This window comes from Medicago truncatula, chromosome 3 (genome assembly GCF_003473485.1).
Source record: "Medicago truncatula cultivar Jemalong A17 chromosome 3, MtrunA17r5.0-ANR, whole genome shotgun sequence".
NCBI classification, from domain to species: domain Eukaryota; kingdom Viridiplantae; phylum Streptophyta; class Magnoliopsida; order Fabales; family Fabaceae; genus Medicago; species Medicago truncatula.
Window position 1 is genome coordinate 38,580,210 of NC_053044.1, and position 141,684 is coordinate 38,721,893.

Genomic DNA, 141,684 nt, shown 5'->3' on the forward strand with positions numbered 1-141,684 from the left:
GAACGGCTAAAAAAAATTAAATGGAAGAAAAAAATATATTGAAATATGATATTTGAAAATAAAAGAAAAGGTTCCCAAAGTGAATTGAAGAGAGATGCTTGTGAAATAAATTATCGAGAAGTAGTTTTTTGAATTAGCATTTAACAACTTTTGGCCAAAGCTCATTCCATTCAATTTTATGAATTAAAAAAAGTACCTTTTTTAGTAAGTACTTAATTGATATTGTACTTGGCCTAACTTCTTCTTAAAAATATAGAGAAGTTGAAAAAAAAAACGGGTCAAACGGTATCTTAATCTCCCACAACGGCATTGTAGAAGCAGCTGAATTTGGGAGAAAAAATTAGAAAATAGTTAAAAATAAAAAAAAATTGAAAAATAGTCAAAAGTTTTTAAAAATATGAAAATTGGAAAATAATTAATAAAAATCGGTGAGGTAGCACTCAACCAAGCAATACTAAAAAAAATTATATGCATTAGCGTAACAAAAAACAGATAGACGAACATAAAATATTACTTTAAACGTTAATGTGTGTCTGTCTATATTCGCGAGGTTGAAGAAAGGAAATAAAAATATTTGGTATCATTAAATGACAGCGTGAATAAAAATATTTGTGAGGTTGTGATGATTAAACAATATTGAAATTAAATATATAAGTGATAAAAAGATAATAAAAATCTTTTGAAAAAAGATAATAAAATTAAATGGAATTGTTCAAAAAAATAAAATAAAATAAAGTTAAATGAAAAGAAAACATATTGAAATATAATATTAAAAAATAAAAGAAAAGGTTCTCAGCGTGAGTTGAAAAGAGGTGCTTGTGAAATATATTGTCGAGAAGTAGTTTTTTAAAGTAGCATTCAACAACTTTTGGCCAAAGCTCATTCCATTCAATTCTATGCATTAAAAAATAATCTCTTTCTAGTAAGTATTTAATTGATATTGTGTTTGACCTAACTTCTCTTTAAAAATGTAGAGAAGTAAAAAAACAACCGGATCAAACGGTATCTTAATCTCCCACAATGGCAGTGTAGAAGCAATTGAATTTGGGAGAAAAAATTGAAAAATAGTTAAAAATAAAAAAATTGGAAAATAGTTAAAATAATTTAAAAATATAAAAATTGGAAAATAGTTAAAAAAAATCGGTGAGGTATCACTCAACCAAGCAACACTAAACAAAATTATATGCATCAGCGTAACAAAAACACAGACAGACAGACATAAAATATTACTCTAAACGTTAATGTGTGTGTAAATATTTGCGAGGTTGAAGAAAGGAAATAAAAGTATTTGGTATCATTAAATGATAGTGTGAATAAAAATATTTGTGAGGTCGTGATGATCAAACAATAATGAAATTAAAATAATTGATAGTGTGTTTGACCTAACTTCTCCTTAAAAATGTAGAGAAGTTGGAAAAAAGCTGGGTCAAGCGATACCTTACCCACAATGGCAATTTAGAAGCAACTGAATTTGGATGAAAAAATTGAAAAATAGTTAAAAAAATAAAAATTATAAAAGTTATTAAAAATAAAAAAATTATAAAATAATTAAAAAAAGGTGAAGGGCAAAATGGGAAATGCACCATAAAAATGATGAGGTGGCACTAACCACACCCCATCAATAGGAAATTACTAAAATACCCCTCATAGGGGCAAAATGGTAAAATCCTAAAGACTTATCTTTATAATATAGTAAGTAGATTCTTAAAAGTTCATTAGAACTACCACTCCCTAAGATTCTCTTGCATTGTATAATTTCATTAAAACTTAATTTTCTCATACTAATCACAATACCCATTAATCTAACATAAAGTTTTTGAGCCTAATTGATCAAATTCACACATGTAAGAACACAACAACAAAAAGGAACAATCCAAACATGTAACAACACAATTGTAAAGAGGGAAAAATCAATTAGGGTTTCAGTTCTCATTCTATTGCATGTCAATTTCTAATTGCTAATTCCAGTTCCCTTTTATTATAATTAGAACCTAATTTGAGAAACTCACCTCAATTAGTAGAAATCCCTCAAGATTTTGATGAAGTGTGTGGGTTCACCAAGCTCCAAACCTTCATTATTCTTCAGTAATATAAGGCAGATTAAAATCCGTCAGTAATCCAATGTCATGTGCATCATCGTTATTGACGGAAGAAAAAAAATCTGCCACTAATATAAGGCAGATTGGTCGTTAACAACACCGACAGATTTATCGAGGGTTTTTTTTCGTCAGTAACGTGAGGGTTTTTTGGTGTTACTAAGGGGTTATTCCGCCAATGATCACTGAGGGTCTAAATCCCTCGGTAATGCAATTTTGAATTGGTTAGTAAATTGGGAAATTCTTGTAGTGATTTTTAATGACTTGAAAACCTTAAAATAATTAATTTTGTTTTAAATTTTATGTTTCGGTAGACGTCATCGACTTGTAAGCGTTTTGCATGCGTCAACATGCGCTTGACACACACCAACGCATGCTAAGGATACGTATGTGCGCATCCTCCCTAGTCAACTCTTCAACCACACACTCTTTAATGAAGTGAGATCAAACAATTTTTTTTTTTCAACAGTCATTGGATATGTACATGATCCTTGGCTTGTCAACTATATCCAGAGCTCTTCCCCTCCCTTCTACTCACACATCAAAACACAACAACTAGCGTGTTTTCTCTCTTCTTGTCAACTATATCACAACTTTTAACTAAAATATGTTTTTAAAACATAATGCAAATACAACATGAAGATCTCAACAAAAAATATCAATTTTTCCCTAAAAAAATTATTAATTTTAGCAGGGTTAATAATATTTAGGGCTAAAAAAGATTTTGAAATTTCTTCAATATTTAATCCTTTAAATATTTTCCTTTACCATTTTTAAGTCAACTTATGTGTTTTTGAAATTTATAACTTTTTTGACGTCATGTTTAATACATTATACGATTTTCTCGCAAAATTTTGGAAATTTTTAACAAGAGAAGAATGAAATATACATTTTTCTATTTTTTACACTTAAAAATTTATATTTAATTCATGATATTTTGTTAAAAAATTCTAAATTATATTTAGAGAAATTCTTATGCAACACCAACCAATTGAAAATCAATCTCCAAATTTCTGAAGACATTATGCAACCTGCAAACAATGCCTGATAGTTTCGACATTGTTAAAACACAAATCACAGCATTGTTGATGCACATCTCGAATAACTTCTCTATTCCCCAAGAGACACCAGCCCGTCCTTGTTCATTTCGTTCCACAAAAACCGGTCCCAATATAATTCTACATAAAATCGGTGCTGCTCTTCTCCATATAACTTCTCTATTCCCCAAGAGACACCAGTTTTGTGTTTCATATGATGCATATCAAACACATTCATAGAACATATGCGTAGGTACCATGCATGGTCCATGGTACTATTGCATAACGTGGCTTCCCTTAGCTAGACAAATGTCCCAAACGTAGACTGATGGAATGTTTTTGGCACAATATGCATATTAAATCTTTGTTGTACCTCTCATCATCCTATTGAACTTAGATAACATAGTGGACATGAAAAGGGACTGATTTTGATGTTCGTTTACCTCATAAGAGATCCATGAACAGAATTTTATTAAATAATATTCACTCCTCATATATTAACTGTCACTCTAGGTCCTTTCACATAAATAAAGAAGAGTTACGATACATAGACAACTTTAGGTGACAATACAACATTTGACATCCACGCAAAAATCTGACATGTGGTCATGTGAACTCCATACAAGCACACTTTCTCTTGCATCTTTTTTTCTCTCTTCCTAGTGCATGAGATGTACAAAGGTGTATGAGAATAAATGATGTCTAGGTAACATTTTCCAATAAACAAATAAGTGTAGCAAATTTATAAAATTATTTTTATTAACTATTGGATGTTTTTTGACAAACTATTAATATTGGGTGTTAAAAATTATCATGAATACATATTGGAGTATAGACCTGAAAATTAATAATGTATATACGTTCATTTGGGATAGAATTTTATAAAATATTTAATATGACATGAAAATTATAAAATAATACTTATTTTTAAGATATTTTTCTTTGGCTAATATTGGGGATAAAAATTAAACACCCAACCCTGCCCCCAATGGGAATGGGTCTTCCGACCCCGGCCCCGCCCCCACCCGTGAAAACTCTATTTAAATCATTTTGGATCTATTGAACTCACACAAATTAGTAGAACATATATTAATTTCATTCAATAAAAGAGCAAATGCTAGAGAGAGTGTTTGTTAACATTGCTCTCAATACGAAACTATGTCGTGTTAATTAGATGGAGGATGTTTCTTGTTCATCATATTAGGAGAGGGAACTGATAGATTATTTCTCTAAACAACATAGATATTCATTGGAATCTCCCACTTTTTTGTTTTTTTGACAAATTGGAATCTCCCACTTAGATGGTCCCCTTTCCCTCGTCATCATCTCTGCAAAATTCCAGAATAACCGTTCGTTCCTTTTGTTCAAAATAATTTTTAATAAGCATACGTTTTTTTAATTAATTATTAATCTGTTAGTGAAGGGAACTGTGAGTTTTGTTAATAATGGTTGAAACAGCCCCGATGTGCAAACTTGAGCCGTCACAATTTCGGATTCCACTTCAGTACCATTAAAGTACCAGTGGTATATACCATTGACTAATTATAGAGTATGCCACCTACCAATGTTACTTTATAAATATTTTATTTGATATATTTTTTTAAAGGATGTGTCACGTGACACATTCTAATTGGACAATGATACATACCATTATGGTACACAAATGCTTTACCATAATTTCAAAGTGTTGCACACACAACCAAATAGGACCGAACTTAGCAATTAGCATGAGTGCGGATCCTCTCCCTTTGTGGCGGGAACTGCATCCTAACTTTTTATCTCTCACATACAATCTAATCTCTCTCATCTTATCTTATCTTATTTCCCTAAAATTGTCTGAAGTTGGAGAAAGTTAGAGAGTTGAATGAATGTTAGGGATCTATTTTCACGAATACAAATTATGTCGACCAAGGCTTGATTCACAATATTGCACATGTTAAGGTAACTAAAAGCAGTAACTTTTCATTGAAAAACATCATTTATTAAAAAGTTGTATATTTAATATAAAATATATAAATTTCAAGATAAATTTACTATTTTAAATTTTTTAATATATGTATAAATTTGCACATGATAAAAAAAATCATTTTTTATATATATATTTCATTGGTTTTTTTATCGGTGCTTGCAATCTTATTTGAGTAATGTATGTTAGACACTAAATATTAATTATTTCTCTCATTTAATATTTAAATTGTAGTTGCCTCATTGTCAAAACAAAAAAATTGTAGTTGCCTCATTATGGGACTTTATTCCCTTTTGCTAGACCTTTATTTGAACCTTTATTAAATAATTTTGTATTTTTTTTTTAACTCATCCGGGTTTTCAGAGAAAAGAGACATAATAATTTGGAGCTCGATCAAGAGTAAGTAAAATTTGACAAAAAAAATTGTTTCATTCAAGAATCAAATTTAAATTTACATGAAAAATTTTACCTTTGGTGGAGGTCATAATCACTTGAGTTTTTTTTTTTAAGAATTCATAACCACTTGAGCTCAATTGTTTGGTTAATCATTTTGTGTTTTCATTCCTTACAAATTAAACTCATACATTAAATCAAGTATTTTCTTTTCATTCAAAAAAAGTCCAGTCATTTTTTATTTGTCAAATAGTAAAAAATAAAAAGGAGATAAATTCGCTACGTATTTTCAGCATATCAATTAAATGAACCTATAAAACCTGAGCTTTCTCATTCCTGTCACAGTTGCAATCACGTTTTACAAAAGAATTATTAAACATAAAAAAAATTCCATTCAAAACAAAAAAAAAAAAAAAATTGACATTTGATGTGTGTACGTAAATAAAGTCATGGAAAAAGTGTGTATGAAAATAAAGGTTGTTTTATAATCTACTACATATATACTCCGGTCATAACTCATAGAAATAATATAATATTAATCTACCATACTACAATAATATTCAGTTTTGGCTTATAAATAGGCCATAGCAAACACTGCAAAACATGCAAGAGAAGTTTGCTAGTATCGGCACCTATCATCTCTAAATATTTCTCACTGCATAGGGTATCTATCAATTCTTCAACATTATCCCTTCAATCCATAATCCTTGCTTCAACATCATGCATTTTACCATACTAAATTGTTATTTCTTTTAAGTAGTTTAAATTAATTACAATTTTTGACAACCTGCAGAAAGGGATAACTATGGCAAATCAATCATCTGAGCTAGCCATTGAACAACTGAAGAAGCTTCTCAGGTTAATTACTTTTCTAACAAGAAATAAAAATGCACACATAATTCAATTTAATGATACATAAATTATAACATATAGTATTACTTATTGGTTACAGAGAGAAGGAGGAACTTAATGGGGTGGCCACAGCAAAAATTGAGCAGCTTATAGTTGAATTACAGGGATGTCATCCAAATCCAATTGAACCTGCTGATCAGAGAATCATTGATGGTTTTACGTACTTCAAGCTCAACAATTTCAAGTAAACTTGCAAATTAAATAAAATTTTAATATGATGCCTATAGTTAGTTCATTTTCGAATATCAAGTCCTTTATAATCAGGATTCATGGTTTAATGAGTTCTCGTAAGAGTTTGAACTTATAATTTAAAGGGAAAGAGTTCAAATTCCATTTGCATCACCCTAAAATATTCATTAGTGTTAATTTATTTTATAATAAGTTCTCCTTTCATCAATTTTAAAATTGGAAAATTGAATTCATGCATGCTTCCTTTTATATATGGCAGCAAGAACCCGGAACTGTATGATCGACTTGCTAAAGGCCAGTCTCCCAAGGTGATTAATTATTAGATCTTTATTTATACAAAAATCTTTTTTGTTTCATTTAATATTAATCTATTTTTCATTTTATTTGTGTTGTAGTTTATGGTATTTGCTTGTTCCGACTCTCGAGTGAGTCCCTCTGTTATCCTGAACTTTCAACCTGGTGAAGCTTTCATGGTTCGAAACATTGCTAACATGGTCCCTCCATTTAATCAGGTCTACTTCACTATTTTTCTAAAGAAATGAATTTCTATATGATATACACATTATTGAAGAGTTTTTAATAATTAAATTTCTATTCCACAGTTAAGATACAGTGGAGTTGGTGCAACCCTTGAGTATGCTATTACAGCTCTAAAGGTAAGTGATCAGCTTCTATTCAAAAGTGTTTTAAAATTTGTTTGTGATTGTGACATGACATGTTAAGGTTTGTAACTCTAATGTGATTGCGATTGAGGCTGAATCAATAATCATCATTTTGGATAATGATTCTAACAAAAATCCATTTTGGGGCTATAATAATAATTTTTATTCTCAAATAATATCAGAGTATTTTGCCATCATCGTGGAAATTCCATTTTTTCTAGAATTAAGCTCTTCCTTAGAGGAGGTAGAAATCATAAAATCTTTTTGCCATAACTTTCTAAAAGAAAAACAAATCATTATACTTTTTTTTTTTTGGATAAAAATTAATTACTTTTTTCAGGTGGAGAACATCTTGGTTATTGGACATAGTCGCTGCGGCGGAATCTCAAGGCTTATGAATCATCCAGAGGATGGTTCTGCTCCATAGTAAGACATGAATTCTACATAACAATAACCTAAAATAAAATTGTTAATATTTGCAGTTTTTATGGTTTAATTGAATAATTGTGCAGTGACTTCATAGATGATTGGGTGAAAATTGGTTTATCTTCCAAAGTCAAGGTTTTGAAAGAACATGAACGCTGTGATTTCAAAGAACAATGCAAATTCTGTGAAATGGTTAGCTAATTATGTTGCAATTATATATACTTTAATTTTCATTCAACAACCATACTTCAAAAATTTAAACATTAATTAGTCACCACTTTGTATATACAGGAATCAGTGAATAACTCATTAGTGAACCTGAAGACATATCCATATGTTGATAGAGAAATAAGGAACAAGAACTTAGCTCTGTTGGGAGGTTACTATGATTTTGTGAGTGGAGAATTCAAGCTTTGGAAGTATAAGAATCATGTCACTGAACCTGTTACCATCCCTCTAAAAGGCCTTGACATGACCATCTAAATCCTCAAGGAATGAAGCTTTGAACCACTATCTCAACTCTCAAGTGACTAGTTATTTTATACTATGTACTTTTGTTTTCGGTTGTTCTTGTCTAATAGTTTGGTTGTAAGGATATTTTATGTGAAATTTGGAATCATTATAATGTCCTTTTTCCGTGTTTATTTGAGTATGTGTTGGTCTTTAGGCCAATAAAAAAAACTATGTACTTTTAAATTCTAATTAAATAAATAATTTGAGAGATTTCAAAAATAATGTATTTAAAATTATTATATTTCCATGGGTACTTTATTAGTATAACGTTTTTTTTATAAAAACCAACATTCATCATGTATGTTAGTAAATTTCCAGATATTAAGTTGGCAACGACCATTAGTGAACAAAATAAAGGGTATGTTAAATTTAAATTATTATTCTTTTGATAAATGGGCGAAGTTAAACTGATGTGAAGTATAATAAATAATTTGGGGGCGTTTGTTTATACTCAATTTATTTCTAGGAATAACAACATATCTGAAAATATAAAGTTATGAATTTGATTCCTAAATATTTCTAAAAAAATATGTTTGGAACACTCTTTTAACATTTCTTGGAAATTTAAAAGTTATATATTTTTATTTAAAAAAGGTATATAAAATTCTATAGGAATCTACTTTCTCACCCTTTAACATGGAAATAATTTCATGAGAATATTCAAAGTTATAAGAAGTTATTTCATTCTAAAAAATCGTTATAATCCGGATTAATTGTTTCTCAATCTTCTAAGAAACATATGTATACTCATTATCTACCTAAGTATTCCCAAAATGTAATTGATAACCTTCAAACAAACATTAATTCGCCTGATTAAGAGATTAATCCTTTATTGTCGCAATAAACTTCTAGCTCTAGCAGTGGATAAACATGCACTCTACTTTATTCACTAAGAAACTTATGATTAAGAAATTTCAGACATGCTTACATGCCATAACATATAATTTACTCCCATCTTATTTATAAGAAATATTTAACTTTTTTAATTTATTGTATAAATGATGTATTTGGTCTATATTCTAGACAAGATATATTAATTACACAATAAATTTAAAAGGTCAACTTTTTCTTATAAATAGGACCGGATAGAGTATCACCCTATTCTCTCTGATTCTTTGGCTTTGAAGGTATAAATGGATGTATCGGGGTACACAATATTTTATTTATTTATTTAATATTTCATCCGTTTTAAAATGGGTGTCGTTTTAGCAAATTGCACACAAATTAAGAAACGAAATGAAATAATCATTAGACATAACACTTTTACTATACTGCTCAAGAAAAAGACAAACTTAAAATTGCATTGAAAATTGTGCGAGAGAAAAGTTTGAGTATTTATTAAGGGTAAAGTTGGGAGAAAAAAATTAAAGTTGTATTGGAAATGTAAAATGACATTTATTATGAAACGGATGAAGTATTTTTTTAGATATTTAACAGTATTCCCACCTAGATGGTCCCCATTTCCCTCGTTCTCATCTCTGCAAAATTTAAGATTAACCGACTAACAACCGTTATTTTAATTCAAGCTAGCAAACACAAAAATTCATTGCATACATTCTTAACTAAGTCATAGTCTCTAAGCACATGCATGATGGTTTCCGGTGCTTGAGAGCATCTTGGACAAACATAAGTATCTAACATACGTACAGCGATGCTTTCTTTCAGCATTAGTTAAGAACTTCTCATGAGAGAGCTTCCAAAGGAAGGTATATATTCTGGAAGGACCTATCCATTTCCGCACTAAGTTGAAATTAGGACCCTCTATAAGGTTGGGTTCCTCAGGAATCATAGCATGGTAGGCAATTGATAGTAAAGAAACCATTATTAGAAAATTTCCATATTGAAAAATCATCATGCCTCTCGTGGAAAGAGGTTTATGAGACTTGCTATTTTGGTGCAAATGTGAATAGGAAGAATTTGTTTTAATTATAGACCAGTTCTGATCATCAATGACATAGGCACTAACATTAAAATTAATAGCTTATTAGGAAATGGATAAAGTACATAGATATCAAATAATATCTCAATATTTAAATGTATCATAATATTGTTTGGTAACACCCAAAAAAAGCTTTTAGTTCTTAGCTTATAGCTTATAAGCTCGTTTGATAAAAAAAAAGTTTTGTTTGGTAACACTTTTTCACCATGAGCTTATAGCTTATTTCACGAGCCATTTTTCAGAAGCTATTCCAAGTAGCGTTTGAGCTTATAGCTTATCATTTTTAATTCCAATTTTACCCTTATTATTCTAACTAAATTCCATTTTTTACCCTTAATCATTTATTATATTATAAATAAAATACATATGTTTTAAATATGAATGCTATTTTATTTTTTTTTATGAATGAAAGATCCTTTTTTTTCAATAGAAAAAGATATTCTTTTACCGTTACGTTTAAGTTTTTTTTGTGGGACTATTTCAATATTTAATGTCACCTTTTTTTTTTTTTTGCGAAATGACACGTTATTTTTGTGTGATATACCAGAATTGTAGAGAATAAGAACAAAGACAATAATTTTCTCCAACAAAAAAAAAATGAGAACGTTACGTTTACCTTCACTATATATATATATTTTGTACAAACTATATTTTATTTATTGTTACGTTTAAAAATTTTTACACTTTATATCTAATTTTTTTAGGCAAATGAAAATAAATATAAATTAACATTTAGGAATTAAAAATTAATTTAATTATAATATTAAATTAAAAAAATTTAATTTTTAAATACTTTAAACATTAATTGATATTAACTTTATTATGAATTAAAAATATCCTTTTATGTAATTTTACATCTATCAGCTAATTGAACTGCTAATTTTACCAAACACTTCAAATAGCTTATCAGCTACTAGTCATCAGCTATAAGCCATCAGCTATAAGTTATCAGCTATCAGCCATAAGTTATAGTTATAAGCTATAAGCTATCAGCTACCTTATCAGTCATCCACTATTTTTACCAAACAGAGCCATAGCTGATTTATTTAACCAGATTTCATTATTTTGATATTTGGGAAGTTATTTAAAGAATAAATACTATGGTTAAATATTCTTTTGGTCAATATAAATATCCCAATTTTTCCTTTTAATTCTTCTAAAAAAATTCTTCGACTTTTAGTCCCTCAAAAATCTTTCATCACCATTTTTGTTCTCTACTTTTAAGCCAACTCGTGTGTATCATTCGAAATTTTAAATTTTTTCACAGTCATGTTTAGAATAATATTAGAATCTCTTAAAAAAATCGAATTTTTTCACAAAACATTAATTAAATATGAATTTTTGTGTTTTTGGCGCATCAAAATTCATATTTAATTAATGTTATGTTAAAATAAAAAAAAAAACAAGTTTTGTAGAGAGGAAATTTGAAGGGTACACATAACATGACTTAAAAGAAAGGATCAAAATTGTGAACTGGAAACTTTTGGGGGATTAAAAATCGAAGTTTTTAGAGGGACTAAAATGAAACTTTGAGATATTTAAAAGACCAAAAACATATTTAATCCTTAATATTATTATATATCTAAGTATAGAGATATATTATTTGATGTCTTTGTAAAATTATTTCATATTGCTAATGCATACAAAATAAACTTATATAGTACACACATTCTAGCTCACCTGGTAAAAATATTAAAATTGTTAGATCAGACGTCGGAATCAAGACTCAAACCTCGGATTCTATCTACCCAAAAAAAAATCTCATAAATATATTATTATTTTTCATTAAAAAAATCAAGTCCTTTTTTATCTTTATTTTTAGAAGAAGTCCTTTTTTTTTATCAATTTGTAAAAGAAGAGGTCAATTTTTTTTTGGTACAAACAATGAACGTGATTTTTTGAATGAAAAAAACGACTAGACTTTTCTTATTGAAAAAAATAAGAGTCTACGTGTATGAGCTTTTTTATTTACAAATTGACAAATATAAAAAGACTTGATTTAATGTATGAGTTTGTTTGACAAATGAAAAAAAAAAAACGAGGTCTTTTTAAAAAAAATTGACAAATAAAAAAAGACTGTATTTGATGTATGAGTTAAAAAAAAAAAAAAAAACTAATACATTAAATCAAGTCTTTTTCTCTTCCATTAATTAAAAATAGTGTACATGAACCGATATTGAACCTCAGCTTTCGTTCCTGTGACAGTGTAATCACATTTTTTTTTTTTTTTTATCAAGACAGTGTAATCACATTTTACAAAAGAAATATTATTTCTTGAATGGTCATTTAACAAAAGAATTATTAAATGGTATAAACATAAAAATTTGACTTTTGATGTATTTATAATAATCTACTACATTTCTGCAGTAAATCAAATAATGATATAGCAAACACTGCAAATTCTTTCTTTTGGTAACAGAGAGAAGGAGGAACTTAATGGGGTGGCCACAGCAAAAATTGAGCAGCTTATAGTTGATCCTGCTGAGCAGAGAATAATAGTTACCTACTTCAAGCTCAACAATTTCGAGTAAACTTGAAAATTAAATAAAATTTTAATATGATGCCTATAGTTAGTTCATATTCAATATCAAGTCTTTTATATCCCGGATTCATGGTTTATGAGTTCCGGTAATCTCCAAAGGTGATCAATTATTAGAGTTTGATTTATACAAAAATGTATGTATCTCTTTTTGTTTCATTTAATTTATTAGAAATTTAATTTTCAATTTCACTTATGTGTTTTAGTTTATGGTATTTGCTTGCTCTGACTCTAGAGTGAGTCCCTCTATTATCCTGAACTTTCAACATGGAGAAGCTTTCATGGTCCGAAACATTGCTAACATGGTCCCTACATTTAATCAGGTCTACTTCACTGTTTTTCTAAACAAATGAATTGATATATGATATATAAATTATTATTGAAGAGTTTTTAATAATTAAATTTCTATTCCACAGTTAAGATATAGTGGGAGTTGGTGCAACCCTTGAGTATGCAATTACAGCTCTAAAGGTAATGTTTCGCTTCTATTCATAAGTGTTTTAAAATTTGTTCGTGAATGTGACATATTAAGGTATCTAAATTCAATGTGACTGTGATTGAGGCTGCATCAATATCCATAATTTTGCCATAACTTTCTAAAAGAAAAGAAAAAATCATTACTTTGTTTTTTGGATAAAAATTAATTAATATTTTTAGGTGGAGAACATCTTGGTTATTGGACATAGTCGCTGCGGTGGAATCTCAAGGCTTATGCCTTCCAGAGGATGGCTGCTCCATAGTAAGACATGAATTCTACATAACAATAATCTAAAATAAAATTGTTAATATTTGCACTTAATTTTTATGGTTGAATTGAATAAATGTGCAGTGACTTCATAGATGATTGGGTGAAAATTGGTTTATCTTTCAAAGTCAAGGTTCTGAAAGAACATGAATGCTGTGATTTCAAAGAACAATGCAAATTTTGTGAAATGGTTAGCTAATAAAGTTTCAATTATATATACTTTTATTTTTCATTCAGCAACCATACTTCAAATATTTAAATATTAACTAGTCACCACTTTATATTTTTTTTTACAAAAGTCACCACTTTATATATAAAGGAATCAGTGAATAATTCATTAGTGAACCTGAAGACATATCTATATGTTGATAGAGAAGTAAGGAACAAGAACTTAGCACTATTGGGAGGTTACTATGATTTTGTGAATGGAGAATTCAAGCTCTGGAAGTATAAGACCCATGTCACTAAACCCATTACAATCCCCTCTAAAAGACCTTGACATGACTGTCAAAATCCTCAAGGAATCAAGCTTTGAGCCACTATCTCAACTCTCAAGTGACTAGTTCTTTTTATTATGTACTTTTTTGTTCCCGGTTGTTCTTGTCTAATAGTTTGGTTGTGAGGATATTTTATGTAGAATTTGAAATAACTATAGTTTCCTCTTTCCGTGTTTATTTGAGTATGTGTTGGTCTCTAGGCTAATAAAAAAATTATGTACTTTTAAGTTCTAATTAAATAAATAATATCAGTCTTTGAGAGATTTTGAAAATAATGTATTTAAGAATACTATATTTGAGAGGGAAAAATTAAAAGATCATCATACATGTTACTAAATTTACAGATATTAAGTTGGCAATGACCATTAGTGAAGAAAATAGAGGGTATGTTAAAGTTATATTATTATAATTTTTTAGGGGCGTTTGCTTCATGGACTCAAAATTTATTTTTAAAAATAACATATATCGGAAGGATGCCGAAGATATTAATGATGATGGATGGAAGGAAATCGACTATCAAAAGAATGCATGAATTGCTCGAAGATTAAGGGATGTTCCTGATAAAACTATTTGGTTCCTGTCAAGCCATAACATATTAACCATGACACCAAAAACCAGTGATCATTGCCCTCGAGTCGAGCCAATATATACTAAGGTAAAAACTGATCCATTCAGGATGAGCTCCACTTCTCATCATCCATTGATAAAAAAATCATCCCACACATTCTTAACCAAATCACAGACTCTAAGTGCATGCATGATGGTTTCCGGTGCTTGAGAGCATCTTGGACAAACATAAGTATCTAACATAGGAGAACCTACCCATTTCCACACTATTGTTGAAATTAGGAGACACTATAACGTTGGGTTCCTCAATAATAAAAAAGATTTTTCTAACCTTCATTTAATGTTGGTCTTTTCAATATTAGTGTGTATATTTAATACCTCAAAAAATTTTAAGAGGGTATATTTGTACAAACATTCAAAAAATTGCAACAACTAATAATTGTCTTGGTTTGATGATTTTTTGTTTCTTTTCTTATATAAAGGATGGGAGGAAGTAGTAAAGAACCATTATTAGAAAATGGAAAATGTTAAATTTCCCGAAAAAAATTATCCCGAGATTGATATGATTGTTAATTAGCAGTGGATAACTGATTTCTCACTCTTTTTTTCGGTGCATCAACAAAGTTATAATTGACACATGAATAAAACATACAATAATTGTTAATAAATAAAAAATAGGGTTAAATATGTTTTTGGTCTCTATAAATATATCAAATTTTCGTTTTAGTCCCTCTAAAATTTTCCTTCAACTTTTAGTCCCTAAAAAATTTTCCATCTTCACTTTTGGTCACTCTTTTAAAGTAAACTCATATGTAGAATTCATATTTTTGAATCAAATTTTTCATAAAAATTCATAATATTATAATAATCTCTGCCAAAAAAATTAGAATTTTTTAACAAAACATGAATTTAATATGAAATTTTATATTATTTATGGTTAAAATTCATATATAATTTATGTTTACTTAAAAAATTCTAATTTTTTTTTTGGAAATGTTTTTACAATATTCTACACATTTATGTACAATTTCATTAATAAATACTAAAATTTACTTTAAAATAGGGACCAAAAGTAGTGATTCAAAATTTTATAGGGACTAAAAATTGAAGGAAAATTTTAGAAGGATTAAAACGAAAAATTGGTATATTTATAAGAACCAAAAATATATTTAACCCTAAAAAAATATATACTCCAAATTGTGGAAGGATTTTCTCTCTATAATTGAGCCACATGTAGAAATTTAAGGTGGTTCTAAAAGGTGCAATGGTCATATATAGTTGTAGAAACATTACGTGTATGTAAATGTGGCTAATGATATATATATATATATATATATATATATATATATATATATATATATATATATATATATATATATATATATATATATATATAGCTGGTAGGTGTGATAAAGCTTTAGCATGAATTGAAGGTTGAATTATGCTCATTATTTAAACACGCAGCGTGAGTTAACTCATGCTAGTGTAAACTTAAAAAAATTGAACATAAATTAATAACTCACGTTTATTAATTTAACTCATATTTTTAATTTACACTAGCGTGAGTTAACTCACGCAAGTTAACTCATGTAGTGACATTTTGGTCATTTACTTTGGGAATGAGCGGAACCATCAGCGGCGAAGCTAGCGAAAATTCTACGCGGGGGCCAAAAATAAAGAAAATAAAAAAATTTAAAATCAACATATGAAACTTAAGGATAAAATATATTTCTAATCCCATAGCTTATAATTTTTTAAGTTTAATCCTGACAAAAAATTTATTCAATTTTTGTCTCAGCTTTTTAAAATTTTACAAAAAAAAAAAGTGTTTTTTAGTCTTGCATTTAATATCTATAACAATAAATTAAGGAATAAAATAAATAAAATCTTGGACATTTAACTTAAAAATTGCGAGTCATAGATAACAAAAACAAATTTAATTCGAAACTTAACAATTATGTAAAACAATTCGCAACAATTTTTACTTATATGAAGTGTAAATTATAGCAACAACAAATGAAATAAAATTGACAAAAGTATTTAAAAAATTTGGGCAAAACATATTTTAAGAAGTCAATTTTATCCATAATTGACTGTTTAATAAATAGATTATTAATGTTTTTCAATGTAAAGAAACAGGTAATTTTCAAAAACTTATTGTCCTTTTAATTTGTTTATAACTATTGTTGTTGAAATATTGTCTACCTATAGTTGTTATTGAGACAGAAAGTATCAATCAAACCCGTATAAATATATCTGTCAATCATGTAGCAATTTTTTTTCTTATTTATGCTAATTTTTGGCAAACCGAATTTATTTGGGATAGCTAAATGTAATTTTATACAAATTAATTCAAGAATAATTTATTTTTGGGTAGCAAAGGCTATCCCATCCTCTTGAGAGGAACCGCCCCTGAGAACCATTTGAATAATGAGCAGAATTCTTGAAGGTTTGTTAGCGGTGGAAAAATCTAGCCTTAAAATGCAAGCGGTGTGTGAGAGATCCATGCAATCATGATGTTGTCGTGAATTATCTCTCGCGAGATATAGCATTTCTCTTAGAAAATTTCCATATTGAAAATTCATCATGCCTCGTGGAAAGAGGTTTATGAGACTTCCAATGTTGGTGCAAATGTGAGTAGGAAGAAGTTGTTTAATTATAGACCAGTTCTGACCATCATCAATGACATGGGCACTGACATTAAAACTAATAGCTTACGAAGAAATGGATAAAGTACATAGACATCAAATAATATCTCAATATTTAGATATATCATACATAATATTGTTTCTTCAGTCCACATGTCCTAGCTCAACTGGTAAAAAAATATTGAATTTGTTAGGTTAGACGTCATGATTTGGGTTCGAACCTCACTCTCTCACTTATGTGTGAGTTTATAATGATTTTGTCATTTCGTTTATCTAAAAAAAAATTGTTTCTTCTAATAGCTACATATTGATACTTTCAACATGACGAAAATCCTTTAAAAAAACATGACGAGTACAAAGTTGACTGATTTATTTAATCAGATTTTACTATTTTATTTTGGGAAGCTATTTAAAGAATAATATTATGATTAAATATGTTTTTGATCTATATAAATATCTCAACTTTCGTTTTAGTTCCTCAAAAAAAATTCTTCGACTTTTAGTCTTCCAAAAGTCTTTCATCATCATTTTTGTTCTCTGCTTTTAAGCCAACTCGTGCGTATCATTCAAAGTTTTGAATTTTTTCGAAATCGTGCTTAGAATATTATAAGAATCTAACCCAAAAAAATCAAATTTCTAACAAAACATGAATTAAATATGAATTTTTATGTTTTTTTTGCGCATCAAAATTCATATTTAATTCATGTTTTGTTAAAAAAAAAAATCAATTTTTAGAGAGATTCTTATAATATTTTAATCATTCCTACAAAAACTCATTAAAAAATTGAAGGGTACACATGACATGACTTAAAAGCAGAGACCAAAATTGTGAACCGGAAACTTTTGGGGCTAAAAATCTAAGAAAAATTTTAGAGGAACTAAAATGAAATATTGAGATATTTAATCATTAATATTATAATATATCTAAATATAGAGATATTATTTGATGTCTTTGTAAAATTATTTCATATTGCTAATGTATACAAAAGAAGCATACAATATACAAATTCTTGCTCAGCTGGTAAAAATATTTTGTTAGATCGGATGTTGATCAAGACTGAGAGTCCAGGTATGCACAATGATCCATTTACTTCATTTAAGTCATAGATGTGAGACATGTGACAAAACATTAATCCAGGACTCAGATATAAATTTTAAAAACAAGTAATTTTTAATTAAATTAAAAACATTTCCCCTTTCTCCCATAGCTACCCTTTTTCTCTCTCGTTGTGGTCGTCGCCGTCATCACCCAATCTATCACAGCGCAAACCCGCTTTCATTGAATTTTAATTTTTGATGCAGCAACTTGAAGAACGCAAAGAAATATTAGTATATTGTATAATGCTGGGGATCAATCTCATGTTCAGTTTTTACTGCAAATCTGAAACGCAAATTTCTCAATTCATGGGATGTAGTTTTACTTAATAATTGACCTTTTATTTTTAAATCTCAACCCTTAAATATGTTTTTGCCACATGTCTTACATCTATGACTTAAATGAAGTAAATAGAGAGCATTTTTTAAATGGAGGATACGTGAATTCAAGACTCGAACTTCGGATTCTTCACTTGTAATTGTATGTTTGCAATGACTATTATCATTTTGTCTATCTATTAAAAAAAACTCATACATTATTATTTTTCATTAAAAAAATCAAGTCCACTTTTATCTTTATTTTTTAAAGGAAGTCCTTTTTTATTTATCAATTTGTAAAAGAAGAGGTCAATTATTTTTTTTGGACAAAAATGAAAGTGATTTTTTGAATAAAAAAACGACTTGACTTTTCTTATTGAAAAGAAGCTTTTTTATTTACAAATTGACAAATAAAAAAAGACTTGATCTAATGTATGAGTTTGTTTGACAGATAAAAGAAAAGACATGATTTAATGTATGAAATTTTTAAAACAAATTGACACATAAAAAAAACTTTCCTTGATGTATGACTTAAAAAAAAAAACTAATATATCAAATCAAGTCTTTTTTTTCATTAAAAATATTGTGTACATGAACCTATATTGAACCTGAGTTTTCGTTCCAGGGACAGTGCAATCACATTTTACAAAAGAATTAATATTTTTGAATGGTCATTTTACATAAGAATTATTAAATGGTATAAACATAAAAATTTGACTTTTTTCTTAAAAAAATAAAAATAAAAATTTGACTTTCGATGTGCTTTATAATCTACTACATTTCTCCAGTAAACCAAATAATGATATTGATAATATACTACATACATTACATACTACTAGTATTATATATTTAGTTTTCGTTTATAAATAAGATATAGCATTGGTACAAGAGCAAACACAACAAAATCCAAGAGTAATTTGCTAAAATTACCTCACTGCATAGGAGTATCTATCTATTCTTCACCACAAATTCCTTCAATTCATAAGCCTTGCTTCCGTATATTTTACTTTGTAAAAAAAAAAATACAATATCATGCATTTTACTAGGAAAATTGTTAATTGACTCTTTAGGTAGTTCATATTAATGAATTGCAATTTTTGACAACCTGCAGAAAGGAATAGTTATGGCAAATCAATCATCTGAGCTAGCCATTGAACAACTGAAGAAGCTTCTCAGGTTGATTACTTTTCTAACAAGAAATAAAAATGCACACATAATTCAATTTAATGATACATAAATTATATAACATATAGTATTACTTATTGGTTACAGAGAGAAAGAGGAACTTAATGAGGTGGCCACTGCAAAAATTGAGGAAATTATAGTTGAGTTGCAGGGATGTCATCCACAACCAATTGATCCTGCTGAGCAGAGAATCATTGATGGTTTTACTTACTTCAAGCTCAACAATTTCGAGTAAACTTACAAATTAAATATAAAATTCATATCATGCCTATAGAAAGTTCAAATTCAATTATCAAGTACTTAAATTTTTTGGATTCATTCATGCTTCCTTTTATATATGACAGCAAGGACCGGAAATTGTATGATCGACTTGCTAAAGGACAATCCCCCAAGGTGATTAATTATTTCGAGCTTGATTTATACAAAAGTATATGTTTCTATTTTTTCTGTCCTTTAATATTAATCTAATTTTCAATTTCATTTACATGTTGTAGTTTATGGTATTTGCTTGTTCTGACTCTAGAGTGAGTCCCTCTATTATCCTGAACTTTCAACCTGGAGAAGCTTTCATGGTCCGAAACATTGCTAACATGGTCCCTCCATTTAATCAGGTCTACTTCACTATTTTTCTAAAGAAATGAATTTCTATATGATATACACATTATTGAAGAGTTTTTAATAATTAAATTTCTATTCCACAGTTAAGATACAGTGGAGTTGGTGCAACCCTTGAGTATGCTATTACAGCTCTAAAGGTAATGTTTAGCTTTTGTTCATATGTGTTTTAAAATTAGTGTGTGACCGCAATATTAAGGTTTCTGATGTCTCTACAACCATAATGTGGTTGCGGTCAAGGCTGCATCAATATATTCATAATTTTGCCATTATTTCACAGAAAAAAATTTAAATACTTTTGTTTCGATAAAAATCAATTACCTTTTTCAGGTGGAGAACATCTTGGTTATTGGACATAGTCGCTGCGGCGGTATATCAAGGCTTATGAGTCATCCAGAGGATGGTTCTGCTCCATAGTAAGGCTTGAATTCTACATAACATTTACATAAACTAAAATGCACAAAAATTGTGAATCTTAACCTTTGTTATGGTTTAATTGAATGATTATGCAGTGACTTCATAGATGATTGGGTGAAAATTGGTTTACCTTCTAAAGTCAAGGTCCTGAAAGAACATAAATTCTGTGATTTCGAGCAACAATGTGAATTTTGTGAAATGGTTAGCTAATTAAGTTGCAAGTGTATTTTAATTTCCATTCAGCAACCATACTTCAAAATTTCAATTATTAATTAGTTACCATTTTATATATGTAGGAATCAGTGAATAACTCATTAGTGAACCTTCAGACATATCCATATGTTGATGCAGAAATAAGGAACAAGAACTTAGCACTATTGGGGGGTTACTATGACTTTGTGAGTGGAGAATTCAAGTTTTGGAAGTATAAGACTCATATTACTGAACCCATTACAATCTGAATCCTCAATTAAGGAATCAAACTTTGAACCACACTAACCCACTTGGATTGGCCTAGTGGCATTGATTTGAGACCTGGGAGTGTGCTCATCCTCGAGGTCTCATGTTCGATTTTCCCTAGTGCATTTAGCTTCTTCAACAAAAAAAAACTTTGAACCACTATCTCAAGTGACTAGTTTGGTTGTACTGTACATAAAAATCTAATATCAGTGTGAATTTTCTTGAATTGAAACGTCATTTCTTGAAGATATTTTTTCACTTTTTTCGTCCATCTAATTATGATTCAATCTTGGTGCAATCAGTGTGACAAATGCTAATTATTATAATTATAATGAATACAAAAAAGAAAATGCTTGTTTGAAATGAAAGCAGGTCCATTTTTACATAAAAGGTAAATAAAGGTTGTATTAACTATAAGCTTTGGAACACAACTTGAAGCAATCTTGTTAAGTTCAGAACCAAAAGGAGTGATTGCAATGAAGCATTGTACCTTTATGAGTTCATTGTTGTTCTTGGCTTTTTTTTGAACAGGTTGTTGTTCTTGGCTTAATCGAATTCTATATGCTTATATAGCTTGATGAGTCCCAATTGAAAAGGGCAACTTCTAGAAAATTTAACTTCATAAGCCCTCAAGTTACCTCAAAATATGGTGTCAACATGGCAGCAACCATGTGCTTTAAATGGTCTACAATTCTGATGCAGTCCATATAAATGCCTAATAGAAAATTATTTGTCATAATATAAAGTATTTTCTTTTTCTATTGAGACATGAATGACATAAGGCATGTCTAAAAGCAAAACATATGATAACAACTTCAAAAATATCATGAGACATTCTCATCCAAAGATCAAACAATTCTCAGCAATGAGCATAAAATTGCATCATATCAAAATCATTTTGTGAATGCTATACAACCACTTCTCATATCCAATTCAATGTATACACCAGAATCAATACCATTAACAAAATCATACACGTATATAAAATGCTCGTTTACATTTGAGATATCAAATTCTATATGAAATGTACAGTTTCACCGTAATTTTATACATAGACACTTCATAGTAATCTTGAATATTCATTGGCACTGAACATGTGAAAAGGGAAAATCAAAATCACAACAATAAACAACAATTAACAAAGAGATTTGTATTAGTCTCTTAGTTTTTCAAGCTCAACGCAACTTCCATTTTTGAGTACATTTCGATGTTCAAATTCACTTACAAGTATCCTGCTGCATCAACCATTATATATCTTCCTGAAAAGATAGTGAAGGATATCATTATTATTGGTTTTTATCAACTAAGTATATATTATCGAATTCAAAACGGGGAGACCAAATACATATATGTTAATTGCCTTTGATCACATCAAAGCAAAGCAAACAGATAATATAAGTGATAAGCATCATACCTTGATGTTTTCAAACAGAGAATACCCAACTGCGATGACCAGCTACAGCAAGTCCGAAACATTTGGATTACTTATTATTCATTATTAGGATCTATAACCTTTGACGAAAAGAAGAAGAGCAAGGTTTTGACAGAAAACCTTGTTTGGTTTGTAGAATAACAACCTTAACACACCTCAAGATAGACCCAAAGCTGCAACGAAAATTGCAGTCATAACACACCTCAAAAAACCAAAGCCGAAACACTCTTCTAGGGTAAGCAAAGAAAAACATACTACAAACAAACTTAATCACTAACCATAAAACATCCCAGCAGCTATCGAGATCTTGAATAGGGTAGGAAATCTATATTTAGCAAAGATGCTACAGCACAACAGCTATCTCCAGTCGCCTCATTTTCTTTTTAGATTTCATGATGAATATATTTTGTGTCATGGCTTTGTGTAACTGTAGCTTAGGAGATTGGCCTCAACATATGCTTCCACATTTCATTCCATCTCTTAAACAACTTACCATAATGCATTTTCAATACATGAGGCTGCCATTTTTTCCCTCTGAAATTACTCTTGGATGGAAAATTGACACCCTATTAAAGAGTTATAAGTAGGATTATCTTTTGTCCCCTTACATTGTTTTACAGATTAATTTTTATCAATCAGCAAACACACACTTTATAAAATTGATAGACAACAGAAAATTATCAAAGTTAGAGATGTCATTTTAAAAAGCAAGATATCAAAACCATAGATTATAAAAGTTGTTGATCTGCATAAAAATTCAAATTAAAGTGGAAGGAGGGAACCTAAAAACCACATATTGAATGCAAGAACAAAATAGATCTGCATCATTCATCATCTAATGCAATAAGTACGTATTTATATCAATATGAATCCATGTCAGAAGAAAAAATAGTTAAACTATAGTCTATAAACATTAAAATACATGCTGATTTTCGTTATGTTAAAACACTAAATAGAAAGTATTAGCGACACAAATCATTATAAACATCAAAATACATTCTGATTTTCTTTATCAAAATTTATATTACAGAATGTTATTTGAGAATGTGGCTTTTATAATAAAGGATGTTATTTGAGAATTTATAATAAAGGATGTTATTTGAGAATTCATATATTTCAGAACATCCCCGAGATATATGACTAGTAGTATACCATATCATTCCACTTTTTTTTAAGTGAGGAGTTCGGGGTTCAAACTCCAGCCCAAGTAAATGGAGATGATCCTTTCCCCTTCAGGATATGTTTGGATCGGTATTGTGCAATGAAATAAAGTGGAATGATATGGTATACTATTATCTTTTTATTCATTTCAATCATTACCATGGTTCAATTTTCAGAAACAACATATATGTAATTGTCAAACACTACCATATCAAAAAGTTTCAGACAGAGTCTTCACTCTTTTTTTATATATGAAACGAAACAAAGGGGGGAAAATGTTGTATACACAAATAAAGGGCTAATCTGTATACCACAATGACTTACACGTATCATACAAATAAAAACAACACAGCTCAAATAAAATTTTAGCAGAAATTATTCCACTTTTCAATGATTCCATTTTATCCCATTAAGTATAACACTCGTCAATCATACTGTATATTAACACTATCAGGATATGCTTATCCCTTCAATTTTTTCACATTGTGTTCCTGTAAAGCATCAAAGAATCAAGTTTCTTTAAGGGAAATCCTTATTAGGCCTTGATGACAAGGTTGTTTAAAGTGTGAGCATCGCCGTCAAAAAGGTTCTCTAGTGACCTGACTTTTCTGCTTCGAACTTTACCGGCTTCCTTCAACAACTCACTCAACCTTCTCTTTTCATCATCCACGTCGGGATTCGCTGTCCCAAGCTTTTCCTCCCTCATACTAACAACGTGCTCCAAAGTTAGAATTGCATCATCCAGCCTGAAATAGAAGATCAAACCCTGTAAGGAGAAAAGAACTTCGACACCAAACCATATCTTAGATAATCATAATCTAAAGGTCGATGTCATAATCTACAAAGAAGCAAAAAATTTCATAGTTCCACAAGGCCTCAAAAGGTGAATCAAACTCCCCACCCTTCTTTATTGGGGTCTAGTATAAGTGGTTGGTGCACAATGTGTGTAAAGTGTTGTAAACTCCTAAGATAATGAATTTAACTTCTACTAATAAAAAGAAGGCTAATAAATAGAGTATCTAATCTAGTCAACTAAATCTTCACCATGAATGCCACAAATAAAATCAGTTATCATTTCACATGAGTGGCATGACTCGATCAGGCATTCTATTAATCTATAACATATTATTAGTATATTATTAGCCTGCTTGCACAATACCTTAGTAAATTAAAGGTGCTGAAATACTCTAATAATGAAAAAAAGATTTGCTAGCAGAAGCGGAAACACAGAAGGGAACACAAAAGATGTGTACCTTCCAATTGCGTCGTACGTGCCTGCAAGATTACTATATACTCCAAGCGTTTCAGGGTGATAAGGCCCCAACTCATGTTCCAAAACACTCTTTGCTTCCTCAAATAATTCTATAGCTTCCCTTAAGGCATAACGCTGCACACAGGCAAGCCCCAATTGATTAAGAGCAATACCAAAGAAGGATGATTTCTTCTCTCCAATAGCACGAAGTTTTGCGATTGCTTTCTTCAAAGTGTTATAAGATTCAGTATAGTTTCCCAACATGTAGTACATAACCCCCACCTGAGCTTCGATTCCTGCTATTGTTCCTTGCTGACCGGGGGCATCATTATATATCTCCAATGCTTTCTGCAGTAACTTGAGTGCCTGATCAACCTCATTCATTGACTCATAGATACTTGACAGATTTGTAAGACCGCTAGCAATCTCCTCTGGAGTAACTCCAGGCATTGGATTCTCATATATTTTAAGTGCTTTATCGCAATACGACTTTGATTCCCTTATCTTCCCTGTCCTGTTATACAAATCGGCCAAACGTACAAAGACCGACCCTACTGCTGGATGATTCTCTCCTTTGCTGGTCTTGAAAACTGCTAGCGCTTTTTCATATGCAAAGACAGCCTCGTCATATCGAGACAAGGATAAGTATGTGTCTCCAATGCTGCAGTCAACAGATGCCACTTCCGCTTCTTGGCCATTTGCAACCATTGCCATGCTGGCTAAAACAAGGTGTTCAAGAGCTGCTTCATGATTCCCCTTTGTTTCACATATAAGACCCATGAGCCTCCTATCAGCAGCTTCTTCAATAGATGGGGCCGAACTATTTTCTCTGTGAATGTCAAGAGCCATTTGACAGAGCTCCTCTGCTTCATTAAATTGCAAAGCTTGAACATTAGCTTCAGCCAAATACCGACAAGTTTCACCAACTCTTGGGTCTGTTTCTCCCAAAATATGCCTCTGGACTTCAAACCCAGCAGTGTAGAACATTATTGAATTCTCAAGCTGGCCCAACATAGCATAGGTGTCTCCAAGTTGCATGTGACCGGCAAATTTAGCAAGAGCATGCTGTTGACTTTCCCCGATATCAGGAATCTCAATCGAACGCTCAAGAATGGGAATTGCCTCGCTATATCGACCCAGGCTGCAATATATTGCTGCGGTAACATGTAAACACATAACCAGTTCCAAACTCGGCTTCCCATTGCCAAACTTCTCAAACAGTTTCATTGCTTGAAGAGCCAACTCAAGAGCTTTGTGCGGATTATCTCCAGTTGACATAAGATCTCTTGCTTGCTTTAGTAATATCGGTGCTTGCTCTGGTTTATCTAATGCTGATTCAGCCGAATTCTCAACGCGACTCATTGACACCGACTTTCCCAAAGGAGAATTCTTTGAATTCTTCACGCCATTAACTCCTCTAGTTTGTTTTCTCAAAGGCTGATCATTCTTTCTCTCCAGAGGAGCTTTAGCAGGAGGACTTTTTCCTTTGGGTTTTGATCTTGGTGAAGTGTCAGAGCCCAACCTTGAATTCAGTGGTTTGACAATTTTTTCTGAGGAAACCGGACTTTTACTACTAGATCGTGTCTTAACCACCGGACTTTTACTGCCAGATTGAATCTCAATCACCGGACTTTTACTACCAGATTGAATCTCAGCCACCATATCCATCTTCTTATCATCAGATAAATTACCCATTCCAGAAGATGTTTCCCCACTAGAACTCTCTCCTGGCCTTCTTCCCACCTCCACCTCCACCTCCTCTTCCATTATCTCCAACTCCCTCATCCGTCCCCCAACCAAATGGTGCAACTCCGAATCAATTCTAGACTCATCGCCATCGGATCCAAAACTTTGTCTTGAGGGCGACTGATCAGAACTCTGCATATCACACACATTTTCATAAAGCTGCTCGATTGAAGGCTCAACAACCCCATCATCCTGGAAATTAGGACCGACACTTTGACGTCTCTGCGGGCTCATTGAACTCCTTGGAGACTTGATTGGAGTTAAGCTTGCCTTAGTGGGAGAACGGTTCCCATTCATCTCATTAACTTCCCCATCGTCATGAACCCCGTTTGTAACAATTCCCGGCATCTTTAATTCTCTCAGAGGATCCAGAATCCCTGTGACAACAAATATCAAACACATGATCTACAAAATAAACAAAACCCACCACAGATCCAACAAGGAGAAGGCGAAAAAAAAAATTTGTATTTTTGGATAACTATAATTCATTTTATGCTTTATATAACATAACAAAGACATTGATGAATGAAATGAAACAGATAACATTTGATGAAATGGTAACAAAAAACAGTAAATTTATGCGTTTTGCTATTGAAATAACGAAGATACAATAATGTTTACAAAACTAATTTCATTTCATAGATTATAGATTATACAGATCAAGTCATAAACCATAATTTTCAATAGTCAGTTTTTCTTACCTTTGGCTTCTTCTAATTTTATTTCCTTCTTATCATCATCACAAAGAATGTCCATTGGATCTCCCAAACCGTTGGACACAAACAATTAAAGTAGAAAAGAACAAAAACAAAACCAATAATAATGTAACAAAAACAAAAAGGTTTTTGAAAAAGAAAGAAAAAAAAGTCAAAACCCAAAAAAACAAAAACAAAAAACAGGAATATACACAACAAAAAGGAGGGGTTTTATTGTTTTTCTCTGTTTCGTCTTTTTCCCTTGTTTAGATTCGGGGGGTATGAAAATGAATCGATTAAATTAAATTAAAATAAAACAATAACAAAAAGAATAAGAAGAAGATAAAGAGACAGAAACAAACCTTAAAAATGGAAAGAAACAGAGGGATTGTCGGTCGGTTTCAGAGAGACAGAGAAACGAATGAATGAAGAGAAACTCAAAAGAATGAATGAAACAGAAGATACATCAATGGCGTAACAGGGGTAAAATGGGGAATTCAGGGTCAGTTGAAGAATAAAAATAATAATAATTTAATGAATGAAGAAAATAAAAAGGATTGAATTGAATTTAAGGAATTAAAAGGAATTTTGCAGAAATGTGATGTCAGAAAAAGGAGGGAAGAAGGAGAAGAAGAAAATGAACGCGTTATTATCCTCTGTTTTTCTCTCTTTGTCAACTTTCTCTAATCGTGCCACGTGGCATTCCTTTGCTCTTTTTTTATCCCTCGTGTTGAGACCAATATACCCTTTCAAAATTTTATGATTAAGCACGATGACAGATCACGTCTTTTATTTTACTACTATCTTTTTTTGGTAGATTATTTATCTTTTTTTTTTATTTAAGAAAAATAATTATATAACCAAGATTCTTTTTTCTTAAAAAAAATGTGGAATGAGTCAAAATAATAGTATGTGTTTAGTTAATGTGATTCTTTCTGATGTTCTTCTTCTTTCATCATTTGTATTACTTGTCAAGTTAACTTTGCAGGGGTTGGAAAATAGAACAGTCAAAAATAGATTGCCGGTCACATTCAGGAAATTGCTTGCCTTCTTTATAACCTCACAGCTAAGCTCCTTCAATTTAATTAACTATTGGGGGTAATGGTGGTTTTAGTCCTTAAATGTGCAAGGATTAGCTACAATAGTCCTTTAATATATCAAAATTTTAAAATAATTATTTGATGTTAAAATAATCCTTCAATATTGACAATAACTTTTTTTAATAAGGGATTGATATGACAATAAGCAAGTACGTATATATTTTGATATGTCAATAAGTAAGTATATTGAATGAATAATATAATAGTATTAATATAACAGTTTAACATAATTGACCATTTTGATTAAGGAAGTGCATAGAGACAATTTTAAAATTTTAATACAATCCAAAAATGACTATTATGTTATTAACCCATAATTATTCCAGTTTTTATGAGTTCAAGTGATCCATTCAAACCTCTAAGCAAACTCAACTTGAATTTTATTTGAATTCTTTTAAATGTTGGATCGATTTGAATCAACTTGTTCAAGCTCAAAGTAATTTGATTTGGATAACAAATTTACGATTTTAAATTTGTGAATAGGTGAGTCTAATCCATCGAAACTACCGTTGAATTTTTCTATAAATAGTTTAAAAATTTATGTGCTAATATTAAAGTATTTCAAATGAGTTAAAATGTCATCAACGTAGTTTTTAATACTTTTCTTTTAGTGGTGAATAGCGTAGTCTTTTTTGGTTACATAACTTAACTACCACAATAAAGAAAATGAAGAGTATTAATTTCTGGTATTATAAAAAATATAACAAATGATAACATGTGTCTTCAAGGGCAGAGCATGTACCTAAGAGAAACATATTAATACATCGAAAAAAATTATAGGGTTAATTAAGTTTTTAGTCCCTATAAATATTTATAGTTTTGTTTTTAGTTCCTGTGACATTTTCCTTAAGCATTTTAGGGACTAAAAATGTTAATAGAAATTTTTTATAGGGACTAAAAAGTGTGATTTATTTTTAATAAAGATTAAAAACAAAATTGCATATGTTTATAGGGACAAAAACTTAATTAACCCAAAATTATATATTAAAAATTGTAGGAATTTATTTTTCTAATAAAAATTAATTTATTTCAATAAATTCTTCTTAATCATGGGATCATTACACGTGTCCTTAACAGTTTGTGCTAATAATAATGACACAATGCCTATAGCGGTGAAGCGATCCATGCATGAATACCAACATTACTAGTGTGTAGGGTGCTGGAATTCGTTGTCTGGACTTGAATTCGTGGAAGAGAATGGCAACGCATTCACTCAGCACTCCCATTGCATGTGAAACTAATTACTAGCCGTCCCCGCCTACAATACAATTGTGGAACAATGATGTATTTTATTTTGACAAACTATTTTATATTAAAAAATAAATAAATCAAATGTAATATATTTATGGAGAATTTTTTAGATTCCATAACGTTTGAGAGACTTGCATTTGCTTATGCTTCGAGTTAGCTAGCTGGTTTAGGAGTGACAATAAGTACGGTCTGGTAGTGTATTCATTCTCGTATCCGCGGTTTAAAAAGGTACTTGTACTGGATTCATACCGGTGTGGGTAACAGTACATGTGTCTCCACCTAGGGTATTTGTACTCATATACCCGTGAATGCTAATAGAAACTAAGAAAATAATAAACACATTGATTTACCTAAAAATAAATTAGTCAATGTGGTAGAGATGTACGTACGGTTTAGGTTGGGTGTAATTGGTGATGCGTGGAATTGGAGAAGGAGGTTGTTTGCGTGGAAGGAGGGGTTCGTGAGGGAGTATGTGGATTATTTATCTAACGATGTTTTGCAGGATGAGATGGTGGACGAGTGGGTTTGGAAGCTTCATTTATCGCAACACTACACAGTTGAAAGAGCTTACAGTTATTTGACAGTGGTAGCAGTTGTTGATAATGGTGTTCGGAATCATGTTTTGTGGCTTAAAGTGGCCCCGCTCAAAGTCAATATTTTTGTGTGGAGGTTATTTCTAAATCGACTTGCAACTAAAGACAACATGCATAGACGTCACAACTTGGCAAATACGGATAATTTATGTTCGATCGGGTGTGATAATGTGGAAGATCAAGATCACTTATTTTTTCAATATAATTTTTCCGGTCAACTTTGGTATTTGACTTCAGGATGGCTAGGTATCACTTTCGTGTCGCAAGGTGAATTACATGCTCATTCTATTCAGTTTGGTGGTCTAGGAGGATTCTCTAAAAAATCCCACACAACTTTTAATATTGTTTCGATTTCGGTACTCTTCATTATTTTGAAGGAACACAATAAGAGGATTTTTAACAACATGACTTCTTCTCTTTTAGCTTTATTAGAAATGGTAAAATTCCAAGCTTTCTGGTGGTTAAAATCAAACTTACATTTTGTTTGATTTTGATTACCCTACTTGGAGGTCGACATCTTTAGTTTGTTTAAAGGCGCTTTGTTAAGTTTCTTTTAGTTAATTGTAATAATTTGGATTGTTTGATGTAATTTTTCAACTTTTAACTCTCTTTTAGTACACATTCCACTGGAGGGGCATATTTTGTGTTTATAATAATTTTCTTAACCTTTAAAAAAAAACAACAAATTTTATTTTATTAAGCAATGAAATAATATTTACAAAACAATTAAAATTTGTTCAACAATTAACATTTATTGTAAAATTAATTGTTAACTTAGTTATATAACTTTGTTATGAAATTCCTTCAAAAAAAAACTTTGTTATGAAATATTTTTATCAAGCCGCAAAAAGAAGTACGAGCAATTTGATCAAATTGCTACATGACCTTGCTTTTTTTACTTAGATCTAAAACCTAAATATCATTTATTATCCTAAAGTTCATATTTTTGTTGACATATTCACATTGTGTTTGCTTTATGTTATAAATAAGTATTTTAATTAAGAATGTGTAGTAGTTTAATAATGTTGTTGTTTTGAACCGAGCAAATGTCTAAGATCCATTAACATAGGCCTAATCAATACAAACCCAATAGTATACTTGAGCCAATCACTCACCACGTGTAACACTCTTATTTCTATTAAAACAATTAAACATGCGAATAAAATATATTTATTCAAGAAATGGATGTTACGTCATCATACAAAAATTCAAAACCATAATCATGTATATAAACTTCAACAGTCGCAGCGGAATATAAACTAGAGAACTCCAAATAAACATGTCATGGATCAATTATTACATCAACATAGATGAATCTCAAATTTCTAATATACGGGTAAATCTCCAATCATGAACAATAATTCAAATAAACAATCTAGACTATGACAAACGCCTAGATCAGAGCCACCTAGACTCTACAACACCGATATTGGAGAAAGCTCCCGATATCCACCAAGCACAAAAGACTCACCAGAGCAACTACTCATGCACAACGTCTACCCATCCATACAGACAGGTAGGCGGTCAAAACCACTTGGGGTAAGTAATACATCATCATAATCCAAATAACAGTTAACATGAATAATTCAATATAAACATCGTGTACTTGATCAATAATATTTACATATAAATACTTATATCAAAATCCCAAATTCTCACATCAATTAATCACCAATCACATGTGTCAGGAACAATCACCAAATCACAGTTATTCATACACAATCACCAATCACGATTCAAAACAAGACTCATGTCATAATGTGCACCTAGTCCGACACATATATGCATGTGGTACCATTTCACTTCAAGGTCGTCACCTATATCTAGACCGTCAAAGGTCTCTGCAAGGTCGGAGCCCACAAATCTAGATCACTAAGGATCTCTGCAAGACCGAAGTCCACAAAACTAGATCACTAAATGATCTCTGCTATGCCGGAGCCCAAAGATGCAACAAAAACATCTTATCAATTCTCAACTCGACTATGATGCATGGACATGTAACAAGACTCGATAATGCGACAACAATTCATAATTTTCACCACAATATATAGGACAACTCCCAATTATATTGATCATCTCCACAACATTTGCATTATCAAGAAAACATGTCCATACACAACCAAATCATAGAATTCATCATCACACATCAACATGATTGTCAATAATCAACAATGTCATTCAACATCATTTATCTCATATGGTTTCACCATTTCAAGCATTCCTTACATTCTAAGTAAGATAGCATACACAACTCATGATAACCATCATATCCAAAATACAAGCATTCATTTATACAATTTCACTTAGTCATACAAGAATGATCACAATAACTCATAAGACGATTGGCTCAAGAAACATTTCCGACCAAAACCGTATCAAGTGGCAAACGGCCAACATTGATAAATCCCAAGACAAAACGACATGGAAAAGTTGAAAGTTCTCAAACAACTTTAACCAATCATGTATTCATGAACTTGAGCCGTCTCCGGACTATTAGACATTAATCCAAGAATAACTCAAGTTCGTACGAAAAACCCAATTTCACAATCTTTCGCATTCCCACCCAAAATATCACTTTTGACATGATTAAGATGTTTGACTACTCTTACAAGTCTTACCTAAGTCTATATGAGTTGTAGGATCAACTTGTAAGTTCCATTGTTTGCAAAAGTTTGTTTCGACAAAAAGTCTAGAATTCTCAAAAACTTCCAAGTTAAGACTCAAATGAACAATTTCAAGTTTGGGCAAGCTAATCATGTTCCAGTAGGTTTAGGGGATTAAACAATAGTTAGACATGTTGAAAGAATCATTTTACAAAGCTCGGATTGGCCCCCAAAGACCCGAAACAAAATATTTAAGTGGCTGAAACTGGGCTTGTTCGCTTAAGCGACCACCTGGTTCGCTTAAGCGAACGAGTTCCAGTAACCAGCAACAATGTACGCTTTCTGGTCGCTCACCAGTTCGCTTAAGCGACCACATGTTCGCTTAAGCGAACGAGTTCCAGTAGCTACCAGAAAGTTCGCTTACCAGCTCGCTTAAGCGACCAGAACCTAGAAAAATAGTATGAATGCTCGCTGACAGGTCGCTTAAGCGAACCTCTAAGCGAACGTTCACAGTTCAGCAGAAAATGTTACGGGTTTGAACCCCTTTTCACTCAAAATCCCCAATTTTCATCCCTCATTGCCCAAATGTGTTTCCAGATGATGTTTATAGGTCAATATGACTAAAAAAAAAACTCACAAAGACTCAATCAACATGAAAACAATTGACATTAGGACAAATTCACCAATTTTCACCAAAACACCAACAACATCTCATTTCTCAACACAAATCATGAATCATGCAAACCCAAACCATGAATTATCATCAACAACATGACATATCAACAACAACATCAATTGATCATGAAACTTATCACAATTCAATAACAACAAAGCATAATTCACCAATTGAGCATATTTTCAACACATACCCTTTTCATACACTTTAACATGTAATTCGACTAACAACAATTCAATTATCCATAATTTCATACATCCAAACACGTCATCATAATTAAAGTACGAATTTCATCATTTATGAACAATTAATCAATTCACCCAATTAAGCACTTTTCATACAAATAATTGAAAAATTGCAATAATGATTATGATGAATTCTAACCCCTTTACCTTAGTTAGATTAATCTCCCTAGCTTAGGCTTCAATTTTGCTCCTAGCTCTCTCTCAATCCTTGATTCTTCAAGTCCTCTTCTCTCTAACCCTTTTCTCCTCTTGCTCCCACTTTCTCTCTCTCTAACTCTCTCAAAAATATCTTATGAATGAAAGTGTGTGGAAATTTCTCATAAGACTAGGCTTTTATAGTATGTCTCATTAATGGGCCTAACCCTCAACTTAATGGACTTAACCCATTTCTGTTCAAATCAAAAATGTTTCTACCCACACAACGGTAATTCATTAATAACGGTCAAATAACGGTAAAACATCACAAACGGTCACTAAACGGTAAAATATCAATTATTACTTTAGTAACCCGGTAAAACTAATGGTTCACACTAAATACTAAAAATAATTTTCATCCAAAATTTATAATTTTCCCGTCCTCACAAAATGACCAAAATACCCTTAAGTTCAAAATGACTAAAATACCCTTCTAACACGGAAACCCACGAAAATGCACCCAATGAACAATGATCACATATAAACACACAATAAAAGTAATTAAAATAAATAAAGCGAAAAATCGGGTTGTTACACCACGCACCCCCTCTCTACGAGGGAGGTGCTCGTAGGACTTCGGGAGACCGATTCAAACTGAGTTGTAATGTCTCTCTCCATGTGCTTAAAATCTCACTCGACGATTACGATTCCTTCAAATCCGTAACTGCCGAGCCCACAATGTGCCACTAACAATGAATCGTGCAAGACATTTCTACATAAGGGGACTTTACATAGTCCTCAAAGGTACAATTCATTCAAACTTTTACCCCTAGTATGTTGTTCTTATTGATTTAAGTGTCAGAATGTATGCAGGTACACACACCCCCACCGTTTCAAGCTTACAAGCTTCTAGATCAACCACATCGTCCATCATCATTCTGATCAGGTACAATCAATTGTATTTTTTAAAATTGATATACATGCATTTTTTCATATAAATATAAACAAAAATATATAAATATATATATTATGTGGGGACGTGGCATGATGGATAGTAAAGTATCTATATCCACAACTGCATCCGTTCATTCTCGTGGATAATTACTCATGTTGGTGTCCGTATTGATAACGTGGATTTCTACTCTATATATCGTGGATATTTTTCTTAATGGGTATTGATATGAATTCAATTCCATCTCTAATCTCATCTCATCTAATCTTATCTATAAATCTTACAATGCGAAAGCTTCTGATTTTCCTGTTCTTTCCTCTTCTAGCGAAATCCGCCCTTCTCCGCATTTGGCGTTGACTTCCTGTGAGTTTTCAGTTTTCTCAGTGTGTTTAGCTGATGCTGCTATTCTTTTGTCTATTGTGTGGTTTGCAGGAACCCCTTTTCTAAGATTCTGCAAAAGGTGCTTCTTTTTCATCTGTGGGTTTGAAAATCTTGGTCGCGTTCGTCAGGTGTACTTGTTTTACCCTGTTTTCATTTAATTTACCTTGTTTTTGCTTGATTAAACAATTTGATTTAATTGTTTTGACAGTTGTATGTTTATGTATATTTCAAGTGAGCTTCAAAGACTCCAACCATCTATAAATATAGCAACATATCAAGGCAATTGGCAAGAGCTTACAATACAAAAGAATTCAATCTCTCTCTCAGGTGAATATTTTTCATAATTCATATTCAATGTCTTTCAATATGAATATGTTTTTTTTGGTCCCTTTATTACTTTATTTATTTCAGTTATATATTCTACAATTCTCTAGTCCTTTTATTTACTTTATTTTAAATATACAATATGGAATTCTCTGATCCTTTTATTTTTAATTAACAAATATTTTTATTTGTTTAACTCTTACCAAGAACTTTCTTGAGTATATAAACTTATTTAAGTTTGAGAAATAATTTTTAAAAGGGTCACAATTCAAACCCCACTTTCCACTATCACCTTCATCATTGTTATTTCCACTTCCTCCAAAGACATAATCAAATAATCCATAACTTCTTGGTGGTTCTATTTTTGGTAGTCATATGAAGAATTTGTTGATGAGTCATGGTAGTAATTCACCAACAAAATCACAATCGCAATAACATATACAATCAAAGTTCTAACATCAAAGTCCCAATTTTTTCTCTAAAGTTTCATCTAGTATTTGTTACCTAAATACTCAAATTAAGAGTGTCAATTTAAAATTACCTTGAACTTAATAAATAAGAGATTTTTTTGTGATGTCCGGGATTTGAACCCCAGATCTTGCATATATTATGCATTATCCCTACCAACTGAGTTAAACTCACGGAGATACTTAATAAATAAGGGCTTAAATATGCAATTCGTCACTGAAATTTGGGCGCGTTTTGATTTTTGTCATTGTAAAAAAAATTAAAGACATCCCTGCAAAATTTTACCACGTGGCAGTCCACGTCATTAAAAAATTTTAATTTCTGAAAATAATTTTTTAAAATAAAAAAAACTGAAAATAAATTAAAAATCATAAAAAATTCCATTTTTTTTTAAATATGAAGAAAAAAATTGGAAATTAGTTTTTTTTTTTTAATTTGGAAATAAATGTTTGAAAAATAAAATAAAAAATTATTTAATCTCAAAATTTTTGAAAATATAATTTTCAGTATTTTCGAAAAAAAATGTAATATATAATTTTCGAAAATTTAATTTTCAGTTTTTTCAAATTTTTTTATTATGTGGCATGCCACGTGGCCAAAACTATGCCAAATTATAATTGAAGTGGGGTGAGGGACCTTTTTAAAATAATTTTTTTTTGCAGAGATGTTTTTAAATATGTTTTTTTTACAAGGACGAAAATCAAAAACGCGCCTCATATGTTTTTAAATATGTCTTTTTAAAATAAGATGTTTTTAAATATATTAAATATGTTTTTTTAATACGTGTGTTATTCACTCAAAAAACCACAACAAAATCGCAAATCGCAAACGGCAAGCAGCAGGAACCTGAAGAAAGAGAGTGAAGCAAGAAACGGCAACACCAGAATGGCAAATCGCAAGCAGGAAGAGAAGTAAGTAATTGATTTGTGTAAAAAAGATAAGATTCCTGTTCTTGTATTCTTGTGCTTTTTTTCAATATGAGATTCGATTCCTTTTCTCCTGTTCAAAATTTCTGAATTTTCCTGTGATTTTTGTTCTCGGCGTGAAAAGGTCCAAAAACGGTCACGGTGGCTGCTGATACCGTTTTGTAACGGCCGCAATCCCGGTACCGGTCCTTTTTTTGAAACCTTGATGAAGATACCATTTTTGTTAGCCAGAACTTATAAATTAACATAAAGCTTATTTATTTGCATAAAATATTTTTAATAAGCTAAAAAATAACTTATTAAAATAGTTTATGACATGTTTATAAGCTCTCCAAGATAGTGTATGAAAATAGTTTATAGCATATGCAAAAACAATTTAACTTTAGTATATCTTTTGTTATAGAAATAGCCTATACATAAGCACTTATCATGATAAGAGCTTATGGTATAAGCTGCAAATGAAGCTGTTTATCCAGCTTTGTTTTGATCTTTACATGTTATATTATCAAAATCTTAAATCTTTTAGTCTTGGTTTGTGCTGCTACGAAAGCATTCTGTGTAATTTCTACAACTGCTTAATGCTTATTGTGTTGGCTTTACTTTTTCCCCTCCTTTTTATGTAATTTTACTTTTCACAGTTCAGCTTTGCATTTGATCTGAATTTACACGATTGGAAGACAATGGAGTGTGCAATGAAAATATCATGTCGCCTAGCTCCTACCTCTAATTGCATATGCCCAAAGATTTGATGCTTTAAAGGACAATTGGGTTTAAACATACAGCGAATCTGATTCTGCTATTTCATCTGGAATTAAATAAGTAATTTCAATGGATGTCAAAACGGCTGCTAGTAATTCTTCTCCGCCTCGAGCCAAATGGAGAAAAGTAGCATATGGCGGTATGCAACCTGGATATGATGACAATCATACCGATGAAACCTTCCTTGAAGGAATGGTCATGAATGCTAGCGTTGTAAAAAGGAACATGCTAAAGGTGATGCTGGACGCAGTTTCTATTTCTGAATATTTATGCATTGTTGCTCTTGTTGTCTTGGTCTGGACTTGCACACTTTCATCATCTCTCGATGAAAATTCTCTCTTGTTAATTGATATAAGTCTTCTTGTTTCAGGCTTTCTAATTCTCCTTTTTACTCAAAAAAAGCTTTCACTTAGTCTTCTCCTTCATTATGCCCTCAATGTCTCATTTTTCATAACTGGTTTATATGTTTTGGCTCCAATCTACCAAACTCTTACGAGGTCCATCAGTTCTGATTCCATTTGGGCAGTAACTGTATCACTTCTCATACTGCACCTTTTCCTGCATGATTATTCAGAATCCACCGTCAAAGCCCCAGGGGCTTTGAAGAACCCTGCATTAACCAGCTGTATATCTGTAAATGCTTCTGTAGTCGCCTCGGTTTTTATTGCTTCACGTCTTCCATCAAGACTACATGTGTTTGCCATCATGTTATTCTCATTGCAGGTTTTCCTTTTTGCTCCACTGGTTACATACTGCATTAAAAAATATTCCTTCTGCTTACACATATGCTTTTCTATTAGTTTGATGGTCCTGACCTTAAGTTTTGTGTATACACTGCATCGCTTGCTATTTGTGCTGCTACTTAGTTTGTTGGTTTTTGTCAACCTGGTTTGCCCTTATTGGCTTATAAGGATTCAGGAATATAAGTTTGAGATCAATGGACCCTGGGACGAGGCTAAGCTTTGTTTTGATATTACAGACTAAAATCAGAACATGGTTATTTGTTGAGAAATTGGAGTGGCCTATGGTTTAGGTGGAAGTATAATTTACTCACTGGTCTAGTTTTAGGATCAAGTTGATGGGAAGGTTCTTGCTGTTCAAAGTTAGAGTAGGGTAAGAAAATGATGTTTGTACTCATGCCTTAGAATTATATGTAATGAAGGTTTCACAAATATTTAAAATTTTGAGTACCATTTTATGTTGTCACATTCAAATCAACTAGTTTTGATTTTATTGAAGTCTTCAACAGTTAAACTATGTGGACAATGAGAGAATAAAATTAGTCACTTTTTTCAAGCCTGAAATGTTGGCATATATGTGATGAACTCAGTACAGGTGAGGCAAAGCAGGGCAATTCTTTTAGAAGAAAGCTTTCCCTCTGAGAAGACTAAAAGAGATAAAAATATTATTTGGAAAATCATTCCAAAAAATATTTTTAAATTTTATGTAGGCAAATATAACCAGTACGCTAGAAATATTGACCAGATCTTTCAAAAAAATAAAATACTGTGAACCTTGATCAAGAAATATATATATTTTTTTTTTACAAAAAGAATTCACTGCATTTTATTCATAACAATATGAACAATATATCGTGAACCTTGATCAAATTATGCGATCGATATTCAATTAGAATATTGTTGTCTTTGTTATATAAACTATCCTATTTGCTTATAGTCGGTAAAATGTTTGAATAATCGAAGTGAAGAGCCGCACAATTACCTTATCTTTTTTCTCAAAGGGTCTTACCACAAAACTCACACACGACACACTAGTCACTACTTATATCAGCTCCATAAACCAAAAAAATAAAAAATAAAAAATAAAATAATAATTGCAGCACTAGATTCTGACTTTTATGAATGTCCATCAAATCAAAATAACTAAAAGGCACACATGTTTATATTTTTCTTAATTAAATTATAAAAAGTTGATTGAACAAGAAGAGAATTGCATTTATTATCTGAACAAATTTTTCGTTCATAGGATTCAATATAACACAATTCTTCAAATAGTAACTTGAGTAGTAGCATCTATTGCTTTGCTTTGCAAGTATCAGATTTTTGGCGAGCCTTGCATTTAGGTAAACATCCAAGAATTGTATTAATAGGTCTTGGTTTGTAAGTTGTGAAAAAATCTGGATCAAGTTCAAGTGATTCAGTAAAGCACTCCAAAATTGAGACAATCTCAACAAAATGTGGCCTTTTATTTGGATTGCTTGACCAACATCTATTGATCAGATTACTAAACGCCCAAGGACATTCAGATGGCAGTGGTGGTCTTGCATTCTACAAAAATAAATACATCAAAACTCATCAAATTCAGTATCATAGGTCAATAAAATAAAATAAAATAAAACATAGTATATATACAAGCAGTATGCAAAATGAAAAGAATCAAATAAAATAAAGTTATTTTTCAATGAGTGGTTCCATTATATATGGCACCTTGTTTTGATGTTGTGTGCACTGCATGTGGAGGGTGACAGCAATGATTGATATTCATAAAAATGCATAGCATATAGTATAGTACTCCTACCATATCTTTGAATATGTTGGAAAAGTATAACAATCATTTAGATGTCAGCAAAAATAGAGAAACCACCAATAATTTTATCATACATTACAAGTACTTCAATATTAATGTTAATGAGGTGTCTAGCTTAGATAAGCAAGTCTATCTTTCACAGACAAACATGACCACATGCTTTGTAAAGATCACATACAATAACTATTGTTGCCCACCCCTCCCACACGTTCCAAAAAGATACGGAACATACTCAAATGCATGAATGCAGACATACGGTAAATAATAAAATTGAACATACATGCACAAAACAATGAATGTTAAGACATTTGATTTTGCACTGTAAGACTCCATCCGTCCTTTTTTATAAGCATTTTGTACTTGGAAAATGAGTGCTTATAAAAAGGATGGATGAAGTAATATATTGAACAAAGGAGAATATTTTATTTCATATTAAAATTCAATATGATTTTATCATGAAAATTAAACATCAGTATTTCTTTCATAGATATCTTATGACTTATGTAATGCTCCTAAGGAAAAGAGAGTAAAAACTAATTTGATTTTACATGACAAAATCAAGCAAAATCATACCATGAGAAATTTTATTTCTAAACCAAAGTAGATCCAGAATATATTTGGATCATCTCATCCCTTCCCACCTCTGCAGTAGAAAAAACGGGTGGGTGGGAGGGAGAATAAAGAGGGAAATGGACCCCCTGCAACTTCTGCACTGTGCAGCGGCTGTAGGGGATCCAAATCCAACGAAGAGAAGATGGTTAGATGATGCACTTGATCCTCTCCGTCACTCCAAAGGAGCGAAATAAAATAAAATATGAAAAACAGAGAGGGAATTATGAGATAGATGGTGAAATCTTTGGCATAGGATATACAACAATCCCTGCTTTAGAAGTTCCATTCAACACATACCAACCTAATTGTAATATTAGAATGAGTTGGAAGCAAAATTTATTAGTAAAAAAATTTGTCTCTCTTATGCTAACCAAATTTGTAATTTTTTTTATATCAATATGTTACCTAGCTAGAGTTAATAGTTAAATGATTTAATAAACCAACAATTGTACTGCTAACAGTTGAAATATTTGAGACCTGTTAATTTTGTGCATATAAGCATATCCATACCAGAAATAACTTAAACTCTTGAGGTAAATAAGTAGATTAACACTTCAAAACTTTTTACAAATCACGATAAGAATGTGTCATATAATGAAGTAAATTAAGGTACAAACCTTGTAGGAAACTGCAAATGCAGCCTGCTCTGGTGTCATGTTGTCAAATGGAATCAATGCGGTTAAAAGCTCCCAAAGAACGATACCGAAACTATACACATCCACTTTTTTAGTATGATGTTTTTCTCTGATCATTTCAGGAGCCATCCAACGGTATGTTCCGGTAAATCCTTTTGCGCTGCCACATTGAGATTCCAAGCATGAGATACCAAAATCTGCTACTTTTACACACATATCTTCATCTAAAAGGAGATTCTCTGATTTGAGATCCCTATGAAGTATCCCTTGAGAATGAAGATATTTCATTCCCCTTGCAATGTCTAGTGCTAATTTCAGAACAAGTTCATGTGGAACTGAATGTGGTTCTTGTTGATGTAGGTATTTCCTCAATGAACCACCAGCCAAATACTCAGTAATTATACAGAACACTGGTGGTTTCTTGCAAGCAGCAATGAACTGCATGATCAATAAAAGTCAACAGAAAACAATTTTACTCGCAGAACATTCTATTTTCTATATTGCAATCAACTCTCAGCATAAGCAACTTTTTTGTGTATTAGGCAGCAATACCAGGATCAATGAATGATTTGATTTTATTAAATTGATTCTAACTAAAGTGAGTTAAATGTAAAGTGATTTATGTTTTAGATATACTCATGTAAAAGTGAGTTGAACATTGGAATTTGAGGCTAAAAGTCAATTATAGACGTATTCCAAATTGTAGCTTCAAGCAAGAATCTTTCTCGAGAAAAAATCAATTCTAATTGATAACATCCAAACATGTCAAAAATTAATTTTACACATGTAAAATCAATTTTACCTCTCAAAAGTAGAACCGTACATGCACTAATATCATTCAAGTCCTAATTGGAATGAGAGAGAGATGTTGACATGCTAAAGAATGAAACAATACACATTAGGATTAGCACCCTAAGGCACAAGCTTTTTCCAACTAATCTATTTGTAGTAAATTCTCACTTAATCCACAACTTCTTTTTAAATACAACTGTTCCCCATTTTGATTCTTCATAGTTTTTCAGGAATTTCATTTACACCTGATTATTATGACAAGGTGATCACAACAACAATGAAGTTACCAATAGCATACATCTTCTTTTTTGGTGGTGGCCATACATCTTGTTTTAGCAGCAGTAAAAAAGACCCAAAAACAAAGATGAATGAAAATGCAGGAACAGTACAATGAAACTAACAGAGGGATGATTGAAGAAAGCACAAGGACTTACAGTAAGAATATTTGGATGACGCAACCTCAGAAGCAAAGCAACTTCAGAAGTAAATTGCTTCTCAAGAAAAGAAGCCAAATCTTCATCTTCTTCAGGCTGACTCACAAGCTTAATTGCAACATCCTTTTGCTTGTAAACACCTCTATAGATTCTACTGTGTCTACCAGAAGCAAATTTAGATCCAATGAGCAACTGAGACATATCTGCACTCCATTCTTCTTCACCTTCTCCTTTGATTGCAGCACCAGGAGATACCAAATACTTTGACCAAGACACTGCTCTTTTGTACTCACCAAGTGAAAGTCTCCTCCCAGACTTTCCACTGTTAGAAATTTGTTTATACCAGTTCAAATTCTTCATGTGGGTCACGGTTATTTCCTCCAAAAATCATTAAAAATTCAACCTCTGTAAGAATTTTTCAAACCCCAAAAGCAGATCCAAATATATCCAGATAGGAAAAACTTGATTTTCATAGCTCAAACAAAATAACTTGTGAGGTAACTAACTACATTGCAATCTTTTCTATCACTTGTTCATAAACTTTCTCTTTAAGAAACAAAGAAGCTGAAAATGAATACAAAACCAGAATCAAAGAACAAAGAAGTCACATTTCAAGTAACAAAACCTTTATGTGTTTTAATCAAAAGAACAAACTTTTAGCAAAAGGGGTACCGCAAAAGAAGGAAGAGAAAGAGAAAGAGTTTTGTTGATTTTCAACGTCCAATCAAGTAGTTACAACAAGAGAGAGAGAGAGGGGGGGGGGGGGGGGGGGGGGGGGGGGGGTTGTATAAGTAAAGTAGTACAGTACAGTATAGTACTACTTACTAGTTGTTGGAGATTAGAGTTTATGTTTATGTTTTATGGGTGGTGAGGAGTGAAAGCATATGCAAGTGAAGTGAAACAGAGAGGGTTGGTTACATAGATTAGATTAGTTGAGTTGAGTCGAGTGTGTTAACGTTGGTACTTGTAACGTGCGAAGATCCACTTCTGAGGAGACAAACCGGGTCTGCTTCTTCATAATGACCGCTGCTATATGCTTTTACCATTTTCTCCTTCTCTTTCTCCCACATTATCCATTCTGTCATGTTCACTTTTTTACTACAGTCCCCAGGCACATGTGGTTGTTTGGTTTCTATTCGTGTAACCAAATATTCACGTGGATACAGTGCAAGAGTATGAGTAAATAATTAATTACTTTGCCTCTTGAAATTGTACGAATCGGATATTTTACTTGATGAAACTTCCAAATAGGAACTGATCTCTTGTGATTAGAATGATAGTTTGTTGAGATGTAAGTTTGGGAATTGGGGGTAGTGCAAATACTTTAACATTCAAGTCGGTAAGAGAGAGACATGTTGAAAAGATATCAAAATTGTGTATCTTGAGTTATGGATGGTCTGAGGACCTTTCTATACAACCGAGGAAAGAGTTGTTGAGAGACGGTCGCGATTGTCGTGTTTTAGTATTGCAATTGTTGGTCGCTAAGGTGAATTAATCTATGTTTAGAGGCGTTACGATTCTTCCATAAAGATCCTAAGCTTATGATCGTTGGGGTGTCCGACCAATGTCGCGTGGCCAAAGGTATGGTATTGATGTGTTTGGGCCTTCTATGCTATTGGGCCTTAGCTTGGTCCATTATTCCGCAACTATAATAGATGTCAAAACTCTCTGTTAAGATATTTAACATTGATGTATTTTTAAAGTTGAATTCAAATTCAAATCAAAACGTTTGTTTAACGTATAAGAGAGATTTATCATCTTATTCTAATACTCTTGGTGACGAGACTCGTATTTGTTTTATTTTTTCTGATAGACGAGTTTATTTCAGTTGGTATTATTCACCCTAACCGTAATTAGGGCATGTGAAAGATTGTACCGGCTGGAGTTGAATCTCTATCAACTATCAAGGCCAGAATTGAATAGCAGCAAATTAGTTGGGCCAATTTAAGGGCAGATTGGTGAGTTTAAGGAACATGAAAGGGAAGTGTTTGGTTGAGAAAACTGATTTACAAAAGAGCTATAACTAGAAATACACAACAGAAACAGTATTTAATGAGATGGGAGGACCATGTGGGTCCCAGTTTGTGTAGGGACCACAAGTTGGCGGAATCCGTGGATGTGTCGGACAAGCCGTATGGTATGGTCCTCTTCCGTATACGGTCTCTGACCTCTCTCTTTTCACGCATTCCGATCACCACTTGGTTATGTACTGCATTTTATTTAAAATTAAAACGTAAAAATCTTGCATGCATCCATCTTTTTCTCATTCATTTCATTCTTGATCTCTTAAAAGCTCTTTTTTTTTTTTTTTTTTTTTTTTAAAAAGTTCCTATATAAAATACGTACTTTGTATAAAACGATTGTTTAATAAGTTTTCATTGAATGATTATAATTTTTTATTTTATTTTTTTACATGCTATTAATAACCGTCACCATTGGGTCATCAACGAGCATTATTAATGGTAAATTAGAGGATACCAAACTTGGAACAAAAATAACACAACGAAAAGCATGAGCAATGGCAAGAAGCACTTGTATAATCTATGTTATAGATGTTAGATTAGACATATACTTAGAGATTTATTTAAATACAATTAGAGTTTATTAAAGTTATATAGAATATAGTTACAATTAAGTTGAGTAATTTTATTTGGAAGGGATTAAGTTGATTACTATTTGTTGCTTGTTAGTCATAGCTTGTTAATTTGATCAGTATTATTATAAAAAGTGCATCTTGTATTCACTGCAATCAACTAATTTTTTTCATTAATTCTATCAATTTTAAAATAATTAATCTTTTTTTCAATTTTTTTTCTTTGTTAGACTATATATATATGATATCAAACTGCTCAATAATATTCTCTCCATCCTATATTAGATGACCTAGCTGACAATATGCACCATTGACCTGACATACTTTGACCATGTTTTTCTACTAATATACAAAGATAAATAATAATAAGATGTTGTTAGATTCGTCTCGATGAATATTTTCCAAATATTAAATTTACATAATTTTTATAATAGATAATTAAAGATAAAAAAAAAAATATGCATTAATATGTGTAACAGAGTCAATTGTGTCGCTTAATATAGGACACATGGAGTAAATAGTTAACTTGTATAAAAAAATAGATAATATTTTTTGAGGGAAAGATAATATAGATGATTAAATACTAATCAATTTCTTCACATAAAAAATTCTAAAACTAAATATTTTATCTGCTAATTATAATTACAATTTCTCGAACAAGCAATGCTTTAAATATAATAGATATATGTTGTCATGGCTACAAATTTAGAGCAACCGTGAAGTTTTTTAGTTTTTGCAATTAAGATCATCAATTTTGAAAATAGTCATTTCAACAAAAGCTCGATCATCATTTCAACAAAAGCTTGACAACTGTAATGATGATATAGTGTCGAACTATAATCAAAATTTGATTTGGTCAAATAACTACAAAATAACATAGGTGGCATATCTTTCTCATGCTTAATTTCTTCTGATTAATCATATGTGACGACAACTTATAATTGATTCATGGTAGCACAAGCACATATGGTACAAAATATAGGACAAAATTTATTATTGAAGATGGTTTGGTGGTGAAGACTAAAATAAACCATGCTCGTACTTAATAATGTTTGGCTCGTTGTTAATTGTTAAACATGGTTGAGATGTGCAAAACTCAATTATTGAGTAATGAGAATCAACCAACTAGTGAAGAAAACGACGTTGCTGACGAGAAAGATTCATAATATTGATTAGCAATGGATGGATGAGATTTGATATTTGATATGTACGGTTAAAGGTGGTTGAATGGTACCTTATACAGTTGTACTACAGTTGAGTTGAGAGGATAGAAAAAGAAGCTAACTAAAAAGAAGAAAAGGAGTTGACGGTAGTTTAGTTGAGAAAATAGATGGGTGTAACAAGGAATTTTTGTCACTTAGTTCAAATTTGTGTATCACGATTCACATGAACGTGGTTTTCACATACCCCCGGTCCACCACCACGTGAATACCCTTCCTATCAACTTCACAAGTTACGAGGGAAAATAATACCACAAAAAGTGACATGCCAAAGAGAATTTATATAGGTTGGTGATATATTTAGACATATCATCTGCTCTGGTTTTAAGGAAAGTGTAAGTACTTGGATGATATTATTGAGTTTTATGATTTTGATGAAAAATAATGATAAATAAATAATTGCCCTAAAAATGATAAGTACATGATTAAAATAATTTAATGAAAGTGAATGATTGATTATGGAAAAAATAAAGACAAAATCACAAATGTTATTAAAATTCAAAGACATTAAAGTAAAACCCCACTCTACACCTCGGATTTGGATGACTCTTACATTTCTTTCTACTCTCCAATGACACAAAATTGAGACTCTTATTAGGGTTGGTTGGGTAATCAAAATAAGGTCCAAAACTAACCCGACCAACCTTAACAAATCATTATTATTTCTCAATGATAATAGATAAATAAATAAGAATATGAGAGAGAAGAGAGAGAAAGCCCATCATTCTTTTCTCAATTTATATACAAATGATTATTTTTAGGCAAATTCTATGGTACACCCACTATATTTGAGTGCACCGGTACACTCACTTTTTAAATTCATAGTTAAATGAGTTGTTTTTTGAAGAAAAATATTGTTTTTTTTATCATTTATAATTATAATAACTAAATCTTATTCATCAAACGTGTCAACGAAATAAGTTTTTATTTTTTTAAATTTTTATCACTCATAATTGAGAACATTCATTATTTTTTACTATAATATGTAAAAAAAAGTTACTATGATTCTTATAAACAATTAAATGATGTTTTTTCTTATGAAATGTTGTTCTATAAAATATAAATATTGATAAAATAGTTATTTATTACATAAAAAATTATCGTTCATTTATAAAATTAAGAAGCAGGAGTATCGGTACACCTTATTTTACGAGTGTACCGTAGAAGTTCCCTTATTTTTAAGTCGAGCAAATAATCAAAATAGAATCATATCATTTTTCAAAAACAGTGTAAGCCACCATTTGTGAAGAAAAAGAAATAGACATTGGAATGAATTCTCTCATATGATATAAGGGTTTATTGAAATCTTCACTGACTATTGAGAGAGAGAATAGAAGGAAAAAAAAAATGAGGTTTTAATAACGGATATTGAAAAACATGAAAAAATATGAAAGAAAGAAATTGAAAGAAATATTTTCCATTATACACAAATAAGTTGATTTTTTAAAAATAAACTAATGGTGGTAAGGGTGACACTATGTTTTTGTTTCTATCTTTCTCCAAATATGGAAGACTCCATTGATCTTGAAAAACTAAGAAGAAGATCCTAGTTAGTGTACAAATGGATTTGATTAAAAAAAAGTTTACGAATGAATCAATTGAAATTTAGGTGGACGTTGACAGAATAAGTTATATGGATGAATGGATCTTTCGGCATAAAAAATCAAGTATTATACAAGTGTTCTATGCCAATGACCCTTCAAGCAAAAAGTGGTCATTGGTTCTACAAGAAAGCAACACATGATTCAGAAACGAATATCAAGTGTGGAGAGACAATTAAGAATAAAGGAGAGGCAACTGAGAGGAATGAACGGGAGAAAATACAATTGTTGTGAATTCGGTGACTCTTGGATTTTACATCAATGAATTTTAGCTTCTGATGGTAAGTATCAATGGCAACCAATAACCACAAGCAACAACAACATATTTAGATCCAATCTAGCAATTAGGTGTAAAACAAAACCACAATCGAACCAAAGAATAAACCAGATAAAGAATTTAGAAGAAAAAAAAAAAAAAACACCAAGAAATGTTTATCCGATTCGGTTCAACAATGACCTACTTTTGGGGGAGATTGTTCTCTTCCATCCACTATCAATGAGTTCTTTACAAAGAGATACAAAAGAGTTGCAAGAAATTAACTTCAACAAACTCACCAAGAACAAACATAATTTCTACCCATTTCTCAATCTCTTTCCATGAACAAGACACTCAATGATTTTCACTCTCCCAAGGTGTTTCACAATTGTTTCCAACTTTAAAATTTAACCCCAAAAGAGAATTAACCCTTAGCTTTTTTATTTCCTAAGGATCTTCTATTTTGGTCTCCCAAGACTCATTCAAGTTGCTCATAAAGACTCTCATTTGATTTGTTTTCCAACCTCATGAATCTCTCCTCAAAAGGCATCAACCCTTTCCGAAGAACCCATTTCTTTTGGTTCTCCAAGATTCACATCTTACATCTTAAAGTTTTGAACCTCATCTAAAGACCCTCAACGTTTAGTATCTAAATACCCAAAAAGTACCCTCCTTTGGTTTCCATGAAATTCACCAAGCTTACTTAACAAATGGGTCAAAGAGTGTTTAAATAGTGTTTTAGATTTTGTCAAATCGTTTCTTGATTTCCGAAAATTGTGCCCGATTTCTAGTTCGTACACAGTACAAGTGAACGCTATACAAAATCGTGTCCGATTTCTACAAATCGTGGCCTGATTTTTGTCGAAACAAAATCGTGCCCCGATTTCTCTAAATTGTACCACAATTTTCGTGAAATACTAACATCAAATTTTGAGCAAAACTCAACAACAATGTTAGAGTGATCACTTGTTCGATGTGCGAATGAATGTTTCTTCCTCTTGATGTCTTTGCTAGCTCAACCATGTGGCACACTAAACCGCCATTACTCGTGGGGTGAGTGAATTGTTTGCTAGGTCAGTTTTGCTCTGTTTCGAGGATTGAGCTTCTGACTTGAATCGCAAGGCATGTTGATGAACTCGCAAGACAATTAGATGGAAATGCAACTTCTTTGCTCTTTTGCTTATGTCTTTCACCCTTTGCTTTAAACTGCTACAACATGTGTTGGAACCAATGTAAAAGTACAAGGAATTCAATATTGATATAGCTTTCTAATATTTACATGATAGGAAGGTTTTTTTTATACGATTTCTTGCGAAATAAGTTAATAATTGCACTGAAATATTTAGATAAATGTCATTTTTATCACTTATTACTTCATATTTTAAATCGGTTAAGAAACCATCTTCAATTAGTTACATAACAGAAATTTCCTCCAAACATAATTGTATCAACAACAACTTTTGTTTGCTGAACTTAATTATATAAGTAAACTGTAACTAGATAATTCATTCCATTTAATTTTACTATTCTAAAAGTATTACTAAATATAAGTAAATTCTAAATAACTATTAATTTTATTAACCATGAATATAATCAAGAATAAATTTGGAAATGTATTTCATTTTTATTGTTATTATATGAATTAGAGAGTTATGTAAAATTCACTGAAGTACTTAATCCGTGTATAGGTAGTTTTCTTCTTAATTGAATCCAAATTCAATTGGATGTCAAACTATATTAGCATTTATGGTTTATTGTCCTTTTGTCTTTCATTTGTCTGTGATTTAGAGAAGGATGTAAGCAACTAAGATTCCTTAAGATATGTCTATGGGCTATGGCATGTGGACTGGCATTGCTTTGAGAATGCAAAACCCCACAAGGTTCCAGCATGATACAGGCAGAAAAAAACCAACGTGCTGTCTTTGGATTGAGACATGAACAATCAACATCAATGTTCGCCAAACATGTTCATTCTCAATGTCTGAGTTGAATAGTTGATTACATATGCCACCGCTTTTCTTTTCCTAATTAAGTTATTTTTGTCAAGTTTACTTGTACTAAAAAAAGTAATATATTTAATACATTCATTTTGCATAAGAATGTTACTCTTTTTTTTTTTTTTTTTTTTTTTTTAGAGAAAGAAGAAATGTCAAAGTCATAGATAATTTACACAAGACAAAGTCCCGTGAGATTAGCTCAATTGGTTGAACAATGCATTATTATATGCAGTGGCCGAGGTGCGAATCCCGGACACCCCAATTATTCACCTTATAAGTTAAATTCTAGCCACTAGACTACCTGAACAGAAATAAATAAATTACACAGGACGAATAAAGGAGTCGGGGTTTAAATACAGAGTCAGTGCCCGATTCAATAAAAAAAGTCGTTCGAAATAAGTATAAGCAAAAATTATATTTGAAGAGTTGACATGTGTGGTCTAAATTTTAGGTATCACATAATTATAAAAATTATTTATTTGATACTTTTACCAAACATAATATTTATTTTCGGATTATATAATCCAAAATGAGGTTTTTTTCCTATATTTTTTGTGGAAAGATGCCTTTTTCACCAATTCGGATTCGAAAATTGAAAAAAATAGATACTTCATATTACAAAATCTGAACACCTTATACATTATCTTTTGCCAAAAAAAATAATGAAAAAAACAAGTTAGGATTATATAACCGGATTTGTATTAGTACAAAGACTATATCTGTTTTGTGATAGGGTTAGTCAGTTTAATAATCATACTAACCATTATAACCCACTTCTCTAGTTTGTCTTGTGTTTCATGTCATTGTTAGTTGTTCTAGTTATGTCCAAGTCGAAAATTTGATTTTCAGGCTACTTGATCGGATTCCTCCGAAATTTGGCCAAAAGATGATAAAAAAATAATAATCAAGGAACATGACTCCCTTAGAAAGGAGTTCTTATGGAACTCTACTTTTTAAAATCCAAAATTTCATCGTTTATACCTATTTTTTATTTTTTTAGAAAAATCCAAAATTTTTGTTATTAGCTTTATTTGATTTTTACAAATTTTTAGTGGTCTTTTTCAAAAAAAAATAAAAAAAATTGATATGTTTTGTCATTTTTCATGTTTTTATTTATGGTTTTTGATAGCAAAATTCGCAACTACTGAAATAGAAGAAGATTCTCATTGTTGCTTATATATAAGCTTACTTCAAATTATATAATCTTATTCATGTTGTTTTTGTTCAGATTATATAATCCAAATGAGGTAAAATGATAAATTTGGAGGGCGCATGAGAAATTAGGAGAGTGGAAAAAGAATTTCCCTTTGATTTCTAAAGGTATAAAGTTCACTTTTGAGTTATGGTGAATTTATACTAGGCCCAATTAATTTTGTTGCACACTTCTTTAAAAAAAAATAAATTACTTTTCCCACACCATGACTTTCCTCGCGCGCCTTATTTTTTTTCCAAAATTACCCTCGGAGCATTCCGGATTATATAATCCGGAATGGTGTTATCTTTTGTTAAAGGGTGAAAAAAGTAACGGATTTTTCCGGGTTTTGTAATCCGGAAACTTCAAAAATTAGGGCGCGTTACATGATGTTTCCGGATTACATAATCCGGAAACCCCCTAAACACCATTTTTTAAGGTAAAACAGTTCGGATTATATAATATGAATTGTATCAGCACAAATTCTAAACATGTTTGTAACATGGATAGTCATTTTAAAGACAATATTAATCTTCCTAACTCTCATCCTTCTGCTTTGGGTCATTGTTATCTGTTCTTAGTCAAAAACTGGGTTTTCGGGCTACTTGATCGGATTGCTCCGAAACTTCCCAGAAAATCAGAAAAAATTCAAGGACCATGACTCCCGTAGAAGGGACTTCTTACGGGGCTCCGCCCCTAAAAATCCAAAATTCCATCGTTTAGACCCATTTTTCATTTTTTTAAATTTTTCATATTCTCAGAAAAATCCGAAAAAAATTCCATTAGTTTTATTTGATTTTTAGATTTTTTTTGTGCTAATTTTATATTTTTATGATTTTATTTGACAGGTTTTTAGCATTTTTTACTTAGTTTTTTTGTTGTTTTTAAAAGCAAAATTCAAAACTGCTGAAATGTGAGAGTCTGATGGCTGATTATGCATAAGAATTGTCCGAATTATAAAATCCGAAATAGTAAACATGAATATGGATTTTAAAATCAGGAATGCACAAGGACAATTTTGAAAATTTTACAGGGCGCGGGAGAAGGCCATAGGGTGGGAAAAGTAACAGTCTTAAAAAAAATGATTTTAGATATATTCCACTTCAAACCAATCTCAAACTCTGGGTGTTGTGGTACAGTTTGATTCAATTTTGAGGCTAAATGTTATTCGAACCGCGAGATAAAGAAGCATGTGATTTAGTTTTGTCAGGTTAGCTTTTTTAAGAAAACTAAAATCAAATCAAATCAAACCAATACGGTTGGGTTGGTTCAGTTTTTTGCGATACAATACATTTTTTTGTTAGAAACAATGTTTTAATTTCAAATTTCATTTTCATCCAACAATATTTATTTAAGCAACATGGACAAAATTAAAAACTAACTAAAAAGTTAAAAACAACTTATTTTCAACAATGTTTACAATTTAATCCAACATTACAATTTCATTTTAAACCCAACATTGTTGATATCAACATGAATAACATTAAAAACAAGTTAAAAGGTATTGGGATGGGTAAGGTGACATAGGTTTAGATTATGTTTATCCTATGTTACGGTTTGGTTTTGCTGCTAAAATAAAAACCGTAAACCAACCGAACATAACAATTGAGTCAAAAAATAGTCCAAATAGATTCAAGACCAAACATGGTTTTTACTGTTTTCGGTTTGAATTGATTCTGTTTACAGTTTTCTATTGGATTGATTCAATGTTGAGCATTCTTGCCCCTATGCATTTGGACAACGAGTTAACTCACTTGGTCATCTTTTGTTCATTATAAATTAACTTTTTTAGGTGACCGCAACCTCCTTTAAACGCATAATCTTACAGATTATCTGAAAATACACTTCCGGAAGTTTTAAGCATATAAGAGGAGGGGAGAAGAACAATCACCTCTTTGTCATTGTCAATTCCTGATTATATAACGGGTTCAAAAAACGGTATTAGGATGTGCAGTCAAATTGCAATTTGTTTACCCTGTATTGGAATGGATCTTTCTCTAGCCCAACTTTTTATTAGGAAAAAAAAGAGTTTGCCTTGTTAAAAGTAAATTATTACAGAGTATTGAAAAGAGTGTAAGAGTATGAATACATTTGTAGACCAAAGAATGTGACTGGTAACAAGGCTTTTATGGAAGAAAGTTAGCAATAAAAAGTGCATTGCAAATTTTGAATGGAAACAAGACAAGGAAACTCTGCTTCTTCACCCTCCCCCTTATAAGATGAACAATATACTGAAACTGTTTATATACACACAAGTCTATTGGTAGAGTGAAAAAATGACCAACATCAACAATATCTTGAATGTAATTTGGTCACAGATGCAGAAAAGAAACTAAAGAAACATGAAAATTCACATGGAGTTGCGGCGGGTACAAAGGATGTAACCAGAGATGAGTGAGCTCATAGCAAAAGCACCAAAAGATAGGAATGACATTCCAACAGAAACAGTGGCCATCTCTGTGAACTCATCTTTCCCCCAATTTGATTGCCAATCATCCACCCTTGTAGCTGCAGAGGATGATGCTGATATCAGAAGATATGCCACAACCTACTCATCAATTTGCACACGAAATATGTTAGTACAATTTTGAGAAAAATATAACGATAGTTTGGTTTTTGCAGAGAGTGTGACTTGCCTGATCCATAAAGAACTGAAAGTGATAGCGAAGGTGGTGACTGATCATGTGTTTCTCAGTGACTAGTTGAAAGGCCAGATCACATGCTTGTAATGCTGCGTATGCAAATCCGATAACATTCACAGATAAACAATACCTGCCATATCACTAGCCTTTACCATCAACATTTCTAAGGTAATGTAATTTGCCATATGATGATTTTGAAAAATAGTAGTATAAGTATCTCAATAAAAATTAGAAAATTAAGGTAAAACCCAAGATTATTCAAGCAAATAAAGTCTTAAGCCTTGTAAATGAACAAAATATGATTGTTAGGATGAGGAGGATTTTGTATTATGAAGAAAAATAAACAGCCCAAAGTCTTTCCCTCTCAATGTCATCTATTTCTTCCACATACTTCTTCCTTTTTCTTAAACCCCTCCCCTCCAAATCGCAAACAAAGCCTAAAGGTACATTCAACTAGGTTCTCTAGATAAGATTAGTTGTCATCGACAAAACAAGTATATACTTTGAAGCAATAAAATAGCTAACGTTTAAAAGTTAAATATATCGCAAATGATATTTTAAACCCACAAACAATTACCCAATAGTGTTTATATGAGATGGTTCAAGTCTACTCCAACTAAACCAAAGGTCTTGGGTTGAAACTCATCCTAAAAAATGTAAAAAATGTAAAGTTGAAACTCTTATGGAGGAGTTTTGTCTATGATTATGGTCATACCCGACTCGAGTATTAATCTCTACACTTGCGCACGAACAATTCACAATTTACACACGCAAAAACCCACAATTTTTTTTGTAAGAACTTACAATATTTATTCATTTTAATTTTAAATAGTTTTTTTTATAGTAAATACTCCCTAGGCACCCAGTGCCTTTTTCACATTTCTTAAGAAAAGTTGTGAGTGTAATTAACGTGTCTGTTAATATTACGAAATTATCCTTTGTTTGTATTTGTATTAAATTTGACTTTTCATATTTCAAGACAAAATGGTAATATTAATTAGGGATATGTTTAGGAAAAAAAATAATAAATGCATCTAGTAATTTGAAAAGAGTTTATATTTAGGGACAAAAATAAAATCAAATGGTTGCTTATATATAGGGACGGAGGGAGTAATTTATTCAGATAATTTTTTAATTTTAAATAGTTATTCATTTTGAAAAATATAAATTATTAATATAGTTATTATTTCAGTTAATTTGAGTACATATTCAGCTGAATCACAAAAAGAATACTTGAATAGATTCATTGACACTTTCCATATCTAGAAAATCACCAAGAAACAAAATAAAAAAAACTAACAAAATTAACCATAGAAATCAATTCATACCTGTATTCTTTATAACGATCATAAGAGTCTCCACTCCAACCTTGCGTCTTATTCGCAGCCATAACTGAAAACGAAATCAAACAAACCACCACCTCACACAGCCGGAACCCTAACGCCGCCTTTCTCGTCACCTCCTCCGCCGTCTTCCCAACAGAATCCGACCTCACTCTCCGCTCGCGCTCACCACCTTCCTCTGTGGTCCCCACCTTCATCACCTGCCGCTCCGGCTCCTCTCTCTCTGACCGGTTGACCACCGCCAAAGCATTCTCCGGTGGCTTCTGTTGCTCCGTTAATTTTCCAGGAGTTAACTGCCTTACCTTATCGACTGCAACTACTGCCATTGGATTTGAATTTTCCATCATTTTTCCCGGCGAGTTTTCAGGTGAGCGATACTCCGGTGAGTCTGTTGGGTCCCATCGTAAGGGAGAGCAGAAACGTGCGGGTGATTCGAATTGAGTTGAGTCGGAGCCTCTTGACCATGACTTTTTCATGGCAGGAGAATCGGAGCCCCTCGATTTCTCCCTCGATTTTTTCATGGCTGAGTTATTTGTTGCCATTCTCGGTTTTCTGTTCAAGAATTCAAGTTTCTATGCAGGCTTTGGTTTTCGTTGATTTTGAAAAGGAAATGAAATGAAAGAAGTAACATTGAGAAAAAGAAAAAGAAAAAGAAAAAGAAAAGAAAGTTTGGGTGGGAAAAGGAAAGAAAAGTGAAAAAGAAAATAAAGTTGTGTGTGTATTTAGTGCAATAAAAAGCATGACATGTGTGCGTCAATCCATAATATCGATATTGTTAGACCGAATACATTCGCTCCGATAATCTTGTGAATTGGAACATCTTCACTTGAGTTTGAACTTGAAACTTCAAAGTTGTGTATGCGCGTTTGAATTTAATTTGATCCCTCGATATTACCTCCTTAAGTGAAGATGTATGTTACAACTATAAAATTTAGTTGTTAATTAATTATTCCTATCAATTCAAAACAAATATATCTATATTTGATTTTTGACTCACAATTCATTTATGTTGTTGCATCGACATTAATCTTCATCCCGTTGTGTAAAGTGGGACACCAGCTTGAGCTATTTTTGGAGCTGGAGTTGGCATGGATGATGGATTTATGCACAGTGGGAGCCAGATTACGATATTCAGCAAACCAACTTTAGGATTTACTCACTGGTATGGTTAATCTTTCAAAACACATTGCGTTTGGCTTGGAACAACATAAAATGTAAAATAGTGGAAGCCAAATTACTATTTTTGTAAGACACGTTTTAGTTTTTATTTAAAAGAATTGTGATTTAAGGGAAAAAAAATATTGAAGTTGTTTAAATTGATGGGAAGTAAGATCCATAAAAAGAAGTTAAGAACCTCCAAATGCTCTTATTTTCTCATAAACACAAGTTGTTTGATAAAAACGTGAATAAATTTAAACTACACAACTAATAATATCGTATTTTCTCAAATGATCAGTTTTAAGTTGTTATAATCTTGTAAAAAAACGAAGAAAATTCAAGTGGGTCCAATTACCTATGCAATCTTTTGAATGGATGAATTACTTTTGAGAGTGGGTTTACCTTTAATGTAATAAAGATACAAAGTGCTTCAGACTTTAACTTAGTGTCTACCACAAAGGTTCATCCTGCGCGTAATAATGCAATTTATTCATATAAAAAATACATCTACGTGAAGCAACATGCTAAATAATTGAGCTCTTATTTTCTCACAAGACACCTTTTTATCTCTCCACACCACCAAAAGTATTACTATATATAGGGATCGATGTTGAGGAACTTTTTGAGCTGCCAATACTTTAACCACATACATTCTTTATTATTTTTAAAGAAACCAAACTAGTCAAACCGAAATTTGACATCAGGGACAATCGAACTTAAGACCTTGAGAGAAGCACGCTCCAAGGACCTAAGGCAACAGTGTCAGGCCAACCCAAGTGCGTTAACAACATTAAGCATAGAACTTATTATTTCCTTTCTTTTTAGACTAAATAATTTACAAAAACTGTGAAGAAATTACCATAGATATGCAACTCTTTATTGTCAACTTTAGTAACTACTAGTCTCACGTAGATAGCTGGGTAGGTGCATTGAGGGCACCAAAAGATTTTAAGAAGGTCTCGAGTTCAAACAACGAAAACTAATATGACTACTAACAAACTAACATTTGCCTATAAAAATAAACTTTGATTACTAGGGGCTTCCTTTGATACACGCAGATTACCTGGGACTTCCCACAAACAAGAAGGCACAAAGCCATAACCATAATGCACATAAAGGATCCCTTAAGGTCTTTCTATAGCTCCTAGCACACTATTTTGTCAGTAAGCAAAATTTATATATACATATGATAGCATAGAGATTGGGTAAAGAAGCAACAAAAAAAAAATATAAAGGCATCGTGAGGCTAGAAAAATTACAAGTGCCTGCGTGTCGAGTAAAACTATTGCTCAATCAAGAAAAGGTAACATACTCTCATCGCTATTGTCAGAATCCTTCATACTCCAACTCACCAACGTCAGGGAAGAAAGAAGAAAGAAATTTGAAGGGTTTTGTGGCTTACTCGGGTAGTTTCAATCGGTTGAATAGCACAAGAAAACTTTGCTCAGGCACGGCATAAAGGAAACCAAGATCTGCTCCTTTCATGTGTGGTCCCATGCCCTAAACACGGCAGAACATTAATGTCAAACATAAACTCTACAAAAAAAAATAGTCTGTTGATTGACAGTAAGACCAAAAATCATGCTTGTGTATTGAATTTTTTTTTAACACATCAGACCACTAATTTACCTTGCCATTAAGTTGAAGCAATTCCCCATCAACCCATTTTGGGTTTCGAAAACCGAAGTCTGCTATTCTCCCTTGGCCTTTATAACTTGCATTCTGTTTGTATATGAGGGCAGAATTTAAGATTAGTTCCATGTTTTCAGAATAATCTGTGTGACCAAAATGACAACTCAAGAAAACATGGGCAAAGAACCAAAGATGTAAATCAGTAGAATATGTGCCTCGAAAAATAAAATACATTTTATAATATCAGCAATCAACATTTCAACTATGAGGAAATTGACGGAAAAGCTTAATTTATGGGCAGTTAGTTACTATTTAAAAGAAGAATGAGGTGAAGACACAAATGACTTCAGCATTAAGAATGAGGTGGTAAGAATTGAACTTCACACTATTTGATCAAAGAGGCTTGATATCATGTAACGAACTATCCCGACTGAACTACCCAAAAAGCTCAAGTTGTTTTGCGCCACATGCATTGTCTTTACATAATATATCTAACAATACCAACTGCCGGTGGAATAGCTTTTTCCAAAACTACAATAGAGATGCAATCCAATTTTCTCATATTTATTTGAACCCTAAAAAAAGTGCACAAATAGGAAAAAATAGTGCACATAGGCATAGGTAAACATGACAGCAAGATGTGATTTTTTATTTTTTATTTAAAAAGCAAAGATATGTATATCATAACAGTTTGTAAACAGGTAAAGCATGATGATGTAAGGGAAATTGAAAATGAGCATAAAACCATGTGAATATGTATTTACCACTCCCAATTCATCAGGATACAGTCCACGGTTGGCATTGCGGTTGACTTTACCAATTTTAGCACGGAATGTCACCTATACACCATAAAATAAATTTTTTCTTTCCTGTCATGCTCACATATAAAAGCAATAGAAGTATATAAATACAAAAAGGAAAACGATGCTCAAGAGATTGAAAAGGCATAATTCACCTGGCCTGCAGGAACATTAAGATCCCCAGTCAATTTTACAGCCTCTACATATTCAAAAAACTCGATATCTGAAGTGTTGTTTTCACTGTCCACATCATTCCAATGTCCAAATTTTCGTCTCAATTGGACTATTTCAATGCCATAAGGGCCAAATGCACCAACATAGAGTCCTGCATTTTAACCAGAAAAATTCATTCTCTAACCTCTGTTCTGCCCAAATTCTAAATGATATAATCAACACAAGGATAAGCCAACTCACCGTCGAAAGGATCGAAATCCCCTCTGGGACATGCAATCCGGCTAAAATATGTATCTTCAGATAATCTACTTTTTTTCTGTGCTTGGCTGATAGCAAGTTTGACAATTTCACGCATGCTTTTTGATACCTAAGTCAAGTGAGGCCATTAGTCAGTTCATTGACAAGAAAAAGTGGTATTTTCGTGGACAACTGAATACCACACATGGGGCCAGACGGAAACTACCTATCCCAAGTAATTTAAGAAACATATGCACAGCACGGACCTCAAGAATATAACATTGTGTTACTGTTAATCTAAGCATTTATGTTGGAATACATATTCAACTATTTTTATGTTAATTAGATTACAATAATCAACATTAATGTCGATGTAGATTATGATCATATGGATATGTACATAGCCACTTACTTGACACCCCCAAATTTTGGGGAAATGAAAATCATTTTGTGTGAAAGCATTTGTCATTGGTAAGCAGGAGAATAAAACTACACAATAAATAAAAAATAAAGTGAAACGTGTACTTTCATTGCACATTTTACATTCACTGCCACTTTCTTCTCTATAGATAATATATTAAAAGTCAAAAGAATCAAATAAATTACATCAGACCTCTCTTGAAGTGCATACAACATACAACACACCTCTAGTTTTATAGTGTACTAATTGACTATAATCATCAACAAATTCAAAAAACAAGTCAACGCAATTTTTTCATAACTCAAAACATTAGTATCATCAAGATCATAACTGGTATTCTTAAATCTGACAAGTATTTGACTTAATAAAAGAAATAAAAAACATTATAATTTTAAATACTATTTAAATATTTTGTCAAAAAAAATTAAATATCTCAATCTCACCTTAGAAGAGACTTTATCAGAACCCCAAAAGGCCTTAGCAACATCTGAAGGCATAAGCTCTGAGATTCCTTGTGCTGCCAGTGCTGCCACTTTTATATTGCGAACTTTATCCTCTTTCCTGTCATTATCGAGATTTCTCCTAGGTATATGTAAGAGGAAAGATTCCCTTTCCATGTTCTTTATTTCCGCTGGAAGACGTATAAATTCATCCTTAGAAGAATTATCTTCATTGTTGTGTACAATTCCGCCAATAAAGAGCTTCATATCTAAATCCTTTTCTTCATCCGAGGCATCACCGTCAGATTCTAGAGTGACCTCATCAGGTTCGTCCAGATTATCATCTTCCCCATCAGTTTTATTACCATCTTCCTCCATGATTTGTTTAATAGAATCGTTACCCTCTCTTGCTTCCTCTTCAACATTAATGTTCATAACTTTGACTTTCAACCCTGGAATTTTTTCTTTAAGAAAATTTATGACACTTTTAATGCCATCCTCAGTTGCCGCCTCAACATTGCTGTTTTTCTCATCATTTCTCTCCTCAACCTTGTCTTCAGGTTCTTGCACCTCTGCTGAAGACAAATTCTCAACCTCTGGTTTCGATGGCCTTTTAGCAAGTAAAGATGGGGGAAGGTTACTCGTTGAATTTCCTTTGGCTCGTCGCAAATACACTACCTATTAAGTGTGTTGTCAAATAGACATCATAAGCATTACGTAAACTACTAAAGGTAATTATTCAGAAAAGGAAAATATCAAAGGTAAGAGACTCTCAAAATGTCATGCTAACCGAAAAAACCTAAACAGCAATCAAATGCTTGCATTCTTCCGCAAAAATGATATTCCAATTCCATAATTCATTTATGTTCAAATCATAACCTATGAACGAGTTTCTTCTTTTAGATTGAAATAATTCAAAATCATCCACGATCCACAAACAAATATTTTAACTAAGACTTTGTTTCACCCTAGTATATCATTAAGTTACAAACAAACAAACATCATTTGACTGGATAATTTGAATATTACCTGCATATGATATGTGTCGTCAGCATTTTTTACCACATAAATTTCAAATAATGGCGTCCCAGTAGATGCTGTGAGCAACTGCCTGTAGTAAACAGAAATAAGTATTGGCTCCCCAATCACTTGAAGGAAAAAAGGAAACTAGAAAGATCATACCTTGGACTGTAACTCTTGCCAACGAACCTGCCCATACCAGGACTAATACGTATTATTCTACCAAAAGGGTCCTCTGAATTTTTTGAGTACCCTACCCACCAACCCACCTGCATATAAAGGTAAAAAACAGTTGTTGGGCATCAAAGGAACGTGATTCACAATTCATAAAAAGATGATGAGGCCCGAGGCCATAAGTACCGTAATCAATACTCATAAATCATGACAACACTTGGTTTATATTACAAATCCATTTGAAAGATGAGTTCATCTGTTATCTTCCCCGGAAACTGCATTATTCACAATCTAGTACACATCATCTATTATTATCGTGGGATTTTCCCAACCAATTGTGTGTGGGTGTGAACTTTTTGTTATTATGGTTAGTCAAAAATAATTACATTTAACTACAACAAAAAGATATAAAATCAATAGTTAATATTACATTTACATCACTTATTACAAATCTCGCGTGAATGTCAGTAGGAGAGAAGATCACGTGACGATATAATTTGAACCATTCATTTCAATGTAATGATTATAATTAAATGTCTTCATTTCTCACAATAACCAATAATTCTTACTAGATATAATAGTCTGCGTGTGTGTGAATAAAAAATTGCAACAGAAATGCAAGATTTTGAATACTGCAAGCACAGAGTAGAAACAAAGAAAAGTACCAGTCCACTTCCAGTGTATCTGCATAATTTCGAAGCATCATGGTAGCGCTCATCATCTATGGCATTCTGCAACATAAGTGATTATCACTATAAACAGGCCATAAGTTGGAAAATCAAGACACAACAAAACAACCAAGACAAAATCTGCTCTGACCTTCAACTGAGACATAATTTCAGCAACACTATCCTTGGACGTCGCTTCAACTATAGCCCTTTTTAGCTTTGCAGCTTCTTGAAACTCTTCCTTCTCAATAGCATCTTCAAGTTGAAACTGAATGACACATAGTAACAACCATATAAGTAATATAACTGTAAGATTAAACCTTCAATTTGGTCCCCAAATTATCATTCTCTCTTATTTTGTCTCTAAACTAAAAATATTATATAAGTAGTCCTCAACTATTTTCAATCTACGAAATTAGTCATAAACTATTTTCAATCTATCAAATTAGTCCCTAAACCATATGTCTCTCCTATTCTAAAAGAACTTGAGAAACTACCGATGAATTGTTTATAGACTACCTATTATATTTCTATAGTTCAAGGACCAAATATACCATAAATGATAGTGTTTTATTGTTAATCCTCCTATTCCTAGGGGAGAGGGGCCTAGTAATCCGGACCTTGGTCGGAAGGGTAAGTAAAGTCTAGCTAGGAATAATTCCACTGAACTTGGGTTCTTCCGAAATATTCGTCCTTAAGTGGAACTCGTTAACACTTGAATCACTTCGTTTAAGTACTGAATTGAATGAAGGTTTCATCTGACTCTAAACCATCTACATAAAAAGGCACTACACCCTATTAGAAAAATAAATTAATAAATTAAAAAATAAAGACACCCTTTATGATGCAAGATTTCTGAGCAAAAAGGGCACTTTTAATGTTCCAAAATTTGCCAAAAGAAAAGCATATAATTAAATAATTAAGAAGAAAAAAGAAAGCTTGAAATAAGAAGAAAGCTAAGGTACCTTGAGAAGAGATGCAAAGCTTTCAGCCTGTTCAATATCATCAAAATGGCGACACCAACGATTCCAATCCCAGTTAAGAGAAGATGCATCGTTGGTGGAATTGGGGGTGCATCGTAGAAAGTGGGGGGTACGGTTCCTTCTTGAAAAGATTGAGATTGAAGGGTTGTTTTGAAAAGAAAAGGTGGGTGGTTTATTCGGGTGGAGATTGAAACGTGAAGAGGTTGTGGTTGTGTTGGAGAAAAAGATGGCTTGGGACACACCCAATGAAGCCATCACCATGTTTCTAACAAGGTTTTGGAGAAGATGAAGATGTAATGGAATTGAAGTTTGAAGAAGATTGGGACAAGGTTGCTGTGCTGTTGTGTTTTGGGATAAGTTTTCTGTTGGCCACGCGCACGGCGATAAATAAATCAAACAAAATTCAGCAAATTAGACAGACACAAACAGGTATGATGATTTGTCAAATAAATTATTTATCAACAGTAAATAATTTGATAAAGAGGAAATAATCAATTTCCTGAAATCGTAAGTTTCATAAATTATCCCCCTGAAATTAACAAAACTTTAATTACCTCCTGAAATTTCACAACATTAGTCAATTTACCTCCTCCGTCAAATTTTTCTGTTAGTGAACATGACGTTTTGCAAATACCCCCTGAAGTTTTGCACTTATGTGCAAAATGCCTCCCAAACTTAAAAATTTATATTATTTTTTTCTTAAAAACAAACAATTAATAGTTAAATATTAAAGCTAACTATTAATTTTGGAGTTTGGAAAAACTACATACATATATACATCAAAATAGGGAAAAATGTGTATTTTTAAAGTGACAATAATGGTTATTTCTAATAGACAAATTATTATTTTTAGAGGTTTATGAACAAATTAATAATCATATTTAAATTTATATTTTCTCCTTCACCATCTTAGTTTTTTAACTCCTCCAACTCCTTCAACAATTTGCTCAAACCATTTAAACTACACAACCCCCAATATTAATCCACAAATCATCCCATTATTGTCACTTTAAAAAATACATATTTTTCCCCATTTTGGAGCCTATTTTGATGTATATATGCATGTAGTTTTTCCAAATTTCAAAATTAATAGTTAGTTTTAATATTTAACTATTAATTGTTTGTTTTTAAGAAAAAAATAATATAAATTTTTAAGTTTGGAGGGTATTTTGCACATAAGTGCAAAACTTCATGGGGTATTTGCAAAACGTTATGTTCACTAATAGAAAAATTTGACGGAGGGAATAAATTGACTAACGTTGTAAAATTTCAGGGGGGTAATTAAAGTTTTGTTAATTTCAGGGGGGTAATTGATGAAACTTACAATTTCAGGGGGGAAATTGACTATTTACTCATTTGATAAATTTAACTAGGAATTCTTTTTCTCTAAAAAAAAGTCAAAGATGAGTACGTTTGAATTGATGAAATGTGTTTGAGAAACTAAGTCAAAATATAATTTGATGATGATTTTTTCTATTCACACCCTATATATTTCTGGTTACACCTAATTTTTTTAAAAGTTTGTGAAAATACCAAAATTATCCTTTAATATAAATTTTTTTAAATCTTGATTTCATTCATTGTCGCTCTAAAATTCCACTCTCTTTCACCCACCAACGATCAAATAATCATGATGTTCAATTAATCTCTATGGAAGATTAAAGAGTGAATCAAAACATTTTTCATTCATACTCGATTGCATATAAATAAGTGAATTTTTTCTTCTTTTTCAATAACGCTGGTTTCAATTTTCTTCTTCTTGTTCAACTGCACTAGTTTCGGTTTTACATTGTTGAGGTTAACTTAAATTCAGTTTAAGTAGGTTCATGTAAACTTAGTTTACATTATCTACTTAAACTTAGTTTACATAACCTACTTAAACTAAGTTTAAGTATGTACACTTAAACTCAATTTACATGACATACTTAAACTAAGTTTACATGTACATACTTAAACTGATATTATGTATAATCATTGAACAAGGTTGAACTTTTATATGTACACTTAAACTCAGTTTACATGACCTACTTAAATGAGTTTTCATGACCTACTTAAATGAGTTTTCATGACCTACTTAAACTAAGTTTACATGATCTACTTAAACTGAGTTTAAGCATGTACACTTAAACTTAGTTTACATGACTTACTTAAACTAAGTTTACATGTACATACTTAAACTGAGATTACGTAGAATCATTGAACAATGTTGAACTTTTAAATGTACACTTAAACTCGGTTTAGATGACCTATTTAAACTGAGTTTAAGTATGTACACTTAAACTCAGTTTACATGACCTACTGAAACTAAGTTTACATGACCTACTTAAACTGAAGAGGGATTTTAGGGTAGGAAGATGCTTTTTGAAAATTAAATTTTATAGAAGGATAATTTTATCATTTTGAAGTGCAACTAGGATTAAACAGTGTTTAATTAGAAAAATTCTTTTGATGAAAATACATTTATATTTACCGTTTAAGAAGTTAAACCAAACAATACTTTGATGAAAATATACTTGATAAAATAACTCGTGATTTTTGGGATGTGTCGGAGATTATAATAGTGTATGACATTACTATTCAATATCTAGAAGATAAGATTTTTTTTATTTATCGAAGCGGGATTGTGTACAAGGAGCTACTAAATTTAATTAAGATGTTATTTGAGCTTTGTTTTGGTGGTTGAATTGTCTAAGGAGATAAAAATTTAGTAATGATACATTTTTACACCATAAAAATATTTTTTAAATAAAGGTAAAAAAAAATTCCTTAAAAAAATATGGATAAAAATGGAATAAAAAATAATAAATTGTTCCATTGTCTTCTTTCAAACAATAGAATAAAAACATTATTCATTATATTATGAAATATTCGAACATCATTCTATTATATTTTATCCCACTTCGTTCTCTTCCAACAATTCAAAAATAGTTTTAGTCATGATTTAAAAGAAGTGGCCAACTAATCATAACGTCACTAACATAAGAGATCAAATTGTTTAAAAAAAACATAAGAAAATCAAATTGAAATTTTTAAAAATAGGGGATCGTAGTAAAATTTAAAATAATCGTGAGAAACTAAATATAAAATTAAGCTTATTTCAATTACCTTTTGCTTCACTGTTTATGTGTAGCCTATCCTATTATACCATGTTAGAAACAAATTTATTCAACAAAAAAAGTTAAAAACAAATTGTAGTAATTTATCCCTTCAAAAAAAAAATTTGTAGTAATTTATAAATTTATCATTCTTGATATCACCAGTAATGAGTTTGAAAGAGATATATTACCTCATGGAATGGAAGTGCTCAAATTTGAATATGATTTATTTTATGGATATCGTTAATACATGATATAAACATGGTGGGTAACTATTGTCTTCTTCTTTTCTTTCTTTTTTTACAAGGGGATAAGTACTGTTTACTGCACTTTCAATATATAATTTTGTTGTTGTGTACGTTAAATATTTCAAAGAGGTGAGTTTTTTTTAAGCTTTTAGCATTGTGAATTAGTGCATTGTTAACACTATACAAGTACCTTCGTTATCAATGTTGATACCTGTTGGAGGAATACTATTCTTGATTTTGATAGTCCATGTGTAAAATAATTACTAATTAGGCGTGGGATAATGACTTTGAAAAAACAAAGCATTCTCACATCACAACTACGAGTTCTCCATTGTTTCAACCTCATATTTGTCTTTTTACTGAAACCCAAAATCTTATAGTGAAGGTGTCAGCTTAATCTTTTAATCTTGCATGCACCGTCATCATCTGAAAATGTTAGAGTGTAGGACACTTGCAAGTGTTTTTACGCCAGAAAAATGGGTGGACGAAATGACTTTCCATTTCGAGAATTTATAACCCTTAAAACACACACGTGGACGAAAATGATAGCTAGGAATAATCGCAAAAACTACATTTGATTGTGTTCTTTCGTTATATATTAGTACAAAGTAATAATAAGTGTATTTGCAAGACCAAAAAAAATAAAAAATAAAATAAGTGTATTTGAATATTTCATTTGTAAACTTTTGGGATGTCACTTGGCAGTTTGATTTAACAGGAGTGTGCTAGTATGCTAGTATCACACTCCTAGCATCAACCAATAAAACAAGTGTTGGGATGAATGTGTTAGAGAGTATCTTCATAGCATCAGCCACATCCCAAAAGCTATCGAAACCGTGATGTCAAAACATGTCTCAAGCTGATATTGACCAAAAGAGTAAGATTTATCATGTATGAACATAGCAAAATATGATATTAAGAACTGTATAACGCCAAATGAAAGTAGAGAAAAAGGAAAACTTCTATTTCATTTCAAAAACTAGTTTAAAAAACTGGCTTCTCTGAAATTATTTTATCACAAAAACTAGTTTCAAAAACTGGCTTCTCTGAAATTATTTTATCAATAAATTCATTCTAAAATCATATAGTTAAGTCATAATCAAATAACCAACTAAAGAAATGAGAAATTACAATCAGCAAGAAAAACCCAAAAATACTTGAACAAATTAACCTCACTAAACATCTTATTGTTACAAGTTACAAGTCCTAGTTCTCGTTCTTAATCTTACATCATGCATCAAGTGTTTGAAAATAAACAATTCAGTTCCAAATTCCCAACCCTTTCTCTGTTTTACATGAAATACCAATCAAAGTCCCAGCATATAACAAAAGTGGTCATCATTAATCCATTGCCTTAAATAGATATAATATTTGAACAACCAAAATTGACAACTTATGGGACAAATTAAAATACGTCAAAACCAAGCGTTAGCTTGATTAAAGGAAGAGACAACTTTTATTTTTCTTTTTTTAAGGGACAACTTTTATGTTGTTCAAATAACTTTTCTCTGCCTTATATGCCCCAAAGGCAACAAAAAAAAAAAATCCAAGTAAAAAAACAACCAAAGTTTAAGCTACCAAAAAACAAGTAATGAATTTCGCCATAGTGAACAAAGTTGCAACAGGAACGGTTACATATGCAGTTCAGCCTGTAAGACTGCTCTGCTCGGGTTCTAACCACTACCAGATCATCAAAATTTGTTTTTCTATTACACATGATTGAACTCTGCCATAACCAACACATGTAAATGGCAAGTTTACCAGTTGGGGTCCATTGGAGTACACGATAAACTTCCAGGCTAAAAGGTTTAAAGAACCAGCGAGCTTACTCACCACAACACAAAAATTAGTTTGAGCTCATAAATCAATATATTTTCACCACCTCAATGGTAGATATTTCCTCTTCCTTTAATTTGCAGTCTACAGACATGAAATAATTAGCCATACACCAAGCGAATGTTCAGATCATTTAGTCCCCTGCATATATAACACTAAATAGCATTAGCCTATTAAAGCGTAAACTCACAGGGTGAGAAGATACATAAAAACAAGTTGAGGTTCAACGGAAAATTGTTGGATTGTGAGGTGAAAACCATTGCTTGTGGTCTGGTGCCAATAGAAATTGAATCAAATCAACAGTGCACGAGCTAAAGCAACACTTGGATTTAAAGAAGTTGACCCATATATACTTATAGTAGATTCATATTTGAGAATATAGAACAAAGGTAATTAATAAATAGATTAAATCCTAAAACATGTTTACTGTATAAAGTCAGGCCTCTAGATTTTTACGGGGGAAGCTATCTTTTTACAAGGCTCAGGGAAGGCCATAAACCTTAATAAGTACAGTTGTCGGTTACAAATAACCTGTCAATAATATCACCCACAAAAATGGAAGAGTTTTCACTGTAACTGAGTCACAATTTTATCCACTTCATCCATATAGTTCCTGGATAATTAGATCGGGAAGATGTGTGCAATAAAAGGATACAGTTAGACATGAGTCAGGTCATTATCGTTAATCCACCCAGAAGTACATAATTAACATAAACACTAAGTACATCGAAAGCAATAACAGAACTTTGAAAGGGACTTACATCGATCTTTAGTTTATCGGTCACAACAGTCATCATGTAACAAGTTTTGGCTTCAGCTGTTAAAGAACTAACCAGTCCTTCAATTGATCTCAACTCTTCGTGAAACTGTGGATGTAACACCAATGAAGAAAAATTCTCATCAAGCACAACACCAAGACATTTTACAACATCTTCAAGTTTAGGAATCCAATCGCAAGCCTTCAAACCTAAAACCGACGAGGCTTTTGGACATGGACCAGCTTGAGGAAATCTCTCATATTTCTTCACCCACTTTGCTAAATAGCGAATCAAATTCAACAACTCTTTGCCATTCAGCTTATTGAACGCAGGGGATAACATCGCATTGTTGATGTTCGGCGATGCAATCAAATAATGCAAACAAAGTTCAGGTGCAGAGAAACCATCATATGCCATCATAAACAAAATGGAAGCCTCCTTTGCAACAAGTGAATTCTTCTGCTTGAGGTTGCTATCACTTGCTTTCTCAATGGCCAACGTTGCTTGATTCTCCCACTCCTTCTTTACATATGCCATAGAGTTATGAGCATCTTTGGACGGAGAAAGAAAGTACCTCAAAATGGTGAATATTTCTGACGAACCAAGATCAAAAGCATGCTTACAACACAAACAAATCAAATCAGACCTCTTTTTCTCCACTAACTTAGCAACCAAGTTTGCATAACATGAATTCACAATAAGACCATTAACAATCAAAGCTTCAACCAATTCCCATATCTCCAAAGAAACACACCCATCCAAAATCAAACCAGCAACGTCTTTACCCATGAAAGATCCAAGTTTGTTAATCAAAATCTTGCAATGACCACTACCAGATGAATCACCAATCTCAACCGAAACCCCAACTTTCTCCCTGATGTTTTCAAGATAGGAAACCAAACAAACAATAAACTTGCTCTTTTTCAAATCCTTGGTTCCCTTGACCTTTGTTGTAAGCTCTTCAGCAAACTTTTTGTTGATCTCAATGATTTCGGTATCCGTTTGTGAAATTTTCCATCCACTGAGAGGTTTGATCGAGTACGAGGAAGATTCATCTTTAAGTTCAGATTTCAAATTAGGCAAAATAGGATCTGGATTGAGAACAACCGGATAATCCGAATGTAAATCAAGTGATTTGGAATTGACAGCAGCATCCTTAATGAGTTCCAGTAAAGTCATGATTGAAGTTGCAAAAAGGATATCTGCAAATAAAACAAAAGAATATAACTTCAACAAATAACTAGGTTGTCAATCCCAGATAACAGCCCCAGACCCTAAAACCAGTATAGTGGTCATCCCACATGACCACTATTCTATAAAGCACAGACTCGACAAGGACAACAGACACGACACAGAGATGGCCGCGTCAACAGCAATAATAATTTGAGTAAATAACATAATTCAATGTAGCCATATGTGTCGGTGTCTGATACAATACATATCTGACACTGGGACAGGCCAATGCGGAGGATTATAAGTGCTTCATAGCCACTATTTGATTTTTTTTCCGACAGATTACATAAATAATCTTCATTAAATTATAGGTGAAAACCTAAACAAATGACTTAAAATTCATGAAATAAGTGTTCTAACTAATTAAATAATATTCATGAAATAGTTGCTGAAAAATTCAACAAGTGGCTTAAAATTCATGAAACAGTTCTTTGAACTTAAAACGATATAGAAAGATTAAACAATTGACTTAAATTTCATGAAATATTCTTAATTACTAATAAAGTCACGAGTCTTAAGCAAAAAATGGTAGGAATAAGAAAAACTCGCTGTTACGGACTTACAGTTCAGTTTCGCAGTGAACAGTTGAGGTTTGAAGCAAAGGAGAGGTGGCCGGAGACTGGTATCGGCGGCGGAATGCAGCGCCGGAGGCAGGGAGTTCGATAAGCGAGGTGAGTCTTGAAGAGGGGAAGGGTTTACGTGAACGGCTGTTTTGTTGTTTTAGGGTTGCAGTTTTTGTGGACTGGGCTTCGAATTATAATTCGTGAAATTCTTTTACCACCCCCACATCTCCACGCTCACGCCCCTTAAATTTCCAAAAACGACCTTGTCCAGATTTTAGATTTGAGACATGTTTTTTGTGTTTGGATTCTAGAATTTAATCATATCATACATATATAGAGTTTGAAGTCATCCTCCTTCCTAACTTTTGCACTTCACTGAAAAAACACCTAAAGACATCCAAAAATAAAAACACTCAAAGAGCTCAAAGTCTGAATGTTAGGGCCGTTTCAATAAAATTTGAGGCTCGGCTCTAATATTAAAAATGGCCCCTAATAAAAAAAAGTTGTTAGTTGTGTGATAAGCCTAAAAAAATGCATAAATTGGTAATTAATTAAGGGATCAATTGACCTATTAAGCTTAAAAAAAATTAATGATTATTTAAACAATTACAAATTAACAATGAGCATTATTTTGGATTGTCAAAAAAATAAGCATTATTTTGATTTTAATTTGTTTTGTTGAATTTTTTTTGTTAATAGTTGTGTGGGTTCGACCTAACTTGTCAATTTACTCTTTATTTTTGTCAAACAATAAGTGTTTGATTTGGACCTACATAACAAAAGGAAATATTATCCTACATCCCAACAATTATACTTATACGCCTACAAATAATTGAGGACCTCATAAATTGGAGATCCGACTCCGTAGAGCTCTTTGCGCTTGCCCAAGAACGGTCCTGCGGAAAGTCACTACATTTTATCATTTTTCATCAAAACTTTAAATCACATTTATATGAAGTTTACAATTATTAAGCAAAATGTTATTTACACATTTGCTAAAATCTTGTGTTTTTAATTACGTATGTGTTATTTTGTACTAGTTATGTTTGGATTTTAGAATATCAAATATGTGTTTCGTGTTTTTGGACTTTAAAGTTTGTAAACTATTCGTAGTTGCACATTTGTAGATTTCTTTGTGAATTTTTCAATATTTTGTATTCGTAGTTTGTAAAACAAAGTTTCAACCACTGTCTGTTAGATGAGGCGCATAGTCGAGAGTCTCTCCACCAGAGCTAAAGTGTAAGGTGCATGAGGCAAGGAAGAGCATAAAGAGGCACAATGAACTTTGGAGTTGTATTCTAGAGGCTCGTATGATATATTTGTCTTAACAATGTGCGTGAACCGCATGGCCAAACATATTTGGAATGGAGATGCGCGATTCGTCTATACTTTTTTTATTGTTGTCTTCATTTGTTTGAATGTGATCTCTTTATGATAAATTGTATTATAGAGGATCATATATATATATATATATATATATTTTGTATTCTAGAAGAGCTATGATAGGATGAACACTTAGAGCTTGGATATTTTATATTCATTTCTATTCATATAATTTTCTTGAATTCTTTTGTTGAGGATCATCCAAAAGGTTGTTGAGGCTTGATGTTTGATCCCTGACTTTATTACAATTATGCCATTCATATGGTCGTCCCGTTCAAACAATTTGATTGATTACCTTATGTTCTTATGATTTTGAGGCACACAAACGATGCATTTACCTTCTTGTTGACGTTGTGTTAGACAAGAGAATTTGTTGTATAGCTTCATCAACCCATCTTGATCTTGGAAATCACTTGTTATGTGTTCATACTCTTATTTTCTTATAATGTTCTTGCAAAGAAAATTTTGCAATTTTCTTAGATCGAATTACATCTTCTTTAATCAAAGAAGACTGAACGTTCGATCCAGACATGCAAATTTTGCAATTTTCTCCACTCTGAAATACAAAGCATTATAAATCTTACATTCATTTGTAGCAGCAAAAAGTGGAAATCAAATGATAGATATAGCATTCTGTAAAAATATAGAATGCATTAAAGGGTTTCTAACATATTAATAGTTCCATACTCCATAGACGTTGAAAAAAGTCTAACTTTTTTGAAAAATTGATTCTGCGAGGGCATGTTTCTTTACATAAAACAATGCATCATGTGCATTTCAAAGTAATCTTTCATGCAGGAAAAGTAAGCATTATTCGGCAATTGTACTAGTTATCGACACCGATGATAATTTGACGAATTATTATTTGTAACATGTGGCAGTATTTCATGTCGTAACATAGCTATTGGTCATACATTGTGTAGTATAATATTTAAAATAGAAGAGACTAATGCATGAAAAATGATAATATGATTCTTACAATGAGAGAAGGTCGCAACACCTTTATAATAATGTTGAGGTGTTCACCATATGTCTGTGAATTCAAAGCTTTCCAGATACGAACATCTGTTGTCATGTTTATAAGGTGAATTGCATACATTTTTTTGGTATTGTCTCTCCTAGAGTCAAATTCAGTTATGCATCTGGATGAAAGTATCAAGATTTCACCAGAATCATATTTTGGCACAATAACCAAAGCAATATTATACGGACATCTCTGTGTGTTCAAGTCATCAACTCTTTTAGGCCTAACGTCTGTGAACGCAATAACATCTCCATGTTCTGGTTCATATTTTCCGGCACTCTTCAATGATAGCTGATAGAACAAGGCTTTTGGAAGTTTAAATTCTTTGATGTTTCTTTCGACTTTCTTGACTTCACAAAAAGGAGCACGAGACAATCCTAACAAGTTTGAATGCAAGTCGGAATGTGTCTCCTCCAACAGTGGAGAAATGAAGGAGTTCTTGTAATTTATTGGCGAATCAAATGTTTCTGGAATTTTCTTTACCTGAAAGGACAATAATTATAATAACTAAAAATTGTATAACTTCAATCAAGCAATTCTTTAGTAAATTATATAAATATACTTTTCATACATTTTTTAAAGACGACAATTAAATTTTCAACTAAAATATGAAAGATGAAAGAATTGATTGGTACTAGCTAGTAGTTAAAACAAAGCCAAGAGTGTTTTATGTGGAATTTCTATGAAGACAGTGTAAGTAATTTTGACATAATGAGACACCTAAACATTGAAACTTCAGTTGAAATAGCGACAAAAATAAATAGTTATAATGATACTTCTTTTGGATAAAACTATATGTACATGAGTGAAATTGGAAACATTTGAACTTATCTGATACTATTTCAATGATTCAAAAAAACTAAGGGAGAGACATATATATGCCCGCTAAATTGTTTAGCAACCAGATGAAAAGTAACCATAAACCCATCAAATTAGAATGTTAATGGCTTTATACATCAAATTAGTGAACAAAAATATGCTCAAATTATAAACAAAAATATGCTCAAATTTATGAACAACAATTAGAAAATAAGTGAACCCTATTGAACTAGAATGTTAATGGCTTTATACCTCAAGAACAAAAGACCACACGTCACCTTTAATCTTTTCCGTGAAATATTCCAAGGCAATTTTAGCAATTTCTTGCTCTGCGTCTTTTCGTCGTGCGTAGGTGCCTTGACCATTGATAGTTATCCCACCCATGGTCACATTGGACCTGAACTTCGAAGCATGTTGCATGCCCTCGTTAATGCTTTGGTATGCTGGAACCACGTAACCACATCTTTGAACAAAGTCTTGTAACTTACTCTTATAAACCTTTGTTACAAAGAGAAAAGAGGTGATGAGTGGTATATAAACAAGTATGTGTGCTTTTGATGAATAATTGAGAATGATTTGAAGCTTATATTGATAAACATTGAGTGAGAAGTTATAAACTTTCATCAGTTATAAAAATATTGTGAATGTTACTAACTTCCCGACAAATATTGGACAAGTTATAAACTTTCATAAATTATAAATATTATGTGATAAGTTTTTTTTTTTTTTTTTGAGAGGATTATGTGCTAAGTTATAAACAATTTTTTTTATAAGCAAAGTTATAAACAAATTTTAAAAAATTATAACCACAAGAAATAGAAACTTTCAATTCTTCAAGATGTTACAAATATCTTGGCACTAGTTACAACCATTAAATTAAAATTAGAGAGCAAAATTTGACCCATAAATATATGCTTATTCGGAACAAAATTGAAATTTTGCAAAATTTGGTTAAGAAATCAAATAAATTGAGGCTTAATTATTCAAAATGACATAAAACTTTTAAATCAAAAGTTTGGTGAGAGTTTATTTCTTGGGTTGGAAAAACAAGGGGAAATTAGGGTACATGGGTAGAAACACGCACTTTCATAGTTTTTTTAGCATGTACCCTATGGAAAATATTATAGGGTCCTCAATCTCCCAGGGGGAAGTAGGGTCAGTGGAAAATATTCTTGTTTGTTGTCTATTGTGTTGCCCGGTTTTGTATTTTCTAGGGTCCTCAATGTCCCCGAGGAATTAGGGTCCATTGGTAAAAACTGATATTTCAATTTATTAATTAATTATGGTCCTTAATGTCCCGAGGACATCATGGGCTATGTAATTTATTATTCCCTTCGTCCCTATATATATAAGACCTTTTTATCAAAATCACGGGAATTAAGATAGTGGATATTTGTATTAAAGTTGTTTGTAGTCACTATTGTTTTTACAATTTTATCCTTTAAGAAAGAAGGTTAGTTTATGTTTTCAACATGTTATTTATTATTGATTGAAGAAAAAGATGTATAATAAATAGGGACATGTATGTAAAGAAATAATTAATGTAGTTGGAAATAACAAAGGGTCTTATAAAAAGGGACAAAAAAAATTCTCAAAAGGGTCTTATAATTAAGGACGAAGGGAGTAATTAATTGGGGTCCTCAATTTCCCAAGGGAATCAGGGTCAATGGAAAATAATTATTGAATTACACAATGAACTAAAACACTTGTTTTTTTTTTTTTTTTTTATAAGTTAAAACACTTGTTGTTTAAATTCTTATTAATGAGTATTGAATGAAGTTATATATTCTAACTTTTTATTTGTAAAAATCACCACATTAGATTACAACATTACTTTGTTTTCTCACTTGTACTTCATATTTGATTACATTTGTGTTAAAAGAACAGTTAAAATAAGCAAATTGAAAAGACAAATAGTTCTCACACCCTAAATAATCCAAGTTACTCTCTATTGGTACACTAATCCTTATGCTAGTAATTTCGCAGGTAAATTGGTTTTTTTATTAAATAATTTACGGAAAAATATGTTAACCTGTTAATATTATTTTATTCAAATGAGTATATAAACCCATCAATTAAATGTTAATAGAGAAGTGCTAGTGTCAAACGCTCTGACACTCTCTTTTTGTCACATTCTCTATGATTGGACCACGTCACCTATTTTTAATTTCTGAAACCATTTTCTTTTTCCACTCGATGAGAGCTTTCCGTTGGTCCAATTAATTTCACGAAAGGAGCAACTTTTCTGTTGACCCTTTTCTTCCTCCGCCGCAGTAAGGTCTTTTCCGGTCACCATACATCTCTTTCCTTCTTCTTCTTTTATGCTTCATTCATTTTTGTGACGTTTTCCTTCTTTTCTCTTTATTTTTGTGGTGAGAATCAGTTGGGAAGAACCACCGTGTAGGAGCTCCGATGGCCGCCATTAACTTCACCTTCTCCAAGGGTGAGTGTTCTCCTTTAATCAATTTTTGAGTTTGAGCTTTGAAAACTAAAGAGGATTAATTTTTGTTGAACCCTAACTTTTCCACTCCCAACACATTTGGTTTATGTTTCTATCAGAATCCAAATTGTAAATTGTTATATCTCTTACTGCAATATCACTAGTTTCACAATGGATATATCTTGGTAAGTTCACAAATGAGTAAAGGTTCACCAATGTGCCGTGTTCATGGAAAATATATTAACTGCGTTTGTTTATGTCTGATGTGTGAAATGAATTAATTTCATGATAACTGCGTTAACACTTTCTGATAAATATATATGATACTACTATTGTTTTGATATGTTTATGTTAATCGTATTTATGTTTGTTATTTAGTATGTAGGTATGATTCTGAAGGTAGTGATGCTTCAATGTCTGCTTTGAGATCTGATTCAATTCCATCGTCTAAGAATGGAATCAAATCAGTGTACTCTGATTGTGTTCAAGTTTCTTACATAACCTCAAACCTTCATGGGCTGAGAAGGAATTCATTGAGCAGCCTGCATTCTTTATATTTAGAGGATATACATATGTTCATTATTCTCTTTAGGGTAAGGAGTCCTGTGAAATGAACACTAAAGAGAAGATAAAAGCTTCTCGTAAGAAGCTAGACGATGGGATTGTACTGTGGAAAGTTGGGAAGTATGAAAGAGCTTCTAAAAGATTTAAACAGGTGACTATCATGTATATTTTGCTTAAACTAATATACAAAATTAGCTTGTTCATTTTGCCGGTTCTATCATGTATATTTTCTTAAACTGAACAATAATGCAGGCTGTAAAGATCATAGAGGATGGTACTTCCTTCAGTGATGATGAGAAGAAAGATGTCAGGGACTTGAAGTCATCTTGCGGTGTACACATTTCAAAATGCGACGCGATGTTGCTTTATGATCAACAACTTATGAAATCGTATGAAGAGCACCGGGTATGGATGATGTCTCCTATTTTTGTACTTTGAGACTTTGATGACATTTGAGCTATTTTATAATATTTAGTGGGGCATATCTATGAATTAGAGAAGATAAACTATTTCAACAGTTGAGTTAGTGCTTAAGGAATCAATTTATTAAAGTTAAAAACAACTAGTTGATAGATTAGCCTTTGAAAGTAATGATTCTTGATGATGAACGATACTAAATTCTTATTAAGTTCTTGATATGGATTGTAGTGTTGATGCTATTTTGAAAATGATGACTTAAATTGATATTAGGTTGTTTCCAGGTAGTAACATTTAATTCATATTTAACAATTTTTAGTTAGAAATTCTCCTACTTTATGTTTGTTCTTTTATTAATGTACTACTTTATCATCAGAGATTTTAAGGGCTTCTAGAAAGAGTGGATTGATGTAGAACCAAGGGTTTAGTGACTATGACAGAGTGCAGTTTGGAAGTGTCCAGCCTAGTCTTATGCCTTCTTTAGACACTACATCAAGTTTCACCGGATGGAACAGCTTGTCGCATGAAGTAAGCGTTGTTTCTGTTCTATGCTTTTATTTAATGAACCATTCGTTTTCGCATGAAGTAAGCATTCATATGTGTTAGTGTCGGACACGCCTTTTAGAATAAAAGGTGCTACATTTTTAATGTTAAGCCATTGTAAAAGAAAGATAAATTAGCATCTGGTCCATTGATCTGTATTTTTTTTATAAATTTTGAAACAGAGAAGCTATACCATGTGTTATTTCTATCATGTACCAATATTCCCTTCCATTACTTTTTCATTCTTTAACTTATATTTTTATCTCTACCCTCTAACCATCAAATTTGCTAAGAGATTAAGTCAAATATTACATCAGGGGCTCAATGTGGATTGGCAAAGAGCACCAACAGTCTCAAATTCTCACATAGTGAAGAAGATGTTGCGCTTGGATATTCCTCATGATAACCATCCAACTGGAAGATATTTGAAACATTATATAAATGCATTGTCCATTATAAGAAATCATAGAAGAGCTACTCAGACATGTGGTATTTCTATTTTTCAACTCTTGTAATTTTAGTAATATGAATAACAGTTTTTTTCACTTTCTTTTTCCCTTGACACATTGTCATTATAATATGCATTTTTATGCAAGGTGTTTCCAAATATGTTGTTTTCCTTTTCGAAATTAAAAGAGGACTTGGATTTCCTGCAGTAAGGGAAAGTATACAATCACACAGTCAAGTGAGCTCGGCTATATGAAGATCGGAGGACTAATATATTGATTTTACCAAACCGGCTTTAAAATGTAACTCGAAAAAAAATTGTTTTTTAAATTATTTTAATTATTAAATTTTAATATTTTGATTTTATAAACAATAAAAAAAAAATATTTTTTTTTAAAAAAATTCGTACACAATTTGCCAGGGGTTTACCCCTCGCAATGTCCCTGGCATGTGATGCTGACACAGTCTCCAAAAGCCTGCATTGACCAGAATGCGTCAGAAAAGCTTGCAATCATGCAGACACAGTTTGCCAGGGGTTAAGCCAGGGCCTGTGCCAGGAGCGCATTTGCCAGGAGCTAAAGCCCTGGCAGAGTCATTTGCGATGAGCAGATTTGCTGGTGATTCAACTCCTGGCAAACGTCCATTTGCCAAGGCTTTTAGCATTTTGCCAGGACTTCTGCCCCTGGCAAAATGCAACATTTCTTGGAGTGTATATTTTTTAATTTTGTGCTTCACCGTGAAAGTATTTACGAAGCACCATCACAGAAAATCAATAATAACTTGCCTGTGCTACACTATTTCTTACACCAACATCCAACCACAACCTTCATTCATCATTTTTTGGTTAAAACTTAAAACCATATATCATCATCATTCATTAACCACTCAAAATTAACTCTATACTTCCACTGTTATTTTGTATTGAAGGATGTGTTTTTACGGCGATACTTAATCATATAGTGGTTTTGAACTTTGAAGCTTCTGTGTTTACACATACAAAAATTGTTGTGATAGAAATTACTAAAATGGCACAATCCAACCCTCGTTGGTGTCCTCTTATGTGTGCCGTGCCCCCAAACCAGATTTTAATAAATCCTTCACCACCCTCGTTGACTCCATATCTGTAGCGAGACACCGTATCGGACAACCCATAATCACAACCGCTCAAGCACTGTTAATGGATGGTCTTGCCATAGACGATGGAATGCACAGAAACCGAATGGTCGTGGTGAAGTATCTGGTATTTTGGTTCTGAACGGTGCAACCAATAATAATCATTAAATAAAACAAAAATAAAAATATGTCAACTTGCTGAACCGGTTAACAAGTTACAGGCTTTAAAGAAATTGTAACGTGGCATCACATTATGGCGTGTGATTAAGAATTAGCATTCCTCATGTTAATATTAATTTGTAACAAGTTTTTTCCTTAAGATTTATAATTTGTAACAATTAATTTGAAATTTATTGGATGGTATAGTGTTGAAAAGTCAATGACACACGATCTTGGTAAACAAGTCGAATTTGATATTTCCTTAAATAAAAAAGTCGAACTGATATTTAGCAATTAGTTTGAAATTTATTAGATAAATAATCCTTATAAACTCAACCCCTGCGATAATGTTTTTTAAAATTAACTAATAACAATAAATATTTAATAATGATATTAAATTTAATACAATAATTAAATTAAAATATTTTATTTACAGATATTAATTCTATTAGAATACTATCCCAACGATTAATAATTAATTTTAAGAAACAGTATTGGGATACGTTCAATTATGAATTAATTCTAAAAAATGCTATCCTAGCGTTAGGATACTAACGATTATTAATTAATTTTAAAAAAACATTATCCAAGATTAATACAATAATTAATTTAAAGTATTTTATATACAAATATTTGATATAAATTTCAAGTTAATGGCTAAATATAAGTTTGAATTTTTTTATTTAAGGAAATATCAAAAAACGAACAGAGTCGAAAAGACTTATTTTAAATCTTTTGAATTGAATCATAATTCTGAAAAACCCAATCCCAAAGTTGGGACACAAACAATTAATTATTAATTTTAAAAAATATAATCCCAAATTTGAGATACAAACAATTTAATAATTAATTTTAAAAAACATTATCCCAATGTTGGAATACTACCAATTATTAATTAATTTTAAAAAATACTATTCCAACGTTAGGATACTGACGATTATTAATTAATTTTAAAAAACATCATCGCATGGGTTAAGTTTCAAGCTAATTGCTAAATATCAGTTCGACTCTTTTTATTTTAGGAAATATCAGTTCCACTTGTTTACCAAGATCGTGTGTCACTGACTTTTCAACCATTTGAAATACAATAAATATTTATTAATAATATCACACCCAATGTTAGGATACAAACAAGGGGATTTCTATGGTACACCCGTAAATTACGGTGTACCGGTACTCTCGCTTATAATTTTTATAAATTAACTATCATTTTTTATGAAGAAAATAGGTGTTTGTTGACATATATATTTTAGAAAATATCATTTTATATGAAAAAAAAACATCATTTCATTTTTTATAAAAATCATACTAATTTTTTTACATTTTATTATAAAAAATACTCAAAATTCTCTATTATGAGCAATAAGAATTCAGAAAAATCAAATTTTATTGCGTTGACGTTTTTGGTAAATAAGATTTAGTTATTATAATTATAGGTGATAGAAAATAATTTTTTCCTACAAAAAATAACTCATTTAACTATTAATTTAAGGGTTTGGTGTACCAATACACTCAAATTGTTGGGTGTACCATAGAACTTGCCTACAAACAAATAATGATTGATTTTAAGAATTTTTATCCCAACGTTAGGATTCTAATGATTATTAATTAATTTTAAAAAACACTATGCAATGTTAAGTTTCAAGCTAATTGCTCCCTTTTTGTTTCTTCTCGTTGCGGAAGGTTTTAGTGGTTTGATGTTGACCGCCGTAAATCGGAATTTGTTTCATGGCTTCGATATCAAGAGAGAGGGCACTTGCATCTCTCGTCTTCAATACGTTGACGACACACATTGTATTGGTGTGCCTACGATGGAGAATCTTTGGATTTTAAAGGCGTTGTTGCAAGGTTTTGAATTGGCATCCGATATAAAAGTCAATTATCACAAGAGCTCCTTGATTGGTGTTAATGTCCCTCGGTACTTTATGGAGGCAGCATGTAGTTGAATCTTCTATTAAACTTTTGTGTCAACTATCTTGTTTTAGATTCACCGAGATACTTGAATCCTGCACACTTGAACACGTAATTAGTAGAAAAATTGTCTCTCTCTTATCATAACATCAAATATATGACGATCCTTTGATTTGTTATAATGAAAACATAAGTTGTATGTACAGTGACCAAATCAAATTGATTCCTATACAAGCAACACTTTAACAATTCAACCATTTCACCGTGGGGATGACAAAATCTCTCATAGATATCGACAATACTCTCCATATATTATGTGGTTTTATATGCAAAGGGACTCCTGAAGTATCCCCAACACATGTAGAGGATTGGGATAGAGCATATGATAACCAACAACCTGGAGAAGTGGAAACATACTGAGAGAGAGAGAGAGAGAGAGAGAGAGAGAGAGAGAGAGAGAGAGAGAGAGAGAGAGAGAGAGAGAGAGAGAGAGATAAATTGATTGATATAGAAGTTTGCTCCACTGTTTAACAAGCTTAGTGTTAAACTCAATACCAGCATCTTGGGTCTTCATTTGGAGGCAGTATTGAGTAAGGTGGATCACATGGCAATTTATTGGAGTCTTTTCTTATGATTTCTTTTGTATTTCTTTTATTTGTTTCGTACTCCTTCCTTTATTTTGAGTTAAGTGTACATGCCATTATTAGTGAACAACTGATGATTTTTGTTCTTGTTTATATATGTTTTGCATCTAGTTAGTTCTTCTTATCACAAGAAAGTTGATCGTCAAGCTCAAAACTTTGTTCTTAACACCAAGTCTAAATGCAAGCTTGCTTATGAAAGTTCTAAAGTGTTGTGATTGAGGTGCAGGGGAGGGAGGGAGGGAGGGAGGGAGGGAGAGACTTATTCAATCACAATCTCTCTTCTCTAATTACCCAACTGGTGAGAATTTGTACATAAACTATTTATCCATTTATCGATGAGACTAAGCCTGTCACACATTCAAACACCATTAAAATTTGTCACAAAGTTTAAAAAAAAAACTCACCAAGGACCAAAACGATAGAAACATAGTTGGAAGAAGGAAGCATAGTTCAAGAACCAAAATGTATGGAATGTTTGTTATGAAACCATAATAAAACTAAGAAATTAGTTAAGAGAATAGATAACTTAGGGCTTAATACATCCCCCAGTCCCTTAACTTATTTTATTTTCTCAATTTCATCCCTTAACTATTAAGTATTTCAATTTGGTCTCATAACTCTTTTGTCGTTTACTATTTTGGTCATTTCTATTAGTATTCTAATGTCTAATAATTTTTATATAATTTCAACCGTTTGATTGCAGGTCTACCGTGTACAACACTGAACCACCAACATCTAATTTTATTTTTATTTTTTTCTTCATCTTCATCAACATTTATTTTTTACCATAAAAGAAAGCGTGAAAATTGTTTTGTTTCTGTGACAAACTTGATTCATCAACAAAATTACAATTGAAGAGAGAGAAGTCACTTATTCGATCATTCCATTATTCGATGGTAAAAGTAGTTTACAGATTTCTATGAGCAGCAAATGTAAATAATTTCAGTAACAATATTGATACGATATTTTTCATATAACCATTTCTAAAAAATTTCAGCAAGGAGAATTCGATTCGTCTTCCACTGTCATTTCCAATCATCATCAAAATCATTCTATAGAAGCTTGACTATAGATCCAATTTTTAAAAGAAAAATTCATGTCGAATTCCAAAATAGTTTGGAACCGAATTCGAATTTGAGAGAGTTTGGAACCGAATCTGAATCTAAATTTGATAAAGTTTCTTCAAGGTTAATGGTGATTGTAAATCGAACAACAATAATTGAAATCAAAATTTCTGGTCTTGTTCCCGTTCACAGATGTTTATGAGGATTTAGATCCATGTCTTTCAAAAGGCAGTCCATAACCTTTCTTGATTTGCATGTTTTATTCAATCTTCATGAGTTTAGGGTTTGAAACTATTTCAGGGTTTGGTATATTTCAGGTTAATTGAGATCTGGGCAGTTTGATTAAAGAAGAAGACGATGAAAATATGGATTTTGATGGTGAAGATGTTCATATGAATTTTGTTGTTGTTGTTTGATTTTGATTTTGATGAAGAATTTGATTTGATTTTATTTTTTGATTTTTTTCTAGGTTATATGAAGATTAACTAAGGAGTATGAATGTGATATGAAGGAGATGAAGGAAAAAGAAGAAGAAATAAGAAAAAATTAGGTGTTTGTGGTTTATTATAAACTACAATAGATCCCTCCATGATCCAAGGGTCTCCATTTAAAACAAAGATCAAACCGTTAAAAATAAAAATTTAATAAGGTCTCTCGTGGACTACCTATAAAGTTGGTTCACCTTAGACTTTTAAGGTTAAAAATTAACAGAAATGACCAAAATAGTAAACGATAGAAGAGTTATGGGACCATTTTGAAACACTTAATAGTTAAGGGACCAAAATGAAAAAATAAAATAAGTTAAGGTATCAGGAGATGTATTAAGCCGATAACTTAGCCTACTTTTTATCGTTTATAAGTGTCTTAAATTTAAATTATGTGTTTGCGACTATACTTTAAGTTTTTTAGTGAGAGGTGTCACTTTATCTCTCTCTTCCCCTCTTTCTTCCTCTCTCTTTTCTCCTTCTCAAACCCTAGTCGTCACCCTTTTCTTCTTCTTCTTTTCATAGGGGTTATTAAGGGTCAATTTCGACCCAAAAATCACCCCTTTGAATTGTTTTTCCTTCTATCCTAATTGAATAAGTGATTTCACATATTTTTTGTTTTCTTTCGTTTGTTTTTGTGATTTCGTCGTCTCTGAACGACTCTGTTTGTTTTGATTTCCCATCTTTATTTGTGCGTTGTGTTTTTGCTTTCCCGTCTTAGTGCGGTGTTTATTTGATTCAGGTTGAAAGATTAGCTTTGAGCAAGTGCATATTTGATCAATGACAATGACTTTGGCGTCATCAACGTTGCAGATATGGAGACATGAGTATTCTGGAGACATGAATATAGTCATACTAGTCATATGTGTAGGCATAAGTACTTTGTCGTTTTATGCTATTAACATGGATGATGTGAGTTTGTTCACAAATTCATTCCTTTTGTTTTTAGTGAATTTGGATTTGTATTGTATCGAGTACTATATCAATTTGAATGAATATCGTTTATTTTTGTAAAAAAAAAAAAAAGTTTTTTAGTGAAAGAAATCTCTAAGTTTTCTTTCTCTTTCACTCGTCTAAGAGGGGTGCTTTTAGGTCATTTTTTTGACCTAGAATCACCCCCTCTGAATATTTTTTCTCCTTTCATTCAATCTAAACAAGTGATTTCCACATATATCAAGTGTTTTCTTTTGTGTTTTTTTCGTAATTTCGTCGTCTGAGTACGACATTGTGTTGTTCATCGTCTTGTGCAGCGTTGTTTGATTTCATGTCTTGTTGCGGTGTTCGTTTGGTTTATATTGAAAGATCAGCTTCAGTCAATCACATATTCAATCAATGATTTGGACATCAACGTTGCAGATCCGAAAACATGAGTATTCTGATGATTTATATTTCATCATATTGTTTGTAGGCATTTTGTCATTGTATGCTATTAACTTGAGTGTTGTGAGTTTGTTCGCAGATTCATCTTTTACGTTTTTAGCGATGTTGATTATGATGTATTCTATCAATTTGAATGAATGAATATCGTTTTATTTTTGTAAAAAAAAAAAAAAAAATCTTGCTCCTTAATGGGAACTTTAATTTAAAGGGAATATACATTATGTATCTAAGTCTCGACAAATATAAGTGTTTATTTGTTTCGTAATTGCAATTGATGTGTTTCTTTTGTTATTTATGATATTTATACATTATGTTATTTCTTTCGTGTGTTTCTTTTGTAGTAATGATATTTGTACGATAACTTTTGCAACAATTTTTTTTTCCTCCTCTCTTTATTGGTGAAAGAAAATAGAGAAAAGAAAATAAAGAGACAAAATATAAATACTATGTGAATATAAGAGATAAAACTGTTCAAAATTATCACAAAATAGTTATAAAAATATCATTCTTTAGCTTTGTGATAGACTCCTAATTTTGTACCGACATCTTTTGTAATTTTTACACGAAAAATCCAAAAGGGAAGCATGTAATCCAAAACGCACTTTGTTTTAGATCAATTGAGTGCAAGAAAGAAACACATTTCTCGATTAATGTATAGCTAAAGTCAAAAGGGAAGGAAGCATCTATCCAGGTGTAAGAGTTTAACAACTGGAGTTGCCTAATTTACAAATTAATTTTACAGCATCAAATCTAGTTGCCCAATCTACAAATTAATTTTACAGCATCAAAACCATTGAACAATGTTAGTCTTTTCTCCCTAAAAATAATGTTAAGTCTTCTGATTCCATTTTCAGCGTCCATTTGATTATTAAGTTACAAACTCGATGTGGTTCAAGCATTTGTGGACCACTAATTGATGTCCAACTAGCGAGGATCACTCCCACGCTCACCTACTGCATTTTCCTTAACAAAACCGAGGCAACGGTCTTGCCATATTTCACTCTAATGTGAAACATGTTGAATTTTAAAGTTTATCAGTAATCCCATCACATATAATTATTCAGTAACCAAAATATTTCACGTTGTTTGGAAATAAAAAATAATTTATATGCAGACTTTACAAATGATAAAATCGTGAAAACTTTGCATGAGACCTCAAAACAAACATGGTTCCAAATTGTGGTGTAAAGTGAAATCACACCAACCTCAATTACAATTTACAACAGCCCAACAATCTCAACAGTTCATCATTAATAGTTTAGCTAAAAAATTTATGTGGAAAATTTGGTGAGTGGTGGAGGGAACCACCGGGGCAATTGGAAAATTTGGTGGATGGGGGAAAATATTTGGTGGGTGGGGAAAAATAGTAATCTTTTTTGCTAATAATGCTTGTTAAAATGAATAAAAATCTACGACTATACCAAACTATAAATAAAATTATCTAAAAATTACAATATTATAGAATTATTTTTTATATATTTTTAAGACGAAAGTAAAATTAATTTACACCACAACAACCTCAACTGATATGGCAGCAACCACAATTCATATTTGGGTTTATTTTTTATATTTGGGATGAAAGTATCACTTGAATTTGAAACATTGGCGTTATTCATAAGAAATAAAGGTCTAAGTCACACATGAAGTCTCACATATCACTAAGATAGTTTATAAACAACTCTTACCCTCCTCTCAAACTCATCTAAATATAAAAGGCTAAAATATGATTTTGGTCCCTGCAAATATGTCTCGTTTTGGTTTTAGTTTCTGTAATTTTTTTTCGTTGTTTTTGGTCCTTGTAAATATGTCTCGTTTTGGTTTTGGTCTCTGGCTCCACTTTTGTGATGATTTGCACACGTGGCACATGATGACTGAACCCATTTATTAGAAAAATAGTCCCTGCAAAATCTTTTGATTTTTAAAAAGGTCACTGTAAAATATTTTACTTTTGAAAATAACAAATTTCTTTACAGGGATTAAAACCAAAAGGAAGCATATTTGCAAGGATGAAAACCATATTTTAACTAATATAAAAATAAAAATATATCCATATATGCATTAGGATATGTAAAACACAAAAAAAAGAGTAAAAATATAAATAAATAAAAAGTTCTAACTTTCCTAATCATGGTCCATGGATGCATTGCTTGTGCAGAGAAAAAAGTAAACAATGTCTGGGGAGACCATAAATTTGTTGCCCCCGGCCCCCAATGTCCAAATCCTATGTGCTTTTCCTTATGTGAAATGTTAACGAGTGTTTTCGAAGCATTCGTTAAGCACTTAAAATAGTAAATTTTTAAGAAAAAATTGTATACTAAATGCATTGAATATTATAATATTTAACTTTTTAAAAGAATAATTATTAAATAAATGATACTTAAAAAATGCCTTGGAGCACTAATTAAGATGACCATTTTCTTATATATCACTCTCACTCCATTGTGAGACTCAACACAACACACTAAACTCAACATCTCAAAATGAAAATTTACTTCACCTTCCTGTTCTTGTCGCTCTCTTTATTCCATGTAAGAAAAACCACAAAATCCATACTCTCATTTTCATACTTGATTAATCAAATTGCATTGCATGGTTCCTTTCCTTAATTAAGTTGTTATTGTCCTACTTGTAATTGTCCTTAAATATTTCTTACTAATTTTTTATATGAATGAATGCAGGTTTCTATAGCAACCATTGGCAGAACACAAGAATATTCCTATTCCAAACAAAAGACAAACCCTTTCACTCCTAAAGCCTCACTCATTCGCCATTGGAACACAAAAACCTCTAACAAACTTCCGATCCCAAATTTCTTTCTTTCCAAAGCTTCACCTCTCACACCACAACACTACGCAAACCTCATAAACCTCTTCAAACAAAAACCATCCTCATCAAATCTCCATAATACCCTCTGCTCCACACCATACTTATTCTGCTCCTTCGACCACCCAAACACACTTTACCAATCCACAAAAACAAACAAATCAGACTCAAATTTCGCCGTCTACTCAAACAAAAAATTCTCAAACTACGGCTCCGCTCGACTCGGCGGAGTCGACTCATTTAAAAACTACTCCAACGGTTTAAACACAAACAGCGACTCGTTCAAAAAATACAGCTCAGGCTCAACTCGTCGCGGTGGTGAATTCAACAGCTACGCAGAAAACGGCAATGTAGCTAACACAAACTTCACAAACTACGGTTCCGGTTCATCTTCCGGCACCGGAAACTTCAAAAGCTACGATAAACTCGTCAATGTCCCGAATCTCGGTTTCACCACCTACGACTCCGGCGCTAACAATCACAAATTATCATTCTCAAGCTACGGTAACGATACAAATTCTGGATCTCAATCATTCAACAGCTACGGAAAACGCGTTCGTAGCGGTAACAGCGATTTCATCAATTATGCAGTTAGTTCCAACATTCTTCAATCAACATTCACCGGTTACGGTGAATTAGGAACAGGAGGTGCAAACGATTCTTTCAAAGCGTACAGTTTCAACGGTAATAATCCAAAGAGCAGTTTCAAAGCTTACGGTACCGGTTCCGTTTCCGGTTCCGATACTTTTGTAAGTTACCGGAACCGCGCTAACGTCGGTGATGATTCGTTTCAAAGCTACGGTGCAAAATCGAAAGCCGGTGCTGCGTCGTTTACGAATTATGGACAATCGTTTAACGAAGGAAACGACACTTTCACTGAATATGGAAAAGGAGCTACGGGTAAAACCGCGTTTGGATTCAAATCTTATGGATTGGGACGCGCGTTTAAGTTATACAACAAAAACGGCGCGTCGTTTTCAGCGTATAACAATTTCAGCACAATCAGTGGTAAAATCGTAAATAGATTCGTTGAACCGGGTAAATTTTTCAGAGAATCGATGTTAAAGGAAGGAAACGTGATGGTTATGCCAGATATTGGAGACAAAATGCCTGCAAGGTCTTTTTTACCTTTGTCTATATCATCAAAATTACCATTTTCATCCTCGAGGTTGAGTGAGATAAAAGAAGCATTTCACGCGCGAGATGGTTCTGCGACAGAGCGCGTGATATTTAACGCGCTTAAAGAATGCGAGAGGGAACCGAGTGTGGGAGAAACAAAACGGTGCGTTGGATCAGCTGAGGGTATGATTGACTTTTCCGTTTCTATATTAGGTCCCAATGTGGTTGTGAAAACAACTGAAAATGTGAACGGGTCAAAAAGGACGGTGATGATTGGAAAAGTCGATGCAACGGACGGTGGAAAAGTGATTAAATCAGTTTCATGTCATCCGAGTTTGTACCCTTATTTACTCTATTATTGTCACTCTGTCCCTAAAGTGAGAGTTTATGAAGCTGATATTCTTGACGTGGACACTAAGTCAAAGATTAATCACGGTGTTGCCATCTGTCACATTGATACGTCATCGTGGGGTTCTAAACATGGTGCTTTTTTGGCGTTAGGGTCTGGACCTGGAAAAATTGAGGTGTGTCATTGGATTTTTGAGAATGATATGACGTGGACAACTTCTAGTTGAGGAAGGAAATATTTCATTCGGTTTTTTCAGTTAGTTAAGAATACAAAATTTCACATTGTCATGTGTTACCACGTTGTATTTTTTTGTTTCGTTTTTGTCTTTGAGCTTTCGATTTCTATTTGTGATTCTACCTTGTGTCGTGTTCTAGAGTGGTATGAATCTTTGAGTAAGCGTGACTTATGATAATATGGCTCGTGGCTTTTTAATATTATTATTATTACTAAATTTCTTTTGCGGTTGAAGAGTCTAAATGATTGTGTTAAATTAGACATGCTCCTTTTTAATATAAAAAATTGAAAGTAGTGGAGAAGAGAATCTGTAAGGAATGTTTGTAAAAGAGAGGTTACCGAATGGAGGCAAGACATTATGGAATGCGTTAGAGAACAGAGAAGCATCTCAAGGTTTAAGTGATGTGATGGGATAGTGCTGATTGTTACTGCACGCCTTGGCATGTATGTGCTGGGTGGAGGAGTGATTGTGCTTAGGTACTTTAAAGTGAGAGCATAAAAATAAATGGTTTTGCTAGAAGATATATTTTATGAAGGTGTCTTTTAAAAAGTTATTTTATTAGCATTTGTTAAAATACATCAATTAATTTTTATGAAATTGTCTTTTAACAAAGTTATAATTAAAAAGTAGAAATCACACCTTGAGGTATGAGTTTTTAAAAGACACCTTCATAGATGGCTTTTAGCATAACCCAAAAATAAACTATTCTACATGCAAACGTTGCAGCAGCTTTAAGTGAAACCAAAGAAATAGACATCATCAAAGGTTGAAGGTTCAAAGCTATGATCCATTCCACAAGTCTTATGATATCTGAGTGGGGTGTAGACTGCAGGCTACTCTACTCTTGGTGGTATGACAGGGGTTGGGGAAAATGAGGCTAACAAAGGACCCACCACCTCTCTTTAACAAACCACATTCTTTAAGAATTCTACTTGTGTATCATTAAGACGAAAATATCACATGACATTGAACAATTCAATTATGATACATAGGCCGATTCAACTACTTTTTCTCACACATCTTTCTATGTTTCACTTTTAGCCTATTTTTAATATAACCGTGGATATGTCAAATGCTGTAACCCACCTTAATTGAACATGGCCGTTGATTCATATCGGATGGCTACAATGCAGCCATGTGTGACTTAGTTCTCGCGTCTAATCCAAATCGAATTTATCACTTTAAGGCTAATGTCTTTGATTTGAAATTGGGAATGAAGCATGGATCAAACATGGTTAATTAAAATGTGATGTCATCACCTATCAAGACTATATCATCTAAGTAAATCAAAAGAATTTTGAGATGATCGTAAAAATGTTCAGCAAACCAATAATAATCAGAAATAGACTGAATATAGCCCAAGGAAGTGAGGGCTCAAGTTAATTTTGGATTTCAATCACTTATTTAATTTGCAAACACGATTAGGTCGAGAGGGTTTAGGAGAATTTGCAATATAAACCTCCTCTACAAGATCCACATTCCACAATAAAGAAAAACATTATTTGCATTTAATTGACGCAAATATGATTGTTTTACTGCAGCTAGAGCCAAAACTAAGCGGAAAACGACCATTTTAATAATAACAGGGGACAAAGTTTTAATGTAGTCTACTTTTTCCTAGCTTTGTGCCTTTCTATATTGCCGTATGTTTTAGTTTTACGGCGAGTTTTAGCATGGACCAATTGCATAATTTTCCCATCTTAGGCTCATTTATTTTTACGGGTCATTACCTTGTTCCTTCCCGTTATTACCTTTACATTACCTTTTTTTTTAAATCGATTATACATATATATCACAGGTGTTAACAGCAGAATTTTTTTCTTTTTTAATAAAAAAAATCACATGTATTATCAACACAAGCCAGTTTTCCGAACCCGAGCACATATTTGGGTGAACAATTGCATAAGGGATTTATCAAAAACCGAAAATAAACTTCTAAGACAGATTAAGTGTGAAAATAAGGATCGTGTAAACAAAATTTATTTATAATTTGAATTCATTTTAAAATAAATTAATATAAAAAATATGATATTATATTAAATTTAAAATATTGGTCATAGTTGAGCTTAACTCATTTGAACATTGCGTAATTTATGTTCGAACCCTGAATACTCCACTTATTCACCTTAAAGGTAAATTTTAATTACTGTACTATTTGACAACAAATGAATAGATGATGAGTACATACCCAAACAAAATTATTGAACAAATTTAACATATTTTTTTTAATATTTATTTTTTGTATTAACCATCTGTTATCAGAGAAAATGAACACTGATGATCCATAGTTTGACCAAGTTTGATTAAATTATTTCTTCACCAAACTATAATAATATTTATTAAAGACACGACAGAAAAATCTTAGCGGTGTTTTGTAAATCTTTCATTACATTACATCATCGTTAAATCCATTTTGTAAATCTTTCATGTTTTTCTTTTAGAAAAATCATCCTAAAAAAGAAAAATGTTTTTCTTTAAAAAAAAAATCATGTAATGTGTAAAATATGTACAAGTTGCAGGTCAAAATATAATAAGACAATCCTAGCCATTCGTATTATTTTATATTTAATCAACGGTTCAATTTAGATGAGCCTAAGTTGGAGAAATTTTGCAATTGCCCCATGCTAAACATTGCCTAGTTTTACATACCATTTCAAGCCTATTACATCTTTATTAGGAGGTAAAGCAGTTAATATTCAAGTTTTGTGCGGAAGAGCCAAACTTTCGTCTTTCATAGCTTGTTCCCAACAATCATGTTGGGTAGCATGCTTATAGGTACATACATGGTCCAGGAGAAGAAGAGGAAAGAAACATAACAAGTTTTATGAATAGGAGAAATATTAGCATACGACATATAATGATGTAAGGAATAAGGATATTATTAATTGAATTCTCTGATGTGGCAAAATTATGCAAATGAACAATGTTGAAATGATAGTTCCTCAAGTAATAAGGAGGATGCAAAATTCTAGTAGATGCATGAATTCTAGACATATGGATGTGGGGAGAACGGTTACTAGAAGTACTAACATTAGAAGTAGTAAACTCCATAGAAGTTTTAACAATGGGAGGAACAATTTGAACATGTGGAGACTCTAATATTAATTGAGAAAAATTAGATGCAATGGGAAGAAGAATATTATAAACACTAAACGAGGTTGTTAGAAGATGAAAATGATATGAATATGAATAGGAAAAACATTTTCGTTAAAAACTACATGTCTTGGTAATAAAAAAAAACTACATGTCTTGAAAAAATTAGTTCATGATTGTGCAAATCATAAAGTAACCTATGACTCCCTCTCTTTGTTCTAAGTGAATAGATTTTCTTGTTCAAGATTGAAATATTTTTTTTTTTAGGGGAGATTGAAACTTTGTTCTTTGAACAATAATGAGGGATTGAACAATAATGAGGTATATGTACTGTTAGTAGTACTCCCTCCGATCACATTTATAAGCAAAAAAACACCTTTTAGATTTGGTCAATATATAGACCAAATACATTATGTATTCAATGATATTATTTAATACATTATCTTTCCACTTACTCCTTTCTTTTTTTTCAAGCCTTTCATTTCATTTCACTCCAAACTTGCAAACAAAGCCTAACTATGTAAACTAGGTTTACACTTACAACCAATGAGAAAGTATTTGACATTATTTAATAGCATGTTATAATTGTACGGGATTTGAGTCTCCTTCAAAAAAAATTGTATGAGATTTGAGTTTAATACAATTAACATTTCATTGACAATATGAAGTTTATTTTAACCGATGATATTTTCCTTCTTTCTTTTTAGATTCGATTTGAAGTATATATGATTTTCAATTTCCATTTGATTATCATTTTGTTATATTGGTTCCCAAAACATTTTAATCAAAGACGAATATCCTCATTTCAAATTTTTTTTTTTATTTCAATTGGTAATTTAATTATTTCTTGTACATACATAATACAAATCATAACCTTATTCATGTTTTATCCAAAGGATGCAGGGACAATTAATTAGTTAATTATTAAGCTTACATTAGTTAATTATTGAATGATAAACTGAAGAATTGTCCTTAAAAAAAAATAATTGCCCATTTCAATGCTTACGTTGTAGAACGAGATCAGCTGGATCAGGCTGCCAAATACATAAAACATAATCTTTTTTATACCCGTAAGCCAATTTTTAACCTAATTTTAACCTAGATTTTATGATGACTTTTACGTTATTACCCCCGTGTTCAATTAAATCTGTTTAATTAAGAAATAAACTTTAAAAATCGTTCCTCCTATTCCTATAACATCTTTATATATAAAAGTTAACCCGTAAGCCAATTTTTAACCTAATTTTAACCTAAATTTTATGATGACTTTTACGTTATTACCTCCGTGTTCAATTAAACCTGTTTAATTAAGAGATAAACTTTAAAAATCGTTCTTCCTATTCCTTCTATTCCTATAACATCTTTATATATAAAAGTTAACCCGTAAGCCAATTTTTAACCTAGATTTTATGATGACTTTTACGTTATTACCCCCGTGTTCAATTAAACCTGTTTAATTAAGAGATAAACTTTAAAAATCGTTCCTCCTATTCCTATAACAATTTCCTCCTATTTTGTTTCCAACACAACAATAAACAGATAAACATAAAAAAAAAAAAAAATACAATTTCCTCCCATTTTATTTCCAACACAACAATAAACAGATAAACATAAAAAAAAAAATCACTCTTATTAACAAATTATTCCTATTATTTCCATTAATCAAAATGTTATTTTCAAATGCTTCTGAAATCAAAAACAACAGCTCACTACTAAATCCAATCCAATCCTATTTTCGCTCCTAACAAATTCCCTTTTTCAAAAAAAAAAAAAACCTAACAAATTCACAAATTCCTGTAAGTTTGTTGCACCTTTTCCAATTCGTGTGCATTAATTAAGGGATGATTTAATCAGAATTTGTTAGGTTTTCCATTATATCAGGCTTCTAATATTAACCATGACCCAGACTCCAACTCCCCACAAATTTAGCTGTTTCCAAAGCACTTTCACGTATCAAATCTTCCAAAGCACTTTCACGTATCAATTCTCCTTCTCACTATAAATGTGTACCATACAGAATTGAATAAAACACATCCTTATTTATCCCTTTAATCATTCGTTCAGAGAATTTCTTCCTTCAATCATTCATTCAAAGAATATCAAGTGGTAATATTGAAAAATGTTGTTGTCGTATCACTGCTTAATGGGTATATGTGATGCTATGGTCTGATTTTTGCGTATGTTTTCATGCTTAAAATGTTTTGTAACTCCTTTTATTTTTACTGTATTGATGCAACAGGTCCTTTGGTTAATAATCCAGATTCATATAATTGAGTGTTTGCTGCTCCATCTTTTTGCTTTATTTTTTTAATCAAACATTTGATTCTTCAGTTTTTGCTTTTCAATGTAATGAAGTATCGGTCTTGCTAAATTCTCTTCATAATTTTAATCTAAGCATCCAGATTTTATTCTCTTTTCAATTTGGACTTTCTTTTTTTACGGCATCTGTCTCTTATTTTCTTAATCATGATTTTACAATTTTTCAGATTCTCCATTGTTGCAGTTTTACTACGATGTCGATATTATGATCTTTTTCCATGTTCATTTTCTTTCAATTAAACGTAAGCATGCATTCGCTTTTCTTCATTCCTTCCTTCGATAGAATGCCGTATTAGCTTTGTTTAGTCTTCCCCTAAATGAAACAAATAAACAATTTATTGAGGGATTTAAGTGTCTTCTTTTATTTTGTTTCTTTATTTATGTGTACACAACTCAAATAGTACTTATCTTGAAGTAAAAATCATGTGCAGTTGCAGGTCCTCACAATGCAACAATTGCTAATGTTATTGGTGGGTAAGTAAGAGTTTAGTCTCTTCATTTGGTAAGGAGATTTTATAAATATAACTTTCATTTGCAATATTTAAGATTATAACTCAAAAAATATACATTGATTTGATTTTCACTTTGTGAAAACCTCTAACAGGTGGTGAAAAGTGATCATGCTATATTTTATAGAAATTATATAGACTTAACTACAAGGGATTTGTTTCTGTCTTTTAGTTGGTTAACAATGTTTTTGTCCCGCATTTTGTTCTCTTAGATGTTACACTTTTTAGTTGTTAACATTTAATGTCTTCTTTATCTTAATTTATACCTGTAAGTTCTTATTAATTGATGGAAATGTGACAACATAATATATTTAGTGTATAAAACGTAGGACATGCTTCGACAGAGGGTATGAATATGAACCAGACATTTAGCTGCATGTGTGAATGTTAACTATAACATAATCTTTTATTGTTTTATATTCAGATAATATTTTTGAGATTTATTTCTCTTCATAATCCTCTTTAGGTAAAAATTATTGTCTTCACTCTTTTCTAAACTGCTTTGCTGATTTGTTGTTTTGTAGTCATAATAATATTTTTTATTAGAGGTTTTATGAATGGCAATACCAATTCTATAGATAACACTTATCCGTAGAGCTGGTCTTCATGGACACACACGAGTTCTCATCATAGCCATACAAATAGAATGATCCCTTTGAAAAATTCTTGATATTGTGGAGGATATAATGCAAATTTAATTTTTTGTTGATTAATTTAAAGAATTGTAAGCTAAATAAAACAATTCAAATATTATTGTTAATTCTTCTTCTTTGCTCATTGTGAAGGTGAAAAACACAAGAAGGGGGGGGGGGGGGTTGAATTGTGTTTTCTTTTTCTCTTAAAAAAAAGGATTCTTCTTCTGATAAAACTTCAGAAGCAGTTTGATTGCTTCTGATGAAATGATCAGAGTCAGATTGCAGCGGAAAAGAACAGAGCAGAGAAAAGAAAGACAAAGACACAGGCAGTTATCCTGGTTCCTTCCACAACACGGAAGTAGTCCAGTCCCCCTTGCACTTCCAAGGAGATTTCACTATAATCACAAGATTACAACTGCTCAATACTTTCAAAGTATGAGACTTCACAAAACAATGCTCAAGCACACACGCAAGAGTCTTCCAATGCTCAAGCACTAAGCAAGAGACTTCTAATGCTCAAGCACGCAGGCAAGAGACTTCTAATCAAACAAAAATACAGAGAATTGAGTTTGAATTGAACACTTGATATACAATCAGTGGTGTTCACAATACAATACAGAAAAGACTCTAGACTTTGAATTTCTAAGATGTATCAAATCAGTGCAGAAATTCAGTGTGCTTTTTAGAATCAAATTGACAGAGTTTTGGCGCTTTTAAACTTATGTATCTCTATCTAAAATCTTCAAGTCTTCATTCCTTTATATAGAGGTGTGAAAGAGACGTTGAGATAATCAGCACGTCTAAAGAGTCGTTTGAAATCCTTTGATTATCCACCAGTGATCCTTTGCCTGATTTGGGTGTAGTCCTTTGAAGAATAAACTTCAAATTCATTCCCATCTTGAGTGTACAAATTCTGCAGGCATGGCTGTTGTTTTGTCTTGTAGCGTAGACAGAAAACAGAGTAGTGGAGGTAGTGGTTGTACACTTGTACTTTGTCAACTCTATTAACGAGAGACAAGAGCTCAGTGCTATCCATATATCCGTTGATACCTCCCTTTCAATTCTTTGTTCTTCTTTGATAAGACTGAATTGAGAATCAGCAACTTTGAATCTTCAGTTTGATTAAAGGATCAAAAGTAGCTTCTGGTGAAGATATTGCTTCTGATGAAAACTTTTGCTTCTGATGACTTTCTGCTTCTGATGACTTTCTGCTTCTGATGACGTCATCTCTTCAGGAGCAGTTTAGCTTCAGGAGCAGTTTTCTTCAGATGCTCAGAATTTCTTTTTTCTTTCCATTGTTCTTCCAAGACCTATTGAAATAACTTGAGTAGCCTTTGGTCCTGTACACTTGAACAATTATTAGTAATAACCAATTGACAATTTTTAATACCTTGTTATCATCAAAACTTAATAAGGTTCATTGTGAAACACATTTTGTTCCAACACATTGTGTTTAGCATTTCATTGCAGGAAAATAATTTACATAGAATTCCTTAAGGTGCCTAAAGCAAATATAAAGGTCTTCTATTTTGTTTGTGGATTGAGATAATGCAAAAGTTTCAGTTGTTTCTAAGCGTTATTGAAAGTTAAGGATATTTGATTTATTTTTTCAACCTATAAAAAACTTGTGTTTTTGTCTTATGAGGAAAGTCATGTGCATGGGCCTACTATTCAACTTATGGTGCTTTTGACACAAAAACAATACAACAAGAGGAATTGTGATTTTGAAGGCTAAAAATCTTTCTTTTGGGTCCTTTGAGAATAGTTGATTTTTGTTTTGAAGGTTTGTTATTGTTATTTAGGTATGACTGGTTTTCATGTAACATAGGTTTTTGTAACATAAGTTTAGATGATTACAATGAAGAGAACCAATTGTAATTTTGATATGTGAAGGATTGGAAATAGAATTTTAGATCTCTGTCGTTGTCTAATTTTTATTTTTTAATATTCGTTTGTTTCAACTAAACGATTTCATGTCATCTCCTACTTTATTTTTTGAACTTGCGTAAGGAAAATGTATAATACTCTTCATTTTTTATTTTTTTTAGAATTTTTTTTACCATTACTTATTCTTATATATTAGTCGAAATGACCCGTGCGTCACACGGGTCTAAAGCCTAGTATGAAAGAAAGAATAGACAAATTGAAGAGGAATAAGCCAAGCACAAACTAAAAGAAAAATGTTGAATATCTTTGACAAAAAAAAATACCGAACTTTTTTTTTTGAGGGGAAAATGTTGAATGTTAATAACTGCGAATGGTCAATGAGAGCACATATAACATTTTTTAATATTAACACACAAAATATATAATATATTAAATACCAAATTCACAAGAAGCTCTCGTAGCTCAGTTGGTTAGAGCACCCGTTTAGTAAGCGGGAGGTCTTGAGTTCAACTCTCAACGAGAGCAATTTTTTATTTTTTATTTTTCAAAACAAAAAAATGTTTTGCACAGACAATTCCACGTGCTCACTTGGATTATTGGGGAGACCCCAACGATGATTTTGCGGAGGGAGGGAAACATGAACATTAACTTAACATCATCAAACGACAACTCAAACACTCTCTCTATCCACCATAATACTACATTTTACCACAATCAATGTCCCCTCTATTCTATTCTATTTATGCTGCACCAATAATCAATCACATTCTCAGAAGATAGGGTGTGGAAAAATGAATGATGGGTTTGTGAGAGCTGATCAAATTGATCTAAAAACCATTGATGAACAACTTGAGAAACACTTCAACAAGGTAAATGATGATTCTTCTCATGATCACTCAAACTCTATTGCTACTACTGGTGGTAATAACATGGAGCAAAGAGAAGAGTGGGAAATTGATCCTTCTAACCTCATCATCAAGAGTGTCTTAGCTCGTGGCACTTTCGGTACTGTTCACCGTGGTTTCTATGATGGCCAAGATGTTGCTGGTAACTTTCATAAGTTTCTTTTCAAAATTTCATTCTTTTATTTGTTTCATGTTTCTATTTTTTTACACTCACTCCTCAAACCGACTAAACCGCCAAATTCGTCCCTACTTTGTAAGACGCTCTACAATAGTTCCATGATATTATGAATATTTCAAAAAGTTTTTTTACTCCGTCAAAATTTACTTGTATTGGTCATTTTGAGAGTATGCTAGGAATTGACACTAAGTGGTTGAATAGTATAGAGATCCCCTAAAATAAATAGTATAGAGACCAGATTGATAATAAGTTGTTAAAATACAGGACCTAATTGATAGTAACTCGTTAAATGTAGGGATCAACTTAATGGTTTAACAGAGTCGGAGATCTTTAAGAAATATTCGTAATTTGAGGACATGTTTAAGAGTGTCCTATAAAGTCAAATACTAATTTTGTGGTTAATTCAAACTAACCGTTGATGTTATCTTGTTAGTTCACTTAAGAATCATTGAGTTAATCCATCTAATTATAAAAATTCTTCATGGATTTTATCCAAATAGTTGCTTCAATTTTTTCTCAGTTACTGTGCCCTCTGCTTCTCATTAGAAGATTGGAATGTTTTGCATCTGAAAATGTGTTATCCAAGTTGGTGTTGTTTGCCCTGGTTTGGGCTAATCAGCTTAATTAGACTCTTATAGCATAAGCATTTATGATATAAAGTGTTTATGTATAAGTTATCCTAGAGAGATTGTTAAAATTAGGTGAAAATAGCTTTTGGACACGTCACAACTTGTTTCCATATATAAGCTCTTTCAGAGAGGCTCAAAGTGTTAACGCTAATAGATGAGCTCAAATAAGTCAATTCAAATAAGCTCTTGTGTGGTTACTGAATACAAGTAGCATGTTATTGTTAGATTGGTCGTGGAAGGGGACTATAATTTATTTGAACAGAGAATCGCAGACCAAGATCGATGAACGAAGCAATTTCACTGATTGATTTTAATTTTGTGAGGATTCTATAAATCTGAAATGCACTTTACTGTGCATGTAATGTAACAATAACACTGAACTCTTTTGAGCTTATTTACTTAATGTCTAGTTAAAATGCTGGATTGGGGCGAAGAAGGTTACCGAACAGAAGCCGAAATTGCTGGACTCAGGTCTGCATTCACGCAAGAAGTCATTGTTTGGCATAAACTTAATCATCCTAATGTAACTAAGGTACATTTCCTTTCATTAGCTTCAACTCTCTCTTGTTTCTGTTGTTAATTGTTCTTGTGGATTGCAATATTGCATATAAAAAAGTGTGAGATCATACAAACTTGCATTATTAAGTGATAGTTTTATTTACCATGACAACATGCTTTCAGTTTTAAGTACCAGCACCACCCTGAGCACTTTAATCTAATTAATGCGAGACTCGTAACATTTTTTTCTCTCCGTGTTTAGTTTATAGGGGCAACAATGGGGTCATCTGAATTACAGATACAAACTGACAGTGGTCTAATTAGCATGCCAAACAATATCTGCTGTGTGGTTGTTGAGTATCTTCCTGGAGGTGCATTGAAATCATTCTTAATCAAAAATAGGAGGAGGAAGTTAGCTTTTAAGGTTGTCATCCAGCTGGCACTTGATATGGCAAGAGGGTATTCATCTTCCTTTTCTTTTCCTGAATTTTTTACTCAATGTAATAGTGATTTAGTACTTGTCGAGAATAAAGACCGACTCATAACATGTTTCGATCGCTCAAATAGAATTCACTTGGATATGCAGTCTGAACTATCTTCACTCTCAGAAGATTGTCCACAGAGATGTAAAGACAGAGAACATGCTGTTGGATAAGTCTCGCACCGTTAAAATTGCTGATTTTGGCGTTGCACGTATTGAAGCGTCGAATCCAAATGACATGACCGGGGAGACTGGTACACTTGGTTACATGGCTCCTGAGGTTTGTAGTCAGTTTCCCTTGAAACCTTTAACATAAAATATTGTGCCGATATGAAAAGAAAAAGGTCACAAAAGGGCTTTCATTTGATCAAAAAGAAAGTCTAAGCAATTGACTTTTAACTTATTTGATAAATGGGTGAATGATGGTTTACAGGTTTTAAATGGCAACCCCTATAACAGGAAATGTGATGTATATAGTTTTGGCATATGTTTATGGGAAATATATTGTTGTGACATGCCATATCCTGACCTAAGTTTCTCTGAGATTACTTCAGCCGTTGTTCGCCAGGTATATCTTCTTCCATAGATTAGTTTCTTTTTTTGGCGGTGTCTGGGGTTCGAACCCCAGACCTTGCATATATTATGCATTGTCCTTACCAACTGAGCTAAGCGCACGAGGACAGTTTCTCTTGCATCTAAAATGAATCCGTACTGATATATTAGTTTGTATTGAATTTCTAGAATGTAAGACCAGAAATACCAAGATGTTGTCCAAGTTCTGTGGCAAATGTAATGAAGAAATGCTGGGATGCGAATCCTGATAAGAGACCTGAAATGGATGAGGTAGTTGCCATGCTGGAGGCTATTGACACATCCAAAGGTGGAGGTATGATCCCTTTTGATCAGCAGCAAGGTTGTCTCTGCTTCGGTAAGCGCCGAGGGCCTTGATTCATAGTCAAATAAACCATTAAGGAATCAATATTTGTATCTTTGGTACAAAAACAGACAAGATGAGAGAACTATACAGAAACATGTCAATTCTTATGTATATCCATTTCTTAGTTACCTCTTGCTGGACTGGCCTTGTAACCTTGTAAGATCTTCATGATACTGCTGTAAACTTATTTGCTAGGTACTCTCTTACTTCTACTTTCTGTCTCATTGTGTTGTTTGCTTCAAAACTTGCATTTTTTTTTATTTTTTTTTTCAAAAGAAGGTGGTGGAGATGGTCTAATTTGAATGAGTATAGAGGATGGAGTGAAAATATGATAGAGTTCTTGCTTCTTAGTATTATTATTTTTTTTGCATATTAATTAATCAATAATATACGAAAAGAAACAAGTACATACAAAAATAGTATAATACAATTGCATTTTGCAAACAAACCCTTCTCTGCGGTTGAAATTTGAAAATCCATACGCAAGCGGCTGTCAACGTATCTCAGCCGTTAGAGGAAAATCACATTGTTCAGATTCTGATTTTCATAATCAGATTAAAAGACAAACTCAAAATATGAACTGTCTTACTTCATCTAGTGACTGAGACTTACACACATCAAATCACATTTGGTGTTATGTGACAGAATCATAGTAAATAAGTTTGTATGTTTGCGGAAAAAGCAATGGTAACATAATAAAACATGGACCGCAAAACTGTCTTGGTACTAGTACAATTCCAACATTAACACAATAATGCTAACTTGACAAAGATGACAGTGTTTATTTAAATCATATCTTTTTTGGTTAAATAGAAGACTCTATAATCCACAGCCAAAAAAAATAATACAAACAAATTCAAATGCACATTAGTTTTGGACAAGGGCTAGCCAAAAATCAGTAATCAAGGACTATTAATTTGGAGATAAACCTGCATTATTGCGCTTAACTGTTTAATGCCTATCTCATCCAACCACCTTATTCTTGGATATTTTATTCAACCAACTGTTTAACCGCAACGGCATGGGTGCAGAGATTAAAAAACAGTATTTCTTCTTTTGAAGTTCCTCAAAGACAGTGAAAAGTGGAAACCAATTGTGTTAAGATTAGTTAACAGTGTGTTGAGTTCAGCAAGTATAAATGGATATCAAAGATACAATAGTAATAAAAGTGTCTACTTCATTAGATGTGATAGCATCTACAATATTTAACAGCATCTCAGTTAATCAATTGTAGCAAAGTTGTGAATTCTGAATGGATTCTACATAGTGAAAACCGTGACACCCTAAAAAGCTAATACTGCAATATATAGCCTCAAACTTTACATCACATTTGTTGTTTTTCTTCTTCTTTTTATTAGTTAATGTTTGCTGTTAATAATAATATATAGTTTAGGTTTAAATGTTTTCGGTTCCTGAAAATACATCATTTTAGTTTTTGGTTTCTACAAAAAATAAAAATCCATACAGATATATCACTTTTTGCTTTTTGTTCTTGTTGTTTTGTTTTAATTCCAGCAAATTTATCCATATTAAAATTGATTAGTGTAATAGGTAGAATATTTAATTATAGTTGCTGATAAAATAAGAATTGAAATGAGTATTATAAGGTTAGTGCCAAATGCTACTTATGATTAAGGCCATAGGCTGTGTACCAAATTGTTATATACTACGCCCCACCATGTCACCCTGGCTCCCCTATGAACACATGTAATGTCCTAATTAAATTATACTAGTTTTCTTTATGTATATTTTTTTGAGGTTGGATTTTAGTTGACTTGAACACTAGCTGAAATTGGATCTATATACAGTTAGTGCTAATCAATTTCTCAAAAGAAAAAAAAAAACTATTATTTTAATTTTAGTGTGTAAATTGAAGACAAAATTAAATTAAATTTTATATATTCAAAATAATATATCTGGTGTAACAACTCAATCATAAAAACAAGCTTTCAGCTTTCTGGGTCATTTTCTAATTAAAAATAATAATTAAACATAAATAAGTGACAATGAATGCAGCCAGGTAGCTTGCCGTAGCTATAATCTGTGATTGAGCCTCTATATTGTCCTTTTGTCATTCAGGAACAAACAAACAAATTGTATCATAATCAAACACATATATGTTTGAAGCAAACAAATTGCATGTTTGAAGCTTGACTTCGTTTTTTTACCAGCTGATATAAAATTAGACCAAGTTATGGTGATGGAGATTGTAATTTCATTGATAATCTTATTTGTTGGGATTGCTATTTTGGTGTCTATTCATTTCTGCATAGTTGGAAGGGCTTTTAGAAGGGATAGTAACAATGAAGACATGCAAGTCCAGAGTAGCAGTACTAGGAGCACTGCAAAAGGAATGTTTGGTGGTGACAATATTGGTGACTTGAAGAACCTTCCTTGTTTTGATTATGTGGAACAACCAGAGAAAGGAAACAACAACCTTGTGGATTGTGCTGTTTGTTTGGAGAGTTTTAAGGTTGGTGATGCTTGTAGGTTGTTGCCTAATTGCAGGCATAGCTTTCATGTTCAGTGTATAGATTTGTGGATTCTCAAGACACCCTTTTGTCCAATTTGTAGAACATGGGTTCATTCACGTGTAATTATGAGGGAAGGAAGTGCTGATTCTGATATTGTACATATTGAAATGCCATAAAGATCAAGGCAAATCAAAAAGTTCTATATTGTTGTTGAATTGAACAGTCAGCTGGATTTGAGCTCCAGGTGTAATATTTTTGGGGTTTTTCTATTACCTTTGGTAAGAAAGTAAATATTTCTTTTTTTGTTTTTTTTTCTTTCAAAGAGTCTAGCGGCGAAACACACACCACTAAATGCTGAGAAGTGGAGAATTACGGGTTCAAACCCTCACCCCAACATATCAAATGTTCATGCAACAATTTACCATCTGAGTTATACTACTAAGTAATCATATCTTCACACATATAAGTTTTGATTTTTTTTCTTATCACCAATTATTGAAATACAGTACTGATTGCAGTGCCAGGATCAATTTAATTTCATGCCAATTGTAGAAAGGGTCAAACATCTTTGTGGTTGGTTTCTATGAAATGCTTATCCATCCAAATTGCTGGGTGTTGTGGACAGGTTTTCAGCTGAAACATTATGAACCACTACAAATATAGTAACTGTTTCGTTGTCTTTTCGTCCTAGTGAAAGGACACAAGTGAACTATTGCTTGTTTGTGGCAGCGTGATTGTATCTTGTGCACTTTGTTGTGGATTTACTTAGCACGTATACATATCCTGATACTTTCGGCATCCCTTCCATTAGTTGATAAACCACCTTTTCCATAGATATGTATATGCCATAATGATTCTCCCACGACCGCATGGTCGAGAGGAGAGTTGTGTAAAAAAGAAAGGTGTTCAGGACAGAAAAAATGTGGGAGTGAGTGCAAAATGAAATGGATTATGTGTAACAATTGTCAATATAATGTTTCAACTAGAGTGGATATTTGATCAAACGAACTCCTTAAGACTCTCTGATTAATAACTTTGCTGTATCTGCTATTGACCATATTCTACTTATCCTTATAAGTGAGGTATCCAACCTCTGTTGAGGATAACACGAAGCCTAATTTCATTCAAAAACACAGAAATTCATTGACAGCTTCAGAGACTAAAAAGTAACTACCCTGACATCTAGCAGCAATTGGAACTTGAGGAAAGTCACATCCAACATGGAGATATTGGTTAGAAGTCTAGAATATTAGGACATTATTTCTCACCTTCATTTTTTTCAAGCTTAAAACAATAAAGCTAGAGAATATCAATGCGTATAGTGAAGACCTGAGTAAGATTGGTGACATTTATCAACAAAGTGATGAAGAGCTTTCTCAGGTGACTAGATAACAGTCAGAAGTTGCATGCTAATTTTCTACAGCTTAAACAAAAGGTATCTTTTGGCTAGAGGCTAGTAGTTCAACTCAAACAGCTAAATGTGATTATATCAAAGCTTATAAAAATAAGATCTCAACTCAAAACTTCAGAGGTTAAAAGCTTAAGCATCATTAATAAAATAATTATATGCCAACACAATCTTCATAGAAAAAGCAAATCCAACCCAAAATCAAATATTAATGAAACAGAATAAAATTGAGATTGTGAGCCAAACATAAAGCTAGATGCCAACTAATCATATAGAATCACAGAACTCAGTTAAAAAACAAGTACTCAATAACTTCTACGCAGCTGTTTTAGTAACATTTCCTTCATAACAAGGCATAGTTTAATTTCTTTGTAGGTAAGAAAACACACCGAGCTCAAAGTCTCAAATACCTAAGTTGTAACTCATTACACATGTCATATGACTCATATCAAACAAAAATAGCCAGCAGGTGGTTTAATTCTTATCAGTGGTCTTCTCCAACTCCCTTCTCAGCTGAACAGAGAAATCATCGCTAACATCATCATCATCCCAATCATCCTCCCATTGTTGAGTTACTTCTTTCCCTTCCTCCATGTCATCCCACTCTGTAAGTTGTAAAACAAAGAAGCGCAAAAAGAAATAGGAAGCAACATTAGATTGTGAGTGCAACGGCAGAAATCCAAAACCTCCTAATTTCAAGTCGTCAAGAAAAGTTGGATAGGCAGTGAACCCAATTAACATACAAATGCCAATAAAACGAAATGAGATTCAAGCAATTAAACAAGTCCTATTATTTTCACCCTAGAAGTGTTCATGCCTATAGAGGTGTTCATGCCTAAAGAGAAATAGGATTAACACCCATGAGAAGTGAGTAGTGGCATAAAATTACAGTTTGCATGCACTGTGAGACACACACACACAAGGGATCCATTGATACCAAGTGTGAAAATTAGCAAATTTACATCTTCATTAAATGTAAAAAGTGAATTTAGTGAATCTAAATGTTGCATCATTTACATAATCTGGACAATTATGCATACAAAAGTTTAGACATTTGCAAGTATATATGATTTAATAGTAAATATGTATATTTAAATATCATATCATTTCATACATGAAATGAAGTGGTGAGGTGAAGTATCAAATAAGTTTCAAATTACATGATTGGACTATGGTTGGACATACAGCTTAATTAATGCTTATAGCACAGTCGCTTGCCAAATAAGTGCTTATGTATAAATTATAATGCAATTTTTATAACAAAGGATGAAATAAATTCAAACTACTTTCATATAAGTTATAAGTTGCTTCATAAACTATCATGGAGAGCATATGAAAGTCATCTGTCATAAGTTGTTTCCATAAGTTCTCCCAATCAGTCTCGCAAATGTTCATGTTAGTATCAGATACACTCAAATAAGCTAGTCCAAACAGCACTGACATACTAGATAGGTTAAATTTTCATAACCTCCTCGCAATTAATTGAATACTAAAAACACAAAGTCTAGCTCAAATGTGCAACAATCTGCAACGACGAAATCCCTAATACGTTTCTTCCACGAAAGCAAACTAATGAATATCACTTATAAATCATTTGATGATAACATCACTAAAAATTTCTTAGGATCACTTAACTACATGTAAACCTAAAACAAAAGCAAAGATAATTGCATCAGCGAAGCAACGTGTTTACTGGTTCATACCTTCGTTGATTTCAAACTCTTCAAATTCATCATCGTCTTCGAATAGATCGATCTTGACATCCTCGGTCACGGCCTTTGCTTCAGTTGCCATAGATAAATCTGAATCTGCAGTTAATTCGAACCCAAAAGCGAAAAAATTTCACAAATTCGGAAAAAGAAAAACCCTAATTTTGATAAAGGGGAATAGGGTTTGAATCAAATTAAACTTTAAAATATTTCGTAGAACAAATGATTGGAATGAAGGAACAAAGTAATTACCTGGTATTGGTTGAATTGAATGAACGATGAACCTTGGAGTGTTTAGGTTTCGCTATCGATGAGACCGGAAGAATCTTCTGTGCTTGGAAAGGAAGTAAGAAAAGATCGTATTTGTACTATGAGGAGCGTGAAAAAATTGGAACATTTAAACGTCGTCGTTTTCGGTTTCTTTTGCTATTTTATTTTTAAACCTATTATTTTTTTAGTGAATGATCAGATAAAATAATTTTTACCTAAGTAATTGTCCGTCTATCAAAAATAAATTATTTAGTGAGTTCAATTTATGGGTGAAATGATTTTTTATTAGATTTTGCTTATCTTTTGATGGAACTTTAAATTATCAAAGTTTATTTCCTTTAGAAACTGAAGAGTTAGTGCAAAAAATATAAATTAAGAAAAGATTAGGGAAATTTATTGACGATTAAAGTTTTTTTTTTTGTTTTATGGAATTTTTTTATGGTGAAGTGATAATATATCAAGACAGATTTTAAATTTACAAAACAATTTACATTTACCTAACTCTAAGAGCATTAACGAAGCTTGATCTTGAGACCTTTTAAATGTTTATCTTTCGATCACTACACCGAAGCTTTAAGTTCGTTAAAAACAAACATAAAATAAAAAGAGAAAAAAAGATAATAAAACAAAATAACAAATAATTTATAGAACCGCTTGTATTTATCATATCTTTAAGGTATTCCACAATTTTAGTTATACATATCATACTTCATGGTGTGAACTTCAAAGGCTTGGTCTAGTGGTAAAAAGACAGGTCTTGAATCCGAGAGAACCCGGGTTCGAGCCCCACTAATGCCTTTGCAGGGAGGTAAATGTAAATACCTTTGTAAGTGCTCTTTGAGCCCGAAGGTCTTCCCTGCCTTGGACTGGAGCACCATCCCCTCACCCTAAAATTTTGTAACCAAAAAAAATACTTCATGGTGTGCCATTTTCCAGTTAAATGCATCGTACCTTGCAGTGTACTACGTTTCTCTACTTCACACTAGTGCATCAAAAGATCGTATTACCAAATAATAAATAAGTATTACTTATTTATTTAACTCTCATTTATCTATCCTTATGTGTATGCTCTTATATGTTCTTGTAACGTTGGCAATAATATTAAATCATATATTTAATATTATATACATCAAGAGATGTCTAGCAATACATCAATTCTATCTAAATGACGAGAATGTCATGTGTTCAGACCAAATCATTATGTTATAAAGATCATGTGTGTAATTATCAATTTGCCATATGCTTATATTGAACACAAGCTATAAACCGTATCACCCTTGTTCAATTCAATATTGGGTCCATTGTCATTATTGTTCCTGCAGGTAGGAGGGACAAATTTCATCTAGATTACTCAGGTCCCTCAATATGATTTGTAAAGTGTTTATCAATCGAATTTATATTTTTCTTGTTACAGACAATGCTTGATTGACAACAATGCACCAAACTTCATATTCAGGGGTCATAGTGGTTTCAGATAGAAGGGTGGGATGCACCACCATTACTTTGAGAATATGCTATACACTTACGTATCACATTATCTAGTATTATTATGGTGGGCCGGCCTGATATAAATATTAGCCATGATATTTATACTTATGTTAAGACTTGAATTCTCATATCCATAATCTATGAAGTAAGACCATCGATCTATGAAATAATAGTCTATATGCATTAATGTTATCCCATTTTATAGTAAAACTTGTGTGAATACTTTAAAGAGTAACGTCATTAACATTGACATGGTCTCATGATTAAGTCATACTTAATGATCAATTAACCAAACAAACTATTCTAGAGAATTTATCAGTGTGAAACAAGGAACATAAAGAAAATTATTTTATTATAAATAAACAGTCATGATACATTTTTTAAGTGTGAGCATAAAATTATTGGTCTCAAAAGTATGCACCAAGATTTTGTTAGGTCAAGGTGTAAATTGGATGTTCCATCTGAAAATATCGATTCACTATTTGTTGTTGTGTTGGTATAAAATCATTTATAAATAGACATTTTTAATAAACAGTGACAAGGTTAAGAATTAGCGATCTACCAGCTGAGCTATGCGACCTTTTTAATCATCTATAAGGTTATGAGTAGGACAATCCTTTTAGTCCGTTTTGTGTTGAGACATACCCAAAATATTGATAGCCACCCAAGGACACACCCAATACATTGATAGTCACTCAAATCTGTTCCAATAGTGGTTCTACTAAGATCTAACAAGCACAAGTCAAATGGTGGTTCTACATCAACTTCCATCGGTTAACCTAGTTGACGAAGCCAAAAATAATAGGGTATTTATACACTTTATTGATTATTGATTTTCATTAAAAAAAGAAAGATATAATAATATGGAATTCATTAACATGTGAATAATGCTCGAACCTCTTTTAAAATAACTGAAAATAACAAATATAAGTTGTTAATATCTAATAAAAATACAACTGAACATTAAACGGACGTGCTCAATCATTTTTGGATTGAATAAATGGGGTAAAAGGTCAAACAATAAAAATTAAAAATTAAAGGACGATAAAAACTAGGAAAATGTTCCAGTGAGCTTAGCTCAGTTGGTAGGGACAAATGCATTTTATATGTAGAGGTCGGGGTTCAAACCCCGGACACCTCATTTCTCCACATTTAAAATGTGTGAGTTTTAACCACTAAACTACCTAAAAAAAAAAAAGAAGGAAAACTCAAGCGCAGATTTGCTCAAATATAACCATTATTTATATAAAAATATGTTTCCATTTTGAAAGTTGAAAATTTTTGGAATTTAGGCTCTATGGTTTAAGCTTTTGAATTTCTCCCTCCTCCGGGTTTATTGTAGTTTTATTTTATGAGAAACTAAGTATTAATTTTTTTTGAAAAAAATGAACATGCTTTAAATGTCTGAAGGGTGCAACACCTCACAGTCATCCCTAAGCACAATTAGAGTAGACAAGTGCCCAAATCCCCATAGTTAAGACTTAAGGGACAATAATATTATTTTAAGGCTAAACTGTATTTTTCGTCCTCTAAGTTTTAAAATATTGTAATTTTGATAATCTATTAAAAAAATGACAATTTTGTTACCTTTCATCCCAAAATTGTTGAGAAGATGCCACATGTCCTAAAACAGGAGCCATGATCGTAACTTTTTGAGAAGATAAGGGGTCAAAATATCATATTTCCTTTATGTTAGGGTCAAAAGAGCATGTTTCCCAAAACATGTGGGGTCATTTTTGCCATTTTTTTTAATAGGGGGCGAAAAGTGCAGTTTAGCCTTTTTTGTAGTACATATAATATGTATAAATATTTAGAGGACAAACATTTTTTTTTAGTTGTGTTATTTGAACATCCATTTAAATGACAACTTTTGAGACAATTAAAATTATACAAAGAAAATAAGATATTGACACAAAAACCAAAACAATAGAAAGAGAAGAGGAGTGTTATTTGAACAATCAATTTGGTGACAACTTATTTGACAATCATAATTTACAAAGAAAAAGTAGTATTGACACGAAAACCATAGCAATAGAGAGATATTTATGAATTTTTAAGTGATAAATGTTTTAGTACTATAATGAATTTTTGTTTTAGTACTATGGTGTTCATCTTTTAAGCCCAAAAATAGTGCAACATTACAAAATAAAAAATAAAAAAATAGTTATTTGACAAAATTTAATGATGTGAGAATATTAAAAAAATATTACATACGTAAATGTAATGATGTTAGAATTTACAATCATTTTTATTTCTATCATATACATTATTAATTCTCACTTGATATTTATGACTTCAAAAATCATATTTAATACATGAATAATGAGGGAGGATGAACTGTTTCACAATATATATTGGTGGCATCATGAATTTAGTTGGAGGATATTTTGATTGTTGATATGCATGACTTCAATAGTCATATTCAAGACATGTGAATGAGAGATAATCAATTATGTATATAACTTAGCTAATATTTATTTATTTTTATTTAAATTTATGATATATTAATTATGTTTTTTTTTTCATTTCTATAATTGAAGTTCATAACACTTAAATTTCTTCTTGTACAAAAAACACTTAAATTTCTAAATTAAAATTAATATTCTCAATTTAAGATTAAGTTAAAAATTTAACCATCAATAAGGAGTACCAGAGTTTAGGCTCTAATTTGAGCGAAACTTAATATCGTAACATAAAAAGTTAAAACTATTGCATCACATTCCTTCTAAACTATATTGTAGCGTCTTTTCTGGAAATACACTTAAAATATGGTATTAAGACCACTAAAACTTCTAAAGCGACATAAAAAAAGTGGATAAGTGGCTTAAAAGTACATCAATCAGAATATGGAGAAGAGAAAAAACTCATAAATGTTTAGAGTTTTGGTGTGCTTTGGAAAGGGATGTCCTAATCATGTCTCATTAATAATAGATGCGAGAGTGAGCTGAAACGTGGAAGGTGCACGTGGGCATGTGCCGAATGCACAATGACAATGTGTGCATGTTTGTGGTCATGTGCACGCTGATACATGCAAAAGCTTGACGTGGGAACGGCACACACGCGTGTGGTGGAAATGTTGATTGCGTGAGTGGGCACCCATTGAGGCACACCCCCAAGTATCCTACATCCACTATTTATACACAGGGTCGTCCCTATGAAATTGGATGTTCGGTTCTCATAATAAAAATAGGCCCTTAATAAATTAAAAACACAGTTCTGCAAAAAAGAAAGTATTGTTGTGATTTTTTGAAATTGCTTTCAAAATTGACTGATTAAGTAATTATACAAATTGGATGGTTTGATAAAATTAAATTCTTATCCAAAAAGGATAACTAAAGTCTATAGGATAGATGAATGTTGGATTGGTGGTGGTTACCACTTACCAGTGTGTGGAGGCGCGCGACTGCGAGATGGAGGTTATGATGGAACGCGAGAGAGGTGTAGAAGAAGAAAGAAGTAGTGTGTTGGAAGAAAGAAGAGATAAGAACATTTTTTTTTCCTTTGATTGGGGTGGGTATTGGCTATAAATTGTTTCTGAGGCATGTCACTTTTGAAGACCCAACTTGGTTGAACTGTCTGCACCCTAAAAAACCCGACTTATTTATACACTAATATTGTATGTTATGTCTCCTACATGTGATGTCTATGATTTTTAATTCACGCATAAGGATGACAGTGGGTACCCTATAGGTAGGGTAACAATGTCCTTCTCCATACCCACGTTTGTAAAAAATATCTGTACCCGAGTCCGTACCCTTTTGGCCTAGAACTTTAGCGCTCTTCCCCATACTCTATGGACACCTTAGTGCCCATACCCGCACTTTAACTATGAAAAGACAATAAAAATATCACAATTGAAATAAAACTATGGTTCAAATTTTTTCAAATCAACTCGTAAAATATGAATCGCAGTATTTAACAAAATAAAAAACATGCAAAACATCCTTCAAAAATTGTATACTAGCAAGAGGGATCAATTATTGTATTAAGTAGTTTTTAGGTTTAGGCTTAGACCTAGTGGCGTAGCCAGGATCCTGGAGTAGGGGGTTCAGACCTTTCAACTTTATCAGAGCTATGAAAGTTTTGTGCAGTTATTTTTTCTTTTAATTATCATTTATTTATACTACTAAATTTATAATTTTCGTCTTTTTTTTCCAATCAAATATCAATTTTTTTTGCATAAATGTTTAATTATTATTTTTCATATTTTCCATATTTTGTATAAATTATAAATTTCAAAATCTAAGTTAGAATTTGTATAAATTATAAATTTATAATTCTAAAGCATAATAATTTGGTGTATAACATTTTGTGTTGAAATATGTTTCATGGAAAGAAGTAAAAATAATTTGCATAAGTTATTGGTTACAGAAAAAATGTGAGGGAGAGTAATTTGGATACACCTTGCATTAGAGTTCATGAAAATTGAGAATAAGTAAGATTTATTTTATTTTATTTGGAAAAGATGACATTTGAAACCAACTTGATCAAATAGTGTAAACATTTGTCAATTTTATTTATAATTTGGGACAAAGAAAGTGAACTTTTCCTGTTAAAATTTAGGATGGTGGGAGTATTAAGTTATGAAAGAATATAAAATATTTAGTAATATATATTATATTTGCAAGAATTAAACTCTGCGACATACTTAGTTTAGTGGTAAAAACTTCTTAAAAGACTTTTAGGATTTGTGTTCTATTTAGAAGGAATTCAATTATTACAATTACAATTATTAATAAGAAAATAAAAGAAAACAAATGTAATAGGAAAAACCAAATAGAGAGTTGGCCTTTTAAAAAAAATAAAATAAAAATAGAGTTATATCAAAAAGGAAGTCAATTATCTATAGTTGAGCCAAATACTATTGTGCTAACATAAAAGTGAGACTAGTGTCATTCATAGGGTGAGAGAAACTTGGGTTATTGGTGCAAAATGTTTGGGTCAATTGCAATGTTAAAATATGAGGAGGTTCAAGCACTAATAAAACAGTGCAATCATGTGCAAATTTTAAAAGCAACTTGCATCCCCTCACTTATATGTGGCACCGCCACTGCTTAGATCTAAATAGCTAAATAAATAAATTAATTATACACAAAAATTAAATAAATTATTTATCATATTATATAAATATATATATGCGGATTGCGAGGTTGGGTAGTATATTACTCTTACTCGTATCCATTAAAATTTACGGGTAATATCCGAACCCATAAAAGATGGTTTTACCCCACCCATTACGGATATCCATCGAATCTCGGGCCAATTGCCATCCCAATTCACACACTAGCATACTCATTTGTTTCAGCATAAATTATGTTGCCCGAAAAAATTAGCAACGTCGTAGTTGTAGTGCAGAGAAGATTTCAGTCATTATTATATGCAACAGCAACAACAACACCCACATGAACCAACACCTGACATCAAGCAAATAACCAGCACCTATGAAATTGTTTGTTTTTGTAAGTAAATTGATTTTAATTCACCAGGGGATAATTGCTCTAATTCACAAAGCCAAACAAATGGAATCTCAAGAGATAATTGCTCTAATTCAGAAAACGTGCAACTTCTTCAACTAATTTTATATCTCTTCAAAATTTTCAGTCTAGTAAAAGCTATTCAATTGAGATTAGCTCGTAGAATAATAAAACATGGAGCTAATCCAATAGTAATTTTTACTCTATATAGGATAAACTAAGACATTGGATGTATGTATGATTCTATATTTATTCACAAAGAGAAAAAAGGAAGAAGGTTCTAACTAACTAATTCAACTGAAGCAATCTTTGCTGCATAACAGAAGAACCTACCATTCCCAAAGTCCTCTTCTCATCAAATTCTTGCAAGACATTAATAAGTTTCCGCGCTTTCTTCTCCGCTTGAGGAGTACCATCGGTAAGATTTGCATAAAGCAAAGGCATAATCCCCGAAGCATGCTTCGCCAAAACACTAACAACCTCTCCACCAACATTAACACATAGTGAAACCAAAATGGAAACACAGTACTCCTTCTCCGCACGCGAATTTGCAGATTGCAAAATCCCAATAACCAATGACAAACCCGAGCATTCTAATACAGCACGAGCACCATCCACATTCTCCGCCAATGCTACCAAAACCGCTAAACAATCATTAACAACATAACCTTTATCCGAAGAACCTAAAACTTTAACAATAGCCGGAACAACACCAGAGTTAAGTACCTTAGAATGATTCTTATGAAGCAATAACAACCCGAAAATTGCAAGCACCGCGTTCTTTTTTCCTCGAATTGTTCCTTTCTTTATCAATTCAACTAAACCAGAAACTGCCTCTGAATTTTCGCCTATTAATTTTCTGTACTCTTTCACTGAAGTGAGGTAAAATATTATACCAGCTGCAACTCGACGGGCTTCTAAACTAAATCCTTTTCTGAGAACTGTAACAATAGGTTTTAAACCTCTACTCTCCATGATAACTTCGCGGCCATTAGTATGCTTCGAAAGCTTCAAAAGAGCAGCAATTGCGTTCTCTTGCGTTGTTGAAGTTAGAACAAGATCAATCAACGGTGGCACAGTTCCAATTTCAACCAAACATGCCGTGTTGAAAACATTTGATTTCGCGAGTAAACGAATCTCATAAGCTGCTTTGTTTTTCTGTTCCTCTGTTCCGAAAACTAGTCTCCGGGCTAATGACCATGACGTGAATTGTATTGCATGTGCTGCAGCTGGACTACCGGGATTAACCGTGGATGCAGGTTTGCTGATGTGGAGCTTGGATGTTGAAACTGAAATTTTGTTATCATAACAGAACTGTTGGATAAGTGTTTTAAGTGCTGTGTTGGGAAAAAGCTCAGTGGAAATGAGTCTTTCTCCTGTTTTTGGACATGTCATGTTTCCTGCTTTAAACCATTTTTGAATTGAGGTTCTGTTGTATGTTTGGCCAGTGGAAACAGTTACAGGATCTGTCATTAGTTCCAGAGAAATCGGACAACGGTAATCATCCGGTGTTATGTAGTTTAACATCTCTGCTGTGCACCTGGTTTCAGTTTTGTTATGGCTTAGCAGTTGAAATTGAAAATCTAGTGTTTCGAATATTATCACACGACAATAGCACAAAAAACCTATTAAACCACTCAACAAATGAATCTCTTTCTCTTGATATTGATGTTTCTCTAGTTCTTCGTCTTGGAGGAATTTGATTTCTCTGTTACAATCAAACCAAGTTTTGATTTCAAGATAATCAAGTACTTGTTTGATGGAATCTACATCAGGTTCAATTCCTAGTTCGAATTGATTCAAAATTGAGTTGACGCTTTTGGCTGTGTATTCATCATTATGATCAAGTTCCAGCTGGATATGTCTAGCTTGTTTGGTTAGTAATTGAATTACCTCTTTAACCTCATCGCATACATCGATGAGATTAAGGGGTAACGCGTCAAGAGATTTTGAGACTGAGCATATGAGAAGATAAAACTGTGTGGCAACGAATTGGTATTTGACGAGCAACAAGAGACCTGTGCCTTGAATTGAACAATCTTGGAATAAGAAGTGAATTTTTTGTAGTGTGAAGTGAAGTTCGGAGAAGACAGGAATGATTGGTTGGGGGATGAAAGAGTTATGTGATTGAAGGTCTTGGAAGAATATGAGAAGAATTTGGATTTGGCGTTTTGTTTCTCTGGCGTATGGTTTTTGAGTAGGGAAGGTATTTGGTTGAAAAGTGCATATGTTTTGTGAGAGAGTGATGAGGGAAGTTAAGAGGGTTGAAGCAGAGATGGATTTGCAGGGGTGGACTGCTGGAAAGGATAAGGGACGGCGTTGGGTTGGAGTCATTTAAGAATTTGGAGCAGAGGGGAATTAGAAAAGTTTGCTCAGGAGGAGAATGAGAATGAGAATGAGAATGATGATGATTCAATTATTATATGATGATGCGGTCAAAGGAATTTTAATCCCTATGCAATTTTCTGATTTTCTTTTTAGGAAAATGAAGATGGTTTGGAATTTTTATGATCAAATATCAAATTAAAATAAATAAATAATCCATTGCCATTGGATTTGGAACTGCTTATTAGAATCCATGACAGTGGCATGGCTGTGAAATTTTAAACCAACACAGGAGGGAGGAAGGTATGTTACTGTTACATCAGTCCATAGAACCAGGATTAATTTTTCAGATGATAATTTTGATATATGATTTTAGATTTATCATAAAAAAATTTATGATTTGAGATTGATTCACGGTAATGTTTGGATAAGGTGGTTTTGCTTCTACTACAAAGTTTTCAAATATTGATTGAAAGTGGTCTATTTGAGAAGAAAAAAAAATTAATGTTAATTTCCAGTAATTAAAAGGTGAATTTTTAATCATTAGTCTACTTGATAAAAAAGTAGAAAAGCAAGATTTTAATTTTGAAATTTATTTCTTGGTCATAATCCGTATCTTGGTTTGGTATTTTTTTTATCAATAGTTTAATAGATGGAAATTTATTCTTAAAATAAATAAATGGGAAAATCTAAAATTCAAACTAACATATATCACTAGCCAATTTTTTATTTGTGTTTGGGGCTCCGATCTTACACATATTATACATTATTCCTACTAACTAAATTAAACAGACAGGTATCGAAGTTCGAACCCCGGTCATGACATCCGGCCTAACAATTTCAGCATTTTATCACTTGAGCTGAGACTTCTGGGTAAATAATATTTACTTTATTAATCAAAATGTAGTGATATGTCGGTATAAAGCACTATGCTTAAGTTCACAAAAAAATAAAGAAAAAGGATTGTACTAAAGGTTAAATAATATGATTTTGTCAAAATGAAAAAGCACTGTGCTTGATGTCGGTCAATCACATATGCCCTGTCTAAGGAAAATGGATTCAAGTGCTGTAGAAAACAACACATTTTTATCCCAACTATTGAATGAGATGTCCCTAAAGAAAAATTATTTACTGACAAAAAAAAAGAAAAATTATTGTCAAAATATAATCGTTATACTTTCTATAACAAAAAATATAAAAAGTTGAGTTTTGTCAAAAAGGTATAAAAGTTGAGTATATCTCATTTTTTATTGTTAAAATAAAAAAAGGAAATTTAATTTTTTTGAATTCTTTTGCTTATATTTTATTACACGCATGGTAAATAATAATTGTCAAAATCAATATAACAGTTGTGCAATTTTCCTTAAAAAAAAATAACAGTTGTGAAATTTGTTTGGTTTTGCCTTAGTGAATCTTACTAGTTTCTATGTGGTTTTATATTTTGTTTTGGGGTGTTTCTAGTTATGCATAAAATGACAAATTTATATTTATGTCCATCATCTTTTTGGTGGTGTTCGAGGTTCAAAGTTCAAATTTTACATATATTATACATTATTCTTACCAACTGAGCTAAATTTACAAATACTATGTCCATAATCTAAATTATGCTTGGAATATCTTTGATTTTAATTCACTATGTATTTATTTATTTTTTAATTTCAAAGATCTAAAAATTGATTTTCTTTTTTTGAAGGAAGACTTCAGATTATATGATTCAAGCCAACTAAAAGAACATAATAAACTGAACTCATTATTTATAAACTTTAAAAGAAATAAACCCGCGTTAAAATAAAATTCATATCTAACTCAAGACAAATTTCAAGCTAAACAAATTCTTATTGAATCGAGTTCAAAAACGAGTAAAAAATTCGAGTGCTTTTCAGCTCTAATCACAGCATAATCAAACATAATCTAAATTTATTTAATCAAGTGGAGAAAAAGATAGGTTTATTGAACAAATTACAAGCCAGCAACACAACATCTACTCGAGGATGTGTTCCAACACGACCCGCATCTTATGTATGATCTCATCCTAGTTATTAATTAACTAACATTATCTTATCTCCATTGAAGTAGACATTACACTACATATATACATGTCACACCCATTATTTATTCTCAATCACATCAAAACCAACCATATACTTACTTGATTAACTTACATTTACAACCATGCTGGATTCTTTAGAGGTGTAACCACAGCCTTAACTTGCAAGTAATTATGAAGACTATATATACCTTTCTCCCTTCCTACCCCACTCATCTTGTACCCACCAAATGGAATTGCAGCATCAAACACATCAAAGCAATTAATCCACACTGTTCCTGCCTTTAATCCTCTCATCAAAGTATTTGCAGTGTCCAAATTATTTGTGAACACTCCTGCAGCAAGACCATAACGTGTATTATTTGCCCTTCTTATGACTTCATCAGTGTCCCTATTGTATTCATCAAATCAAATCAAATAAGATTAGTCTCAATTATTTAATTTGTCTTTTTGGGCTCAAACAAATTTGTTAGTACTAGTACTAGTCCTTTTTTTTTTTGGTGAATATACTAGTAGTACTATAGTCTTATAAATGTGAAAAGGGATACATACTTGAATTTCAATATGGTTTGAACAGGGCCGAAGATCTCATCCTTAGCTATTGACATGTCATCCTGATTAATCACTAGCGTCACATATCATTTCAAAATAAAATATGATCAATTTGTGTCTCAGACTAAATAACATTTTTGACATTCAAATTATAATAGTTGATTAATTTAGTCTGTCAAATTTACAAAATAACAATTTATTGGTGGTGGCCGAGGTTTGAACCCCGGACCTTGCATATTTTATGCTACAAAATATTATTCAAGATGAATATATAGGTCTTTCATTGATAAATAGACTAAATAGAAAATTAAGGGACTGATTTACTATTTTGTAAATTCAAAGGACTAAATCAACATTTATTCGTGTTTGAGGGTATAAGAAATGGTGGCATGATCACCTGAACATTTGAGAAGACTGTTGGTTGGACAAAGAAGCCTTTTGTGCCAATTCTGTCACCACCACATTCAAGAGTAGCATTACTTTCAACACCTGACTTGATGTATTTGAGGATTTTCTCAAACTGTTGTGAATCAACCTGGGATTCTCAGAACAGGCAAGCACATGATATCAGTCATGTCAATCATGTGGATATCATGTTCGAGTAGCGCACATACAATAGCTTGTAAACTTATATTATAGAGACGGAGGGAGAGATTCAATCCCACCTACACCATAATACTAATTATACTAACATGTTATTCTTAAAAGTATATTATTTGAAGAGATTTCTTAATTACGGTTCAACTGCTTTAAACCAGTCAAACAACTCGAGGCAAAATTAGAATCAAATCACCAAACTAACCAAACCGTGGTATAAAGGCCGGTTCAAGGTTCAATTGTTCTATGTCGAAAACACTAAATATTAGACATATTATTAATTACCTGAGGACCTTGTTCTACACCTTTCTTGAATGGATCGCCAACAACACGTCTCAAAGCAGCGGCCTTGGCTTTCTCCAAGAACTCATCATATATTCGTTCATGGACATAAGTACGCGACCCGGCACAACAACATTGACCCTAATTATTCATAAGCTTGTAAATATCTTATGCACATGTCCAACTTAGAGAATTATTTGAAATCAAAATCAACCTGATTAAAGAACAAAGCAAAATGTGCAAGTTCAACAGCCTTGTCAACATCAGCATCCTCACACACTATAAATGGTGATTTTCCTCCAAGCTCTAATGTAACTGGCTTGAGATTGCTTTTTGCAGCCAATTGGTATATTATTTTTCCTGTGTCAGTTGATCCAGTGAATGCTATCTGCAAATTCAATAGAATTTATACATTACTAATCAACATGGTTTAACCTTTTCTCAAACATAATGGCTAACTAAACAAGTTAACTAACGATGTAGTAAAAAAGAACCTGCACTATGAAACATTAACACATATACACCGATCACGAAATTGGCTATTCACCCTAGTAATAATTTGAGATAATGGAATAACCGAATGTAACAACATGATGTGCTGATATAGTGTCAGTGTCCGCCACAAGTATCGGGGTGGACACCAGACTGACATGTCTTCAATTTAAAGCGTGGGTGCTGCATAGAACATGCATGTGTTTAAAGGGTTACCTTGTCAACATCCATATGACTGGCAAGAGCAGAACCAGCAGTTGGACCAAAACCAGACACAACATTTAGAACTCCAGGTGGAAGACCAGCCTGACACAAAACAAGCATTTTAGATAGACAACAATGTACAATCCAATGCAGCATCTTAATTAGTGTTCTTCAATTTGGATCTATATACATCGAATTATGACTACCTCTTGAAATAGCTGTGCTGCAAATAAACCAGTTAAAGGTGTTTGTTCAGCAGTCTTTACTACAACAGTATTACCACATGCTAATGCAGGACCAACTTTCCAAGCAAACAACAATATAGGAAAGTTCCAAGGTATGATTTGTCCTGCAACCCCAATTGGTTCATGCAATACTTGTACATGATAATTCCCATCAGCTGGAACTGTGAGACCATGTATTTTATCTGCCCAACCTGAATAAATTGCAGGTCGAATATCACCAAAAATCAGTAGTATATAAATGAAGAGAGAAATGAACGTCTTATTGGTTTCACTGTTCTGTCTCACCAGCATAGTAGCGGAGCAAACGTACAAACATAGGCACTTCAATATTTACAGCTTGCTCATAAAGCTTGCCGTTATTCCATGTTTCCAATGCCGCAAGTTCATCGTTGTGTTTCTCAACCAAATCAGCAACACGCAATAGGATCCGTGATCTTTCCTGCAGGGGTAAGACTTAAGAGACATTAATGTAATCGGTTAAAATATGAGTTTAATGACTATGCACTAAAATTCAATTATATCTTACTAGATTGGTTTAGAAATCATTGAACTCAATATATAAATCAAGGATGTGCTAGAAATCACAGTTTCAGGTGTAAAACCACTTTAGTTTAAAAGGACCATAATAGTAAGTCATTTGTAAACTGTAAGATATAGTCTGAGATTTGTTAGAATTAGTTAAGTTTGTTATAGGTAGTTTCAACTTAAAGGTTGGTTAGTAACTTAGTATTAATTATTTGTTAACTTAGTTATGATCACCATATTAAGTGTATAGTATACACTACACTCCTTGTTATCAACTTTCTGTCATTCTATCAATTCCAAGTAATCAATATTTCTCTCAAATTATTTTCCTCTTAGGTTGGACTCTACCATTCTTCTCATTAGTAACAATGAAAATTTAAACTATTGGTAAATGTTTGTTTAGTAGAGTAAAATTAGAAGGCAGAGGAAGTTCATACATAAGGGGTCATCTTTGGCCATGGTCCTTCATCAAAAGCCTTTCTAGCTGCAGATACTGCACGATTGATATCTTCTTGATCACCTTCAGCAACATGAGCAATCACTTCCCCAGTTCTTGGGTCATAAGCAGGAAAAGTTTTTCCTATTCACCAATAATAAATTGTCACAACTACACTCCACTATGCATAACATTAGAGGTATTAGTATACTATTAAATCACATGAACCTGATGCAGCATCCATAAATTTCCCATTAATGAGATTCTTTGTGTATCTTATTTCCACAGATGGTGTGATTAATTCATCAACTTCAGCAGCAGTGCTCAACTTGCTTATGTTTCTACTCCTTTGAGTGTCTCTTCCTTCATGAAAAAAAAGGGAGGGTTGTTAATTATTTGTCTAATAATGGATTAACCATAGGTGATTAGTGATAATTTTCTGTCACCTAATGTATGAAGCAGAGAAACAAAGCCAAGAGTAGGCCTAGGGAAAGATTGAGAACGAGAAACCAAGGAGAAAAATCTGCGTGCTGCCATGATAGAAAAAGATTGTTACCAACTTAGGCTCAGTGGCATTGTTTTGTTCTACTTAGTATAAATAAGTATTAGTACAATATTTTTATTTTATTTCAAAAGAATGCTGAATCATGCATGTTTCCCATAAACAAAACAACAAAAGTCATAGTTTGGTTTCTTCGTGTCATCCTCCTTTAATTTTATGTCTCCACACGTTGCAATTTTAGCAATTCACCAAAGCTATAGAAGTAGAGAACCAAAGCTAGTTGTAACACATGGCTAAATTTTAGACTTCCTTTAAAAAAATATGAGCGAGTTATTCACATATCAGTTAAAATCACTCCAGACAAGAGTACTCCATTTACATTTTCCTTATAGAATGATATGTTTGATATAGACTCGTGACTTAGACCTTACCTAATTAACTTACTAGCGTATTTTTCCGACATTACCCGCTGAGTTATATATATAATAATATTATTTGAATTATGTATAATATTCGTTAAAAATTCATATATTTCATAAAAAATGATAATAAAAAGATTACTCATATTTTTGGTCCATGTATACCGGTCAAATCACATAATAGACGAAAACAATCGAATGATGCATCTCGATCGAAATTTCAAAAGTAAAATAATCGTGAAGATATAGAAGGAAAAAACATAAGGTAAATGCAAGGAAATTTATAAATATTGATGAGGTCATTTTAGATAAAGATTCTAGGAGTGGTGTTTCAAATGTTGCATAAAAAATTTCATCACGTGAGGGGCTTACATCAAAGATTGGTGCTCAAAGGGAATGATAATTTACAAACCTTTGAAACGAATCTTAAGTTTTAAACTAGGATCTACAATAAATTAGGAGGTAGAAATCCTCAGTTTTGGTCTGATTTAAAATATGTCAAGTGTGGAGGATAGAGTGATCTCTCATCGACATGTTAATATTTTGTCGCAGCCAAAGCCTTTATCAGATATCACTACCGAACCAATCCCATGCTATAGATTTAATAAAGAATCGAATAAAAAACAAATTGAGGATCAAAATACTAATGCATTTCATGATATGCATATGGTTAGTTCTTAGAGTGATATAATGACCAAAAAGAACTATATAATATCATATTAGAGGTTATACTGTTCGTGGTGTAACATGTTAACATCACGGGAACAACCTCATGTTCATCAAAATATGGAGTTAATCTGGCATAAACAGGTTCCTTTAAAAGTTTCTATCCTTGTTTGGCGGATGTTGAGGGATCGTTTGCCTACTAAATCAAATTTGCCAGAACGTGGGATTCTATATGTGGAAGCTCAGTTTTGTGTAACGGGATGTTGGCATGTTGAAGATGTGAATCATTTGTTCTTGTCTTGTCCAATTTTTGGTGCATTGTGGCCTATGGTGCGGGCATGGCTTGGTGTCGAAGGGGTAGATTCTCATGCTATCTCATATCATTTTGTGCAATTTATTGAATATGCACGTGACTTGAAATCTCGTCCATCCTTATTTCATTTGATTTGGTTTTAGTGTGTTTCAGTTTTATGGAATGAACGGAATGACAGGTTATTTCAGAACCATCAAAGTTCTATACCACTATTGCTAGATAAAGTAAAATCACATACCTTGTGATGGTTGAAAGATAGTTACGTGGTGTTTATTTTTGGTACACACAGTTGGCGGTCGAGCCCGCTTTTATCTATGTGCATCGATTATCTTTGATGTAATTTTGACGGGATTGTGATCTTTTCGTGATTGTTATGACACATCTTGTGCTTCAACAATTACGGTGTTCATAGTAATATATCATTCTTATGTCAATTTTTAACTCAAAATATTGTCTCAACAAACTACATGACAATTTTTTGTTCCCATGAAAAAGTATGTATGAACATAATATATTTCGAAACTTATGATATTATATTATTGTCTCTAGCAATTAATATAATAAGTTATATATATATATATATATATATATATATATATATATATATATATATATATATATATATATTATGTAATTTAAAAGTTATTATATTATTGTCTTTAGCTATAAATATAAATCAATGTCCCAAAATGCTGATATGCAGAGTCCTGGATTCAAATTCAAAATTATTCACTTCTTCATATTTAAAGTGTATGAGTCTAGTCACTGAACAAAAAGATGAATGTATATTTAATACAATTTTGTGCAAAACTAAGGGTGTTTTTTGTATAGGTTAATAATGAAAAATATTTGGATTGTATGAGTTTTAGCGATATTCGTGACTTTAGTGTATTTAATTGATAAATAAATGATTAAATAAATTATTTTGATGGTAATTGATTAGAAGAGAGATAGAAATAAAATCATCACAGCCATGAAACTCAAAATCACCCGGTAAAACCCGTTATTAACTCAGCCATCGATGATTTTCTCAATTCATATTTTTTTTCAGCTAAAGGTGAATCTTGCTATTTTCAATAAATTTTAATAAAATATTACATTTAATCTCTAGTTTTTTACTAAATATAGTAAAAGTTCACCTGTTAATGATTTTTTTGAAAGAACCTTTTAATGATTTTTGAGCGGTCCACATTAGATGCTCCCAATAATAATATGCAATGCAATATTTTATAAATATAATATATAATAGTTTCCGTAAGTGTACATAGTTCGGTTGGTAGGAATTTTGTGGTATATGTGTGAGTTCGAAACTTAGATTTTTCACTTAGTCATTTTAAATGGTGAATATCTAGCCACTAGACTACATGATAAAAAATAAATAAATATGACATAAGTCATATAATGTCTTTTAATTAAGAATTTCAGGTTCTTTTTTGCTAATTTTTTTATAGATTTTCCTAATTAAGAAATTTTCATTGTTATTAGGAGTTTTACTTTTAAGATGTTAGATTTTTCTTTTTTGACTTGATTATAATATTTTAGATGGTACGGTCTTGGATTGGTGTTGAAGATGTAGACCCCTATGAGATTAATGATCATTTCTTGCGGTTCATGCATTATACAGGTTCCTCGAAGAAACACACATCCTTTCTTCAGCTCATTTGGTTACTTGGTGTCTGGGTGGTCTGGAATGCTCGTAACAATAGAATATTTAATAATACCCAAACCACCGTAGACCAACTTTTAGAGAAAGTTAAATTTCATTTGTTATGGTGGCTTAAGGCTAAGAACGCCAATTTTGTGTACGGTACTCAGAGATGGTGGTTGGACCCTATGCATTGTTTGGGTATCGACTGACCTTTGTTGGTTTTGTAAATATTGTATGACTGGACTTTTATAGGGGTGGCCCTTTGGTACACCTTGTACTGAAGTGGATCACCACCAATGTTAATATATTCCATTTTTATGTCTTCAAAAAAAAAATCTAAAAGCCTTTTTTTATTTTAAAAAAAAAAGTATATTCATTCAACAACATATTATATATTTATACAAATTTCTGAAAGCATATGACTAAACTTAATTTATCAAAAAATGTATTTAATTAATTAACAACCATGCAGTCAACATGGTCAAAAAAATTCTCATTTTCTTTGAAAGTAGTCAACCATGATTTCATCATCTTCTTCATTGATACGTAATAAAGTTATAATTTCCTTCTCTTAATTTATCTTTTTACCTGCCTCATTGTGTGGTATATATATGTGAACATATTTCATGACAACTTAGCCACAATTGGATCTCTACATTTCTTCTGTGTTTCCCTTTGTGGCAGCCAAACATCATGGGTTCTATAGTCCATCCTTCAGGTGTAACTAGTAATGATGAAACTGGTTTCTCTACTCCAAAAATCACTGCTGCAGAAGGCAATGTTGGAGAATCAAGAAGTGATGAACATCCACAAATTCCTGGATGGTTTGCAGAACACTGTCCAATATGGCCAGGTTGGTTAACTTGAATGAATTGTTTATATATTTTTTTATAAATGAAAAAATAAATCATTTTTAAGTTACTCATTGATCAATGGCTTGTTCATATGTATAGTTACCATGACAGGGGAACATGTGTATTTCTTTAAGGGTCATGCTAACCAGTGTCTTCGGAGCAAGTGTTAAGGAAGTCAAGAAAAGCAAGTTTTAAGTAGACATATATATATATTTTTTATTTTTGTTTATTTTATTTTTTGCTCAAAAAAAAAAAGTAGAAAACAACACTTTTTACATTTTTGAGGAATTGATTACACAAGTTCCAATGCTATACTATTATACAGTATTTGCTTCTTTAACCGGTGCCATGGGACACTAGTTAACATTTCCATTTCTTTAATTATATAAGATAAAATGCAGGAGAACTTAATTTATTAAAATGATTTCAAGCTTTGCTTTAAATTTTTATATGCATTTGTTATCCTTGAGTTCTTAATTTTGAAAAAGAAAATTGTTGGCACATCAAGTGAAAATTATGAAATATTTTACTATGCTTCAATTGCAAGGGTAATTAAATGTAATTATAATTTTGTTATTATGTTGTGTGAAATACATACATGTCAGTTTAATGAATAGGTCATTTATTTTAATTTTCCCTACCCCCACACCTTCCTTAAAGAACAATCTTAAGTAATTAAATATGTTGTCACATGGACATTGCTCAAGCAGATATCATAGACCTCATAATTTTTATTAATCATCTAGAAATGATGATGTTGATTTGTAGTGTTTAAAGCTAATTAAATTGATTGTTGAAATATTGCAGGGGAAGCACACTTCTTGAAGGTAGAAAATATTTGTTTCCAAGGGAAATCTGAATTTCAAGATATGCTAGTTTTTGAGGTAATGATGATAACAATATAAAACATATTATCTTAATTATTAAATACTTGGTTTGATATTAAATTATTGAACATGAAATTTAATTGAATTTCAGACATCAACATATGGTAAGGTATTTGTTCTGGATGGAGCACTCCAACTCACTGAGAAAGATGAATGTTCTTACCAAGAAATGATGACTCACCTTCCTCTTTGCTCAATTCCAAACCCAAAAAAGGTTTATACTAAAAATAGTGTTACACATTACAAGAACGATTAAATCCAAATCATTTCAATATTCAATAGTGCATGCAGTACTATGTTATAAGTGTGTTTTCAATAGTGCAGTACTATGTTATAAGTGTGTTAAACCATGATTTGCTGAAATGTTACATTTTTTGTTTTTCTGTCCTCTAATTTATAGGTGCTGCTTTTTGGTGGAGGAGATGGTGGCATCCTTAGGGAAATTTCCCGCCACTCTTCTGTTGAACAAATTGACATATGTGAAATTGACACTATGCTGATTGATGTGAGTAAAATAATATTTGACCTGCTTTTGTATACTAGGCCCAAAGAGTCAAACTTTGACTTTACACATTTACCTGTGTAATGTATAGTATAATGTACTAGTATAGCAAAGTAGATCACCCCAAAATAGTTTCCAAAATTAAAATAATCATAATAATGTGCGAAAATAAAAACATTTAATCATTGTGATTTTTAAGTCGGTCAATTTAATCATTGAAGCTAGTCTTACATGATCACAAGACCATATGTATAAGGCACACACAAAATAATAAAGATCAACAAAAAAAACAAAATCAATTTTTGAAAAAGTGTTTTTTATGTGTGTGCATTTGGTCTTGTGATCGAGTAAGATTAGTTCTAATCATTGAAATTATCTTGACAAGGACTAATGTGATGAATTCAAAATAAAAAATTATTTTAGAATTTTGTTAATTTTGTTAAATTTAGGAACCATATTATATGGGTATCTAAATTTATAGATGAAATTGGTGATTATTATTGAATTTATTAAGAAGAACTTTATAAAACAAGGTATACTTTTCTCTAAAAAAAAAAAATAGTGAATGGGGAAATTTGAAGTCTATGACTTAAGGTTAAATGGATAAACTCTTACATATTTCATGTTTTCAGGTTTATAAAAAATATTTCCCAGATATAGCTATTGGATACAAGGACCCCAGAGTCAAGCTTCATGTAATAGATGGTATATATAGTGCATCCAAAGATATATTATTCATTATGTCATTTTTATTATTGTGATGGTTAATTATTTGAAACTGGCGCAGGAACAATTTTTCTGAATTCTGTCCCAAAAGGCACATATGATGCAATAATAGTGGATGCCTTCGATCCAGTAAGTAAGTACCCCTTTCATTTCTCTTCTAGTACTATTAGCTAGTATTTGTTGCTTAAGAATTATTTTTACACATTTTCATTACATTATAATAGTTGGTAATTTATTTACATCTATATATGATATTCAGGGCCTGATCATGAGCTTTTTGAAACTCAATTCTTTGAATTGATTTCAAAAGCTCTTCGTCCTGGAGGAGTTTTGTGCATCCAAGCTGAGAGCTTTTGGTTTAAGTCATTGGATATTGAAGAACTATTAATCAAAAGCCGCAAAATTTTCAAAGGCTCCAGTGACTATGCTTGGACTAATGTCCCAACATATCCAAGGCAAGTGAACATGTTCATAGAACTATCCCAAATTAGGATTATATAAGTATAACTAACTAATTAGTATTTGTTTTGATTAATTTTCAGTGGAGTGATTGGTTTCTTGCTTTGCTCAACTGAAGGTCCATATGTGGACTTCAGAAATCCAATTAATCCTATTGGTCCTGAAAATTATGGCATATCAAAGCATCCTTTGAAGTATTACAACTCAGAGGTAATCAAGCCCTAATTTAGCATATATTATCTTCTTAATGCATAATTTGACACCATTTTATGTTTCAGGTTCATTCAGCTTCATTTTGCTTGCCATCTTTTGCTAAAAGGACAGAAGCTAATAAGAGCACTGCAAAAAAGATTTGATGTTAGCAAGACAGGACCACATAGATTGTAATAAAAATCATGCTAATAATTTAGCATGTCTCTATTCATAATTCCGACAATAATCATTGCTAGTTGCTATTGTGTCAAGGTTTTTAGAAAAAAAATTACTTGTACTTTGGTATACGTAATACTTTCTATTATGCCATGCTTCCAATAAGCCATGTATGCTTCACAAATGTGTTGACTATTAAGCAGAATAATTGAATCAACATTTTATGATATCGTTTATCTGTACCAAATCATTGTATTTTTGGTGCAATTGTAGTATTAACAGAGTGGTCGGATGAATAAAAGTTGGATTAGAGAGACTACAAAACAATGTGCGAAAGAAATTGTAGTTGAACTCAACATAGTTAACATAATTAACCACCTGTAAAAAAAAATTGCTTTTTGATGTTTCAAAGTTTTGAATACATAAATCTTAAGATAAAATTTCCACTTCAAACTTCTTATGCTCTAAGGACACTTGTTAGCATTTTCCATTAAAAAATAGGTAAAATTATACTTCTAGAAGGTAAAATTATATTTATCGTCCCTTAACTTAATTTCAGATAACAATTTCGTCATTTATCTTTTTTTCACATCATTTTCGTTCTTTTGGTCAAAAATCGTTCTACCTAAAAATTAAACTCGGATTATCCCAAACGATTCGTCATTTGGTGAAGCTTATTAACCACATGAGTCTAATATATGTTTTTTTTTTTTAAGGATTTTTGTACACTCGGTTTTTCACACCCCAGTGAGAAGCCAATAATAGTATAAAATTATGCGAGACCTGAGTTACTATTGAAGAGTCGTGGATAATTTTAAATAATTTATAGATTACTCTCATTGGAGATCTTAACCGGTATCCTTAATAATATAAGATTGGAACATATTGTGTTTTGAGTTAAATAAGTTTTTAATCTTTATAAATATATCAAATTTCTTTTTTAATCCTTATAAAAAAGTAGCATGTTTGAGTCCATATAAAAAATTTCAACATAAAAAATTTAGTCCCTATTTTATTTATCTACATGGATGAAAATTTCACATAAATATTATTTCTCAATTAAATAGACAAATTAAACTTATTGAGATTAATATTATGTAAATGACAAAAATGATAACACTTTTTTTACATTAGAATTTGTTATGTATATTAATATGTAAGAAATATTGATACTAGACCACTTTTTTACATTATTCTTAGTATTATAGAAAAATAATATAATCAGTAATATTAAGTGATATTTACATCAACTAATTGGATTTAGGTGGTTAATGAATTTCATCAAAAATGAACCGTTTAGGAAAACGTTCAATATTTGAATAAAATAATTATTGATCAAACTTTAGTTCCTCTAAAAACCTAATGAATAATAACTAATGCAATTGGTTTCCTTAAAAAAAAAAAAAAACTAATGTAATTGGTAAATGGGATAAAAAAAAAAAACTCAAGTAATAATAATTTAGGCCTTCTCCCAAAAAAATAAATATAAGCTTGTTCATTAAGTGAGGGGCGCGGTTATGGTGCATAAGACCTGCATAAATTTAGAAATGGTTTCTGTGAGTTGTACTCCAAAACTCAATGGTTTCCAGAACCTGCATAAGGATTTCCAGCACCTGCATAAAATTATACCAAAACCTTGCTGTGGAAATGGTTTCTGTGAGTTACAAACTGCCAACAGTCATGCGTTACAAGCATTCATACATGCATAATCATGCATACTACGTGCCCATACATTTAATAAAACTGTTATATCATCCGTGCATAGTGCATTTCCAATATCAGCATCAGTCTCAATTCAATACTCATGTCAGGTTCTCTGTCAAAATCTTATGAGCCAATGATATTGGTCAATTTCTACCTTTCAAAATCGACGTCAAGTCAGTTTCAATCTATATTTTGTCAAAAAAACTAATCTCCAGTGAATTTGTTTCTGTTCGGTCAAGTGGTTAGTTCAAGTCCAAGAACAGCTTGTACCTGTCTATCTGTTTCTGTTCGGTCAAGTGGCTAGTTCAAATCCAAGAGCAGCTTGCACCTGTCTGTTTGTTTATGTCTCCGGTGGAGTAACCAGTTCGCATCCAAGAACAAGCTCGCACCTGTCTATTTGCCTTTGCTTTCGGTCGAGTGACCAGTTCGAATCCGAGGACAACTCGTACCTGTCTACTTTTCCATGTCCCCAGTTCTGAATTTATGCAGGGTGCATAAGGATTTCCGCACCATAACCGCACCTGTAAGTGAGTGGTAGGAGTTCGATCCCTTGTTATCGCACATGGAAGAAAGAAATAAAAAAAAAAAAAAAATCAATTGCAAGGGAAAATCTAACCTTGTCGGTTCAACATGTTTTTCTATAAAGATTGAGACACTAGACACGGATAGTGACAGTCAACATCATTTATAATTTGAAAAAATCACATAATTCAATCTAACTATACATATCGCTATCGTGTCGGTGTTGGATACGGCATCGACACACGTCTAATCCGAGGAGTATCCGTGTTTTATAGTTTTAAACGATGACGGTCGATACCTACAACATATGGTTATAAAAATTTAAGATTGAAAGTCCTAGCTCATATATATGTGGAACTAGATTGCATGTACACTCAGTTCTCACGGATAAGAAGCTTTCTTTCTCGTTTTGTTGCGTCTTCAGTGATCAGAGGGAGACATTGAGTTTTCATTGCCTGATTTTCTTTCTTTTCACTCTTTCTGTTAATCTTTTTTGTTTTCTTTTCCTAACAGGTTGTTAATTTGTTTTTCTTAGGATCAACAAGTTTGGAAGTTTAAAGGCTGTGAAGAACGGACACGGACACCAGACACGACACAGACACGCCGACACAACTAACATTTTTAGAAAATCACATAATTCAATGTAATTATATGTGTCGGTGTCGGACATGACACGTGTCTGACACGGGGACACGCTTTATCCGAGGAGTGTCCGTGCTTCATAGTTTAAAGGTATATGTGTTCCTTCTCTGTCTTTCTTGCAATTGGGGTCTTGTGGATTGTGTTAATATTTTTCATTTAGTGTTGTTTGGTGAGGAGAAAATGTCTTTATCAGAGAAATGAAAAGTCTAAAACCAGATTGTTGCATGTATGATGCTGCATATTGTATGTACATGAAATTGGCTGGGGTAGTATATATCTTTTTCTAAATGAAGAGCGCGGGCTTAGTGTTAAGAGTATGACTTTTGTTAGAACAACAACCAGCAACAGAAGATTAAAGTAAACAAAAGTAAAAGAAAATGGACATGAACGATCCTTGTTAACATAATTTGGCCAATGGTGCCTATCTCTGCGACTATAGAGCAGCTATAGTTCCGTTTATATTTCTGCGATGAAAATTAGGGTTTCAAAGTTATAAGCAATATATATTACTACTGCTACGATTCAGATTACAACAATAGCCCTGCCTTTCTTCAGTGTCTTATATATATGAGCCATACTCAACATCTTTTTAAGCTCAAGTGACGTAGTTCAAACATTCTCAGGGATGGTTGTAAAATGGTCATTACTGTCACTTGATAATAATTTTCCCTACCCGATTTTTTCTTAAGAAAACTCTTGAGAATTTTATAAGGAAACATAACAATGGAAATTGTATGTTGTTCAAAGGTGAACCTTCGGAGTAAATATCCATGGATGGAGTGAAGTTTTCAATGCCACCTTGAAAGGAGATGGTCGTGGTCAACCAAGATATACGGCGGCGAACAAAGGTGTACTTGCTAGCACTCTAAGGTTCAAGCTAGCGTTTGATAGAGATGAGTGAGATGTATCAGGATGAAAGTGTACCTTACTACCTTAGGTTGAAAGGGTGACCCCTTATACAAGGCTCTAAGCCCCATCAAAAGCAATAATCACTTTTTCTTAAGGGTGACAGTGACAATTGGACAGTTGTAATTGCATAACTGTCTTTCAGTTGTTCGTCAGAGTCTTACATATTGACAGCTTCTCTCTATCCTTGAAATGAGCCTAAGGCTGACTTTGGGGCAGCCCTTAATGGGACCTTGAACCTTAGGAAGCCAAATCAGAAAACATGTAAACTAAGGCTTATATTGGATTAGTTCCTGACTTAAGAGATTTTTTTTTAAACAAAAGAAACTAACAATTCTTCATTTACGGAAAAAGTTCTTAATAGGTGTTTTTGGAAAAGTTATTTAGATACATGTTTGGGCTATCTTTAATCCAATGTGGGACTCTTTAACACTTATGGAGAAGAGTATACAACCTTGCTTTACTAGTCTTTTAAGCAAAAGAAAACAAAGCCTTTTAAATAATTAAGCTTAGTTTGCAACACACTGAGTAACATGTTTTTGCTTCCATTTTCCTTATTTGATATGCAGGGAAACATTTAAAGAGTTTTAAGAATAATATTAAGTTAGCTGTCTTGCATTCGTTCAGCATTGCACTACAACAGTTTCGCTGGTGTTTAGACAATATTTGTGGAAAGACATCATGAGACCGTTGGATTCATGTAACCGTCACCATTTAGTAGAAAAATACTTTAGCTGTTGATATTATTTTAATATTCTATTTTTATTGATTAATTTCTGTGTGCGCATATATCGTTTCAGGTTTTGCTTTATTTGACCAAATTTTGTTATTTTGTAAAGGTATTGAACTAATTTATTTAGTTGCCTAAATGAGAAAATCAATTAAATTGTTTTGCTCACTTTAATAGATATATATTTTACCTAGAGTCACGACATTAGTGTACATGGTATTTTGCTAACCAGCAGTGTGTCTCGCTGTCATAAAGTGTAACGCATTCTCATTCACGGGCTTCACATGATATACAGAGACATAGTGCGTGCAATGCTAGCGTGACCGAAAGGAGGCGTTCATTACTACGAGTTCAACCTGGCCGTGCTTGAAGAGAATAGGGTGATTCTTTTTTCTTTTTTTTTCTTGAAACAGCCAATATTATTAACACAAGCTGGCATAAGAAGCACCGAGCAAGGTAAGAGGAAAGCAATTTCAAGGTGCCGAATATATGCTAAACACCAAACCAAAATACATTCCGTATATATGCGGAACCTAAACCCACAAGAAAAAAGGCACCAAAAAACCACTGCTAACCCACTAAAACACACCAGCAGCCCCAAACAGACCTGCAGCAGAACCGCAAGAATAGGGTGATTCAAAGAGCAAATTTGAAGAGATATTTGTGAGATTCGTCTTTGGCTGAGTTATTTAGGTAAACATGTGCTGCTTTTCTTCAATGCATTTAAACCTTTAATAATTTTGTGTTTTGTTTGGTGATTATGGTATTGATTTTGAAATGTAGTATTGGATCCACTAAACCTTTGGTTGTTATATCTGTGATTTTTTCCTTCTTTCAATTGAGAGAATCCAATTTGTTTGATTTTGAATATTAGGAGGTAGGTTTTGTAAGAAATTTTATCATCAGAAAGATCATATTTTTTTTTATTTTGTCATAGAATCAATGATAGGGCCTACTCGATTTTCGGCAGAACGACAAAGGTGTATAATGCTCTAATTGCAAGATTGCAAGATAAGACTGCCGACGTGTATCTACTAAAGCCACTCCAACTAATAAGTTAGAGATGACACCAGTTGCAAGTCCTTAACTCGGTATTTTAGATCTTTTAAAAAAATTAAAATCGGTTTGCTTTCTGCACTTCCGATCTTGATCCAACGGTCACCCATGTTTTGACTACATGAACGTGTGTGATTGTGACTGCAGGCCATCTAAAACCGTTTTCTCATTCTTTAACTTGATAGTTACACAACTTGTTTCCTCTAGTTGGTACCAAGCTGATGTTTTCTCGTTATTAACTTATGGTTTGGGATTCCTTTCACTAAATTTAATGATTTCTAATTACTGTTTTTGTTTTGAAGAATGTGTTATTGTATTTTTAAGCTTCTAGCATGGTGCATTATAGATTATCACAGTACTTTTATATACTAGTGCCATTTTGTGCAGTTGTTTATTAGTATAACAACAACAACCACAAACATGCGTTATCCCGCTAAATGAGGTTGGCGACATGATGTTTGTTAATACGTGCATATAAAATTATCTTTGTAGCATTTAAGGACTGTCTCCTGCTGGACTGTTAATTCCTACAATCAGTAACAGGCTTATGTTATACACCTGTGTCCTATTATATTGCTGTATTATATCATATATAGTTATAATGACACTTTCTCTTCTATTCCCACAGGTCCTCGTCTTTATTTGCGTTGTTTATTCTACATCTTACTAGTTGTGGACGCTGATTCCAAGTTATACTCCACTCCTAAATATCTTTAGAAACTGCGAAGTTGAGTAAAATAGTGGAAAGAATCATTCATTAATCTGGTAGACTTAGGCCCTGTTTGGATTGGCCTATTTTGAGCTTATGTGGGCTTATCTATTTCCATAAGCCTTTTTAAAGGTGTTTGGGTAAATAAATAAAATCAGCTTATCATAGTTTCATAAGCTGCTTATGCCATATTTTAATAAGCCTAAATTTTCAGCTTACCCTCCAGCCTAACAAGGAGCTTATGAATTTATGTAACCTCCTTCGATTCTCTCTGGAACCATTTTTCAAAACATATATTTTAATTAGAACGTTAGTTATCTTTGGCAGTGCATGAGTAACAAAGTTGCTATATACCTATCTTACTAAATTAACACACGTAACTAAGACTTTTTTTTTTTTGAAGGAAAATTTTTATTATTTTTTTGTTACGTAACAAAATGAAACTGAATTTTAATATTTTTTTCCTATATGAATCTTTTTTTGTTACGTAACTATATACTTATCTAGTGTTAATTTTATCTTATATGAATATTGATATTTTTTTAAGGACGAATATTGATTATACTATATATGTAATTATAATTAATATATTATAATATTGTTTTTTACATCTTGATTAATTTTATCAAAAAAAATCTTGATATTGTGGTTCGATTCTTTAATTTTTTTGTTAAATTAAAAATATTTAAAATTTCGATAACTGTTTATGTAATGTCGCATCCAAACACTTCAATTTATGTAAGTACTTTTTTGTATACATAGTCAAACATAAATAGCTTATCAAGTATAAGAGCTTATGATGTAAGCTCTAATGTTATAAGCCCTAATGCTATAAGCATCTATATAAGCTGTTTATCCAAACGGAGCCTTAGTTTCTGAGGATAATATCAATTTCCGTCATAGGCAGAGCAATGATCATGATTCAAGTGCTTTCTCGCCAGAAGGAATACATCGGAAGATGATAATCATAGCAAATTATCTTCCTCTAAATTCTACAAAGGATGACATTACTGGTAGATGGTGCTTAGTTATGATGAAGATTCAATTTTTAGGCAGTTAAAGGATGGTCTCTCTTCTGATATTGATGTTGTTTACGTGGGATCTCTGAAGGTTGATGTTGATGAAAGTGAGCAAGAGAATGTTTCCCAGTTGTTGGAGGAATTCAATTGCTTCCCTACTTTTATTCCTTCAGAAATCCAGAAAAAGTTTTATGACGGATTCTGCAAGAACTATTTGTGGCCTCTATTTCATTACATGTTTCCTATTTATCATAGTTACTGCAATGGCTTCGATGGGTCACTTTGGCAGGCTTATGTTTCTGCTAACAAGATATTTGCCAATAAAATTATGGAAGTTCTTAACCCAAAAGATGATTATGTATGGATTCACGACTATCATCTTATGGTTCTTCCAACATTTCTACGGAAGCGGTGTTGTTATGTCAGGCTAGGATTTTTCCTCCATAGTTCGTTTCCATCCTCCAAAATTTGTATAGAAATACCTGTAGGAACAGAAATCTTAAAATCAATGCTTAATGCAGACATAATAGGATTTCAAACATTTGATTATGCTTGCCATTTTCTGTCTGTCTGCAGTCGAATTCTTGGCTTGGAATATGAATCCAAAAGGGGTCAAGTTTGGATTGAATATTTTGGACGTACGATATTCATTAAAATATTGCCTGCTGGGATTCATATGGGTCGCATTGAATCCACTTTAAATCATCTTTCTGATTCTGACAAAGTTAGAGAAGTCTCCAAACAAATTAAGGGGCAAAAACTTATTATTGGTTTCGATGAATTGGACATGTTCAAAGGCGTGATCTTGAAGTTATTAGCCTTTGTACAACTCTTTATACGGTACCCAACACTACAGGGCAAGTTGGTATTAGTCCAAATTATAAATCCTCCAAGGAGTGATGGTTGGTATGTTGAGAAAGCAAAGGAGCAAGCATACACGATTTCCAATCGAATAAATGAAAGGTTTGGTTTTCTAGGTTATAAACCTGTTGTCATCATTGAAGGTTATGTTCCTTTCGATGAGAAGGCGACTTACTACGCTTTGGCCGAATGTTGTATTGTGAATGCAGAGCAGGATGGTATGAATTTGGTTCCATATGAGTACATTGCGTGCAGGCAGGGGTGTTCTAAAATGGACACAACATTAGATATTCCTTCCAACTCCCCTCGGATAAGTTCAATTGTTGTTTCTGATTTTGTAGGTTGCTCTTCCTCTCTTAGTGGGGCAATCAGGGTGAATGATTGGGATATAAATGCTGTTGTTGAAGCGTTAAAGTTGGCTATCACAATGCCCAATGAAGAGAAACAGCGTTGGCATGAGAAGAACTACCAATATGTTAGTTCTCATGATGTTCTTTACTGGGCCAAACATTTTGAGCAAGGCCTAGTTTTCTCGTGTAAGGATCATGGTAAGAAACTTTGCTGGGGTTTCAGATTTGGCCTGGAGTTCAGAGTTTTGTCCCTGTCTCCGAATTTCAAGAAGCTGTCCAGAAACTATGTTGTTTCTGCATATAAAAGGACAAAATGCAGGGCAATATTTTTAGACTATGATGGTACAATTGTACGTCATGATTCCATTGTTGCATCCCCTGGTCCTGAGGTCGTATCTGTGCTAAACAAACTCTGCAGTGATGTTAATAACACTGTGTTTATTGTCAGTGGTCGAGGGAGACCTTCATTGATAAATTTTGATTATCAGTTTGAGAATCTTGGTATAGCAGCTGAGCATGGTGGCTATATAAGGTTAGTGTTTTGATTGTTGGTTATTTGCAATTCAACTGTTTATCATAAACGGTATGTCAATTATAATTTCAACCACACTAAAATATTCCCCTCATGAAGAAGAATAAACAAAATGAATATTCCCCTCTACTAGAGTTTCTTCTTTGTAGAATATAACACTTGTCTTGTTACTTTTCTGATGACAGTTTTATTTATTATTTTGTACAGGTGGGGCGGAGAATCAGATTGGAAAACGAATTATGGCTGCGAAGATTATGCTTGGAAAAGCGACACTGAAAAAGTGATGCGATCATATACTGATGAAACAGATTACTCATTTATAGAGCAAAAAGACAGTGCATTGGTATGGAATTACCATGATGCTGAACCTTATTTTGGATCACAGCAAGCCAATAAAATGCTGGACGATCTAAGAAGTAAGCTTGCCAATATGCCTGTTGTTGTTAAAAAGGGGAAGCATATTGTTGAGGTCAAGCTACAGGTACATACCTACCTATCCTCTCCATCTCTCAAATCTATAATCTAAATAGACAGTGTTTGAAATTGCAGCTCCTGTCGCGGTTGCAGGTACTGCAATTGTGGTTATTGCGATGTGTATTGCAGTCGTTGTGGTGTAGTTTTATTTTTTATTAGCATCAAATAGTATAATTTATTACTTATCTTATAATTCAAATATCGCTTATTTTCTCTCAAATATTCCAAATCCATTTCATTATAAAACCTCAATCCCTTTTTAATGTCTCTAATCCTTTACAGTACCCTCTAAATCTATGATATATGATATAAAGGAAAAGGAAGATAGAAAATAATTTATGAGCACTACATAGTACGGTGTAGTCTGATGCAGCCGTTGCACCCTCAATGTTAGGGTCTGCAATGCGGTATTTTTGTGATTTCACACCACAATTGTGGTCTGATGTGGTTGCAGACATTGCCACAACGGCAATATTGCGACTGGTCCAAAAATTAAAACCTCAACACATAACATCTTATAATTTTGGTCCCCGCGAAAGTTTTTAGTATCTACATTTTTACATGAGTTTCATTGCTACTAGTTGTTCTCAAATGCTAATATTGGTTAATTAACATTCCAGGGGAATACTAAAGGATCAGTTGTAGACGAAGTTCTGTCGATACTAACAATGAGCAGCAAATCACCAGATTTTGTTCTGGGCATTGGGGATGATAAATCTGACGAGGACATGTTTGAGAGCATATTAAACAAATCTTATGCTTCAACCTCATCTTCATCACCAGAAATTTTTGCATGTACTGTTGGGCAGAAACCAAGCAAAGCTAGTTACTACTTGGATGATAGTAAGGAAGTGATGATGTTACTTGCAGGTCTTGCTGCTGCTGCAGCAGAGTCTAGAACGAGATTTTCTACCGACACACCTTCTGGAAGTGTGTTGTGAGAATGTTATTTGAAGTTTTCATCATTTTAGGAGTCTTGACAACATCATAGGATGGAGACACATTGGTTATGGTTTTGATTGTTGTTTTTTGTTTTCTGCTAGAAAAATGTCAAACATGGTTTCTTTTTCTTTTTTATTTGATGGACTAATACCAGACATGGTTTCATAAGACTGATCTCTTTTTAGTTTTTATTTTGGAGACATGGTTCAAAACTAAGCATTTACACGGTCTATGCGCCAATCACTTGCGCTAAACACCGGTGGTTCTTGTTGGCTTTAACTATACCTTAGATTTTGTATCTAAGTATTCTATTGAACTCACTTATGGATGAATGTTATTCAGAATCTCAAAATTATAAGTAGTTTTACCCTTTTCTCCTTGTAAAGAACATTTTCAGTTTGGGAAATGAGGGACCACTAAGCCACTGTCACCATATTTTATTTTTTTATTTTTATTCTATTGAAATTTAAGGTGGTTTTTTTTTTTATTTAGGTTGACCAATACCTTATAAAAAATTAAAACTATCCTATTTGAAATTTGACTTGAATTTAACTTTTAAAAGCTAAAATTTTCATTTCCCCCCAAAGCCGCTCCACTCCCTCCCATATTAATGGAACATAACGGAATGGAGCGGAATGGAACGTAATGGAATGGAGTGGAGCGGAACGGAATGGAATAGAGAGTTCACTCCTTTGTTTGGGTATATTACGATGGAGCGGAATAGAATTCTCATTCCATTGTTTGGAAAATTGACGGAATGGAATGAGTTATAATTTTTTTATTCCAATTTTACCCTTATAAAAAGACTATTATATAATATTAAAACATGTCATTTTAATGGAAATAATCAATTTAAGATTAAAAAAACATGATGGCAAGCAAAGGAAAGCCTTGTAATTTTTTTTTATCCCTTTAACAATTTTAATATCGTATTTAATAAACTAGATCATTGTATTTGTTAGTATGAGATTGTTTCAGTAATCCACTGATCTAATGCTGGGAAAGGGGAAAAACATTCATTTGTCCCAATTCATATAATTGATAATGCTCAAAGGTTCATGAACAAAAAAATCGAATTTAATAAAATTGGTTGAAATGGTATAATCAATGAGATTGTAAGACAACAAACATAAAAACTGAAAAAGAAGAAATA

General features: G+C 32.1%; 15 protein-coding genes, 2 non-coding genes and 2 pseudogenes across 28 annotated transcripts; 11 read left to right on the plus strand and 8 right to left on the minus strand.

The window, feature by feature from the left end:
* The first annotated feature begins 6,112 nt into the window (after nt 1-6,112).
* Nucleotides 6,113-8,413, plus strand: LOC11429026 (carbonic anhydrase 2). Its single transcript, XM_024779607.1, has 9 exons — nt 6,113-6,156; nt 6,286-6,350; nt 6,445-6,588; nt 6,853-6,901; nt 6,989-7,105; nt 7,196-7,249; nt 7,596-7,681; nt 7,768-7,873; nt 7,973-8,413. The coding sequence occupies exons 2-9, from the start codon at nt 6,298-6,300 to the stop codon at nt 8,162-8,164; spliced, it is 801 nt and encodes a 266-aa protein (XP_024635375.1). The 5' UTR covers nt 6,113-6,156; nt 6,286-6,297; the 3' UTR covers nt 8,165-8,413.
* A 4,389-nt stretch (nt 8,414-12,802) lies between these two features.
* Nucleotides 12,803-14,109, plus strand: LOC11429027 (carbonic anhydrase, chloroplastic-like; annotated as a pseudogene).
* A 5,240-nt stretch (nt 14,110-19,349) lies between these two features.
* LOC11432684 (carbonic anhydrase 2) lies at nt 19,350-21,476 on the plus strand. Of its 4 annotated transcripts, none has more exons than XM_024779609.2 (9): nt 19,350-19,486; nt 19,654-19,718; nt 19,815-19,958; nt 20,072-20,120; nt 20,222-20,338; nt 20,429-20,482; nt 20,673-20,758; nt 20,855-20,960; nt 21,056-21,220. In XM_024779609.2, exons 2-9 carry the CDS (start codon nt 19,666-19,668, stop codon nt 21,218-21,220), a joined length of 774 nt encoding a protein of 257 aa, XP_024635377.1. In that variant the 5' UTR covers nt 19,350-19,486; nt 19,654-19,665. The 4 variants fall into 4 exon arrangements, with proteins under 4 accessions (XP_024635377.1, XP_024635378.1, XP_003601277.1 ...); XM_024779610.2 differs by having other exon boundaries at nt 19,355-19,454; XM_003601229.4 differs by having other exon boundaries at nt 19,361-19,538.
* A 2,545-nt stretch (nt 21,477-24,021) lies between these two features.
* On the minus strand, nt 24,022-28,142 carry LOC11438923 (protein KINESIN LIGHT CHAIN-RELATED 2). Of its 2 annotated transcripts, none has more exons than XM_003601231.4 (3): nt 27,511-28,142; nt 25,065-27,186; nt 24,022-24,557 (listed from the first exon to the last, which is right to left on the minus strand). In XM_003601231.4, exons 1-3 carry the CDS (start codon nt 27,563-27,565, stop codon nt 24,347-24,349), a joined length of 2,388 nt encoding a protein of 795 aa, XP_003601279.1. In that variant the 5' UTR covers nt 27,566-28,142; the 3' UTR covers nt 24,022-24,346. The 2 variants fall into 2 exon arrangements, with proteins under 2 accessions (XP_003601279.1, XP_003601278.1); XM_003601230.4 differs by having other exon boundaries at nt 27,867-28,140.
* An 8,880-nt stretch (nt 28,143-37,022) lies between these two features.
* LOC11418442 (phosphatidylinositol N-acetylglucosaminyltransferase subunit C) lies at nt 37,023-39,213 on the plus strand. 2 transcript variants are annotated; one of them, XM_024780265.2, is made up of 2 exons: nt 37,023-37,143; nt 37,797-39,213. In XM_024780265.2, exon 2 carries the CDS (start codon nt 37,987-37,989, stop codon nt 38,899-38,901), a length of 915 nt encoding a protein of 304 aa, XP_024636033.1. In that variant the 5' UTR covers nt 37,023-37,143; nt 37,797-37,986; the 3' UTR covers nt 38,902-39,213. The 2 variants fall into 2 exon arrangements, with proteins under 2 accessions (XP_024636033.1, XP_003601280.1); XM_003601232.4 differs by having other exon boundaries at nt 37,026-37,143; nt 37,802-39,213.
* A 578-nt stretch (nt 39,214-39,791) lies between these two features.
* Nucleotides 39,792-43,690, minus strand: LOC11438925 (serine/threonine/tyrosine-protein kinase HT1). Its single transcript, XM_003601233.4, has 3 exons — nt 42,938-43,690; nt 41,694-42,149; nt 39,792-40,205 (listed from the first exon to the last, which is right to left on the minus strand). The coding sequence occupies exons 1-3, from the start codon at nt 43,295-43,297 to the stop codon at nt 39,951-39,953; spliced, it is 1,071 nt and encodes a 356-aa protein (XP_003601281.2). The 5' UTR covers nt 43,298-43,690; the 3' UTR covers nt 39,792-39,950.
* Nucleotides 43,691-53,904: 10,214 nt separating this feature from the next.
* On the minus strand, nt 53,905-56,663 carry LOC11430189 (CASP-like protein 4A3). Its single transcript, XM_003601234.4, has 3 exons — nt 55,767-56,663; nt 54,433-54,568; nt 53,905-54,344 (listed from the first exon to the last, which is right to left on the minus strand). Exons 1-3 carry the CDS (start codon nt 56,321-56,323, stop codon nt 54,147-54,149), a joined length of 891 nt encoding a protein of 296 aa, XP_003601282.1. The 5' UTR covers nt 56,324-56,663; the 3' UTR covers nt 53,905-54,146.
* Nucleotides 56,664-57,852: 1,189 nt separating this feature from the next.
* LOC11432685 (protein EXECUTER 2, chloroplastic) lies at nt 57,853-63,883 on the minus strand. Its single transcript, XM_003601235.4, has 11 exons — nt 63,471-63,883; nt 62,657-62,773; nt 62,503-62,568; nt 61,826-61,932; nt 61,673-61,754; nt 60,647-61,321; nt 59,786-59,912; nt 59,527-59,696; nt 59,336-59,410; nt 58,569-58,661; nt 57,853-58,439 (listed from the first exon to the last, which is right to left on the minus strand). Exons 1-11 carry the CDS (start codon nt 63,747-63,749, stop codon nt 58,338-58,340), a joined length of 1,893 nt encoding a protein of 630 aa, XP_003601283.1. The 5' UTR covers nt 63,750-63,883; the 3' UTR covers nt 57,853-58,337.
* A 4,516-nt stretch (nt 63,884-68,399) lies between these two features.
* Nucleotides 68,400-71,389, minus strand: LOC11429028 (uncharacterized). The gene is made up of 3 exons (XM_024779865.2): nt 71,222-71,389; nt 69,429-70,627; nt 68,400-68,808 (listed from the first exon to the last, which is right to left on the minus strand). The coding sequence occupies exons 2-3, from the start codon at nt 70,602-70,604 to the stop codon at nt 68,797-68,799; spliced, it is 1,188 nt and encodes a 395-aa protein (XP_024635633.1). The 5' UTR covers nt 70,605-70,627; nt 71,222-71,389; the 3' UTR covers nt 68,400-68,796.
* A 5,297-nt stretch (nt 71,390-76,686) lies between these two features.
* Nucleotides 76,687-78,973, plus strand: LOC11429029 (uncharacterized). Of its 3 annotated transcripts, XR_003009838.2 has the most exons (6): nt 76,687-76,725; nt 76,831-76,890; nt 77,266-77,602; nt 77,704-77,856; nt 78,245-78,396; nt 78,729-78,973. It is a non-coding gene; the product is annotated as an uncharacterized protein (transcript). The 3 variants fall into 3 exon arrangements; XR_003009837.2 differs by having other exon boundaries at nt 76,696-76,890; XR_003009839.2 differs by having other exon boundaries at nt 76,696-76,890; nt 77,273-77,602.
* Nucleotides 78,974-87,993: 9,020 nt separating this feature from the next.
* On the plus strand, nt 87,994-90,356 carry LOC11442190 (polygalacturonase 1 beta-like protein 1). Its single transcript, XM_003601241.4, has 2 exons — nt 87,994-88,142; nt 88,293-90,356. Exons 1-2 carry the CDS (start codon nt 88,095-88,097, stop codon nt 90,129-90,131), a joined length of 1,887 nt encoding a protein of 628 aa, XP_003601289.1. The 5' UTR covers nt 87,994-88,094; the 3' UTR covers nt 90,132-90,356.
* Nucleotides 90,357-99,034: 8,678 nt separating this feature from the next.
* TRNAT-AGU (transfer RNA threonine (anticodon AGU)) lies at nt 99,035-99,108 on the plus strand. Its single transcript has one exon. It is a non-coding gene; the product is annotated as a tRNA-Thr (tRNA).
* A 91-nt stretch (nt 99,109-99,199) lies between these two features.
* LOC11415349 (serine/threonine-protein kinase STY13) lies at nt 99,200-102,455 on the plus strand. The gene is made up of 6 exons (XM_003601243.4): nt 99,200-99,630; nt 100,706-100,827; nt 101,056-101,252; nt 101,380-101,554; nt 101,708-101,842; nt 102,016-102,455. Exons 1-6 carry the CDS (start codon nt 99,375-99,377, stop codon nt 102,220-102,222), a joined length of 1,092 nt encoding a protein of 363 aa, XP_003601291.2. The 5' UTR covers nt 99,200-99,374; the 3' UTR covers nt 102,223-102,455.
* Nucleotides 102,456-104,411: 1,956 nt separating this feature from the next.
* Nucleotides 104,412-104,861, plus strand: LOC25489538 (E3 ubiquitin-protein ligase ATL4). Its single transcript, XM_013605556.2, has one exon. It carries the CDS (start codon nt 104,412-104,414, stop codon nt 104,859-104,861), a length of 450 nt encoding a protein of 149 aa, XP_013461010.2.
* A 1,440-nt stretch (nt 104,862-106,301) lies between these two features.
* LOC25489539 (protein DSS1 HOMOLOG ON CHROMOSOME V) lies at nt 106,302-108,215 on the minus strand. Its single transcript, XM_013605557.3, has 3 exons — nt 108,055-108,215; nt 107,797-107,901; nt 106,302-106,698 (listed from the first exon to the last, which is right to left on the minus strand). The coding sequence occupies exons 2-3, from the start codon at nt 107,885-107,887 to the stop codon at nt 106,568-106,570; spliced, it is 222 nt and encodes a 73-aa protein (XP_013461011.1). The 5' UTR covers nt 107,888-107,901; nt 108,055-108,215; the 3' UTR covers nt 106,302-106,567.
* Nucleotides 108,216-114,658: 6,443 nt separating this feature from the next.
* Nucleotides 114,659-117,427, minus strand: LOC25489542 (U-box domain-containing protein 18). 3 transcript variants are annotated; one of them, XM_013605561.3, is made up of 2 exons: nt 115,368-117,427; nt 114,659-114,974 (listed from the first exon to the last, which is right to left on the minus strand). In XM_013605561.3, the coding sequence occupies exons 1-2, from the start codon at nt 117,366-117,368 to the stop codon at nt 114,924-114,926; spliced, it is 2,052 nt and encodes a 683-aa protein (XP_013461015.1). In that variant the 5' UTR covers nt 117,369-117,427; the 3' UTR covers nt 114,659-114,923. The 3 variants fall into 3 exon arrangements, with proteins under 3 accessions (XP_013461015.1, XP_024635436.1, XP_013461013.1); XM_024779668.2 differs by having other exon boundaries at nt 114,659-114,999; XM_013605559.3 differs by lacking the exon at nt 114,659-114,974 and having other exon boundaries at nt 115,081-117,427.
* Nucleotides 117,428-119,289: 1,862 nt separating this feature from the next.
* On the minus strand, nt 119,290-123,342 carry LOC25489543 (aldehyde dehydrogenase family 2 member B4, mitochondrial). 2 transcript variants are annotated; one of them, XM_013605562.3, is made up of 11 exons: nt 123,186-123,342; nt 122,968-123,102; nt 122,741-122,883; nt 122,064-122,217; nt 121,740-121,969; nt 121,546-121,635; nt 121,052-121,225; nt 120,841-120,978; nt 120,356-120,493; nt 119,959-120,020; nt 119,290-119,797 (listed from the first exon to the last, which is right to left on the minus strand). In XM_013605562.3, exons 1-11 carry the CDS (start codon nt 123,274-123,276, stop codon nt 119,524-119,526), a joined length of 1,629 nt encoding a protein of 542 aa, XP_013461016.1. In that variant the 5' UTR covers nt 123,277-123,342; the 3' UTR covers nt 119,290-119,523. The 2 variants fall into 2 exon arrangements, with proteins under 2 accessions (XP_013461016.1, XP_039687427.1); XM_039831493.1 differs by lacking the exon at nt 119,290-119,797 and having other exon boundaries at nt 119,968-120,031.
* A 2,519-nt stretch (nt 123,343-125,861) lies between these two features.
* LOC25489544 (spermidine synthase 1) lies at nt 125,862-130,318 on the plus strand. Of its 2 annotated transcripts, XM_039831495.1 has the most exons (10): nt 125,862-126,485; nt 126,972-127,140; nt 127,949-128,025; nt 128,120-128,242; nt 128,429-128,533; nt 129,163-129,235; nt 129,318-129,389; nt 129,516-129,711; nt 129,799-129,925; nt 129,994-130,318. In XM_039831495.1, the coding sequence occupies exons 2-10, from the start codon at nt 126,981-126,983 to the stop codon at nt 130,069-130,071; spliced, it is 1,011 nt and encodes a 336-aa protein (XP_039687429.1). In that variant the 5' UTR covers nt 125,862-126,485; nt 126,972-126,980; the 3' UTR covers nt 130,072-130,318. The 2 variants fall into 2 exon arrangements, with proteins under 2 accessions (XP_039687429.1, XP_039687428.1); XM_039831494.1 differs by lacking the exon at nt 125,862-126,485 and having other exon boundaries at nt 126,761-127,140.
* Nucleotides 130,319-137,227: 6,909 nt separating this feature from the next.
* LOC25489545 (probable alpha,alpha-trehalose-phosphate synthase [UDP-forming] 9) lies at nt 137,228-140,603 on the plus strand (annotated as a pseudogene).
* The last annotated feature ends 1,081 nt before the right edge of the window (nt 140,604-141,684 follow it).

What these genes read in the sequence shown, in the direction of transcription:
- LOC11429026 (XM_024779607.1), top strand. Translation starts at nt 6,298, where the DNA reads ATGGCAAATCAATCATCTGAGCTAGCCATTGAACAACTGAAGAAGCTT. An exon ending in CTAAAGGCCAGTCTCCCAAG is followed by an intron (nt 6,902 to 6,988) that starts GTGATTAATTAT and finishes TTTGTGTTGTAG; the next exon opens with TTTATGGTATTTGCTTGTTC. An exon ending in GAGGATGGTTCTGCTCCATA is followed by an intron (nt 7,682 to 7,767) that starts GTAAGACATGAA and finishes ATAATTGTGCAG; the next exon opens with TGACTTCATAGATGATTGGG.
- LOC11432684 (XM_024779609.2), top strand. Translation starts at nt 19,666, where the DNA reads ATGGCAAATCAATCATCTGAGCTAGCCATTGAACAACTGAAGAAGCTT. An exon ending in TGGTCCCTCCATTTAATCAG is followed by an intron (nt 20,339 to 20,428) that starts GTCTACTTCACT and finishes TCTATTCCACAG; the next exon opens with TTAAGATACAGTGGAGTTGG. An exon ending in GAGGATGGTTCTGCTCCATA is followed by an intron (nt 20,759 to 20,854) that starts GTAAGGCTTGAA and finishes ATGATTATGCAG; the next exon opens with TGACTTCATAGATGATTGGG.
- LOC11438923 (XM_003601231.4), bottom strand. Translation starts at nt 27,565, where the DNA reads ATGGACATTCTTTGTGATGATGATAAGAAGGAAATAAAATTAGAAGAA. An exon ending in AAAATTAGAAGAAGCCAAAG is followed by an intron (nt 27,187 to 27,510) that starts GTAAGAAAAACT and finishes TTGTTGTCACAG; the next exon opens with GGATTCTGGATCCTCTGAGA. An exon ending in ACGTACGACGCAATTGGAAG is followed by an intron (nt 24,558 to 25,064) that starts GTACACATCTTT and finishes CTTCTATTTCAG; the next exon opens with GCTGGATGATGCAATTCTAA.
- LOC11418442 (XM_024780265.2), top strand. Translation starts at nt 37,987, where the DNA reads ATGGATGTCAAAACGGCTGCTAGTAATTCTTCTCCGCCTCGAGCCAAA.
- LOC11438925 (XM_003601233.4), bottom strand. Translation starts at nt 43,297, where the DNA reads ATGAAGAATTTGAACTGGTATAAACAAATTTCTAACAGTGGAAAGTCT. An exon ending in GTCATCCAAATATTCTTACT is followed by an intron (nt 42,150 to 42,937) that starts GTAAGTCCTTGT and finishes TTGATCATGCAG; the next exon opens with TTCATTGCTGCTTGCAAGAA. An exon ending in CATTTGCAGTTTCCTACAAG is followed by an intron (nt 40,206 to 41,693) that starts GTTTGTACCTTA and finishes TTATTTTTGTAG; the next exon opens with AATGCAAGACCACCACTGCC.
- LOC11430189 (XM_003601234.4), bottom strand. Translation starts at nt 56,323, where the DNA reads ATGGCAACAAATAACTCAGCCATGAAAAAATCGAGGGAGAAATCGAGG. An exon ending in GATCGTTATAAAGAATACAG is followed by an intron (nt 54,569 to 55,766) that starts GTATGAATTGAT and finishes GTGATATGGCAG; the next exon opens with GTATTGTTTATCTGTGAATG. An exon ending in TTCAGTTCTTTATGGATCAG is followed by an intron (nt 54,345 to 54,432) that starts GCAAGTCACACT and finishes ATTGATGAGTAG; the next exon opens with GTTGTGGCATATCTTCTGAT.
- LOC11432685 (XM_003601235.4), bottom strand. Translation starts at nt 63,749, where the DNA reads ATGGTGATGGCTTCATTGGGTGTGTCCCAAGCCATCTTTTTCTCCAAC. An exon ending in GGATTTCGATCCTTTCGACG is followed by an intron (nt 59,697 to 59,785) that starts GTGAGTTGGCTT and finishes GTTAAAATGCAG; the next exon opens with GACTCTATGTTGGTGCATTT. An exon ending in TGCTTCAACTTAATGGCAAG is followed by an intron (nt 58,440 to 58,568) that starts GTAAATTAGTGG and finishes TGCCGTGTTTAG; the next exon opens with GGCATGGGACCACACATGAA.
- LOC11429028 (XM_024779865.2), bottom strand. Translation starts at nt 70,604, where the DNA reads ATGACTTTACTGGAACTCATTAAGGATGCTGCTGTCAATTCCAAATCA.
- LOC11442190 (XM_003601241.4), top strand. Translation starts at nt 88,095, where the DNA reads ATGAAAATTTACTTCACCTTCCTGTTCTTGTCGCTCTCTTTATTCCAT. An exon ending in TGTCGCTCTCTTTATTCCAT is followed by an intron (nt 88,143 to 88,292) that starts GTAAGAAAAACC and finishes GAATGAATGCAG; the next exon opens with GTTTCTATAGCAACCATTGG.
- LOC11415349 (XM_003601243.4), top strand. Translation starts at nt 99,375, where the DNA reads ATGAATGATGGGTTTGTGAGAGCTGATCAAATTGATCTAAAAACCATT. An exon ending in ATCATCCTAATGTAACTAAG is followed by an intron (nt 100,828 to 101,055) that starts GTACATTTCCTT and finishes CTCCGTGTTTAG; the next exon opens with TTTATAGGGGCAACAATGGG. An exon ending in CTTCAGCCGTTGTTCGCCAG is followed by an intron (nt 101,843 to 102,015) that starts GTATATCTTCTT and finishes TTGAATTTCTAG; the next exon opens with AATGTAAGACCAGAAATACC.
- LOC25489538 (XM_013605556.2), top strand. Translation starts at nt 104,412, where the DNA reads ATGGAGATTGTAATTTCATTGATAATCTTATTTGTTGGGATTGCTATT.
- LOC25489539 (XM_013605557.3), bottom strand. Translation starts at nt 107,887, where the DNA reads ATGGCAACTGAAGCAAAGGCCGTGACCGAGGATGTCAAGATCGATCTA. An exon ending in AGAGTTTGAAATCAACGAAG is followed by an intron (nt 106,699 to 107,796) that starts GTATGAACCAGT and finishes TACAACTTACAG; the next exon opens with AGTGGGATGACATGGAGGAA.
- LOC25489542 (XM_024779668.2), bottom strand. Translation starts at nt 117,368, where the DNA reads ATGACTCCAACCCAACGCCGTCCCTTATCCTTTCCAGCAGTCCACCCC. An exon ending in AGAAGAGGACTTTGGGAATG is followed by an intron (nt 115,000 to 115,367) that starts GTAGGTTCTTCT and finishes ACAATTTCATAG; the next exon opens with GTGCTGGTTATTTGCTTGAT.
- LOC25489543 (XM_013605562.3), bottom strand. Translation starts at nt 123,276, where the DNA reads ATGGCAGCACGCAGATTTTTCTCCTTGGTTTCTCGTTCTCAATCTTTC. An exon ending in CAGCACAGCTATTTCAAGAG is followed by an intron (nt 121,636 to 121,739) that starts GTAGTCATAATT and finishes GTTTTGTGTCAG; the next exon opens with GCTGGTCTTCCACCTGGAGT. An exon ending in CAAACCATATTGAAATTCAA is followed by an intron (nt 119,798 to 119,958) that starts GTATGTATCCCT and finishes TGAATACAATAG; the next exon opens with GGACACTGATGAAGTCATAA.
- LOC25489544 (XM_039831495.1), top strand. Translation starts at nt 126,981, where the DNA reads ATGGGTTCTATAGTCCATCCTTCAGGTGTAACTAGTAATGATGAAACT. An exon ending in CAATTCCAAACCCAAAAAAG is followed by an intron (nt 128,243 to 128,428) that starts GTTTATACTAAA and finishes TCTAATTTATAG; the next exon opens with GTGCTGCTTTTTGGTGGAGG. An exon ending in TTGACACTATGCTGATTGAT is followed by an intron (nt 128,534 to 129,162) that starts GTGAGTAAAATA and finishes TCATGTTTTCAG; the next exon opens with GTTTATAAAAAATATTTCCC.